At 43.4% G+C, this 144,179-nt stretch overlaps 2 protein-coding genes across 2 annotated transcripts; one reads left to right on the top strand and one right to left on the bottom strand.

The window, feature by feature from the left end:
- The first annotated feature begins 31,326 nt into the window (after positions 1 to 31,326).
- Positions 31,327 to 128,015, top strand: brf1a (BRF1 general transcription factor IIIB subunit a). Its single transcript, XM_079573465.1, has 19 exons — positions 31,327 to 31,564; positions 34,762 to 34,944; positions 36,646 to 36,723; positions 36,883 to 37,056; positions 37,161 to 37,192; positions 51,512 to 51,584; positions 74,159 to 74,308; positions 76,319 to 76,412; positions 76,492 to 76,618; positions 76,812 to 76,854; positions 76,973 to 77,065; positions 77,186 to 77,497; positions 93,829 to 93,890; positions 95,748 to 95,829; positions 95,899 to 95,951; positions 98,069 to 98,334; positions 115,462 to 115,519; positions 123,619 to 123,784; positions 127,583 to 128,015. The coding sequence occupies exons 2-19, from the start codon at positions 34,770 to 34,772 to the stop codon at positions 127,618 to 127,620; spliced, it is 2,076 nt and encodes a 691-aa protein (XP_079429591.1). The 5' UTR covers positions 31,327 to 31,564; positions 34,762 to 34,769; the 3' UTR covers positions 127,621 to 128,015.
- LOC306975765 (BTB/POZ domain-containing protein 6-B-like) lies at positions 55,704 to 68,286 on the bottom strand. Its single transcript, XM_079573503.1, has 5 exons — positions 67,241 to 68,286; positions 63,333 to 63,423; positions 62,293 to 62,411; positions 58,142 to 58,538; positions 55,704 to 56,487 (listed from the first exon to the last, which is right to left on the bottom strand). Exons 1-5 carry the CDS (start codon positions 67,717 to 67,719, stop codon positions 55,852 to 55,854), a joined length of 1,722 nt encoding a protein of 573 aa, XP_079429629.1. The 5' UTR covers positions 67,720 to 68,286; the 3' UTR covers positions 55,704 to 55,851.
- Positions 128,016 to 144,179: the final 16,164 nt, after the last annotated feature.

The following is a 144,179-nucleotide window of genomic DNA, read 5'->3' as shown; positions in this document are numbered from 1 at the left end:
GATTGGGGATATGCTGTTGAGAAAACTTATTTCAATGAATAAATAATAATGAGCCGGACAGGACTGTAGCCTCATAGAAACAAACCCACTTTTGCCTCTTTTTGCCTTGTCTCGGCACTTCCGTTGTCTTGACACTTCCGGTTGAGCGCAAAAATCTGATGGTGATAAGTTTGCATCATGTGAAACTCGGCTTTGGTGCAAACACTCATATTCAAGCAAATTTATGTAATTTAACTCATTTTAGATATTTGTCTTAAGAATAACCAGTTTCCTAAAGAGTTGAGTGTCCCATGTGACCCTGAAGTCAGATGTGTTTGTGTTTCAGCCGTGAGCTTCAGTCTCTGCTCTGAGAGCCCCCTGTGGGGGTATCACTTTGTGGATAAGAACCTGACCTGGAGCGAGGCTCAGCAGTTCTGCAGACAGCACTACCATGACCTGGCCTGTGTGAGCAGCTCTGAGGACAATCTCAGACTGCCCCGCCCTCCAGGCTACAGCGCCCCCGTGTGGATCGGCCTGTACGATGACCCCACAGACCTGAGCCAGTGGAAGTGGTGGGCGACTAACACCACCGCGTCCTTTCAGGGCTGGATGTCTTCTGAAGATGAACCACAATACATTCACGTGGATCGGCAGTGTGCTGCTCTGAACTCAAAGGGCTGGTTTGTCAACTCCTGCCACACCGCACGCCACTTGTTCTGTTACTCCGGTGAGGAACTCTTTTACTCGAGTGTGGCACTGACAGAGACGAGCGTCTCCACCGTCAAACCAGTCATATTTTTAGGCAAATAGATCTGCAATGATCAATCATAATATGATCTATCGACTCTTTATTGACCAGTGCGAGTGCGTCTTGAGCCCCTGGACACAGAGAAGGATGACAGTGTGGAGAAAATAGGCTGTGGCTCTGGTTCATTAGGTCTTCAATAACCAGTGACTGGAGTGAATGAACAGGAGACAGTAAAGTGCTGTTTGACAGATGCTGCAAAAGCGAAAAGTCAACGGAAAACCTCACTCAACTTTTGTTGAGTTAAAATTAAAAAACAAACAACTGAAGACAATTTTCATTGGCCTGCACCAATACGTCTCCTATTTCCACAGCTGTCCACTGCTGGGAGGCGCTGTTGAGTCATTTATGACCCAGATCCCTCTGCCTTGTTCAGCACATCAAAAACATAAAAATAATCCGTGTGTGTCATTATTATGTTCATCCTCTGCACTAACCTAAACTAATGTCAATGTTTTGTCAGAGTTCTTTTATTGATTTAAACCATGTTTGTTTTTGTAGGTTCCAGTCCAAAAGTCTTTCATTTTATTGCCAGGCTTAAGAAGTTCGACGATGCTTTGACCTACTGCAGAACTCACTACACAGACCTGGCTATAATCGAGAGCGTCGCGGAGAACAATAAAGCCAAGTCTATTGAATCGCTCTGGGTGAAATTGATCGGCCTGTACAGAACTACAGGGAAGTGGTCTGACAACAGGATGGTCACCTTCACAACCTGGTATGAGCTGAGTGGAAGGAGAATCTACCACGAGCCTTTCTGCGCCGCAGAGAACGTGCATAACTCCTGGGAAGTCTCTCCCTGTCAGGAGAGACGTCCATTCTACTGTCAAGGTAACACACTGTACACTGGTAACACAGGTTTGCTGATTTTGGCAAAGGCATAGTGTTAGAGTGCTCTCTAGTTACAGCAAACAGATGATTTTCTTTGTAATTCTCATTGTAAAGCTGTAACAAACACACAAAAAATACAGCAATTAGAAATGTGTCCTTACAACATCTTCTTGTGCCTGAGCTAACAAAAGTTACTGCACAACAACGTCTGTTAGCATGCTAACGTTTTTTTTTACAGTACCAATGAAAACTAATTTTTAAACCTATTTACTTAAAATAAACAAATCAGTGGAGCACCAGCTCACTCACAGATCCACAACATGTACATCCACATAGAACAATGAAAACTTACCGCCTTATGTGGCCAAACGACGGTAAGACATGAATGTCCAGCTCAACGTCCTCAACAGCAGAACCGCAGAAATAGCACGCGCCACAAGAGGGCGCTACAAGCCAATGTGAAAAACAAACTTATTCAAACGTTAAACATAAACTAACTATCAGACATAGTTTTAGTCAAGAGTGCACTTCACTTAATAGATACAGAGGGCAATGCGTCATACAAGGGGGTGTGGCCGAGCTGAGGGGAACAAAGCTTCCCAAAGTTTCACTTTTCTGCCGGACTATAACGTTTTTTATCACATACACATAAAGTCATGTCAAAATGTATGTTTTTTCACAGCAGATTGTTCAGTAGAAGCGAAAAGCCGACACTTGTAGCTAGCGTTTGCATATGTAGCATGAAGCTAACAATAGGATCATTGTTAGCATTCACTCATTTATGGGTTGTGGAACCACTTTGCTCCTCTCCAAGCCTCTGTATCTTTATTTGGTAGGAAAATGCATTGAAGGTCAAAGCCTTGTTAGAAATCATTCAGGAATGGACAGGCCTTTAGAGATTTTACTTTAGATACAAATTAGAGTCTGAAAGTGTCCTTGGAAGTTACTTTTAATGAATTATATTCATTGTATACTTTATACATACTTAATAAAAACGTAATGTTTCATGTTTTGTGCAGAGAAGCCAAAAGCACAGACAGTTGTGAAGATGAAGTTCTCTGGACACGGCCTGGACGATCCAATGATAAACCAGCAGATTTTAGACCAGGTTGGTTTAAATCTCTGTAACAGTTCGACACATTCCCAGAGCTGCTGTGACACAGAAGTGGCATCGTTTCAATGCTATTTGTTTGACTTTTTAGATCCAGAGAAGGTTTGAAGCAGCAGGTCGCACTGATGTCAACATGAAGTGGACGATTGCACCAGAACAAGAGGAGGATGACCAACCTAAAATGAACTGTCCACCGACGAACGTGTGACAAGAACGTGTGACATTAACCTGAAATTCACTGAATTTTAGGGGTGTGCATCGCCTTTTCATAACGAAGGTGTCACAAAGTGCTTTACAGATTTCAACATTTAAAACATTACACCTGACTCAACCTCCCAAATAGATTACCGTAAATTCTCTAATACTGGCCTGTATTCCATTAGAGGCCGGGTCTCTAACAGAGGCCGGGTTCGCGGCTGGCGGAGGCAAATTAAAGCCGGTCTCTAAAACAGGCCGGGGCTATGATTAGAAACTATAGCGGTAGAAATATTCCCCATGTTAGGAATTTGTCTCATACTGGTGTAAATGATAACTCACGTGCAGGAAGTAAACAAACGTGAACCCGGGCCGATGGGAACGCTGCGGTGTGAAGCTGAGCGTAACTTTGACCCAGATTTAGCCACTTTTTAAACCTCCTGTGACTATATTTGGAAACAGGGCAAACAACAAATGTTGTGTGATCCTCCAGGGTTTTACTAAAGTCACCATCGCGTCTTCAAAGCACGTCCAGCTGCTCCGTGTGCAGGTCACTCCCACGCCTCAAAATAACTCCTCCGATCGGCGCGAGCGTCTCGTCTTCTCTCGGGTCAGTCTCATGATCGATCACAAACACAAACGCTCCGTCTAAACTCGCCTTTTACACAAGATAACAACAAATAATCTGGTCCGCGGTAAAAACTAAACAGAAACCTGCAGTGACACTGATGTCAATGATCCGCTAACAACAACGAAACACTTCCTGTTGTCCCGACAAAATAAAAGGCGTCAATGTTCCAGCCGCTGGGAGAGTGTTTGCAATGTTAATTAATAAATAAACTAATAATTTAGGTGCAAATGGACACAAATCTCTTCATTTTCCTGGTCGTCTGTTTTGCTCAAACTAAGCTAAGTTAAAAAGTTGGGTCTTGAGCCTGCTCTTAAAAAAATGAGTTTTCTGCAGCCCTGAGCTCCTCCTCAGGTCGTTCCAGAGGCGAGGGCCGTAATATTGGAAAGACGCCTCGCCGTGAGTCTTTTTGTTGACTTTAGGAATAACTAGGAGACCCCTGCTGGAGGAGCGAAGGGGCCGTGAAGGCTACTACTTTGGAAACAACTGTTCAGTAAATAGTCTTTGCTACAAAAGCTAAAGTGGGGCCAAATGAAGATCGTCTCAGAGCTCTTTCTTTTCCATGAGGAAACTCTTCCTGTGTTTCTCTAACTCTCACTAGGCTCCAGTGTTACTCAAGCGGTGCGCTGCCATCTAGCGGGCGGGAGTAAAAGTGCAGGACCAAAGCGAGACGCTGTTATGAATATTTCCCTCAAAAATAGATGTTTAAATATCAATACGGGCGCTTTTTGGATCGATGTACGAGAATCGCGTGACGTAATATCGCGATATATCGGCGGATCTATTATTTTAAACAGCCTTACTGAATTTACAGAATATTTTTAGCTTCAACAGAAAATGTTAAATAAAATAAAGACACAGCTCTGCTCGGTCTCTGAGCGCAGCCTCTGGGCTCTGACTAAAGCAGCTACGACACCAACGGCTCATAGTTCCAACATGATGCACGCTCTCATTGAAACTAAAGCACATTCATTTGGATGAATCCACACAGGACAGAGAGAGGAGAGAGAGAACGAGGCGTGGTGCACCACAAAGGTAAGCCGTGGACACAGTGAGTGTAGCACAGGCTTAAAGACACACATGTTGTGCTGATTATTGCCCCGTTCGCCCACTGTTACATTACGTTAAAACTGACAAAATGCAAATAATAAGCTCCACTTTGCATTTCCAATAGTGAAGATCAGATTTTGTATTAACATAAATAGTAGGTATTATTAGTAGGCTATTCGATGAAGAGTGAACACATTTAAAGTCAAAAACAGTTACAGGCAGTAGTGCAGGGCAGAAGTGGAACATAATGACCTCGACTCTGGACCACTTGCCACTGTCAGACTGGGGTGTAAGAATACACTAGTCTATTCACCCACACTTTCCCTCAAGTGCATTTAATTTGGGCGTTCTGCTCTCCCAAAATTTCATCCGATGGGCGGGGGAGCGTCTGAATTTTGCGGTTCATTATGGGTAGCAAATAGTCTTTCCAAGTTCCGGTTCTGCCGGAGCGTTTTCGCTCGCTCTGCTTGCTTCATCTCCTGCTAAGAGGGGAATACAATTCTGTAGCTGATATTTTATGATGCAGACTTTGACTAGCACGGAATATGACGCACCACTAACTCCCGCCTCCCGTGCTATGATTGGCTCGTTTTGGCTCAAATTCAAATCAGATTCAAATCAATTTCTGAACATGGAGGATCAATCTGGCTCGTACCGGGCTAGTAAAGCTCACCTTCACCTTAAACCTACGTCACCAAAAGCGCCCAAAGCTCTGTATGTAAAACAGCCTCAGCACAAACTCAGCTCTCCATCTCACATGCAGATAAAAACATACCATTTCTGAGGGAACATGCTGGACTTAATGATTTCAATGGTGCCTCCACATCATCTGGACCAAAGTTCATGTCAATTCAGTCAATATGAGTCTGACATATTTACTAATGGTATAAATAATATTATTGATGTTTCGTGGCCTCAGGGAACTTTGAGCAAACGTCCAAAAGACCTGCTCCTGGAATGCAGAGTTAACTTTCAAATAATAATTTCAGTACATGTATGTATGTCTGTAAAAGTCTTGTTAAAATTGAACTGATCTACTTTGTTACAGTGGCTATATCACTTTTCCGTGCAAAAATCGGCCTCAAACTCCACAAGAACATATCCAAATCAGGCTTACATGAATCTGATGAAAACCCTCAGGAGGTGTGTTCGTTTACGAGCTTCTGAAATTTGAAAGTTAAATTAGGCACTGATGCTGTTCTTCAGGATCACTGTGGACACGGGAGTGTAGGTCCTGCTCCGAGTCTCTGCAGAAATGTGGGTCCGAACGCTGCTCGCTCTGCTGCTCTGTGGTAAGTGCCTTTGTTCAAACAGTTTGAAACTCAACATTGATCCTAAAGCTTAATCTCAGTGCAGTGGTGTTTCTGTCTTCTTTAAATTTCTATCATTTCAAGCAAAATGGTCGACTGTAAATGCTGACAGTGACTGATTTATTTGCTTATTTGAGGAGTTCAGTTATTACCGATTGATGCTGAGTTGGAATCCACTCAGAAACATTGTGTTACAAGTTAAAGAAACTATACAGTAGGTCTGTGACGTCCACGTCAAGAGCAGCTCTTTAGTGTCAGTGTTGGGGGAAAAGTTTATCCATGAGCCAGAACAGAATCAGTGGAGGATCTGAGGCTCCTGCATTCTGCTGCATTTTAGCCAAACTTGACATATCTGATATTTATTGGTTTATTTGGTCGGGACAGTGCATGTTAATGAACATACATGGGTCTCATGCATGTAAACAAACCACACCGGACTGTAGCCTTAGGCTAATTTCCATCCGTTGTCTCCCATCAAACTCTCAAACACTCTCATTCATCCTGGTCTATTGTACATGTTTTTAGTGGTAGGAGAACCCGGAGTACCCGGAGGAAACCTATGCAGACACGGGAGAACATGCAAACTCCACACTGAAAGGCCCTGCACTCGCACTAACCACTGCACCACAGTGCCCAACAGAATAAACAGCATAGAAAAAAAGGAAATATAAATAACAAGAAATTAGGAATTACTTTAATTAACTGCACTTTTCTGGACCGAGATGTCTGATGTATTTCCTGGGATCTGCTGGAGCCACTCCTCCAGTTTGGGGGTCACTGCCCCAGTCCAGTTTCCAGCCTTGGTGGGTCTGCTCTGTTATTGTTACCCTGCCACTGAGCGTACACTTTCGCTGGTTGAGTTGCGAACAGACAGTTTACTCGTCTGGCTTCGTTGTCTCTCGTGTACCTCTTTATATATATATATATATATATATACACATAACTGCAGGGTGTAAGATGCTGGCAGGGAAAGCTTACATGGAGCGCCATAACCAAGTGGCTGGTATAGTGTACAGGAACATCTGTGCAGAATACGGGCTGGAAACCCCAAGGTCAAAGTGGGAAACACCTCCAAAGGTGGTCGAGAATGACCGAGCCAAGATCCTGTGGGACTTCCAGATACAGACGGACAAAATGGTAATGGCGAACCAACCGGACATTGTGGTGGTGGACAAAGAGCAGAGGAAAGCCGTTGTGGTCGACATAGCAATACCAAGCGACTTCAACATCAGGAAAAAGGAACACGAGAAACTAGAGAAATACCAGGGGCTCAGAGAAGAGCTGGAGAAAACCTGGAGGGTGAAGGCATCAGTGGTGCCCGTGGTCGTTGGGGCACTCGGGGCAGTGACCCCCAAACTGGAGGAGTGGCTCCAGCAGATCCCAGGAAATACATCAGACATCTCGGTCCAGAAAAATGCAGTGCTAGGAACAGCAAAGATACTGCGCAGAACCCTCAAGCTCCCAGGCCTCTGGTAGAGGACCCGAGCAGGAGGAGAAAGAGACCGCCCGCGGAGGGTGAGGAAGAGTTTTTTTTTTTTTTTTTATATATATATATATATATACAGTGCCTCTCATAAGTATTCATACACCTTGAACTTTTGCACATTTTGTCATGTTTACAACCCTAAACATAAAGATTTTATTTTTATTTTTTTACTGAACGTTCACACACAAGCAACAGACAACTGTGAAGTGAAAGCAAAATGATACATGATTCTGTTAATTTGCTCTAAGAGCACATGCAGATAAAAACATACCATTTCTGAGGGAACATGCTGGACTTCATGATTTCAATGGTGCCTCCACATCATCTGGACCAAAGTTCATGTCAATTCAGTCAATATGAGTCTGACATATTTACTAATGGTATAAATAATATTATTGATGTTTCGTGGCCTCAGGGAACTTTGAGCAAACGTCCAAAAGACCTGCTCCTGGAATGCAGAGTTAACTTTCAAATAATAATTTCAGTACATGTATGTATGTCTGTAAAAGTCTTGTTAAAATTGAACTGATCTACTTTGTTACAGTGGCTATATCACTTTTCCGTGCAAAAATTGGCCTCAAACTCCACAAGAACATATCCAAATCAGGCTTACATGAATCTGATGAAAACCCTCAGGAGGTGTGTTCGTTTACGAGCTTCTGAAATTTGAAAGTTAAATTAGACACTGAGGCTGTTCTTCAGGATCACTGTGGACACGGGAGTGTAGGTCCTGCTTCGAGTATTTAAATACAGTTAATTTTCAAAAAATAGAAAAGTGAAAAGTGGGGCGTGCATAAGTATTCATACAGCATTTTCTGAGTGCATTAAATTGCCTTTAAAACATTTCTATTGACTCCAGAATGTTCACACCTGGGCCTAACGGTTAAATAGAGGCCACCTGTGTGTAATCTACTCTCAGTATAATTACAGCTGTTCTTTCAGGCCCTCAGAGCTGTGGTCGGAGTGTGTTGGTCACTGAACAGCATAATGAAGGTCAAGGAGCTCACCAGAGAGGTCGGGGATAAAGCTGTGGAGAAGTTTAAAGCAGCCTTAAGTTATACAAAGATTTCCCAAGATTTTAACATCTCCCAGAGCACTGTTCAATCCATTGTTCGGAAATGGAAAGAGTATAGCACCACTGCCAACTTACCAAGGCAAAATATCAGAGCGAACAAGGAGAACACTGGTCAGAAAGGCAACCAAGTGCCCCATGATAACTCTGGAGGAGCTGTGAAGTGCTGCTGCTGAGCTGGGGTAATCTGTATATGGGACAACTATAAGTCGTATTCTTCACAAATCTGGCCTTCATGGACGAGTGGAAGAAGAAAGCCATTATTGAAAGGAGGCCATAAGAAATCCCGTTTGAAGATTGCTAGAAGTCATATGGAGGACACAGCTCCATGTGGAAGAAGGTGCTTTGGTCAGATGAGACAAAAATTGAACTTTTTGGCCCAAATGCAAAACGTTACGTATGGAGCAAACCTAACACTGCTCATCGTCCTGAGTGCACCATCCCCAGTGTCAAATATGGTGGGGGGAGCATCATACTGTGGGGCTGCTTTTCCTCAACGGGGACTGGGGAGATTGTGAGAATAGTTGGGAACATGGATGGAGCAAAATATTGAGACATTTTGGAGGAAAACCTGCTGGAGTCACAAGAGAACTGAGGATGGAGCGGAGATTCACCTTCCAACAGGACAATGACCCTAAACACAAAGCTAAATCTACAATGGAATGGTTTAAAGACAAACATATTAATGTGTTAGAATGGCCCAGTCAAAGTCCTGACCTAAATCCTATTGAAAATCTGTGGAAAGAATTGAAAACTGCTGTTCACAAACGCTCTCCTTCAAATCTGACAGAGCTATATATATATATATATATATATATATATATATATATTAGTGGTGGGCCGTTAACGGCGCTAACGTGCTGCGTTAACGCGAGACTCTTATCGCGCGCTAAAAAAAATATTGCCGTTAATCTATTCTCAAAGCTGGGCTGGGAGCTGGGTCTATACTCTGCAAGCTATGATGACTTTCACCGTGATATTTTATGCAGGGCTTAAAGTATTCCGACCTGAGGCCTCTGGCGCAAGCAAAGTGTATCAGACTGCAAATTATTTGTCCGTTTTTTCCGCGCATTTGTGACAAAGTCGCCTTTCCCGCACTTCTTACGGTCCATGAATGCGTCTCACGCGCAGCCTCGCTGTTACGTGATTCGTCTGAAACCAAAACAACTGCCACGCGGATGCTGGAGCTACTTTTGTTATGGATTAAGTTTTGCCAAATGGACGCTATGACCAGACGAGTGAGAATTGGATAAAGAGGCGAAGAGCAGCAGGTTCTACGACTGATCCACAGTGAGTTTATTTACTTCTTCTGTGAGAACAGTCGGGCTAACGGGGTCGCATCACCCGCGCTAAAATAAGCACTAAAAGCCCCGCACGAGAGCGCGGTGTCGGACCTGCCCCGCTCCTGCCTCCTTCTGCAGCCGTGCGCGCGGTGAGACAGGTGTGCACGGTGAGACAGGTGTGCGCGGTGAGACAGGTGTGCACGGTGAGACAGGTGTGCACGGTGAGACAGGTGTGCGCAGTGAGACAGGTGTGCACGGTGAGACAGGTGTGTGCGGTGAGACAGGTGTGTGCGGTGAGACAGGTGTGCACGGTGAGACAGGTGCGCGGTGAGACAGGTGTGCACGGTGAGACAGGTGTGCACGGTGAGACAGGTGTGCGCAGTGAGACAGGTGTGCACGGTGAGACAGGTGTGCACGGTGAGACAGGTGTGCACGGTGAGACAGGTGCGCGGTGAGACAGGTGTGCACGGTGAGACAGGTGTGCACGGTGAGACAGGTGCGCGGTGAGACAGGTGTGCACGGTGAGACAGGTGTGCACGGTGAGACAGGTGCGCGGTGAGACAGGTGTGCACGGTGAGACAGGTGTGCACGGTGAGACAGGTGTGCGCAGTGAGACAGGTGTGCACGGTGAGACAGGTGTGCACGGTGAGACAGGTGTGCACGGTGAGACAGGTGTACACGGTGAGACAGGTGTGCACGGTGAGACAGGTGTGCGCGGTGAGACAGGTGTGCACGGTGAGACAGGTGTGCACGGTGAGACAGGTGTGCACGGTGAGACAGGTGCGCGGTGAGACAGGTGTGCACGGTGAGACAGGTGTGCACGGTGAGACAGGTGTGCACGGTGAGACAGGTGCGCGGTGAGACAGGTGTGCACGTTCACGCCACTGTGTGCGCGGTGAGACAGGTGTGCACGGTGAGACAGGTGTGCACGGTGAGACAGGTGCGCGGTGAGACAGGTGTGCACGTTCACGCCACTGTGTGCGCGGTGAGACAGGTGTGCGCGGTGAGACAGGTGTGCACGGTGAGACAGGTGTGCACGGTGAGACAGGTGCGCGGTGAGACAGGTGCGCGGTGAGACAGGTGTGCGCGGTGAGACAGGTGTGCACGGTGAGACAGGTGTGCACGGTGAGACAGGTGTGCGCGGTGAGACAGGTGTGCGCGGTGAGACAGGTGTGCGCGGTGAGACAGGTGTGCACGGTGAGACAGGTGTGCACGGTGAGACAGGTGTGCACGGTGAGACAGGTGTGCACGGTGAGACAGGTGTGCACGGTGAGACAGGTGTGCGCGGTGAGACAGGTGTGCGCGGTGAGACAGGTGTGCACGGCTGCGTAACCCCCCCGAGCTGCTGCCGCTGACCCGCTGTTAAAAGGGAAACGTAACGCCTTCATACTGAACAGAGCCTCGCACTGTCACAAATACCCTCTATGTCTAGAGGGTTTTTGTTCCGCAAGTCTATGTTCCGCAAACGTGCACACAGTGGCGTGAACGCGCACACGTGTCAGCTCCAGCCAAATCTAACCAACAGCCTGATTAACAAACTATGACACTTAATCCTTTACTTACTAGATTATTTTCAAAAATATTACACTTTATATTTTGGTCTATACTTGTATTTTACCTCCCATATATTAAGTGTTTGCACAAATTGGGAATACATTAGGTCCAAGTGCAGAGTAAATGTGTAATAAAAAAGTTTAATAAAAAATATTGGCCTAGGCTACATTGCCTCTATACAGTAGCCTCTAACGTTTTTCTTTTTTCTTTTAAAGTACCGATAAGAGCACCATTAAAGTCCCAGATCTTTTTTCTGTAGCAGGTCATAGTTGCAGAAGAGGAGATTTAGTTTGTCACCAGAAAATTGATTGGCACAAAGCTACTGACTGTAAACAGTTCATCAGGACCTCTAATGTCGGCCTACAGTTCAAAATGAATGTTTACCTGAATAAACAGTTAGTAAACACGAGTGCATCTTCTTGAACATGAATTATTTTCATCACCAATTATCATAGTAGAAAGTTCTCAAGCAGTTTGTGATGCATTTTGGAAACAGGAGATGAGCCCCTGGTCCAACGCACCACCTGACCTGAGAAACTCGTTCTCAAAGACTTACTTTTAGTCATTATTTGGGTAGCAACATAATTTCAGAATTAATCTAGATTATATATATATATATATATATATATATATATATATATATATATATATATATATATATATATAAAGAGAAGAGCTGGAGAAAACCTGGAGGGTGAAGGCATCAGTGGTGCCCGTGGTCGTTGGGGCACTCGGGGCAGTGACCCCCAAACTGGAGGAGTGGCTCCAGCAGATCCCTAGCCTGGCTAACACCAGACTAAAATCACAAGTGATATTTAGTCTGGGGACCACCAATTCATTTTCTCGTAGGAGAGGTGTGGTTTACGAGCGTCCATAGTCGTTTATTGGGCGATACGAAAAAAAAAAAAAAAAAGTCTCATGCGTCTGCACGTAGCCATGGCCAATCATATCATCGTATGAGATGACGTATGACGTACCCGCTGTAAACTTTTGAGCTAAATTATTTAGAACAAGGTCTAAAGCTTGATCAAAAAATACCATCGTGTCTGCTGCTGTCATGTTGGATCCGTAAATAAACTTTTCTTTTAATTATCCGTAAATAATCTACAAGCTTCCATATATCGAATAGCGCGTCATCGTCTTGCCGTCCCTCCTCGCTCTGTGATTGGTTCCCAAATCCACCGGAGATTTGGCCATGGTCCCCAGGCTGTTGTGCAGTTCGAAATAATTCGAGCGCACACAGCAGCCTGGTGTTAGCCAGGTTAGCAGATCCCAGGAAATACATCAGAAATCTCGGTCCAGAAAAGTGCAGTTCTAGGAACAGCAAAGATACTGCGCAGAACCCTCAAGCTCCCAGGCCTCTGGTAGAGGACCCGAGCAGGAGGAAAAAGAGAGAGACCACCCGCGGAGGGTGAGGAAGAGTTTTTTTTTTTATATATATATATATATATATATATATATATATATATATATATATATATATATATATATACATACACACACATGACTGATCTTGTGGGACTTTCAGATACAGACGGACAGAATGGTAATGAACCAGCCGCACATTGTGGTGGTGGACAAAGAGCAGAGGACAGCTGTTGTGGTCGAAATAGCAATATCAAGCGATTTCAATATGAGGAAAAAGGAACACGAGAAACTAGAGAAATATCAAGGTCGGCGAGTGCTGATCCAGTCTGTGTGTCCCATGTGACCCTGAAGTCAGATGTGTTTGTGTTTCAGCCGTGAGCTTCAGTCTCTGCTCTGAGAGCCCCCTGTGGGGGTACCACTTTGTGGATAAGAACCTGACATGGATCGAGGCTCAGCAGTTCTGCAGACAGCACTACCATGACCTGGCCTGTGTGAGCAGCTCTGAGGACAATCTCAGACTTCCCCGCCCTCCAGGCTACAGCGCCCCCGTGTGGATCGGCCTGTACGATGACCCCACAGACCTGAGCCAGTGGAAGTGGACGGCCACCAACTCCAGCGGATCCTACAAGAACTGGGATTCTGGTGAACCACATTACATTCACGAGCCTCAGCAGTGCAGTATGATTGGCCCACTTGGTTTTGGGTCCCTTACCTGCTCCGACAGACGAGGGTCACTCTGTTACTCTGGTGAGGAACACTTTAGTTCTTTAGTTTACAGAGACGACCCCCTTCACCATCACACTACAGTCACGCACACGATCTGACTGCACAGACCTGCCACTGTCATCGGTTCACCTGAGAACACGAGGCCATCAGCCCATCAGAGCACACTACTGTTCACAAGACATTTCAATCGTGTTTGTGGTTTTAATGGTAATGGTGTACAGAAGCAGTTTGGCAGCCAGGTCTCTGTTAGTCTCTCTGTTAGTGTTGTTTCCCAGAAGCAACACACTGAAAAAGATGGAAGAGTCAACTTAAAAACTCTTTGACTGATTATTTAGTTTGAAATAAGAAAAAATAATAATGAAGCAGAAAACAAAATCGTGTTATGACTAAAGATCGTGTTCATCCTCTGAAGTGACCGAAACTTAAGGCGATGTTGCAGCACTATGAATTCATTTGTTATTCTTTTTGTAGGTTCCAGTCTGAAAGTATATTATGTCTCAAATGTTTATCGAAGTTGGGCCGATGCTTTGACCTTCTGTAGAACTTACTACACAGACCTGGCCTTGATCGAGAGCGCAGAGGAGAACACTGCTGCTTGGGCTGCAGCGAGCACCTGGTGGACATGGATCGGTCTGTTCAGATCTACAGGGAAGTGGTCGGACAACAGGGCAGTCGCCTTCACCGCCTGGTCTGAGCCGGGTTTATCTAAAGTCTACCACGAGCCTTTCTGCGCTGCACAGAACATGAATAACACCTGGGAAGTGTTTCCCTGTCAGGAGAGACGCCCATTCTACTGTCAAGGTAACACACTTTACTCTGGTTCCTCCTCAGCCCTGCTTTAACACTGGGTGGCACTGTGGCACAGCAGTTAGATCTCTCTCCTCACAGCCAATAGTAATAAAACCTTTTGCTTCCTGCTGTTTTGTTCAGAGGAGCCAAAAAGCTACAGATTTGTGAAGATGGAGTTCTCTGGACTCGGCCTGGACGATTCAGTGATGAACCAGCAGATTTTAGACGAGGTTGGTTTAAATCTCATTCCCAGAGCTGGACTCGCTCAGCAGAGGAGCTTTAACACTTTTTTGTTTTACAGATCCAGAAAAGGTTTGAAGCAGCAGGTCGCACTGACGTCAAGGTAAAGTGGAAGACTGCCCCGGAAAAACAAGAGAAGAAAAACAAAAAGCCTGACCTCTGAACGTGTGACCTGTGTGTTCTTCACATTCACCTACCATTCTACTGGAGGAGGACTTAGTTAGAAAGAGATAAATAACACATTATTACATTTATATTTTCCTTGTTAAAACCAAAATATCTGTATCTGTAATGTCTATTATCATATAGCTTTTATGTCGACCTAATGCAGTGATAAAAAAAAAAAAAATTCTTCCTTTTGCAGTGACTTGTGTGAAAATCTCGTGGAAATAAAGTTTGGGAAACAATATCCTTGTCAGATACATATTACTTATAGAACTATAACCAAAGCTTCAACTGTATGTTCTTGTACGAGGCAAAAATATGCAGTTTTTCCACTTTTAAACGTGTGAATTTGAATAGAACATGTGTCATGTTTCTATGCTAGATATGCTCAGTCTTGTTCTCAGCCGTATTTGTATTTAATCTAAGTCAGAAATCACCCAGATCACAGCACTGATCAATCAGAATGAAATAAAACGTTACACTGAGAAATGACATTTTAGTGTAAGTAGTAATTTGATTTGATAGTTTAGTTTATCTGTCACACACACATACACACATACAGTATAACATGCAGTGAATTTGTACCGTCCAGCCGCCACAACAACAACAACAACAACATAGAAAAGCAGCTGCTGAGTCATTAATTGTTCAGCAAATTTCATTTCATCATGACCATTTAACCCTCTCTACGTCACCATTACGATTTCAAAGGGTGTCCAGTGTTCTTTACATATTTGTTATGTGTTTGTTGAACTCATAGTCAATGATGAAAATATGATGGGAATACTCATTCATAGAAAATGAACAAACGTGAGAAATTTTCGATTATTTCTAAGTTTTGTGTTTTAAAAGCAGCCCTGTACGTAACGACAACTTTCGCATGCCAATAAAGGCAAAGGTCTTTTGTCCAAAGAAACATCCTGCACATAATGAAAACACATAGGGCCAGATCTTGTGACTGGCGCATGACGTCAAATTAAAAACAAAAGAGAAATTGCCTTGAAAAGTCTGTTTGAGTGTAGGTTATGCACGGGCTTTCTTTGATACAGTAGATCAACGCGCACACCCCTAACACCAAAACAACAACAGTTTACCATAAATAAACCACACAAGCCTCAAGTGCCACAACACCAGGTCTAATCTGTGTTTTAAGGAGACATTTCCATTGTGTGTCCGTGTTTACCTCCTGATGCTCCTTGTGTGGCCACAGCTCAGTCCAAAAGATTGAAGCGTATTTTACAGGGCGCATAGCAACCTTTTTTTTTTTTCTTTTTTTTTCAATTCAGCCGCTCCAAGAATCCTGCAGCAGTAACGCAAATGTTCCAATACGCTACAGTTTTCTTGCAACTGCTTCATAACTCTGTAACTCCTCCGCAGCCGATATGACAGTTTCTGATCAATTAAATCCTGTACATTTCGTAACTTTGCGCATTCGAACAGTGTCCAACGCGAGGCTGCTTCTCTGTCCCGCCCGCTCATCTTGGATCTGCAGAGAGTGGCTGTAGCAGCAGAGGGACACTTTTATTTCTTTTATCTTTATTAAACATTGCACGTTGCATCACGCATGTTACGCGTGTACAGGAGAACCCCCCCTCGCAACCCACCGCCTTCCACAGGTCTGGGGAAAGCATGGGGAGGGGGCGGCACCACAACATCACAATGTGAGTCTGTCCCCCCTCCTGTCCTGCCCACTTTTTTTCACACTGAAGATTGCAAGGAGCGCCAACCGTCTGCATACTCGTCTTCGCTACAGCCTGCGCTAAGAACCACAAGATCTGGCCCATTAAGTCCTATTTGTATGGGATCAGACTGACCTACTGCAGGTAAAAAGTCTGTCCCGTCCCGACGTACCAGGCTACCATCCCTGATTGGGATTAGCATTCATAAGATTCTCATTTCATTGTGGTCAGAGTTTGTGATCTGTTTAAGGTTAATACAGTTGGAAAAGGGATGAACTGTGAAGGGAACTTCCTGCTCTGGAGAACTGAACTAATGCTGAGACCAAGTAAAAGCTAATTAATGATAAATTCATGAACTAATACCGGAATTCTTCCTCCTGGGAGGAGGTTTGAAGCGGCTGGTGCCGTCATCGCTCCCTTGCTGTCAACACTTTCCCTTCAAGGCCAAGCCACCGAACTAAACCAGACAAGGACTGATGTCTCTGGCTCATATTTTGCATAACACTGACTTCAAGGATTGTAAATAACTGATCACACGGAGAAAAAAAAAAATCAACATGTGACCTTGAGTACTGTCTTTATGTTTTTATACATTAACTTTAAATTATACTTTATATTATGAGGCTTGCTCGTGCGTCGAGACGTCTGTGCGTCGCAGTTTGGATCAGGATATCCCAACTGCTCATAATGACCACTGACCACGTAACACTGTGAACGGGTCATTCCAAATGTTTCAGAAACCCGAATATTGAGGGTAAGGAAACGTCATGACCGTGTTCAGTACTCTTCAGTTACAGTTGGGAAGCTGCTCCTTTAGCGTCTGACACTCGGTTTCCTCCAAAATAAACTCCACAGAAAGAGGCTCCAGCTCTGTCACCTGTTTGCCATGTTTAATATCTGTGGTGAAACTGGTAGAGACTTGTTCTCACTAAGTCATGGCGGGTGATGAGCCAGGTCTTCTGTTTCAGGTGTTACACTGGTGGATGTTGCCGTTCCCCATGAGACATACGATGGACCATAATGAGCTCTTCCTTTGGTGCACACTTTGGTTATGGACAAACCGTGATGAGCACAGAAGTCCAATAACAGAACACTGCTCGGGTTCAGATCGGGGGGCCGTTCTTCCCAAATCACCCCCGTCCAGGTCTCACTGGGCGTTGAAGTCCCCCAGTAGAACAATGGAGTCCCCAGTCGGAGCACCATGTCGTACCCCTCCTCCCGGAGACTCCAGGAAGGCCGGGTACTCCAACACGCTGAGCTGGGTGGGCACCAATCGTAATGGTACAATTTCAAGGGTTGTCCGGTATTCTTAGATAAGTTTAATTTGTTTGTTGAACTCCGAAATAGAAATATTAATGGTAATATACCGACTTCTTAGAGTCTTAGAAAGTGAAAAATGAGACAAATTTGCTTTTATTTCAACTCCCACCATTTCTGTGTGGAGTTGGCCTGTTCTCCCCGTGTCTCACCTCATCCTCTGGGTCCTTTCCTTCCTCACGGGGAGGGATCAGAGGGTCAGAGTGAACGGCCACCTCAGTGCTGTCAGGACAATATCCACTGGTTCTCCTCAAGGTTCAGTCATCTCTCCACTTCTCTTCACTCTGCACACAAGCGACTGCAGGAGCACCACCCCAGGTATAACCTACACCAAGTACTCAGACGACACAGTTATCATGGACACTACAAACACACACGGATTACTGCAAATTGAACTGGACTCATTCTCACGGTGGTGTAGGGAGAACTGTCTGTTTATTATTGCTGTATGTTGTTGTATGTCTGTGGATGTACTATCCTCCTCCAAATGAAGTTCCTAAGGGATAAATAAAGTGACTTTGATTTGATTTGATTTAGGTTTCCTCTGGTTTCCACTGAAAACATGTGCAATAAGTGAGTCCTCCAGCCAGGTGTTTCCGACCACCACCCCGCTGCCCACTGCTCCCCACGGGTCGTCCAGTGGTGTCGGGGGATGAAACTTCGTTGTACAGTTGTTGTATAAGGACTTCTTCTTCTGTCTAAAAAACAGCCTCACATGAAAGAAAATCTGCAAATGCAAATAAAGGCAAAGATCATTTGTCTATAGATTAATCTCTATAAACAACAATAAAACCTGTTCATGGACCCCTTTGAAATGGTCATGGTGACGTATAGAGGGTTAAAGGGACGGTTCCTGATTAAATGTTTCGTTGCTGAACAATAAAAAATTAAAGATGCAGCTGATTTACAATGTCATATTTCAGTGTAGCATTTTATTCTAGGAAAGACACAGCCACATGACGATGAACAGTTTACCACAAAGACATTATACAAGGCATTATTTTGAGTTTATTGTGGTTCATTGTCAGATTTTTGAGAAACAACAGTGTGAGTAAAGCAGGAAGAAACAAACTCTGCCACAAACATCAGCCGCCCTGCATGTAAAACAGCCTCGCAAAAACACGGCTCATTTCCGCATGCAAATAAAGGCAAGTTTCCACAGAAACATCCTGCACATAATGAGGACATCTGAAGACATATTTACACAGGATCAGACTGACTAAAGGGACCTCCTGAAGAAATATAAATGACATTTTCAGTAATCTTTGTAAAAGTCTTGTTTTGTAGATCTACTTTGGTGAAGTGGCTGTATCAGTGGTTCCCAACCTTTTATCCTTGAAGTCCCCCCTGCACATGCTGTTGTCCCCCAAATTTTCAAATAATAATTTCAGTAAATCTTTAAACATATTGTATAGATCTACTACGGTACAGTGGTTATGTCTTCTTTCCGTGCACAAATCGGCCTCAAACTCCACAAAGAACGTATCCAAATCAGGTTTTCCTTAATCCGATGAAATCCCTCAGGAGGCGCGTTCGTTTAAGAGCTTTCTTCTGAGATTTGTCAGTTAAATTAGAGACTGAGGCTTCAGGATCACTGTGGACACGGGAGCGCAGGTCCTGCTCCCAGTCTCTGCAGAAATGTCGGTCCGAACGCTGCTCGCTCTGCTGCTCTGTGGTAAGTGCCTTTGTTCAAACTGTTCAAACTCAACATTGATCCCAAAGGTTAAGCTCAGTGAATGAATCTGTATCATGTGATTTAATGTGATTTAACTAATTTCAGATGGTGTTTTTTATAATGACTTTTCCCTAAAGAGTAGAGTGGGCGAGTGCTGATCCAGTCTGTGTGTCCCATGTGACCCTGAAGTCAGATGTGTTTGTGTTTCAGCCGTGAGCTTCAGTCTCTGCTCTGAGAGCCCCCTGTGGGGGTATCACTTTGTGGATAAGAACCTGACCTGGATCGAGGCTCAGCAGTTCTGCAGACAGCACTACCATGACCTGGCCTGTGTGAGCAGCTCTGAGGACAATCTCAGACTGCCCCGCCCTCCAGGCTACAGCGCCCCCGTGTGGATCGGCCTGTACGATGACCCCACAGACCTGAGTGAGTGGAAGTGGTGGGCGACTAACACCAGCGTATCCTTTCAGGACTGGATGAATGATGAACCAAGATACATTCACGAGGATCGACAGTGTGCTGCTGTGGCCTCATTTGGCTGGCACTCCACCTCCTGCAACACCAAACGCCAGGTGCTCTGTTATTCCGGTGAGGAACACTTTTACTCGAGTGTGGCACTGACAGAGACGAGCGTCTCCACCGTCAAACCAGTCATATTTTTAGGCAAATAGATCTGCAATGATCAATCATAATATGATCTATCGACTCTTTATTGACCAGTGCGAGCGGGTCTTGAGCCACTGGACACAGAGAAGGATGACAGTGTGGAGAAAATAGGCTGTGGCTCTGGTTCATTAGGTCTTCAATAACCAGTGACTGGACTGAATGAACAGGAGACAGTAAAGTGCTGTTTGACAGATGCTGCAAAAGCCAAAAGTCAACGGAAAACCTCACTCAACTTTTGTTGAGTTGAAATTAAAATACAAACAACTGAAACCAATACAAAAAGAATATAGAGAAGTTTAAATTAAAGGTGGTTAGAATACAGTAAAAGTGGTTTCTGGATTCAATCCCAAATTGCCGATTTCCTGTGCGTCAGAGCGTGGTGCACCCATTCACTTTTCCGTTTGTCCCGATGTCAGCTATCACAGTGCCTAATTTCATTGGCCTGCACCAATACATGTGGCCACACCGTCTTTGCTCTGGCCGATCCCGTCAGACCTCAAGCTAAGCAGGGAAGGGCTGGGCAGGACTTGGATGAGAGACCGTTTGGGAACAACAGGAAGCCTGGTGAATGTAGTGAGTGAGTGAGTGGTGGTGCCTGATGTGCCTCACTTACCATCACCGAGATGGAGGGAATGAATAATGCACCAAATTGTGAAGCGACTTTGAGCGTCTGGAAAAGCGCTATATAAGACTAATGCATTATTATTATTATTATTATTGTTATTGTTATTGTTATTGTTATTGTTATTATTATTATTATTATGGATACGTCTCCAAATTTCCACAGCTGTCCACTGCTGGGGGGCGCTGTTGAGTCATTTATGACCCAGATCCCTCTGCCTTGTTCAGCACATCAAAAACAAAAAATTAATAAATAAGACGAAATTGACTAAAACAATCGTCTGTAGCTGAAGACAGCATCGCCCAAAATAATCTGTGTGTGTCATTACTATGTTCATCCTCTGCACTAACCTAAACTAATGTCAATGTTTTGTCAGAGTTCTTTTATTGATATTCACCTTATTCCGCCCCGCCCACTTTTGCCACTTTTTGCGTTGTCTCGGCGCCTCTTTTTCCTGACACTTCCGGTCGAGCGCAAAGCCCGTTCATTTTAACGGAGAATGAGGGAAAATATTCTCCGCACAAATCTGATGTTTAGTCGATTGATTTGTGTAAAATGTCCGATGTTCATTTGCACCAACATGTCAACACTGCACCGTTTCTCTGTGCGGCCTGAAAACGGCTTTGTTTTCGTGTAGTGACTGATTTTATGCGGACTTCTCCAGCCCCATGTTAACACATAGGAGAAAAGGGGCGGGCACAATTCATGGCGGCGCCCACGCGAACGTCCGGAATAAGGTGAATAAACCATGTTTGTTTTTGTAGGTTCCAGTCCAAAAGTCTTTCATTTTATTAACGAGCATATGAATTTCGACGATGCTTTGACCTACTGCAGAACTCACTACACAGACCTGGCTATAATCGAGAGCGCCGAGGAGAACACTGCAGCCAAGTCTGTTTCATACCCCTGGGTGCCATGGATGGGCCTGTACAGAACTACAGGGAAGTGGTCTGACAACAGGATGGTCACCTTCACAGCCTGGTATGAGCTGAGTGGAAGGAGAATCTACCACAAGCCTTTCTGCGCCGCAGAGAACGTGCATAACTCCTGGGTTGTCTTTCCCTGTCAGGAGAGACGTCCATTCTACTGTCAAGGTAACACACTGTACACTGGTTCCTCCTCAGACCTGTATTAGTCACTGTCGGTGTCTTTCCACATGCAGGCACGTATCAGCCGAATGGCTGTTTCACCCACTTTGTCGATCTTTTCCATAACAAAGGCCAGGGCCAATCCGGTCTGACCAGGTGTAGGTTTTGGGACCGATCTCTGGCTGTGGCCAAAGCGCTGACCCGTGTCTGATGTGACGTGAACAGATTCTGGCCTCTGATATTATATTATAATAATTTAATATTAATATAAAATAATATTTCACAACATAATAGCGCTGTTTTAAAAGGGGATTTTGCTGATAGTAGCATTTAGCCGCCCACAACAATGCGTGTGTTGTGGAAGCAGAAGTGTGTGCGAGGCAGAGTCGATATGTTCACGTAGATCGTGGCGTGTGTGGTCGGGTCGCGCTATGTTGAACAACGGCTTTTGGTGCAAACACTGGGCTACACTGTGGCACAGCAGTTAGAGCTCTCACCTCATAGAAGCACTGACAGCAAAAACAAAAAGACTTGAGGTTATGAGACCATTAAACAACTTATAGTGACGTTTGTCTGTTTAAAGTGCTGTACAAAAACACTTTGCCTAAAACCGTTTGCTTCCTAATGTTTTGTTCAGAGGAGACCAAAACCTACAGATTTGTGGAGATGGAGTTCTCTGGACTCGGCCTGGACGATCCAGCGATGAACCAGCAGATTTTAGACGAGGTTGGTTTAAATCTCATTCCCAGAGCTGGACTCGCTCAGCAGAGGAGCTTTAACGCTTTTTATTTTCCAGATCCAGAAACGGTTTGAAGCAGCAGGACGCAGTGACGTCAGGATAAAGTGGAAGACTGCCCCACAGAAGCAAGAGAAGTAAAACAAAAACAAAAAACTGTCCTCTTAACGTGTGAGCTGTGTGTTCTTCAAATTCACTTTCAAAACTATTGGATGGTTAGAAATAAATAGATAGATTGATAGAAATGTTTGCAGGAAACAAGGCCAAACCTTAAATGACAAAGTACAGATGACGGTTTAATAACCTTTGTCAACAACTCCTTTATGTTGTAATCATAATCTCCATCAAAGAATAAATGCATTAGTTCATGTCTATAATGTGTGTGATATATTTATAATTTTATTAGACCCAGTGTTTTATTAAATGTATTCAGAGGTGGGAAGAGCAGAAATATATTTACTCAATTAAACGTAAAAAAGTTTTCAATTTTCCTTGAGTACTGAGTAACTGAGGGTAAAAGTTTGATTCGTGTTTCAGCAGTGACATAACTTATTGGAAACAAAGTTATGAAAATCTTTAAGAACATATAAAAACGAATCACTTTGAAGAATAAAGTAACAAAGCACTAAATACAGCTCTTTTACACGTCAAAATTAAAGTTTGTCACATAAATATTTACTCAGTGGCACAAGTTACTATTTTTAGTAAGAAACAGATAATACTACTCAAGTATAAGTAAAAAAAAACTTGCAAAAGTACAGTTACTCAAGTGCATGTACTTGCATAAATGTAATTGAGTACCACCCACCTCTCACTGTGTTTTATTGTAAAGAGCTCTATATTTGAGAAACTAAGCAGCGACTGCATAAGAGGCTGTACCAACGTCACAGAGGAGGCTGTGATGACCCACAGTCAGCGCTCACCTCCATCTTAAAGGAGGGAAAGATTCGGTTTCTGTGGTTTCAATAGAAATTGCAACATGCTCCTTTATATATCATTTTTTATATAAATAATGACATCGCTCATTTTGTATTTGTCTCTAGAAAAAGAACATTTACTTTGTCCCACATCTACTTTGATTTGTTTGCCTCATTCCTTGCCTCAAAATGATGAATATGTAGATTTGTTGTGGGCGTGTCTGACTTTTTTTTAAATATTTACCATTGTTTTTCTGATATTTATTGAGTTGTGTGTGTGCTGTGTTTCCTTCTGTTTCTTTTCTAATGCAGTGATTGAAGAAGTACCTCCTGTTGCAATGACTTGTGTGAAAATCTTGTCGAAATAAAGTTTTGAAATAGGTTGATTCTTCTCATTTTGCCTGAATCGAGTAACTTGATTCATTCATCCCTAAATACTATATATGTTAGTATTGATGTATTTAGTGTTGTACAGTGAGATGCTGCAGTCACTAAAGTATCAGTGTCAGATACATAGTACTTATAAAAGTATAACCAAAGCTTAACCACATTTCTTGTCCTGACTTCTTCTTCTGTATAAAAAACAGCCTCACATGAAAGAAAATCTGCAAATGCAAATAAAGGCAAAGATCATTTGTCCAAAGAAACATCCTGCAGGCGCAACATCGAATTTGTTCTCTTTAAAGTCAAATGTTAAAACTATAGATTAAACTCTATAAACAACAATATAGCCTGTTCATGGACCCCCTTGACCCCTGAATGAAATTTGCTGAACAATAAAAAATGAAAGAAGCAGCTGATTTATAATGTCATATTTCAGTGTAGCATTTTATTCTAGGAAAGACACAGCGACATGACGAGCTATGAACAGTTTACCACAAAGACATTATAAAAGGCATTATTTTGAGTTTATTTGGCTCATTGTCAGATCTTTGAGAAACAACAGTGTGAGTAAAGCAGGAAGAAACAAACTCTGTGACAAACATCAGCAGCCCTGTATGTAAAACAGCCTCGCAACAACTCATTTCCACATGCAAATAAAGGTAACAGTCACTTTTCCACAGAAACATCCTGCACGTAATGAGGACGTTACGCCTCCGAAGCATCACCTCGACACAAAGGCGTTTTTAATGTATGTAGAAAGAGTAAAAACAAATGAGCGATCGATCTCTTCTCCATCCGTCCCTCACTCATGAACAAAACCCTGAGATACTTGAGCTCCTCCACTTGAGACGAGGACTCTGCACCGACCAGGAGAGGGTGCCACCTTTTTCCAGTGGAGAACCATGGCCTCGGATTTTGGTTCCACATCATCTGGACCAAAGTTCATGTCAATTTAGTCAATATGAGTCTGACATATTGGCCGTTTCTCAATCTGTGTACTTGTGTGGACTTCTGTGCTCGTGGACTCGTGAAACGTCATCACGGCCCTGGTCCTGTTCCAATTCAAAGTTCGCTTCTCAGCAAGTTCGCTGTAAATCCCCGGATGAGAACCTGCTCCGCCCGTTTTACCGAGGATGCATCAGAGGAGACTTGTGCGTTCTCTGCCAGCTATATTTCCCACAATCCGTTTGGTTTTGAGCACGTGGCTCAGCGCGAGCCCCCGCCTGCAGCGGCCCCTCCTCCTCAGCACTGAGCCGAACTACAGCTGAACTACAGCTGATCGCGCGCATGTAAATAAACGCGGAGATGTGACCGGTTTAAGAGTTTATCCTCAGAGACGTGTCTCCTGTTTAAGATGGTTTTCTGAGCAGATGTGTGGAAACCACTTTGAACAGCTTTCATTTCCTCACAACGATCAGCAACAGTTTCATTTAAAGTCTTAACGTCATGAACAGGTCATTGAGGACAAATGCATTTTACTTTTACATTGTTTTATTAAGGGGGCACTGCAGACACATCTTTATATGGGAACTTCAAAAACAGTTACACATTTTAAAGTCTAAATTGTTTGTTCGTTTTTTCAGAATAATTTGCAACCCCCCAAACAAGTTCATATTTGACCTATTTGTTTTTTATTATTATTGTTTCAGTTTGCACATCAGATTTTTTAATGACTTTCCACATAACGGCTTATTTATAGGCTATAATTGTACAAAATAATGTGAAATTGTATAAAATGTAAACATTTATTTCTGTTTATTGCAAAAGTGTATAATTTATGTCTTTAAAAACACATTTCCACTTCGACTGCAGTGTCACCCTTTTAATTTCATATGAAGTGATTTAATGTTATAAAAGCTCACAGCCCCATGTTCAGGAGCTACTTCCTGTGATGTCATCGAGTTCACTCGTTCCAAACGCCGAAAAAGCCGAGTCCACACTCGTGAACTCCTCAAGTCCGTTCTCCGAGTCTGCACCCGCAAGTCCGTACCCGGAGTTCATAAGTACGGAGTCTGCAGTCTGAGAATTGAGAAACGGCCATTGACTAATGGTATAAATATTATTGATATTTCGTGGCCTCTGGGAACTTTGAGGAAACAACTAAAAGACCTGCTGGGATGTAGAGTTTATTTTCAAATACAAATTTCAGTAAATGTTTAAACATTCTTAAAATTGAAGTCTATTTTGGTGCCGTGGTTACATCATCTTTCCGTGTGCAAATAGGGCTCACGCTCCACAAAGAACATATCCAAATCAGGTTTACATTAATCCAATGAAATCGTTCAGGAGGTGTGTTTGTTTATTCACTTCCTTCTGAGATTTGACAGATAAAGTAGACACTGAGGCTGTTCTTCAGGATCACTGTGGACTCGGGAGCGTAGGTCCTGCTCCGAGGCTCTGCAGAAATGTGGGTCCGAACGCTGCTCGCTCTGCTGCTCTGTGGTAAGTGCCTTTGTTCAAACTGTTTGAAACTCAACATTGATCCTAAAGCTTAAGCTCAGTGCAGTGGTGTTTCTGAACACGGCTGTCATTTCTGCTGTAGAATAATAAGAACATTCCTTTCAATAGAGTCATAGAGTAATAGCACTTTAGTGTCAGCGTTGGGGGATAAGTTTATCCATGAGCCACAACAGAGTCAGAGGAGGATCTGAGGGTCCTGCATTCTGCTGCATTTTAGCCACATGAGAAAAACTTCAACTAAACAGATCAGGAGAATAAACAGAAAAAAAGAGGAAATAAGAAGAGATTATCTAACAAAAGAAAATATATATACGCATACTATATACAGTATATGACTTTCCATTAACTTCTATTGTGACACTCTATACTCTGGACGTGCCCAGGTCTCAGGACAAACAGTGGGTGATGGTTCCTTTGAGGTCGCCGCACCTAAACTGTGGAACAGCTGCTCCTTAGTCGACGTGATCTCACAGACCTGTCCCTTTTTAAGATTCTACAAATTGGATTTTAATATCTAGAACTCATTGAATTCTGTCTAGAAAGCCATAATGTTTTGTTTCAAATAGTTTTATCTTTCTGCGAAGCACTTTGTTCTTCCTGGTGTTGTTGTAAAGTGCTATAGAAATAAACTTTGATTGATCTCAGAGTGGAACTTCATCATTTTAATTTCACATCACAATAATCTGGTGATAAATTTGTATCATGTGAAACACGTCTCAGCTTTGGTACAAGCACAACATTCAAGCAATTTTATATAATGTAATTTCAGATGATTGTTTTTGGAATGACTATATTCCTAAGTTGAAAGTGGCGAGTGCTGATCCAGTCTGTGTGTCCCATGTGACCCTGAAGTCAGATGTGTTTGTGTTTCAGCCGTGAGCTTCAGTCTCTGCTCTGAGAGCCCCCTGTATCACTTTGTGGATAAGAACCTGACCTGGAGCGAGGCTCAGCAGTTCTGCAGACAGCACTACCATGACCTGGCCTGTGTGAGCAGCTCTGAGGACAATCTCAGACTGCCCCGCCCTCCAGGCTACAGCGCCCCCGTGTGGATCGGCCTGTACGATGACCCCAAAGACCTGAGCCAGTGGAAGTGGACGGCCACAAACTCCAGTGGATCCTTTCAGAACTGGAAATCTGCAAGTGGTGAACCACAGTATGTTCCCACTGATAAGCAGTGCAGTGTTATCTCTAAATCCACCTGGCGCAGCAGAAGAGACTGCACCACACTGCAAAAAGCCCTCTGTTATTCTGGTGAGGATTTGTGGCAATGTTAGTTTTCAGTCATACATGGGTTACTTGACAAATGTTTTTTTACCTGTCATTTATACTATACAGTTTAAGTATTGGACTTTTTCACCTCTCGTTCAAGGAACAAAGAACTGTTCATTCTCTGAAGAACCTGATCTCATGTTGATATTGTTTTGTGGTGGTTAGATGTCTTTCTTTCACTGAGATGAAAACATGTTTGTTTTTGTAGGTTCCAGCCCAAAAGTCTTTCATTTATCACCTGGTCGTCTGAGTTGGGACAATGCCGTGACCTACTGTAGAACTCACCACACAGACCTGGCTATGATCGAGAGCGCAGAGGAAAACACTGCTGCAGACAGGGTAGCAGGGACCGAAGACCGCAGATGGATCGGTCTGTTCAGATCTAAAGGGAAGTGGTCGGACAACAGGACAGTCGCCTTCACAGCCTGGAATGAGCCAGGATTGAAGACAATTTACCACGACCCTTTCTGCGCTTCACAGAACTTGAACAAGACCTGGGAAGTCTTTTCCTGTCAGGAGAGACGTCCATTCTACTGTCAAGGTAACACACTTTACTCTGGTTCCTCCTCAGCCCTGCATTAGTCACTTTGGTGCAAACACTGATCTCTCTTCTCACAGATGCACCGGTCGCAAAAACAAAAATCAACTTGGTTTAACTGTGTGTTTTTTTTTACTATTGTGAAGCACAGAATGATGTTTGTCTGTGTCTGTACAAAAACAGATTTCCTGAAACCTTTTGCTTCCTGCTGTTTTCTTCAGAGGAGCCAAAAAGCTTCAGATTTGTGAAGATGAAGTTCTCTGGACACGGCCTGGACGATCCAGTGATGAACCAGCAGATTTTAGACGAGGTTGGTTTAAATCTCTGTAACAGTTTGACTCATTCAGAGCTGGACTCGCTCAGCAGAGGAGCTTTAACACTTTTTATTTTCCAGATCCAGAAACGGTTTGAAGCTGCAGGTCACACTGACGTCAAGATAAAGTGGAAGACTGCTCCAGAAAAACAAGAGAAGAAAAACAAAAAGCCTAACTGTCCTCTTAACGTGTGACCTGTGTGTTTTTCAAAATCACTTACAAAACTATTGGATAGTTAGAAATAGATAATGAACACATTCTTACATTTATATTTCTTGCATCTACAACAAGAAAATATAATATCTATTATATAACTTAGCTTTTATGTAGACATATGTCATTGCACAGAGCGTTATATTGGAGAAGTAAACAGCAGCTGCGTAAGAGGTTGTACCAACACCACAGAGGAGCTCAGTCAGCAGCTCATCTCCATCTCAAAACCACTTTTCTTTCCTGATGAGGTTCAAATTTGAGCTGAAGTAACACGATTGTGGTTTGAGAGAGGAGTGTGTCCCTCCTTTGTGTCTCTGACGAGGCTTTTGGAGGAAACGAGGCCAAACCTTAAATGAAAAAGTACAGACGACGGTTTAACAACCTTTGTCAACGACTCTTTTTTGTTGTAATCATAATATCTATAAAAGAATGTGTGCATTAGCTAATGTCTATAATGTGTGTTATATAATTATACTTTTATTAGGCCTAATGTTTAATTAACTGTATTAGTTGTATTCTGTAAAAAGGAATAATGTGAAGATTTGTCGTGGGCGTGGCCTACGGACTACTCCCCCCTCCCCCTCAGGCAGGAGGCTGCGGTTCATTCAGACCCACACCTCCCGCCACATGAACAGTTTTTTCCCCTCAGCCATCGGACTCAGGAACAAAACCAAGACCCAATAACTCGTGAGTGTAGTCTGCTCTTCTGCTCATGTCTCTCCACACTCGTATCTGCTGCTGAAACTCAAGGCACCTGCACACCCGTAAATACGCTCACACTGATGTTCTATGTCAAATTGTTGTCGTCTTCACATGCCCTTATAGCAGGGTGAGGCAAGTTTAATCGCGAAAGGCCGATTTTCATCATCGCCAAAACACCAAGGGCCAGGGGTTCTCAGGTGACTTCAGGAGCCAACTTTACCTCAATGACGAGACCCAAATAAAACTCATACATTGTATAAAATATTGCATTCTTCACACATGTTTTTGTTGAACAAGCAGTAGATTTGCCTTTAAGACTGAAATTATGATCAAAACAACCCAATAACATTAGTGTCTGTTAGTGTTTCTGTGCCGTTTCAGATGGAAAATATTGATTAAAGTTCCCTTTAAGATAAAATAAGATAAGATAATCCTTTATTGATCTCACAATGGAGAAATTCACTTGTTACAGTCGGCATTCAAGAAGATCACTCAGAGTTGTGCAAAAACACACAGGAAAATGTGCAAACAGTTAAATAGAATAAAAACGAGGTATCCCATGTACAACAAGCAAAGCAGAATACAACAATAGGTGAACAACAACAATAAAAATAGGAAGAAAAAAAAATAGAAATATAAGTAAAATATCGGGGTGTAAAGTTACAGTCCTAGTGCAGGATGTCAATAAGTGATGCTTCACAGTCTTATTGTACAGTCTGACAGCAGTGGGGATGAAGGCTTTGCGGTAGCGCTCCGTCCTGCACTGAGGGTGTCTCAGTCTGCCACTGAGAGAGCTGCTCAGCTCTTCTACAGTCCCGTGCAGTGGGTGAGAGGTGTTGTCCATGATGGAGGTGAGCTTGGCTAACACCCTCCTGTCCCTCACCTCCTCCACAGAGTCCAGGGGGCAGCCCAGGACGGAGCTGGCCCTCCTGACCAGCTTGTTCAGTCTGTTCTTGTCCCGCTCTGTGCGGCCCGGGGCCCAGCACACGGCAGCGTAGTGGACAGCAGAGGCACCCACATGGCCGAACCATGTTTTTAAGCAAGAAACCTATAGACTCCCGACCCACTATTATGTATGACCAGGTGGGATGTTCTGCCAGGACATTTTTAAAATACACTATTTCTCTCTCTTTTTTTAGAGTGCTTGTATTTGACCTCTTATTTGCATAATAATATTTCTCAAAATCAAGTTGGGGGCCAGAGGTTCTGTGCAGGAGGGCCGGATTTGGCCCGCAGGCCTGACGTTGCCTACCCCCGCCTTATAATCTTATAGTTGAAAGTTTTTATAGTCTATTATTTAACTAAGTTATTTGTTACATGCCTTTGTTTTACGCTTCTTGTTGCACGATCAAAAATCCAAGTGGTGAACCTGTTCATAACCATGGCAACAAACACAATTCTGATCCTGACATTATGCAGGCAGCAGATCTATATACAAATATACACTATTTAGAAAAGTATTTATCATTGTTTTTCCGATGATTATTGAGTTGGAGTGTGTGCTGTGTTTTCTTCTGTTTCTTTTCTCATGCAATGATAAAAAAAAAACGACTTCCTGTTGCAGTGACTTGTGTGAAAATCTTGTTTAAATAAAGTTTTGAAAAGGGTTGATCCATTTCAGCTTTTCCAGTTTTGTGTAAACCCCTCAGGACTTTTGCATGAACGTGGGAATTGGCAAACACGTGTAAAATGCACTTATCATCATATTTCTATTCTAGACATGTTAAGGCTTGTTCTCAGCCGTACTTTTATTGCTTTCCAAGCCATAAATCACCAAAAGACTCCACTGAAACATGACCTTTTGTTGCAAGCCGCAATTTGATGAAATAATCAGCTGCTGAGTCATTTTTACTGTTCAGCAAATTTCATTCAGCAGCGAAACGTTTCATCAGGAACCGTCCATTTAACCCTCTATACGCCACCGTTACGATTTCAAGGGGTGTCCTGGTATTCTCTAGATAATTTGTATTTGTTTGTCAAACTCTTAGTCCATGATTTAACTATTAATTGTGCTAAATATTCTCAAAAAAGCGGTCACACGTGAGAAATGTGCGTTTATTTCAAATTCCTTGCTTAAAAACATGGTTCGGTCCGCTGTGGTCACCCCTCCCTGTCCTCAGTTGGTCTCGCCCGCCGGCTTCTCCGCTGCTGCTGAACCCCGCACGTGTTGGCTCTGTTTTGCTAAAGTTTTCGGCGTTTTCGCCCCTATCAGAGGCCCGTGTCGGCGTTTGCGGGGGATAAACCCGTCGCTGTGTCCGTCGAAGGTGTTGTCACGATGAAATAACGCTCAAAAGAAGATACGTTCACGGTAGAAGCGAGGGGAGCGCGTGGAGGAGCCGAGAGAGAGGCGTGCGTGCTGCAGTTTGGACATAAGGCTTGGCAAGAGAGAGCGAGGGTAAGGATTGAACTTTTTTAAAGCTTTATGTACGTGAATAAATCGTGAATACACATGCAAATGGGAAAACGATGAAGGCTCTGGGCTTCGGGAGGGGCACGAGGTGAGATCGTTTGTGTTTTTAAGCTGTCACGGAGAAAATAGCTGGAGTTAGCAAGAGCGGAGCTGTGCCACGTAGCAACGCTATCACACAGTGGACGCAGCTGGAGTTACACATTTTACTACATTTATTTATTTACATGGATTACCAGATTTGTGCCGCAGGATGAGGTGTGTCCTCAGAGAGTAATTGATGTTTTGTCATCACACACGCCGTTGTAGAATGACTCATAAGGGCAGTGCCATTGGTTGAAAAATGATGACAACATGAAGAAAGCATATAAGCAGTTTAACCTCTGACCCCACCATGAACTGAGCGCATTTTCTCCTGTTCGGCTTTAGCCAAATTTCTTCCGGACTGGAGAGTAGGGCTGCAACTAACGATTATTTGATAATCGATTAATCGACCGATTATTTTTTAAGATTTATCGAATCGCTTGGCTGTTAAAGGTGCATGGAAATTGTATTTTTTTCAAAAAAAATTTATCACATAAAGCTGAAGTGGCGCCGCTTGAGGACACGTGGATGGAGTAAACTTAAAGTAAACGTTTGTCAGAGGCTCTTTGTGCTAATTCTGCTTTGATTGGGCGAGACAAAGACAGATATTTATGAAATTTACGATGTACAAAACCCTGCAGACCCTAACTTTAAACAACAAAGTAGGTTTTCATCCAAAATACATAATTGTCATGTCTTTTTTGCTCAATTTTAGTCTGTGTTACTAGAAAACGATTAATCGATTACTGGAATAGTAGTTGACAACTATTTTAGTATTTGATTAGTTGTTTCAGCCCTACTGGAGAGCAACAGTGTAACGCCTCATTTCAAAGCTAAGACCTACAAAAGTCATCATAACGGTTTTGTCTGTTTTTTTGTTGGTCTTTTGTCATGTTTTAGTCCGTTTTTGGTTGATTTTCCAGCACGTTTTTTGTCGCACGTTCTTTTTCGTCTAATTTTTGCCACTATTTTGTTGATTTTATTTGCATCTTCATTTCTTTTTTGTCAGGGTAACACCTCATTTGAAAGCTAAGACCTACAAAAGTGATCATAACTGTTTTGTCAGTTTTTTGTTGGCTTTCTGTCATGTTTCCGCATCTTCATTTCTTTTTTGTCATATTTTTGTTACTTTTTATTGTGTTTTCATCATTACTTTCATTTTGTAACTGTTTTGTCTGTTTTTTGTTGGCCTTCTGTCATGTTTTAGTCCGTTTTTGGTTGCTTTTCCAGCACGTTTTTTGTCACGTTCTTTTTCGTCTAATTTTTGCCACTGTTTTGTTGATTTTTTCCGCACCTACGTTGATTTTTTGTCATATTTTGGTTACTCTTTGTTGTGTTTTCATCATTGCTTTCATTTTGTTCCAGTTTTTTCAAGAAGCTTTTAGATTTGGGTAAAGTGTAACAGTGTAATGTCTCATTTGAAAGCTAAGATCTACCAAACAAGTGTTTCATAGTTGTTGTTTTTTCCGTCACTTTTGTGTTTTTCTCACATTTCGCATTTTTGTCACTTTTTTGTGCCTTTTTTTTCGTTGAGTTTTTGTCACGTTTTCATTGCTCTATTGACACTTTCTTTCAAGAAGCCGTTAGATTTGGGTAAAGCCAAACTGGAGACAATGTGCTCGGTTCAGGTGGGGGTTCGGAGGTTCATGGTTCTTTGTTTGGGATAGAACCCAGCCCTACGTACCCAGCCCCCGGTACGCAGGGCTGGGAAAAGAATCGATTTGATTTAAAAATCGAGTTGGTTTATTATTATTATTTTTTTTTTAGATTTTTTTTATTTTATTTTTTTGAGCTCTTCACTCTCTGCATAGAGGAAGAAGGTCCTGCTTAGTTTCCTCAGGATTTTTTGTTGTTTTATTATCTCACTCCAAATACAGTATAAGTAATTTGGATGTTTTTAACAATCTTGCCCTTGCAATTTTGTTTATGTTAATTAGGGCTGTGCAATTAATCGAAATTCAATTACAATTTCGATTATTACACTAAACGATTACAAAATTAGAGAAAAAAAAGTGTTTTTTTTTTTTTCAATTTTCTTTTCATTTTTTCAATTTATTATTATTTTTTTTTGCAAAGCAGACTTGCATTATTTCACGGCGCTGGGATTATTTTCCCATTTCACCTGCCATGGCTCGTGCTTTTGCCCAATATAAAAACAAACAGCGCTGTGTGATGATGTCATCAGGCCGCGCCACTCAGTTTACTTGTGCAGTTGTGAGGGCTGGCCAGCAGGGGGCAGGTGTGAAACAGAGACCTCTCCTTAATCGGGGCAAACTTGAAATCATTTGTACTTTTATGACCGTTCAGAAAACAGAAAATATTCAGGATATTTTTTATTTTTTTAATAAATATATAAATAAAATAAAGACTTGTGATTATTATTTTTTCAACAATCGAGCAGCCCTAACTTTAATTAAATACAATAAAAATATGTTTAAAATATCTTTACATTACGCAGTTATTTTCTTTTAAATGGGGGGGAAAAAATCAAATCATAAATCGAGATTTTTTTGGAGGGAAAAAATTGCCCAGCCTTACCGGTCTGTGGACCATGGTTTTTGTTGGTAAACTGCATGATTCATTCATTATCTACTCCCGAACCATTCAACAGAAAGACACTGGTATGCATTCCGTAAAAACATTGTTTTTATATTTCTTTTCTGATCAGACATCCAGGTAAATGTCTTCAGTGGTGTCTCGGGATCCTCCTGCCTCAAAACTTTCTAAAACTGACGGTGCAAACATGTCTAAATGCCTCCCTTTTGCCCCGCTGTAGATCTGCAATGAGGAGAGCCACAATAGGTCTGTGGTTCCCAACCTTTTTTCCTTGCAAATAAGCAAAGTATCCGATCCACCACTAAATTTGCAAGTTCTTTCACTTAGAAAGAAGCAAGTGGGAGCTAGGGTTACAAAGAGGCAGAAAAGTCTTGATAAGTGCCTACATTGCGATAATCTTTATATCTTTATATCTTTAATCTTTATATATATATATAGCGCCTCTACAGTTGGTCTTGGGGAAGTGCAGCGGCTGACCTACAGACAACAGAACTCTAACCAGCATCATGTTAATCCCGTCTGGATTAACGTCTCCCCCCCCCCAGGTGAGACCATGGTGTGCCGGCAGTGCGGCTCGTCGCAGGTGGACGTGGACCACGCCCGGGGAGTGTCCGTGTGCATGGGCTGCGGCTCGGTGCTGGAGGACAACCTCATCGTGTCTGAGGTGGAGTTTGTGGAGAGCGGAGGAGGAGGCTCTCTCGCCGTGGGCCAGTTCGTCTCGGCACAAGGTATTTATTTGTTTATTTGTTTATGTGACAGGGACAGTGCGATTAGGCCTGTCGTGATAACAAAGTTTGAAATCTTGAGGCTGGAAAATATTGCGATGCACAATATGATTGACTAATGATATCTAATGACTGTGAACTCTCAAGCATTAAAATGACAAAACCTTTGTCCTAAAAGTGCATAATCATATCCTAACCTTCACACAAGCTGCCATAAACATGAAATATAATGTAACCCAATTTGATTCAGTTAAAAATCAATGTTTTACTCGGACAAAATATGAAAAACAATAAGGTTTATCTGTTAGGTATTGAATGTTAATAAGTCAAAATAGTCGTTATCGTGACAGCCCTAATTGCAATTCAACAAAGTACAGAACAAGAAATGAATGCCCTGAAGAAGGTCACTACATGAGCAAAAAGCATCGGCTGCGTCCCATCAGAATAAAGGACTTTTATTAATCAGATCCTCTCCTTTTCTTTATAGCACAAAACAAGCTTGTAGCTAATGTAGTGAGTGGGTGTTTTGGTGGTGGTCAGAGGGGCCGATGGCACAGACTGGTTGCCTCGCTTCCGTCTCTCTACTCCAGGGCAGCTGTGGCTACAATCAAAGCTTACCACCACTGAGGATGGAGTGAATGAATAATGCAATATAAAGTGTCTGAGTGTCCAAAAAAGTGCAACATAAAACCAATGCATTTTTACCCAGCATGCATCAGCACACCCACCTCACGTCACGAGGGTCCTGGCTTTAAACATCTGGAAAAAAGTACTACATGTTATGGGAGAAATTGCAACTAAAAACCTATTTAAGGTTGGTTAAAGTCTTTTGACAAAAATGTTAAACTATTTTCAGTATTTTTAGCGTTTTTTAGCAATTTCATTTTTTCATTTACAATTTCCTTCAGTCGTTCTGAATATTTTTTCATTTTTATAAAACAATAATGCTGATAGGAACAATCCTCAGACAATAGAAAAGGAGCACAAAGAAGACCTACCCGTGCCCCTTTCTCCCAAAAAAAAAACAAAAAACATTTCCAAGACGGTCTGATGTAACAACACAACATGCCACAACAGGGTTTGAACATCAAAACAAATAATATTCTTCTTCTTTAATTTAATTTCCAGTTCATCCGATTTAATTATTGTTTCCTTAAATAGTCGTATAAACTGAAAAACTTTTGTGGAATTTTTTTAAGTGTTTTTCACGGATCCACTTCTTGACTCCAGCCACTGAGATCTTCTGGGTGGTACTAGCAAAAGGAAGAGTAAAGTTAAGGTTGTGTCGGGTTTAAATCTTTGTTGTGCACAATCTTATTTCTCTCAATGTCACGGTTCCCAAAGTGGGGTCTAGGGACCCCTGGGGGTCTCTGCCCTATTGCAGGGGGACTTCCAGAGCTTGCTCATATATATCATAAAAAGATAAATATACATTTTAAAATGAACTTCATGAGTATTTAAGTTTAGCCTTATTTCTATATTTACTATTGTTTGTAAAATGTTATGCAAATATATTAGAAATATCAGGAGGAAAGAGTCCAGTTTAAGGAAAATAACACGTACAATTGTATTTTTCAGTTTGTGATTTATATTTTAGTCTGTCTTTTTTCAGTGCTTTGTCTCACTCCTAGTTTTGTCCAGTTAATCCCAGTTGAGACCAGGTTTGAGGTCGACTCTTCTAATGACCCATTTGTTTGTTTTTAGGAGGATCCAAACTCCCGACCTTTGGAGACTCTCACATTTCTTTGGGCCGAGAGTCCAGAGCTCAGACCCTGCAGAAAGGTGAGCGTCCAGCAGGGGGCAGCGTCGGCCAAGTGAAGCCTAGCTCCTCACTGCACACAACCAGCATGTAAACAACACACATGTTAGTCCAGAGAGACTCAGCTCTGAGCTTTGATAGAAACTCTGATTACTGTTGACTTTCCTCCATTCCCTCTGCAGCGAAGGGTCACATCGGGGTCATGGGGCACCAGCTGCAGATGACCCAGCACTGTTTGGACACGGCCTTTAACTTCTACAGAATGGCTCTGACGAAAGGCCTGACCCGCGGCCGGAAGAGCGTCCACGTCATCGCCGCGTGTCTCTACATGGTCTGCAGGACGGAGGGCACGCCGCGTATCCTTCACACCAACTCACCTGAGCAGATTTAGACCTTAGGAAACGGCATTAAGACTTCCTGCCACGTAACCCCTGGTCACGCCTTAACTCAGATGTTTCAGACATGCTTTTGGACCTCAGTGACTTGGTGCAGGTAAGAAAAGACTCAAACTGTCTTTTATTATACTAACTCTGGATTGTCGAGGCTGGGGCTGGGTACTGTAAAAAAAAAATTGGTACTGGTACTAGGGCTAAACGATATGGACAAAATTTTATATCTTGATATTCATGCCAGATATCTCGATACGATGCGACAGGTGGAGGCAAGTTTGCATCGTGGGGGGCGTGTGTATCGCTGCAGAAACATCCAAGGGCCAAACCTCAACATTGCAGCCTAAAGTAAAGAACTATTTTCTGCAAATGCCAATGTTTTATATCATTGATTTCCAAGTCAGGGCTTTGGGACCCAACATTACCCCCGGATGACAATCCGAGGACCCAAATAAAACTGTAATTTGTCAAATATCGTATAAAATATCATATTTTCAACACAGGTTTTTGTTGAACAAGCAGTAGATTTCCCTTTAAGACTGAAATTATGATCAAAACAACCCAAAAACATTCATTTTAACAGACACAGTTAGTGTTTCCATGCAGTTTCAGATGGAAAATATTGTATAAAAGTTCCCTTTAGACTCGCGACCCACTGAAAATGGTTCTGTGACCCACTTTTGGGTCCCGACCCACCAGTAGAGAATCACTGTTTAACATTACAGATGACCAAGCAGGATGTTCTGACTGGGGTTCAGGTGGGGGTTAAGGCGGGGGTTCAGAGGGTAACGGTACCACAGCCCTAGTTGTGACCCAGTAATACCTCGATCAGGGTTGGGCAACGTCAGGCCCGCGGGCCTAAACCGGCCCTTGTGCACATGCCCTCTGCCCTAAGGTGATATTGAAAAATATAATGGGACACTAAAGCTCTAAGCACCAGTTAAAGTAAATTCCTCTAAAAATGTGCTTAAGATAAGCACAGACTACATGATCTTAAAAGATTTAGTGAAGAATGGGGGGTTCACACATGGATGCAGTGCGATTATAGAACGACTGGAGGTTCACTCATAACGACTGAGGATCTTGAGAGTGCGTTACAGCTGATACTGATGTTTATACTAAAGTCTCTCCTGCTTCATTTCTCTCTTTAGAGGAGAAAAAGTGTCGTTCAGTGTGTGGTCAGCTTTAGAGAGACCACCAGACCCCCCACTTTAGGTCTATACCAGTGGTTTTCAACCTGTGGCTCGTGACCAAAAGTGGGAACCATTTTCAGTGGATCACGTTCTTTAAGTTATGATTATGTCATAGATGCTACACAATAATCGTCAGGATAATGCAGAATTTTCCATTATTTATGTAACAAATTAAATTCTTCTTGGGGCCGTGGCTTGTCGTTATAAATTGATGGTTGGTCCTGACGCCATAATAGTTGAGAATCGCTGGTCCACGTGATGTATGAAACAAGCTCTAGATACTCCATGAAACACAATTGCGACAACTGTTGGGATCTAAACTATTTTCGAAGTTGAAAAAACAGCTTTGTACTGGAGCAAACGACTTATCAAAGTTATTCCCTGCATCTCAAACATCCCATCTGCCTGCTACATACTGCCCCGTCACACCCAGCCCCCACCGCAGGGCAGCGAGGGGCGTGTTTAACAGCTGGACGCTCACAACACTCCGCCGGGACAGGCCTGGCCGTGGAACTCTGCTCACAGCCAAACCTGACAAGACCGAATTAGTATTATACTTTCTTGATAACATACTGTATGTGTGTAATGCTTTTGTTTGTGCTGGACTTGGAGGGTCAGAGGCGGCGTCAGATCTTCTTCACTGTCACTGTTGAACGACTTATTTCTCTCAGAAGAAGATCTCGAAGAGGATTTTCTGCAGGAAGAAATATCTTGAAAGTGTCGGCACGGTGGCACAGTGGTTAGTGCTCGTGCTTCACAGCTAGAAGGTCCTGGGTTCGATTCCCACCTGGAGGAAGCCTATCTGTGTGGAGTTTGTATGTTCTCCCCGTGTCTGCGTAGGTTTCTTCCCGGTACTCCGGTTTCCCCTACCACTAAAAACATGTACAATAGGCGTATGTGTGTGAATGCATGATGGTGGTCAGAGGGACTTTGGTGCAGACGTGTGCAGTCGTGACAGCGTTTCTGTCAGTCTCCCCCAGGGGAAACTGAAGCTTCAAACCGAGGTTGGAGAGAATGTGAAATTGTCTCATGTAAAGCGCTTTGTGGCCATGTCTGTGGAAGGTGTTACACAAATGAAGCTCTTCTTCTTCTCCTTTAGTATATTGGAAACTCAAACATGGGAAAAATACATCTATCTAGTTATGAAGCCTTTGTTTACATTTCATAAAGTTTTTGAGGTAGACGTGTGTCAGTCGGTCTCAGTCTGCACGTCTTTGTGAAGAAGAGGAAAAGCGAGTATTCTGGCTGAAGTGGAGCTGCATTTTTAGACTACTTTTTCAGGTATTTTATCATGTATTTATGCAATAGTATTTCTCCAAATATTCTGGGGGGCCAAAGGTTTTCTACCGAAGTTTCCGATTTGGCCCAGAGTTGACGTTGCCAACCTCTACTAGGGCCCTATCGAACAATAACCTGGCCAATATCTGGGTATTTTACAATAACTTCTATCGGCCGATGTCTCCGGCACCGATAAGTGATGGACCCGTCCCATTTATTGCCCTGGAAAGCTCAGTCAGAGCTTTAAAATGAGCCTCCACAACTTTCAAGTTCTACTTTATATGTTTTATGATGTACTTTTGCGTATCATTTCAGAATCACAAGAGATAGAGACTTACTGCTGATTTTTGTCTTCCAAACAAGCTCCCTCTGAAGTACCTACAAAACACGAATGTCTTGAATAAATCAGCCCTGTGCCCCTCATACAGCGCCCCCTGCTGTCACAGTGCAACACATTTAGAAGCTTCATACACAGGATTATAGATGAGACATTAAAGAAGATAATATTAGCGGTGCATATCGGCCAATCAAAATCCCCCATGTTTGGAATCTGCCTTAGAATGACCCATATCAGGCGACCTCTAGATTGATTTCTATTGATTTCTATGATTATTGACTATGTGCTGTTACTATTACTTCAAATATCGGCCAACCCTCTTCATATCTGTATCGGACCCAAAACTCCATATCAGTCAGGCCCAACTTCTGCTTTATTTTATCAAAGTCCTGACAGAACCAGGTCAGAAAACCTTTTGAAAACCTAAGTAAGATGTGTCAAAGCAGCTTTAACACATGTGTTTTTAAAGAAGAGTCTACAGGATTTCACCCCCTCTTTCTGGCTGAACCCACTGGTGCCTTGGTGTAAAAATACCCCGCGCTCCCCCCCCCCCCTGTGCTGCGTGTCGGGGGCAGAGGGACCAGGCTCTGGGTGTGGTCTTCCTTTGAGCCACAGCTGGTCGTTTCAGGCGGGTTTCTGCTATTTTAAAACCTACAGTTGTTAAAATAGTCCGACACACCCATCGCTGCGAGTGGGACGGGGCAGCAGGCAGTTTTCCACAACAGCTTTAGAGTGAAATGTTTTCCATGACCCTGGTCAGGCAGCGTTTCCGCGGGACGTTCAAAAAGTCACCAAATGAATTAGGCCAAAATGAAGACCGTAAATGTTGAGATTCTTGACCTCTTTTCTCCCTTAACCTCTTAACCCCCACCTTAATCGAGTGCATTTTGTCCAGTTCAGGTTTATCCAAATCTAAAAGCTTCTCGACTGGAGCTTGCAGCCTGTAGGTCAGTGTAACGCCTCATTTGAAAGCGAACAAAACTCATCTGGAAGGGTCTTCTCCCTCGCGTTTTTGCTTTGTTGCGTCACTTTTTTTTATGTTTTTGTAGCTTTCGTCACATATTCTTTTTTTATTTTTTCATTTTTTTGTAATTTTTTCAGAAGCTTTTTCATCATATTTTTATCATTTTTTTCATCACATTGTCAGTTCTTCTTCACTTTTTTTTCCGTCACTTATTTTGTAATTTTTTCCTGAATTTTTACTCATTTTTTTCCATCATATTTTGTCATTTTTTCCATCACATTTTTGTCACTTTTCACCACTTTTTTGTCATTTTTTCGTCACTTTTTAGTCACTTTTTTTTATCACATTTTTGTAACTTTTTCACCACTTTTTGTAATTTTTTCGTCACAGATTTGTAATTTTTCATCACTTATGTCATTTTTTCAGATATTTTGTCTTTTTTTATCATATTTTTGTCATTTCTTCACTTTTTTTTCCTCACTTATTTTGTCATTTTTTTCAGAATTTTTAGTCATTATTTTCATCATATTTTGTCATTTTTTTCCATCACATTTTTGTCACTTTTCATCACTTTTTGTAATTTTTTCATTACAAATTTGTCATTTTTTCATCACTTATTTTGTCTTTTTTTCAGATTTTTTGTCATTTTTTCATCACTTTTTTTGGTCAAAAATCCTCTTGCCATTATTTGCATTTTGTCGCTGAAAATATCGTCACTTTTGGCCATTTTTATGCATAAAATGAATTAGCGTATAAAACCAGAAATTAACAGAAAACTTACAATACAAATTTCCCTCATTTATGCGAGTAATCTACAGCAAAAGTTTCCAATTGATGTGGCTAAATTGTTTTTTTTCCAATTCACTTGCAGCGTCTCGCCTTGAACAAATCCAAATTGTACTTCATTGATCTCCCTTATGTGATGTTTAACCAATATTTAACTTGATGAATTGATTTGTTGTAAAGTGGGATAAACGAGTCTTATATTTGACTTCCTGCCTTCATGAACCCAGAGTCCATTTACTTCCTTCTCCCGGAGCAGCTGGAGCCGGTCCGTAAACCCCATTGTTGTCCCATAAATAAAGGCCTTGTTCGGGTTCGGCTGAAGTTGTTCTTCGTGAACCGGTGTGTATTGATCCGCGCAGGTTGACGTCCATCTGCTTCAGGCCTTTTCCGTGACCTCTGACCCTCGGCGCTTTTAAACAGGAGCCGTAAAGGAAACATCTGCTGTAACAGTCCTGATTTATTCAAAAGGGGAATTGGAAATCGAGCCGCAAGACTGATCGCAGTTGAATCACGTGTGAACGGTTCTCCAGGACACCGTGATAAGGATCTGAAAGGCAGGAAGGAGCTGAGGGACTACGTTTACATGTGAAGTTTAGTCCGATTAAGCTAAAGATTCTACTCCTATCCCGTTTTTCCCTCTCCACTTGGTGTCCACTGATCCGGATGTCTTTAGGCAGCATCAGAGGAGCAGTGCGACTCCGGACCAGCGTGGGGTTGATGGCCATACGCACCATTTCCGGTTTACCATTGGCTGCTATTCTGTTTTTAGCAAAGAGCTAGCCAAGAGTTAGCCAAGTTTAGCCCAGTGCTTTCAGACCAAACTTAACTTAACTGTGATATCCACAGTTTACACCAGGGTTATGTCCCCTGTGATTAAACTGAAATCCACCTAATACACTAATAAAGAGGACGATTAGCATTTGAGGGCTAACGGCTAAAAGTTATGACATCATACAACGATGGGTTCTTTGTGCTTCAGATTCAGAATACTTTATTGGTCCCAAAGGGCAATTTATTTGTAGCAACCTCAGAACTTTATTTGTCATTATTCATGAACTGCACAGCGAAATATGTTCTCTGCATTTAACCCATCGCTTGACGCCACTGGACGACCCGTAGGGAGCAGTGGGCAGTGCTGAACCAGGGGACCCATCTCCATGATGTGGAGCCAGGCTGGTGGTCAGAAACACCTGGACATGTGTTGTACATGTTTTTAGTGATCGGGGAAACCGGAGTACCCGGAGGGAACCAACAAAGACATGGGAAGAACATGCAAACTCCACACAGAAAGGCCGCGTCCAGGTGGGAATCGAACCCGGGACTTTCTAGCTGTGAAGCACGAGCGCGAACCACATCAGGCCGACCCAAGATGCCCTGATCTTTTAGCGACTGCTTCTCCCACAGCTTCTCCATGTGGCTTTGTTGAATAATGGCAGTCGTCCATTAGAAGCAGCTAACATGATGTTTTCTGGTGATATGTTGACGTTTTTTTGATGGCCTGACAGTTGGACTAAATAATGAATAATTATAGCTTTAGTCAGCGAGATTTACATGACATTTTCATCAACTAAAACGAGATTAATCCCGGAAAAGTGCTTTTAAACCCCTGACGACGGCGCATGACACTTACTCCAGTCGTCAGCTGCGGTGTTTGCTGCTCGGATCAAAGAGACGTCAGCTTTGACCTTTGACCCGGCCACGTTCACTCAGCCTCTCGGGAGAAACGCTTCAGCTTTGAGTTCCCGATTTAAAAATCCCCCGGGACGCTCTGCTGTCACAACGCGGATCAGCTCGGGCCAACGCTGGAGCTATGGTTTCAAAGTTAATGGTTTAAGATTCGGCTTTAGCCTGTCCCTGCCTCTCACGGAGCAGGGTGTGGGTTAGACTCCCAATTTCATGTAGAAAAATCTCATACGAGCCTCCGGCAAGACCTCATGACTGACCCAAGATGGCCGCCTCGTTTCCCAGGGCAGAGCGAGTCTTTGTGGAGACATGTCGACTGTCTCCTCCACATGAAATGCTTTCCCTTTATCTCTAAACCAGACACTAAACAGGGTCTGTGCGTTCGAAATAACAGCAGCAGCAGTAGTAGAAGTAGTAGAAGGAGTAGTAGTACTATCAGCGATAGTTTTCAAACAGTCTACGCGGCGTCTTTCCCGCGGACTTCAGCGCTTTGTTGTAGAACACAGACGAGCCCACACCTGTCGCTGCCTTTTCCCAAAGCCGCTCTCACAAGCGGCTCCCGGGACGGAGAATTGCACATAGATGGCTCCACATCGAGGACTCTCAGAGAGAGACGCTGAGCTGACTCCTCCAGCGCCAAGAGGATCGTTTATAAGCCTCTATCATTATCAGCTATTCTCAGGGTTTTGTGCCCAGACAACACGGGAGCCGTGCGCTCTGTCCAACCTCTTTCCTTCATTATTAGTGGTAGTGGTAGTGGTCGTGGTGGTAGTAGTAGTAGCAGTGGCAGTAGTAGTAGCAGTGGCAGTAGTAGTAGCAGTGGCAGTAGTAGTAGTAGCAGCAGTAGTAGTAGTAGTAGTAGCAGTAGTGGCAATAGTAGTGGCAGTAGTAGTAGTAGCAGTGGCAGTAGTAGTAGCAGTGGCAGTAGTAGTAGCAGTGGTAGTAGCAGTAGTAGTAGTAGCAGTGGCAGTAGTAGTAGTAGCAGTAGCAGTAGTAGTGGTAGCAGTAGTAGTAGCAGTAGTGGCAATAGTAGCAGTAGTAGTAGTAGCAGTGGCAGTAGTAGTAGTAGCAGTAGTAGTAGCAGTGGCAGTAGCCGTGGCAGTAGCAGTAGCAGTAGTAGTAGTAGTAGTAGTAGTGGCAGTAGTGGTAGTAGCAGTATTGGCAATAGTAGTGGCAGTAGTAGTACCAGTAGTAGTAGTAGTAGTAGCAGTGGCAGTAGTAGTAGCAGTGGCAGTAGTAGTAGTAGCAGTAGTAGTAGCAGCAGTGGCAGTAGTAGTAGCAGTGGCAGTAGTAGTAGTAGCAGTGGCAGTAGTAGTAGTGGCAGTAGTAGTAGTAGTGGCAGTAGTAGTAGTAGTGGCAGTAGTAGTAGTAGTAGTGGCAGTAGTAGCAGTGGCAGTAGTAGCAGTAGCAGTGGCAGTAGTAGCAGTAGCAGTGGCAGTAGTAGTAGTAGTAGCAGTAGCAGTAGTAGTGGCAGTAGCAGTGACAGATAAATCTGACCATTCTATGGGGACCACCATCTACTCAGGTGAGGTGGGATCCTCTGGTAAACAATATCTTGCTGGAGTCAACCACAAAGCTTTTTCTCTGGGTTAGGATCAGTAACAGTAGGAATAGTCGCAGTACTCATGGTGGAAGGAGTTAGTTGTGATTGACGTCTGTTTTTTGTTTGTGCTGCTTTGGGAAGATCATACCTGTTACTTTGACCATAAGAAAGGATTCCGGGATAATGTACCTTCAGTTTTAGGTTAAAAAATATTTTGTTTTGTATATTTTTTAAAAAAAAATGTGTGAATCAATACAGCTCTGGCATGTCATTAGACACCGACCATCCCCTTCCACAAAGTCACCTCCTGGATGTAACTGAGCAAAAACTCTCCAGAAAAGTTCAAATTTGACTCTTCCGAATCCTTTCCCTTTTTAATGCTGGTCTCCAGACTTCGGCAGCAGCTGTCTGTGTGGACCGGCAGTAAAAGTGTGTCTGTAAAAACCACCTGCAGAGCTTTGCAGGAGGGGCACCTCGCTGACCTCTGCGCCCCCTCACCCCCCTACGCCCCGGGGTTAAAGCCAGTGCCTTCCCTCCGTCTCCAGCTTGCATCTATTGTCCTACACGTTGGCTCTTTTGTCGGATTTGAGGTTTGTCGGGCCACAGTCTTTAAAGGACATGGGGGGCGGGAGTCCGTCTGTCGCGGCGCAGACACAATGGGGACATCTGTGAGCGGACGGGACAGGCACACTTTAGGCACACTCTCCTCTGAAGGCATTCACTGAAGAGAGGGGAGCAGGTCACCCCCGGACTGCTCAACCAGGGCCGCCTTTAGACACAGCACTGTTCAACCCAGAGCGTTCCTCAGGACCCGAGGAGAGATTTGAGGATCTGTTCTTTACTTCTACTCGCTACATATCATGCTCTCTACTCCACTACATTTCTAAAATCTCAAAAGGCTCAATAGTAATAAGTAACTTTAACCATGTGTTTTGTTGATTTTAAAGCACACAAACATAATTCATAAAGAAATAAGTATGTGTTACATTTGTATTTCTTTTGGTGGTTCTGTTTTTTGTAGTTTTTTTTTTAGATTTTGTAGTTTTTGTTCCCTGCGGCGCTGCTCTTCACTCACCTGTACTGTGTGGCACACTGATTGGGGCGTGGCTCCTTGAACATTTATGGACCACTCCCTAACCTGTTCATTTTATATTAAAGGAGCTATACCTGATTGTACAAAGAAACAGGGTGAATCAAATTTCAAATTGCTATTTTCTGGTCCAAACTCATCTCAAACTTTCCTAATGCATTTACAACATCAAAGTTTAAACCAGGTTTCACAACTTTCAGGAGGAAAACCAGTGTTTTTTTTTTTTGGATAAATGTCTGATTTTATCATATACTAAAGGACAAAACAAATTTTATTCCAATAACAGACAATAAAACAAATCAAGGATAGCTCCTTTAAGCCCTGTTGACCTGGTGGTCGAAGCATGTTGACTTGGCTATCTAAATAATGAAAGGAGTGTTTGGAGTGCCTGGGTTTGCTGTTTCTTACTTTTTGAAATACACTGGGACACTGAGAGCAATGAGTCATATCGTTGTTCTACAAGATACGATTATATTCTTTAAAAACACCAGAGTTCTTTCACAGTCCAGTGTTTTTGGACACAGTTGCATTGTTATTGTTAAAACTCTCCCGCCTTTGCTGTTCCCCTAAGCTCAGCAGGGAAGGGCCTGGTCGGTACTTGGATGGGAGACTGTTTGGGAACCCCAGGAAGCCTGGCGAATGGAGTGAGTGACTGAGTGAGTGAGTGGTGCCTCGCTTCCTTCAGTCGACCCCAGGGCAACTGTGGCTACAATAGTACATTAGCACCACCAAGTATGGAGTGAATGAATAATGCGATGTAAAGCGTCTTTGAGTGTCCAGAAAAGCGCTTTATAAAACCAATGCATTATTAAAGCGACACAATATTTATGGTCATACTGAATGTTGTATTCGGGAATGGCTGCAGTAGATTACTGATATAAATATGAGAAAAAATATATTACAGGTTTTCTGTCATTTAATGTTTTCATATTAAAATAAGGAATTTTGTGGCCAAAATGGCAGATATTTCAGAGACAAAATCAACATTTAGATTTCTTCACTGGTTATTTTGGAAACTGTATTTTTCTAAGTTGGTTCAGTGGTTAGTGCTCGTGCTTCAAAGCAAGAAGGTCTCGGGTTCGATTGCCTGTGGATTTTGCATGTGTCTACAAAGGATTCCTCTGGTTTCCCCTACCACTAAAACATGTACAATAGGCCAGGATGAGTGAGGAAATGAGCCCAAATCCGGCATAAGTGCCATGTGTGTTCATTAACATGCACTGTCCCAACCAAATAAACAAACAATAATAATGTTAAAGTGACTACGGTTTAAAGCTCAATAAATCAGGCAGGAATTAGATATCAAATAATAAAAATAAATTAAAAAACAACTCCAAGCCTGGAAAGTTCAACGTTTTGTAGGATCTACTAAAGTGGAGATGATATTTCTTGCACTTTCTCATATTTATATTATAAATATAACTAAATAAAACATGTTCCACATTCACCTGCAGTGTCTCACTTTAGATACATGAGGTCCTCTTCCAGATGCTTTATTTTGAAAACTGTGGAACGGTTTCACCCACATGTTCACAAAGGTTTTGAGTTTAAAGGGGCTAGATGCAAGTTAATCATTTTATGCTCACTACTGCCACCTGAGGTCTTATGTGTAACTGCAGCTTCTATATTAAGCTCGTGCATGATGGCACTTCGGACCCGAATGAACAACCTTTTGAGTGACAGTGCAGGATTTTAGAGGCAGTTGTGGTGAACAGGTCTGAGCTCATTCTACACATCAGGACATGGCTGGAACATTTAGGGGGATAAAAATACTTAGTTTTAATCTTTTTAAACTCTGTATAGTCCCTTTAGCTACGGTTATGCTTTTGAAACATGGCAACCTGGAATGCTCCGCTATGTAGCTTTAAAGGGATATTCAGGATTTTTGACATAGGACCTCCTTTCTTAGTTATCCAGAGTGTTGCTGGTACCTGGAGATATTTTTTTTGTAATTTGTGCAGTTCTTATGCTTGAAGAGTTTCGTGGCGCTAGGCTAGTGCAAGGCTAGCGCATTTCTATGGCATCAGCTAGCCTGCATTAAAAACAGTCTGACCCGCTCCACAGAGCACCTGAGGCAAATCACTTATAACACCAGACTAACCATATGAATGTCTGTGTCCATAGAATAATTTTAACCATTTTGCATTTAAAATACCTTAGATTTGAGCAGCATCAGCTTCGTGTGACGGAGTGATCTGCTAGAAAATAGTCCCTCAATTATGCGATCATTCATGTGATGCAGGTCAGTTATATTCCAAAAAATATTCTATGGACACATATGGTTAGTCTGGTGTTATAAGTGATTTGCCTCAAATGCTCTGTGGAGCGGGTCAGACTGTTTTTAATGCAGGCTAGCTGATACCATAGAAATGCGCTAGCCTTGCACTAGCCTAGCACCACGGAATCTTCAAATATAAGAACTGCAAGAATTACAAAAAAAAATATCTCCAGAAATCAGCAACACTCTGGATAACTAGGAAATGAGGCTGTCAAACATCCTGAAATATCCCTTTAAATACAAATCTAGCTACAGTTTTAGGTCACTTTTATGGAAGAAATATTGGAGAAGGAGAACATATTTGCTGAGTGATCTTCAGTCGGAGTTAGAATGTCTTGTCCATGTGCAGAACTGTCCTTTAGTTTCCTCTGGTCGGTGCAGACGGCCTCTTCTTTCTGTGTGATTTCTAATTTCAGTATTGAAGTCAAACTGAGCGACGGCAGATAATGAGGAGCCGTCGGTGCGTCGGTTTTTAATCAAACGTATTGCTCTGAGAAAGGGACAGTTATGTAACGGACACTGGGGCGTTTTATCCCGGCCAAAGCTGCCATTATGTGGATAATGTAACGTCCTCTGCAGAGAACTGAGCCGCATTCATGAAACCTGCTGACCCTGAAGGTTCACAAACATGTTCTGGGATCGATGTACAGTAATTATTCGATTAGTCACACATGAGGATTCCCAACTCAAACTGCTCAAGTCCACAAGCTTTACCTTCTTCTCAAACCGCGGATGTAATCATTGTACTATATAGAAAACAATCAATAACTTGGCAAAGGTAATTTTATTTATTAAAGGGGTGGTATTTTGCAAACTTTATAGAGCTTTTTACTCTGTTACAATGTTGATCTCTCATCTAAAACAGACCTGGAGTTGTGTTACGGGCCACTTTCGCATCTTTGAGTGATCTTTGACTCTTCTTTCTCATCCAGGAAAGGTTTTGCTCACCTCTCCATCTCTGGCTAAGCTTAATCCTTTCATCACAAAGTAAAAACACTCGCCATAGCTTCACTACAGCCACACGGGGACAGTTTCAGATCAATATTGCATTTTTTTTAACCAGCAAAGTGTAAGATGGTGATAAAGATGTGTTACACATTATTACCAAACTCCTCTGGTTGATTGAATGTTTGTGTATCTCAATGAAATATGCACTGATTTCTCTTTATTTGTAGCATTGATAATATAGTATTTGGCCAGTAAAATGGCATTTAAAAGAAATAAAATTGACTTTTTATATAGTACACCCTGTTATTCCACTGCTGCTGTTGAAATGTTAAGTCTCCCGGACATGTTTGAAACTCTGTCATTCTAATTGCAAGGAGAAACATCTATATCTTTGTGCTTTGATCAGTTCATTTCCTATGACCTTGTTCTCATTCTCCGGTTGGGAGTGGTCCAGAAGGTCTCGTGTGTTTGGTGAGAATAACGCCGTCTGTGGAGCTCGGTGAAGCCAGTTTTGGGCGTTTGTCACTCTGAGCTGTGATTGGCTGAGTGTTACCTGCTGATTGTGGAAGAGGAGCTTTTTTCTGTTGTTTTAGAGTTGTTGTACTCACTAAATTGGGCTCCCTCGCTACAAATTGCTCCATTATTCTCGGTTTGGGCAATTCGTTGAAATTTCATAGGATTTTACAATCGTCGGGTTTAAAACCAATTCTTTGGAAGAAACGGCACCTATAGTTTTGGAGTTTGGATGGAAGATTTTTTTCATGTCAAAGGGGCTAGATGCAAGTTTGTCTTTTTTTGCTCACTACTGCCACCTCAGGTCTTACACGTAAACTGCAGCTTGTATATTAAGCTCGTGCATGACTGCGATTCGGACCCGAATTAACACCTTTTGGAGTGACAGTGCAGGATTTTAGAAGCAGTTGCAGTAAATAGGTCTGGTCTCATTCTACACATTAGGACACTGCTGGAGCAAGTAGGGGGAGGAAAATACTTATTACAGTTTTGTTCTTTTAGTACGATAGAAGTTTAGTTAGTTTAGTTTACCTGCTTTACTAGTTTCCATCCCTTCCTGTGATCTTCCTCAGCAGCGTCACCTGGAGGTGGAGGTTACTAAAAGAACAAAACTGTAATAGGCTTAACCTCTTAACTCCCACCTGAACCAAGCACATTTTCTCCGGTTTGGCATTACACAAATCTAAAAGCAACAAGAAGAAAATGACGCTAAAAACATAACAGGGGCCACAAAAAGCAACAAAAAATAAAATAACAGCAACAAAAAAGCAACAAAAAAGCAGCAAAAATGTTTCAAAAATGACGAAAAGGCAATAAAAACGGCTAAAAAAAGTGACAAGCTTGACAAAAAAGATGAAAAAGAATGTCAAAAAAAGTGACAACGCAAGGAAAAGGATGCCTTAAGATTAGTGTTGTGGGTCTTAGCTTTCAAATGAGGCATTGCGCTGGCCGATAAGTTGGAAGCTCCAAGTCCAGAAGCTTTTATATTAGGGTAAAGCCAAACTGGGGAAAATGCACTTGGTTAAGGCGGGTGGTAAGAGGTTTACCTAAGACGACAGTATGAACCTTTTACAAAGAGGAAAATACTTAATTTCAACATTTTTAAACTCTGTATAGTCCCTTTAAATGGTACTGGAGTCATTTGTTTTTGTTTGTAAGTTCTAAATTGGCCTACTTTATGCGCACTGTTTTATCAAAAAGTCAGATAAATGTACAAACATCTTTGTGACACACAAAAAAAGACTATAAGACACGCTCCACCACAAGGCGTTTGAGCAGAACCGAGTCATTTTGTTGACAGCTCACTGCTAGAAGCGCATTTCAAACACACAGAGAGCCGCCATCATGCGCTTTGTGTGGTTGTCGGGTTTGTCCGGGTCGCTTCGGTGCAGATGATGGGACGAGAGGAAACCTGAGCAGACAAATAGCCTCCCTGTCTCCTCGTGCCCCCAAACAGCGTCAGGGCGTTTGGTTTGAATCCACCTTTAGGCTTCTTTAGACCTGTATATTTGCACACTGCTGTATTGGCTGCACATGTGACGGTATTGGCTTGTAAATCACAGCGACAGTCTCACAGGGCGCTTGTTGTCGGGACGGTTTCTGCCTGTTTGGCTGTTCTGCGGCGGGACTCTGGCGTCTGTCCGTAATGGAGTTAATGTCTCCTGGAGCCGAGCTGACTTACACGGCGCACAAACACAGTAATCGGGTTAGAGAGTTTGGTCGAGTATGATCTGTGGTATTGGGCATTCGAGACTGAAAACAAGGGTTAAACTAAATGTGGATGTTCTCTTGTTTGTTCTCCTTTTTCAGGTGAATGTTTACATCTTGGGGAAAACCTTCTTGGTGCTGGCCAGAGAACTCTGCATCAACGCTCCAGCAATAGGTAACGGATGTACTTCTCTCCTGCTGTAGAAAATGGTGAAGCACAGCATGATTTTCCCACTTCAAAGCTGAAAACAAAGCAGGACTAGCTTGTAAACCGAGGTAATACTCGTTCTGCCCCGTCGTTTGCCAAGAGTTTCATAAACTGTCGTGGTTCGGGTTGGACATTGTCACTAAAAGCTGTTTCTGCCGCTGGAATATCTTCACGTTTACTTTGTAAGAGCTACAGAAAGAGTTTAGTTGCCTTAGAGCTGTGATGTCTCCGCTGCAGGTGGATTTGTTTTGCCAGCGCTGATGGCACATGGGACATCGCGGCTGGAGAATCATGACTAATAAGTACCTCGCTGAATAAGAACTACAGCCGCGGGGAGGACAGAGCCACTGCAGTCAGTAGCAGGCGTCTGTGCACTGCTCGACTCTTGTAGGACACGACTGCTGTAGCACTTCTGTTTTAGTTGGAGTTATATTGGACCAGCTTCATCTATACCAGTGGTTCCCAAAGCGGGGTCCGGGGCCCCCAAAGCATGTCTACAAAACAAGTACATTGAAGAAAAAACTGTTTGAAAGGAAAAATCTTTTTATTTGGACAAATGTATCCGTTTAAACCAGTGTTTAACCTACAGTCTTAGCTAGATGTTGCTTCTTGTGTAATTTTAGCTGTACAATAGTAGTAACTTCCTTTGAATTTGTTTTATTTTGTTTATTGGTTTATTTGGTCGGGACAGTGCAAGTTAATGAACAAGCCACACCGGATTGTAACCTTGGGCTAATTTCCATCCGTCGTCCCCCATGTGCACTCTCAAACACACTCTCATACATCCTGGCCTATTGTACATGTTTTTAGTGGTAGGGGAAACCGGAGTACCCGGAGGAAACTACGCAGACACTGGGAGAACATGCAAACTCCACACAGAAAGGCCCCATCCAGGTGGGAATCGAACCCGGACGTTCTAGCTGTGAAGCACGAGCGATAACCGCTGTGCCACCGTGCTGTGAATGGAGTACATTATTATGATTTGAGGGGCCCCCGAGAGATTCTTGGATCGAAAAGGGGGCCGTGGTGTCCCGGACTTGGTGAATGGCTGATCTGTACCTTTTCTTTAAATAATGAAGCAAAGTACTTTGATCCATACTGCAAATACTGTATGTGTAAGTCTAAAATTTAAGAAAATCAACCCAGTAAATCTGTACTGTATACTGTATTGTCCCCGTAGGGAAATTTGGCTATCATTTTATGGAAAAATGGTGGCCTGTTCCTTTTAAGAGCTAGGATTCTTTAGGAATAGCTTTTTTCTTAAAGGAGCTATCCTTGATTTTTTACATTTTCTGTTATTGGAATAAAATTTGTTTTGTCCTTTAGTATATGGTAAAAGCAGACATTTATCCAAAAAACACTGGTTTTAAAGCCTTTTAAACAGTTATAAAATGTCAGGCTAGTAGGCATATTTTACAGTGAAGTGACAGTTTTCCTCCTGAAAGTTGTAAAACCTGGTTCAAACTCAGTCCCTGTGAAGAATGTTGATGCTGTAAATGCATTAGGGAAGTTTGAGATGACCAGAAAATAGCAATTTGAAATTTGAGTGACCCTGTTTCTTTGTACAATCAGGTACAGCTCCTTTAGGATCGACTCTTCACTTTTAGGGGAAATTTAAAGCATCACAATCCTAAGAATTTTCTTAGAATTTGGCCACTAAGAGCAACTCTTTGCATTAAGAATCTTTAGGAATTCGGCCCCAGGTTGTCTCATGATCGGAAGGTCGGGGGTTCGAATCCCAGGCCCTGCAGGTACACACTTTCGTTGAATGAATGAGAGAGTGAATGGGTGACTGGTTCCTTACTGTGAAGCACTTTGGACCTGATAACGGTAGAAAAGCGCTGTATAAGTTGAGTCCATTTACCCAAAAAGCCTCTTGCCTCCGCTCATCGTGTGTTTCATTGTACAAAGCCTGGTCTAATTATGCCATTTCGACAGCAGGTGTCTGATGTTCATGTGGGCCAGATTTTCAGAAAACAAGCAGCATTTTGGAGCTTGTAATCCAGAGAGCACTTTTATGTGGCTGAGCTGATTGCGGACACACAAAGACAAGAGGGTCAAACTCGTGCAGCTCCTCTAAACACTGGAACTTCTCATTTTCCCCCAAACCCACAAACGCTCACACACAGTTTCCGTACTTTCTCATGACATTATAACTTTATGATGAATAAGGATCTGGTACATTTCCAAAACAGCATCAAGCCGTTTCACACAGAAATATGTTACAAAAAAGACACATCGTTTGAGGCCGTCCTCGAAGTGCAAACAACAAGAAAAAATACTAGTTTAAATGTTATCACTACAGTAAAGTCCAGCTGCTGAGAACGATCGCAACGAGAATAATTTACCCACTTAAAAGTCAAAATAAGAAGCTTTTTTCCTTTAGTGTCCACAGCTCGACAGGCATCCAGAATAAGGTTAGGCTTAAATAGAAAATAAAATTAACTTAAATACATAATAATAATAAGGTTAATGCTTCCGTTGCGTCGGAAAAAAAGTCTTTGTTCCAGGCGATTTCAGCGGGACTCGAGTGTCTGCGGCTGCGTCCACACAAAAGCAGCTTCATTCGTAAACTTTTCTCACCAACTTTACATTCAGAAATAAGGGACATTGGTTCAGGATAAAATTCATCATTCGAAATTGACAAAATAAACCGCTAAAGCTATTTCTAAACAAATTTAAAAGGAAAATATATATATAACATGGGATTTTACATTTAGGTTAGTAGTCCACATTGGCTGCCGTCAGCTCTTTATCATATTTTATTATATTAAATAAAAAAAATAAGGTCCATAATTTAAAATAACATTGTACAGCTTTAAATACATTGAGGCACAATCATAAATATTGGAGTAAATGTTTATATATATATTTATTAGTTATCGATTTTGCAAAACAAACATTCATTTCCTGCTTATTTCTGACTATGGGTTTTAGGCGGAGTATATAGTCTGGTTTAGTCTGGGATTTTCATGGAGAGTATGAAAACTATATCTTTGGAAACCTTATGGTATAAGCCAGAGGTGTCGAAGTCGTTTGGGTCACGGGCCGAAATTCAGCCCCCATGGCGGGTCGCGGTCCACACTCGATGGCAGTAAGTTATTATTGTAGCCAGAGCCGCCTTGGGGCAGATTGACCATTTACCACATGGCTATACTGTGCTGTTTATATCCTGATCTCTTATGTCAGTGCCCTCTGCTGGACACTTGTGGAATTCTTTCTTTTTTAAATTTAAGCTGCCCCCTAGTGGCTGGAGTGAGCAAACTGGTTAAAAATCCAAATTTCTAACTGGAATGGACCTACATTTTTTTTTTTTTGACATGCTTAGGAATTCATGCTCCTCAAAGGGCCACATTAAATCATCTCGCGGCCCTGTATGTGGCCCGCGGGCCTTGACCTTGACACATGTGGTGTAAGCAATGAGAAAAACAATGCAAGCACCACAAATATTTGCCCTTGTCATTGTTCCATTAGAGTAAATGGGGGGTTCTGGTCGTTGCTACAGTAAAGCCATGAAACATGTGACCAGGGTTTCATTGACTTTTTTTGCTTGGAACGACCAAATGGAATTTCCCACCAAACTATGTTTTTTTACCCCCCTTACAAATGTTTTTATTGCTATTATCGCACCTTTTTGTATCAAAGCATGTTTTTCTGATTTGCTTATTTAATAAAGTTTTCAAAAATGTATAATTTTATACTCTCCACAAATATCCGGCAAAATTACATAATGAACCTGACTAATAGTACTAGTTAGGGATGCAAAAGTATGTGAATTTTCTGTGTTGGAAATTTTCCATGGTAATTAATGGGAATTTTATGTGAGTTAATGAGATTATAGATACAGCTGGAAATGAGTCATACATGGGGGCATGGCCTTGCCGAGGGGAAAGGATGTATGTTTTGGGAATCACAATTTTTCAGCCCTTTTGCGACGGACCAAGTTCATTTTGAGTTTTTGATTTTCCAAGCTCAGCTTCCCATTGAAATTTCCTGGAAATTTTACGGAAATGTATCTGGAATTTACCACCACTTTGCAACCTTAGTAGCTGTTGCTTTTATTACAAATTTGAGTATAGGGAGTATAGTTTCTGAGTTATGAAATGAGATTTTTGCTTCCAGCTCCAGGGAAATGGAGGAAATAGGAAATGGAGGTGCCTTTGTGTGGACGCGGCCCTCGCTTTTGCTACATTTCACAGAAGGCCGTTTCAGTTCGACGTCGTTCTCTCAAAGCTCATGCGTAAAAGACGAGCTCGGGGATCTGGCCGCCCTGCACGCCCGTCCCGTTGGTGCTGTCCGACGAGCACTGGAACTGGAACGTCACTTTGCCGCACTGCACCTCCGTCATTCCCTCCTGCCCGAAGTAGCTGAGCTCGTTCCCGTCCAGCACCGCGCTCACCGTGTAGAAAGTGTCCTGCTCCACCTGCACGGGATTCTCGAACCACACGGGGAACGTGCTGCTCGAGCCGTCCGACACGAACTTGGTGAGGTTCTGCGCCAGCGTCACGCCCTGGCGCTTGAGTTCGATCTTCACGCTGTACTCCGCCTTGCCGCCGCTCGAGCCGTACAGCCCGAGCCCGGCGATGAAGATGCGCTTGTCCACGGCGAACTGGATGCTGTCGCAGCGGCCCCGGTAGCGCCACTGGTTGCTGCGGTAGGCGGACGACTGGAAGCGGTGGCACTTCTGCGGCGCCAGGCCCTGCCGCGGCGTCAGGGGGAAGTCCAGCTGCGGCTTCTTGGCGGCCGTGAACCACAGGAACACGTTGTGCGTCTCCTCCAGGGTCAGGATGTCGGACTGCGCCGCCCCGTTGGCGAACTCCTCCAGCGTCATGGTGGGGATCCGCACCAGAAACAGCGTCTTGCCGAGCACCTGCAAACAGCGACACGTTATCGATCACAATCACCTCCAACATCTACAATCTATTTACTTTCATTAATTTCATTTATTAACCTCTTAAAGGGATAGTTCAGGATTTTTGACCTTGGGCCTCATTTCCTAGTTATCCAGAGTGTTATTGATTTCTAGAGATACACATTTTTAATTCATGCAGTCCTTATATTTTAAGAGTTTAGTGATGCTAGGCTAGTGCTAGGCTAGTGCATGTCTATGGTAACTAGTAGCCTGCATTAAAAACAGTCTGACCCAAGCACAGTGCACCTGAGGCAAATCACTTATAACACCAGACTAACCATATAAATGTCTGTGTCGACTGAATAATGTTTTAAATATAACCATTTTGCATTTAAAATAATAATAATATTTGAGCAGCATCAGCTTCCTGGTTGTAGCTACGCAGCGGCGGAGTGATCTGCTCGGTTTAACGGATCTACAGCAGTTTGTTTACCTGGCAGGCTACTAGTTACCATAGACATGCACTAGCCTAGCACTAGCCTAGCACCACTAAACTCTTCAAATATAAGGACTGCATGAATTAAAAAAAAAAATATATATCTCCAGAAATCAACAACACTCTGGATAACTAGGAAATGAGGCCCTATGTCAAAAATCCTGAAATATCCCTTTAACCCCCATCTAAACTGAGCAGATTTTCTCCAGTTCGGCATTACCCAAATCTGAAAGCATCACAGAGTCAAAATAGTAATGAAAAGAAGGACAAAAACATGTAGGAAAAGCAACAATAACATAATAGAAAAGCGATAAAAACACTACAAATTAATAACAATAGAGTGACAAAAACGTGACAAACATAAAAAGTAACAAAAATACGACAAAAAACCCTACGAAAACACAACAAAGAAGGGTCAAATAGCTACAGAAAAAGGCAACGAAAAGGAGACAAAAAAACTTCAAAGACACAGGCATTTCCTAGTTATCCAGAGTGTTGCTGATTTCTGGAGATATTTTTTGGGGTAATTTATGCAGTTATGTTGAAGAGTTTCGTGGCGCTAGGCTAGTGCTAGGCTAGCACATTTCTATGACATCAGCTAGCCTGCATTAAAAACAGTCTGACCCGCTCCACAGTGCACCTGAGGCAAATCACTTATAACACCAGACTAATAATATAAATGTCTGTGTTGATAGAATAATTTTAACCATTTTGCATTTATAATACCTTATATTTGAGCAGCATCAGCTTCCTGGTTGTATAAGCTACGCAGCGGTGGAGTGATCTGCTAGAAAATAGTCCCTCAAAATGCGATCATTCATGTGATGCAAGGTCAGTTATATTCCAAAAATTATTCTATCAACACAGACATTTATATCGTAGTCTACGTCAAAAATATTTAAATATCCCTTTAAGCCGAATTGGAGAAAATGTGCTGGGTTAAGGCGGGGGTTAAGAGGTTGAAAACGTACTATGCAACTTTCAGTGACCTATCTCTGAGATTTAGTGGAGCGCCAATTTTCTTCATGTAAAAAGAAGAAGCATATCATGGTAGCTTCACACTCTCATAGCCGATGACAAAAAGTGGATTTATTCAAGTGTTCAAGTGCTGTGGTTCCAAAAAGAAAAGAAATGATCTGAATTCCCCATTGCGAGGTCTGTAGTGTCTTCTCTCACCTCGCGCCGGTTGCGGATCGTCGGCCCGAGCCCCTGCCTCTTGCACTCGGCGCTGGCCCAGTTCATGACGGCGTCGAAGATCACCACCTCCTTGGCGTTGAGCGTCTCCCGCCGGAGGATGATTTCCAGGGTCTGCAGGTCGATCTCGCAGAACCCCTCGGAGCAGAGCGAGAGCTCGGCCTGAGCGTCGATGACCTCCCAGCACCTCTGCGTCAGCTCGGGCTCCTCGAACAGGCGGCTCTGCGACAGGAGCACGCAGGCGTTCTTGGCCTCCAGGCTGGTCTCCAGGAAGGTGACGCATGCCTTCGCCAGCGCCGGAACAATGTACTTTTTGGCGGCGTACAGAGTGGCCAGCACCGTGTCCGCCTCCAGGTCGATCTCGTCGCTGTATAAGTATCTACGGGAAAACAAAAGGGAAATGGGTTAGAAGTTTAGTTTTTAAGAGGTTGTCACAGGGTCAATTTACTACAGTACTAGACTTCAAGCTACTCCATTTTGCCAGCCCAGAATCGTGGCATTCCCGTATTGCATTGCTAGCTGTGCCACCTTCAAACATTCAAACATAGACTGTATATATAAATGGACAGCTTCTCCTCACTCCTCCCCGTTTACCATAATGACCACTCTCATGGGGGAAATCATGGCGGATTTACAGACTCTCCCTCCCCAGCTCTGACGAAGCATGTTCCTAAAAAGGGCATAAGGGCGGGATCTTCAGTGTAGACTCCGCCCTTGTGTGACGTGTAGCTCGCGCTGCTCCAATGCTAACAGTCCGACCCTCATTAAGTACGAGATTTCAAAAATTCTTCTTACGAAAACCAGCCTGGTCCCCTTAATTGTAACTAACCCAGCGTTATCACAGGAGGAATATCTAGCTCTAGATAGTTCCAAATAAATTGAGACCAGCTTTAAAGTTGTTTTTAACATGTCTAAAGTCAAATGCTTTTCAATGGGGGACTAGCGGCGATATGGAGGTACTACAGCAATAACGGAGCAATGGTGGCCCCCAGTGTCGTTGTCAAAAAGCAGAGCAGCCGGCGGCCATTGCCTTCAAAACAGCGAGCTACCGTAACTTTGTCCCGCAGAAGCAAAGACAAGCTCTACACCTCCCCCGCCTCACAGTGCCCCCCAAACGCACCCCTGCCCTCGCACCATGTCAACCCAAACGTGCAGGGATCGCAAATGTTTGAAGCAGCAGACGCAACAGTTAGCGGCTAACACAGTCAGAGTTTAGCATTATCACCGAAGTTTACTAAAGATCATGAACTGATAAACATCTGATCGACCTCCTCATCAAATGTCCGTTTGTTTAACAATCCAATATCTACAGGGAGCCGTCAGATCATTTCCCTCCTTGGTTACCGAGTGCCATAGTGTGAGGCGTTGAGGGGTTGCAGGAAATAAAACCTCTGCACTGTAAACTTGGTCATAAATGGAAGTTTGTATGTAAATATAAGAATCTAAATTACATTTTGATCAATTGTCCAGCCCTAAAATCTAGTTTGCAAGCTCATGAAATTGATACAAATGCTTTGTAATTGGATGCACAGTACTTAGTTTTTCTTAATTTACAATGTACTGAATTAGGACGAACAAATTTTGTTCCACTACAAAAACAAAAATCAGGCCCTTATGTCTCATGAAGAAGCAGTTTTTGTTGGAATCCTACAAAAAAGTTGCCTTTTGTTAGCTTGGCTATCGTGAGATTAAATATCACAAGTTCTCTTTAATCTGGGGACCAGAGACCAGTGAAGATTTCGGCCATGGTCCCCAGGCTGCTGTGAAGTCTGAAATGATTCGAGCGCACACAGCAGCGTGGAGATTCCCAGACTCGCCATTTGTTGGATTCCAACCAAAACTGCTGGTAAAACCCCATGCACTCTTTTTGGGGAAAAATTACAACTGGAGTTTCGAGCGTGTAAAGAAGTTTCCCACTGGGCGCCTCACAGCACGCCGTCGTCCATACACTGATGCCGCCTGCTCCTTTAAATTCAAATCAATCTACAATGAAATACACATGAGCAAAAACAAACCACCTTTAAACACTCGATAGTTGTTAGAAATGTTTCCCCGAGGCGCACGGCGTTGGTTTTACAACATTGTAAATCGTCAGAGCAGCTTTAAACGCTTCGCTTGACTTTATCTTGTCGATCTTAACGGCCCATTTGTTTTGCTAAAGGCCTAATGCTAAACTCGCTTTTACTACGTCGAAGAACCCCCCTTTTGAAGCATTTAAAGTTCAAAGACTAAACCAACTTTGTTCATCTTTACAAGGTTGGAATTCAGAGACGCGCAATTTCATAAACCACAACAAGGCGATGAATAAGACTGTGGAGGGGGGTGTTTTTAGACGTTCATCCACAGAGCGGCTTTGGCTTTGGGGGGAGAAGACGCTCGAACAAAGAACAGAGCAGAGCCAGTAATTACAGGCAGCGCGGTGCATTCGGGTCGTGCGAGTCGGTAAAAATAAAGTACTTTGAAGCAGAGGAGAGACGGGGAGTTGGTAAATATTAGGAAAGCTAAAATGGTTTTGTTTTAGCTCTACCTTAAGGTTCAATTAGAGTGATTTCTTTTTTAGTTGGCAGTGACACCAGTAATAGTTTGGTTTATGAGCAGTTATACTTATTTTCTTTTACTTAATTGATATTCTACAGCTATGGAAGTTCAAAAGGAGCAAGAAAGCTTATGTCCACCTCCCCCGTAATCTTATCTTAACTAATATAGATTTACATTTCACAGCAGACTGTAGACAGACATGAGTTCAGAACAAAATATTCTATTCTTCCTAGAAAAGTAAAGTGTCAAAATGGCATCCACATCAAAGAAAATGACCGGACTGAAACTCATGAATATTGTTTTTAGGGAATATAACTAATTGCCGTAATAACATCACATGTTTTGGCATTAGATTGATATTACATCTATTACACTAGATTATTCCAGTTACTAAACACTGTGGAAAAACTCTATTGTATATATCGATTTTTCAGTCGATATATTGGGTGGATATATGGGTCATTTGCACAATTGGCCATCAGCCGATATTTGCCCGATTTCTCTGGAACTGAAAGTGATACAAACTTTCTGTTTTTTTGCATTGGAAAGAGCTTATTTATTATTTAAGTTTATATGCCTCTTAGAGGGATATTTCAGGTTTTTTGAAATTGAGCCTCATTTCCTAGTTATCCAGAGTGTTGTTGATTTCTTGAGATATTTAGCTTTTTAGTTCATGCAGTTCTTTTATTTGAAGAGTTAAGTAGTGCTCGGCTAGTGCTCGGCTAGTGCATGTCTATGGTAACTAGTAGCCTGCATTAAAAACAGTCTGACCCAAGCACAGTGCACCTGAGACAAATCACTTATAACACCAGACTAACCATATAAACGTGTGTGTCGACAGAGTAATTGTTTTAATATGACCATTTTGCGTGAGCAGCATCAGCGTCCTGGTTGTAGCTACACAGCGGCGGAGTGATCTGCTCGGTTTAACGGATCTACAGTAGTTTGTTTACCTGCGGCCACATTACTAGACGTGGAATTCACAAAGGAGCTTTCTACAAATCAGATATGGCAACGTTTGGAGGACGACCCCATGATTTTGAAGAGGTTTTAATACTGCAGGCTACTAGTTTCCATAGACATGCACTAGCCTAGCACTAGCCTAGCACCACTCTCCCAACACCAACTCTTCAAATACAAGGACTGCATGAATCAAAAATGTATATCTCCAGAAATCAACAACACTCTGGATAACTAGGAAATGAGGCCCTATGTCAAAAATCCTGAAATATCCCTTTAAGGCTCAGATTGTATTTATATATTATCTTGCAGACTTTTGCTTGTAAGTTGTAAGATCTCCAGATGTGGAACAAGGCTAGAAAAAGGTGTCAGAAACACCTGGCAGGAGGATTCACCTATTGCACATGCTATTAGGTTTTTATAGCCAGACCTTTATGTTAATTACATACAACTGTGTCCTTCCTCAGAGGTTGTCACAGACACACCACCAGAACACAAAAGCATCATTACTAGAAGACCTGAGTTTTACTAGTCCTTGTTCATGTCTTTCGTACTGTCTTCTCGTACGTGGTCGGCCGTTTGTTTTGGAGGAGTGTAGTCTGACAGTAGCTCTGATGGCGAGGAAAGCGACTTACTTGAGCAGAATGAGGAAAGCAGCGGGCTCCACATCTGGGATATGGATCTCCGACTCCTCCTCGGCCAAGTCTCCGTAAAACATGGCACAGAACACTGAGCTTCCCACGGCCAGCACGTACTGCAGCACAGAGAGGAGCGGGTTAGACACAGACAGGACCATCCTCTGGTCCACTGACCCAGGAGAAACACTACTAATACATTAACTGACAACTTAGCAGTTATTGAAATGCTTTTTAGCACTCGATGAATGGGTTTCTGGTTTACACAGACTCAGAAAGAGCAGAAATTACATGAAAATATAGTATTTTGGACTAAAAAAACACTACTGTGGCGTATTTAGTACATTTGCAAATTTCATAAACATGATCTGTCTGTGTCTCCCAGGGTTTATATCAGGCAGAAGCAAGTCTTAATGCTACAGTTCAGCTGTAGAGACTCCTACAGTCACTTTAAGACACGTCAACAAGAGACGCCTCTTTAGCTTTAATTGGGAACATGCACCTTTCACGAGCCATAAAATATATGCAAAATAATCTGCAGATTAATTGATCAGTGCAGTAATCGTAAAAAACGGCAAACCTGATGCACCACAGTTGGAAAACCACTGATCTAATGTGATTAAACAGTAAAGACACAGGTTTAAATCAGTGTAAACATAAACAAATAGCAGCGTTTGCATCTTGTATTCTGTGGTTGTCTCTCTTCAAGTAGCAGTAGTGCTTTTTAACAGCCAACTACTAATACTGTATTTTACAAAAAACAAACAGAGAAATGGAAAATGTTGATATTTACAGGAAACATTTGATACAATTTCAATAAAACTGAAGCTGAATGTGTTTTAAACCCTATTTTTTGTATTTATAATTAACTTGTGGAGTAAAAACAACTGATCAATGTCAAAATTTAGATTTAATACCACTTTGAAACCAATTGTATGACGTTTATGGCTTTAAACCTTGCTCCAACCGGTTTCCATTACTTCTCAATACTATTTGATAACTGCAGACTCGGCCCACCCCCTTCTCCAGTCGGGCGTTACCTTGTGGGCCGGGACCTTCTGGGACTCCCCCGGTGGACCGACGATGAAGTGCACATCCGCCATCAGCTCATTGTTAAACATCAGGGCATTTCTGCAGAGAGAGAGAGATGGAGGAGAGCGAATTAGTGTTGCATAACCGAGAACTCCCGCTCCCTCCTTCTGCCCAGAGACATGCGCTATTTTCAAACATTTGAGAGAAACGGAGGAGATTGTGGTTCTCAAAAGGCTGCTGTAGTTTCAGTAACAAAACAAGCGAGATGTGAATATATGTGTTTATCAGTGAAGGCTGTTCCCAAAGATGTGCAACGTAATGAGGCACAGCAGGTGTTTCAAGAGTCACCGGAAAATTCAACTTATTGGTGCTTTTTCAGTCGGAGGAGATTCTCCCACAGCTGCTTTGTTTTTATTTTGACGTTTTAGTGCAACACAATCACTTTTCACTGTATATTCCTTCAATTGAGGCCTGGGTGCTGTTTTATTTTTCCCAATACCGATTCCTTGTTACCTGTACTAAAATATTTTTCATCTAGAACCAGACAACAGAGCAATCATGTTCATTTATTCCATAACAGACTATTTCTCTTAAATTTGTTTCATTTATTTGAGCTGAAACAACTGAGTCACTTCCTTTAATGCTGTCCCTGAACCAACAGCATCAAAACTTTATCTCTAAAGATGTAATACTTTTTTCGGTGCCTCCTTTTCCTGAAAAAATAGTCAATAATTTCCTCATATTGATCCATCTTCGCTTCCAGGGCCATTTAACACATAACAATTAAAGTGTCTTCAGCGTTGGTGCAGTCACTGCCAAAGACCTGGTTGTAGACTTGACTAATTAAACCGCCAAATGCCGCCATGTTGGATATTTTTTCTAATAAATAATGAAGTACATCTGAATCTGGATCTGTCCTGCCTTTCTCACTTTGTCACTGTCACAAAGCGGCAACAGGAATTACTACAAAAATAAAGGGGAACGAATACTTGGCAACTTTGCTTACAAGCCTAACGTAATGCAATATAAAAACATGAAAGATGTCGTGTAAATGTTTGAAACTTTCAGTGTATACGGAAGAGCTGCTGGACAAAAAGAGAATTTGGTTTAATTATGTCAATGAAACTTTTTGGAGATTGATGCGGATCAGTTTCAATAAAATGTATTATCGGAAAACCCCTTGAGATGCCACATGTGGTTTGTAAGGGGGACAAAGCTTCTGCTGACTAAGTAGTATCATTATGGGGCTGACTGTCCTGCGTTACCATGGAGATCTAACTATAGTTGTTGATGAATTGATTATGACTCACAGAAAATCTCAAAATGTGAACCATCAATTATCACACAGCACTTCTCGAGTTGTATGAACTACCTTGACTTTAACAGGTTGTGTTTACATCATGACGTCGCAACATCCTGAGAATTCGATTGTGGTAACTATAGTAGCAGTCAAAACGCTGAATTTTCATCTCGGTTTATGGTTAATACCTCTGTAACGGCCGGGCCTATCCACATGGCACATAAACTGTCCCAAAGTCCAGTGACTTCTCTCTCTGAACTAAGGTCACATGACTATGTTTACATGCAGCCAACCGGAATATTGGCAATAACCCGGCTGTGCCATGTAAACCGGCAAAAACCTGAAAATAGTAATATAAGACCTGTGTTACTCCTTTTCTAACCTGGATGTTTGGTCATGTAAACGTGTATCAGAATGTATACTATCTGTTCTGTGCATGTTCTATTCGCAAGGAATCTTTTGAGTACAGGAAGTGCTTGTATGTGGCACACAGCCGACCGGAAATACTCAAGAGCTAAACATGGCGAAACCCAGACCCAGTACAGCAGTGTTTCCCAACCAGGGGTACGGGGACCCCTCCAGGACCTAGCAGGGGGTACTTGGAACTATTTCAGATTTCAAAAAGTGGGAAATTGAGCATAATTTTCATAGGAAAAGCTATATTTTGCTGTAAAATGTGCTGCTTTGGGAGAATTTTAGGTTTATTTTTACCACAGCATTGTCCTTTTGCTTACAAATACCACTTTTAAGTAATTACTTTCTAAATAAACTGCAACAGCCTTGAGGTAGGGGGTACACGGGCGACCACTGAAAAGCCCAAGGGGTACGAAAGACAATAAAGGTTGGGAACCACTGAAGTACAGCACCAACACTTTTGGAGCGAGGAGGAAACCGATTATTTAAGTATGGTGAAAGACATGAATATAATGTCAATAATATCATATGTGTCATGGTTTGGATCGAGATATTCCAATTAATTACAATACAGGAGTAACTGTCTGCAAACTGGTTATTCCAAATGTTTCAGAAACCCGAATATTGACCTTAACCCGAATATTGACGGCACGTAAAAGTGGAGACGATATTGAAAATGATGAAAGGACTGATGAAGGTTTGATCAGGGAAATCATTTGGACATATCTTTGCAAAACTGCGCCCCTTTCTTTACGTTTTTAACATTTCTCTGACTATTTCCACACTTCATGATTCGCCAGTGAACTGTTTACATCCTGGTGAGCTCCTTTTTTTTCCCCATTTTCAAGTCACGAGACGCGTTTGCATGAATTTCCTCAAAGCTACGTGTCCCCAATACGCTCCTATTCTCATGCAAAGCAGGAACGGGAAATGCAAACATCCACTCTGTCCTCTGGGCTGGGTACAGATTGTTAGAGTGGGACGCTCCCACAGAACAACCTGTTTACAAGGTGACTTTGGGAGAGAGCGCGAGAAAGTAACTGTATTACCCTGAAAATACAGTGTGGCTTCTAATTAGTGGGACTGAAATGTTGTAGGAGGGCATAAGTCCATAGCAGCAGTGGTAAATGCCTAAAAGGAGACAAATCCAGGAGCAGAAACCACAAAAGTCAAGTCCAACCCTTTGTAATGCAACATACAATGCAAGACGTGTGCGCTATAGCTCCATTTGTGTTTAGTTTTGGCGTTTTCTCTCCTCTTGTGTGCGGGAGGATGCACGCGCTGCTCGTAGTGAACGTCCTGTCCTTTTGGAGTGCGCCAGAGCCACTGCACAACACGGTCCCCGCGCGTGGCTAAGTTTAGATCCATTATCCGGTCATTTTCGGAGCATTTTACGCATTTTCTTTTGACGCACAACTTCGAGTAAGGCTCACTGCGACTCTCGACCAGTTGTAACGCGAATGTTCCCTCTTTCAAAGCGCGACATCTGCAAGTTTACCCGCCGTTCCGTCACGCGACAAACCCGGCCACGTTGTAAGGGCATTTCGGAGCAGCGCGAGGCGGTTCCAGGACGTAATTCTCACGTTTACGCAATGTTTACCTTTTAGAGTTGAGTGTGCTGCAAGCTCGCCTAAGCACTACGCGATGTCAATGCGACGTGGCGTTCATTTTGAGAGTTTTAAGACCCTGTTGCTGCGAGAAACCAGAGTGTGGGTTACAGGCGAAGGCGAAACGCCGCAGTTTCACGTTACAAATCACCGACCCGCCGCGCAGTAAGGTCATTTCGAGAACTATCCGGTTACGTTTCGAAGTTAAAAAGCGCATTTACTGGCTGGCGTTTTGCTGCGCGCGGTGACAAGTGCGTAACGGACGCGGTGTCCCTTTTGCAGGGCGCTGGGGTGAATACATTACAGTGTTACAGCCTCACGCGCGATAAAGACGCACAGCCCTGGCACAAGAAAGTCGATACGAGGAGGAAAGTGAGCGTAACGCGGGGCAGAACGTAATCAAACAGAGGTAAAGTGGGACCAAACCCGCGTATGTTCTGAAGTAAGTCTAAACTAGGTCTAGATCGAACCCAAGATGCTGCGTCGCGAACGTCCTGTCCCTTTCCCGGCGCGCTATAGCGAACGCATTACGGTGTCACGTCCTCGTTTACAAACCTCCCTGCCATTTTCTCGCCGTTTCTGTGCGTAAAGTTACCTCTCTCTGAGCGTGGGGTGGCTGCACTGCCAGCTGGCCGGCTCCACGGTGTTGTTGTTGGTGATGTTTTGCTGGGCGGAGGCGGCGGAGGAGGTCGGGGTGGTCGCGGCGCTGGTGCTGCAGCTGCTCGCCTGGCACACCTGCACCTCCTTGGGCTTCTCCGCCGCCGCCGCGTCCACGGTGGTGCCGTGGTTCGCCAGGCCCGCGGCGTTGGCGGTGCTGTTGACGTTCGCTGGGTACAACTCTGCAGCCATCTTCTTTTGCTGCTGCTGCTGCTGATTCTGTTGATTGTGTCGCTTCTTCTTCTGGTGGTTCTTGAGGCTGAGGGAGAGCGTCAGGAGCTCGGAGCAGAGCGGGAGCCTGCCAGGGAGCTTGCCGATCTGCAGAGACTTTTTCAGGGCTTCTGGGAGGAACAGGAGGCAGGTTAGACACCTCATGACCCGGCCATGATGGAGCGACCTGCAATCTGCCGTTGGCATGGGGCACAAACCCGCCGCTCCTCTACGGAAAACCACGAACCTCCGCGCACTCGAGCGTTTTTTTTTTTTTCCCCCTTTCCGGTGACACCAGACTCGTAGTAGGGGCTCAACTCGAAAGCGGCCTCGTAATTCTTTGGGTAAAGCTCCCGCAAATGCGTAAAATAAAACAAAAAAAGCGGCGAGAATCAAAACAACAACAACAACATTTGAAATAGATCCGGGAGCTGCTGCGTCAAAACGTCCTTCCTGCCCTCGTACGTATCCAGTTCCTTTCGTGGCGGTCACCTCATCCTCTCCGGTTTTCCCTTTTCAGAATCAGCGTAATCCAAAGCGTTCACAGGCAGCTGGTTCTCCCCCCGATAATCCCGGCCTGTTCCTGCCGCTCTCTGACGCACGACATCCGGGGGAATGAAAAACAAAACACACACGAATCCAGCTCCAGCGCGTCTCCCCGGTTCCCCTCTCTCTCTCCTCTTCCTCCGCGGTAAACACTGGTTTGTGGAGAGCTTTTTCGCTGTGCAGTGTTTTTTTTTTTCCTCCTAGTGTTTTTTCCCCTCCTCCTCCCGTCGTGATCCTCGCTTTGGACGCCCACAAGCGCGTGAAGCTGCAGAGAGGAGCGACTGCAGATTCAGGGCCCGCAGATGTACGGCCTCGTGTTTCTGAATCATCTGCCTTTTGCAAGATGTTGTAGCCACTGAAGCCAATGTTTCACAAAGAGAGAGAGTTCGAGCAAAACTAAACGAAAGTAATTTGTTTTTTTTTAATCATATAAATGTTCACCTGTAAACAACAACAACCACAAAAGAAACGCATCTTCATATCAACCTGTTTAATCATTGCCATTGAGGGATTTGCTAAGAGGAGCCGTTTGATGATTTAATTCGCTACTAAGGCAGTTCCTCAGTCTGGAATTGCCGCATAGATCTCATGGTTAAAGCCTAAATATACATTAAAAATGATTGTGCCGTGAGCAGTAGTTTAAGTTGTGTTAGTCTGAAAGGAGGGTTAGGGCCTTATAACTACTTCCTACTCCCTTTGAGCAGCACTAATACCTCTTATGTTCTGAAAAAGTTATATGTATACTAGACCTGTATGCATCTGTTGCTCAAATAAACTAAACTATTTTTTTTTCATCTGCTTTGTGGGAAGACGAAAGGCCATTTCCTCTCATTGTAACGACACATCTCCACTTTAGTCGCACCCAAGAACATCACATTTTCCTGTCTTGGACTTAGCAATATTTTGAAGTCACCTCCTGCCTTAACCAAGTGACCAAACAGCAGAGACCGGTTGTGTGCTCAACTTCAAAGATCCAAGTCTGGCTAAATTCATACATTTCTTTACATAACTTCAAAACTAACCATGAAAAAGTAAGGCACCATTTTGATCATATAGCAAGGCAAGGCAACTTTATTTATACCGCGCATTTTGTACACAAGGCAACACAATGCCATTAAACCTAAAGTTAATTAGTTTTGGTCCGTGCCCGTTGTACCTATTATTAAGTTAAGTTATACTTTATTAATCTCTAGAGAAATCTCTGTAGAGAAATTTGTTCTCTGCATTAGTTTAGTTTAGTTAGTTTATTCGAGCAACAGATGCATACAGGTATAGTATACTATACAGGTATAGTATGGGATGGCGCTCGGGGACCCATCTCCATGATGTGAAGCCAGGCTGGTGGTCAGAAACAACTGGCTGGAGGATTCACCTATTGCTGGGTTGCAGGTGACATCACAGCATTCTAAAGGCTTATTCACCTTATTCCGGCGGCTCGCGTGGGCGCCGCCATGAATTGTGCCCGCCCCTTTTCTCCTATGTGTCAACATGGGACTGGAGAAGTCCACATAAAATCAGTCACTACACGAAAACAAAGCCATTTTCAGGCCGCACAGAGAAACGGTGCAGTGTCGACATATTGGTGCATATGAACATTGGCCATTTTAAACAAATCAATCGACGAAACATCAGAGCGGAGAATATTTTCCCTCGTTCTCCGTTAAAATGAACGGGCTTCGAAGTGTCTGGACAACGAGGTGCCGAGACAACGCAAAAAGTGGCAAAAGTGGGCGGGGCGGAATAAGGTGAATAATATTGTATAGAGGAAAAAATGTTTTGTTTTTTGAGGAAATTTTTGGTCTTGTACAGAAAAATCATGGACCCAGTGACTGATATTAATGATCATTTTTGTAATTAATACATTTTCTTTTTAGCTACGACTTGTGAAAGCGTAATGTTGTTAATAGGAAAAACTGGCTCCTGCCCCCCGCCGGGTCCGGTGACATCATCATATTCTAGAACCTGCAACCCAGCAATTGCACATGTTTTTACCACTAACCTACGCAGACACTGGGAGAACATGCAAACTGCACAACTCAGGACATTTGAGCAGTGAGGCGTGAGCACTACCCGCTGTGCCATCATACTTGTAGTATTTTCTTGACAAAAAAAACAATAAACCCCTAGGACTGTGTTTTTATGTTGCCAAAGGTTATTTTAAATACTCCCTTGCTCTTACCTCTGTGATTTGTGAATGAATGAATAACCATTGTCATTGTATACTAAAAAGTTAAAAAGTAAAAACTCCTGAATCTGCAGCTGCTCCGGCCTGCAGGTGACCGCGAGGACGTCCAGCGCAGCGCTCCTCTTTGAGCCAATGAGGCCCCAGGCCCGCGGTGACGTCAGTGGGCCTGTGCCCCTCCCACAGCCGCTCTGCAGAGTGCGTCACCCGGAGAGCAGGTCCTCCCACGTCCCACTGATCGGTCAGACTCCCCGCTGCGGCTTGACTGGAAAAGAAAATAAATAAATACAATCTAGAAGGGAAGATAAAATGTATCCAACGCCCAGGAACGGGACAGCTGCGGCGGGACGACGAGTGACAACAACAAACCAGAGGACACAGTGCAACAGTTACCCCAGTGGAAACACGCTCCTCTCTAAAACAAAACACATGAGAAGTTGAAAAGGCCGTGTTATAAACTTATAAAGTATAGTCATAGAATTTTACAATGGAATTACACTTGATGACTGTGATGACGTTCATTCTCAATTTACTCCACACAGTGACACATCTTTTTGGGTGACGGTGGCTCAGTTGGTAGAGCGGGTCGTCCTATAACCGAGAGTTTTCTGCTTTGAATCCCGGCTCCTGTAGGTGCAAACGTGAGCGTCTCGTGACTCCGAGTGGATCCTCAGGAGGCGCTGCTCTTCTTCACCTTATTTCCCTACGAGTTAGTCGCTGGGTCTTGTCCAAAAAAAAAAAAAAATAGCTCAGATTACTTGCAGGCGGTGCTACTGATGGACAGTCATGGTGTTGAAAACGTCGCGTCAGCAGCAAAGAATGGTTTTGGTCTAGGAGCCGGTGGCGCAGATTTGCAGCCTCACTATTGACAAAGAAATTGCATGGATCTGATGTTGGGTTAGTCCTGAGCCGCTGCGACTGTGCGCGCCGCCTCTGTGGGCCAACCTGACCAGCACGTTTTGGAGGTCGGGGATAAACCAGAGCACCCAGAGGAAACCTCGGCAGACACGAACATGCAAACTCCACACAGAAAGGCCCCGTTCGGCTGTGGCTCGAACCTGGGACCTTCGAGCTGTAAGGCAAGAGCGCGCACCATTCAGCCACCTCTCAGTCTGTCCCAGGGCAGCTGTGGTAACAATAGCATACCGCCACAGAGTGTGGAGTAAATGGATAATGACTACACTGTGGCGCTTTGAGAAAATTGTGCCACAGGTTTGTGAAGGCCAGTGCTCACCAGAACACAGCACGTCATCTGGTACTCGTGTGGTGCGTCAACACACACTTCAAAGGCTTTTCTCAGACCATGCAGCGCTTTAAACACGTGATTTATCCATTCATCATGAAGAAAATAAGAGAGGAAGCAAATGTGACTCTTTTTTCCATTGTAATACATAGTTGGCGACCGACAGGAGTTTTGGATTACTGTAATGTCCTCTTTAAGTGCATTATAAATGAAACATTATTATGATTATTATTTATACCTGCTTAGGGCGTTGCAAGAGTTCTGACGATGTTTTCTCTTTTTCCGTTGCTTCTAATGTTTACAGTGGTCTCCTGGTCTGTCACGGGCCCGAAACCAAGTGTAAAAGTCTGTTTTCCTCCATGACCCTCTGTTTGCGTTCTCTTATAGGATATAATAGATTGCAGGTTCCTTTGTTTTGCGTCAAAACAATGCGTGTCTTGGTCTTAAAGAGACTATACGGAGTTTAAAAATGTTAAAATTATGTATTTTCCTCCCCCTACATGTTCCTCCATGTCCTAATGTGTAGAATGAGCTCAGACCTGTTCACCACAATTGCCTCTAAAATCCTGCACTGTCACTCAAAAAGGTGTTAATTCGGGTCCGAAGTGCCGTCATGCACGAGCTTAATATAGAAGTTGCAGTTACACGTATGACCTGAGGTGGCAGTAGTGAGTATAAATATGACTTTAAGTGTAAGCCATTATTATTCAAAGTCTATTCAAACAGACAGCCTGCTCAGCAATACAGATAGGGAAATGTGTTTCAACTGACTGTCATGTCGAGTTTGCATTAAACACCACAGCGTTCAACACACGATTTGAGCCAGTGACACCCTGATAAGATGTGCTTCAGATCAGTGTGATGTTTTCTTTGGCACCAGCTAATGATCTGTGAGTGAGGAGTGAGGAGAGTCAAGGGATGGACTTTCAAAGCAAGTATTGTTTTCTCCTTTTCTGCTTCATTCAGCGCACTCCAGGCCACTGCTGTGTGTGGCAGACCTATTATTACAGAGCGGGGGAGAGACGGGGAAAGGACAGTGGATCTTGTTACGCGCTGGCTCCATAGACTTTCCACTCAATGCAGCTAAAGATACTTGAACCTTTTGTCAAATAATATATGCAAGCAAGAAATCTCATATTCCCCGTCCCTCCTCTGCACATTTCCAAATCTTCTCAATTAAAGCTCATAAACTCGAGAAAATTAGCAGCTCGTGGCGGGAGGCCAGTTTTACGGCCGTTATCAGGAAACTGTGCTTCGTTTTGCGGCCTACAGCCGGATGTGAGCCGGATCCGGGCTTGGTTAAGTGGTCTGGGATGGAAACCTTGACTTGCGCTGTGGTTTTCTCCTCGACTTCAGGCAGACTCGCTCTCATTAATTAATTTGTCAGGCAGTGCAAAAGCGCAGCAGCTGTAGGATGTGAAGGGAAATGTAATCTTTAATACGGTTAAAGTCCTGTTGAAAGTACAGGACGGCCAAAAGTGGTGCGAGGGTTGGACTTGATTGAACCTGGAAGTAGAGTAGTGACACCTGTACAAACTTTGCATAGCTGGATTTAGTCTTTTAGACACTTGCAGGACTGTTTCTGCTTTGTAAGTCCATTGAATAAGCAAAACATATGGTCTGCAACACATTCAGCTGCGGTTTTCGGTGAAATTCTGGACCATTTTTTGCTCAAACAGGACTTCACTGACTGTCAACAATCTAGTTTTTAGATTCAATGTTGTAATACAATCCCTGATCAAAAAAAGTCTATTTAAAAAGTGGCACCTGGATACAAGTTAAGGGCCTTTCTCACAGGCCTGGAGACTAGTTGGCAAACTGACTCGCCACTAGTCACTGAGATGTGTCTGCGACATCCCCTGGAGATAAGGTGAGTCGTCAGGGAGTCAGTGAAAGCCAACAGGTTCGATTTTAGTGACTTTTTCAAGACTCTGCACGATTGCGGTGACATCGCACTATTTGTTGTCCACAACCTGTGAGACGTTTCTGTGACGTCCCTCCAATGTTTCCGATAGCTGTCGGACAGCAAGGAGATCTCAAAGAGATGTAACGGTGATGTTGTAGAGAATTCTCAGAGACATCTCAGAGACGTTACCACTACTTATTATATGGACGATTTAGGTGTCACGTTGGAGATGTTGCAGAGACATCTCCAAGACATCACCGTCACCGCTGCGATTTGATTTTGTGAGTGTCCTCCGGTGAAGTAGGCCCTTAACTGTTTTAATGCATCTGGGGCTGCTGCTGTTGGTCAGGTCCAGGTTCAGCCACACTCTTCGCCCAAAGAATGAGATCAGCTGAATATCCTGAATGCCCGGGTTATTCATATATCATATCAGTGGATTTCGAGCATAGTCAAAGATGACTTTGTCAGGATTCATGATGGTTCATGGTTCAGGAAGCATGAGATGGATCGGCCGACTCAGAGTCCTGATCTTAACCCCAATGAGAACTTTGCACAGTGGTCACAATCTCCCATCATCAACAAGATCTTGCTTAAAAATATTGCAACTCTGGATCTGTTGACTGACAGAAGCTGAAACAAGGCCACAGCAAAGGTGCTGTAATCAAAGCTTCAGACATCCAACCAAACATTAGAGTGTGTGAATATATTTTCGACTTTATCTTTTTGGTCTGGTCGTGTATGAATAGTATTTTATGTAATGTCTCCTCAGACCCGTGCCTTTACATCCCGCGGTTCGCTCAGCTGCTGGAGTTCGGGGAGAAGAACCACGAGGTGTCGATGACGGCGCTCAGGCTGGTGCAGAGGATGAAGAGGGACTGGATGCACACGGGACGGCGGCCTTCGGGACTCTGTGGAGCAGGTAAAATGCGACACAGGGGAACGTCGTACTATAAAGTCTACAGGTGATCTTTCCTAGTGGTCACTTTTGAGATTTGCGTCTAGTTTTCTCCCTTAAACTCATAATCCAATTTGACTTCACCCAAACGTTAATGATTTTATTGAGCTTTTTACCCAAAAAAACAAGGCGAGATTTGAATATTTACAGATTCCTTTTGTCCAATAATTATAGTCTATTCACAGATTTCATATTTATATCAGTAATCTACAGCAGAAGTTTCAGATTGAGATCTCTAAATGACTCGTATTATGTTTTGATGCGTTTTGGCTCTCGTCCTGATCCAGAACGTGCCGCCCTTCTCCTCCTTCCTCAGCGTTTCTCGGGTAGCTCCCCCTGCTGCAGTGACTGAATAATTAATCATCGTCATAAAACATTCACGGCGAAGCGTCCGGAGCTAGAAGTTTGTCCCCAAATGTGATGCACGAGCCTCTGTTTACACCGAGCGCTGGATAAACAAGAAAACGTAACACAAATACTAGTTATTACAGTGCAGATTAGGTTCTCATGTTTCTTTTAGCATTTAATACTGAGTTTTTCAGGGATAATGGTAAGTAATTTTCATACTTTTACGCTCATGCTCGAATATGCGCACTGGAGAAACAAAACAAAATTCAGAGAACGAACAATTAAAATCCACCATATCTGAGAGAAAAGCACATTAGGGACTGATGGCTCTAACGTGCTTTGGAAGGCCATTCCAAAGTTTAGGGGCAGCCACAGAAAAGGCCCCGTTGACTCTAGTCTTGAGCCAAGAGCAGGAGCTGGTCAGTGGACCTCAAGGCTCTGCTGGGGGTGTGGGTGGGGCCAACCCATGAAAAGGTAAGGGTGCTTTATTTGGTATCGTACAGTTGATGTATGATAACAAATAAAGCACAACAAAATGTGTCCTCTGTATTTGACCCATCCCTCGACACCACTGGACAACCCACAGGGAGCAGTGGGCAGCTGCAGACATGTTTACATTTTAAATTGAGTAAAATCATTTTAAACTGCATTCTTAAAGTCACTGGGAGCCAGTGGAGAGCTGCCAGGACAGGAGTTATGTGCTCCCACCTTTTGGTACCACTTATATCGGCTAAAGGCGCTGGAAACAGTGAGTGTAGTGTACTGCCCTGTCATGGCTAAAAATCATATGGGATTTTGATTTTGTGAGGTTCCACTTTTTTTTGCAAAAGTAGAACACTGATAATCGGATCATTCCCTACCCACATCAGCGGCTAGTTCAAACTGAAAATGTGGGTGGAGTTTGAGCTTTTGTTGCCCTTGAAAGGAGCTAGATGCAAGTTAGCCATTTTATACTCACTACTGCCACCTCAGGTCATACATGTAACTGCACCTTCTTTATTAAAGCATTACTAAGTAACGTGTTTAATAAATCCTTTTCGTAGTCCCTGTGGGCATATTACAAGTGTTTATGGGATGATTGGGGGGTCTTTCATCTCCCCCTGGTGTCTCTGGCCAGAAAACCATGTTTGCAACTTGGCTGCCACCAGTCCGGAGCAACCAATACACACTAATAGAATCACGAAGAAGAGGCTAGCAGACTAACGGGCAAAGCTAACTGCGGGACTATTTACAGCCAAGTTTGAGTGAAAAAGAATATTTCCATTGTATAATTGGATGTACAATGTCCCTCTGTCCCTTTGTCTTTCCTGTCAGCGTAGTATTTACTCTCCAAGACAATTAATAAGTTAAAAAATCGCAACTTGCTTCGACACCTGCAGTTGCACTCATGGCCTCTAGGGGCAAGAGTTACTTAGTACTGCTTTAAGCGCGTGCATGACGGCATTTCGGACCCGAAGTGACACCTTTCTGAGTGACAGTGCAGGATTTTAGAGGCAGTTGTGGTGAACAGGTCTGGGCTAATTCTACACATGAGGGCTTTGTTGGAACATTTAGGGGGAGGAAATTAGATAATTTTACCGTTTTTAAACTCTGTATAGTCCCTTTAATATCTTCCTCGCTCTGTAGCGCTCCTGGTGGCCGCTCGGATGCACGACTTCAGACGCACCATCAAAGAGATCGTGGACGTGGTCAAAGTCTGCGAAACTACGCTCAGGAAACGGTCAGTCGAGAGAATCTTTACATTAGAGCGAATGAATAATGAAAGTGTGGCGATCGATGCGACTCATTTTGCTTTCCAGGCTGAATGAATTCGAGGACACGCCCACCAGTCAGCTGACCATTGAGGAGTTCATGAGGACGGACTTGGAGCAGGAGTGCGACCCGCCCTGTTACACCGCCGGGCTCCGCAAGAAGAAATCTCAGGGGGTAACGAAAAGAAATACACAGATTTAAAGTTTTATCTGGAACAATACATTATCACGCTTTACTATGGTGTCTCTAAGTGGAAGAGATGCCACAGGGAGGGGAAAGATGAGCATTTTGAGGGACATCTCATGTGTTTGACGGAACTATATGAAGTGTATCCAAATGAAACTTCGTCTATTTTTCTCTCTTGCAGCTGGAGATCGAGTTGAAAAAGCAGATCGGTGATGACTTTGAAGGTGAGAACGTTTGTGAAGAAAATACTTATTTAGGAAATCCAGTGTAGTAATCTTTGCTGTTTGCTGACACAATCCCAAGCTCTTTTATGAAACTTACAAGCTTTGGCTCTTTGTTTAGATGAGATTCATGAATTCGAAGATGAAATTGACGCGGAGCTGGAGAACTGTCGACCCAAACTCCGAGGGATCTACGCTGCCTATGCCAGAGAAGGTGACTTTCGACAAACTCTGTGAAAAAAAATGGCCACAAAATCTGTGCATTAGCTCAAGTTTAAGTCATTTTGTCCATAAATTCCTAAATAAAAGTCCAGTTGTGGCTTCTCTCTTGCAGTGCCAGTGCAGAACATGGAGGAGGCCATATTTGTTGCGACCAAAGACGACATGAACTCCGAGGAAGAAGACGAGCTTCAGGCCGTGGCGAAACACTTCGGGAAAGACCTGGACGAGCTGACCATCGAGGCCCTCAAGAAGCTGGAGCAGCCGCTGGACGGAGCTCCGGACGGGGCAGAGGACGAGGAAGAGGAAGGCGGTATCCCGAAGAGAAACGCTCCGTCGGTGGAGTCCATCCTGGGGCCGATCCGCTCTGCCGCCACGCTGGGCCTGAGCGAGACCATCGCCGTCTGCGTCACGGAGCAGAAGGGCGGTGAGTGCAGAGAGGGTGGGGCAGCCAAAGAGAGGGGTTCGTCTGTTCGGCAACCCCTTTGAGAAACCATTGTATCTTTATCATCCAGGTCTACTTGTGGTCAGCTACTTCCTCAATCTGATCTGACTCTGTCTCAGTCTTTGTTTGGGGTCTGCCCTGGGGCGAGCTGGAGGTGTATGTTTTGGTTCTTCCTTGATGTCATTCAGAGTTGCGCTCTTCCGGATTCAGATTCCAGAGGCCCGCGTGTGGAGTGTTTTTCTCGGTGTCTGCAAACAAACCTTGAGATGCTACTCCCATTGTCAGAAGCATTTCAAGGTCTGTTTGTATGGAGCTGGGAGTGGCACAGGTGTACACTACAGCTATTCTTTTATATTATCATCAGAGTATGAGGAGAGCGGCCGCTGTAGGGAAAAAGCCCGTTTCACAATTTTATCCTTCCAACTGTGTCACTGAAGTTCACATTTTTTTGTCCCTTCTTTTAGTTCTTGTAGTTTTTATGAGTCGACCAAAATAGCGTACATTCTTGTCTTATGTCAATGTCAGTTTTATTTGTATACCGCATTTCTAACAACACTGGGTGCCCAAAGTGCTTTACATACAAGGCAAAAAGACACCATGTAAACAATATAAAAATTGACAGTAAAAAAAACACACACAATAGAGTCAAAATGCAGCTCAAGTTGAATTGAACGCCAACAAGAATGAATGTGTTTTAAGGTCTCCTTTGGAACACAATAAGTTACTAACACACAAAGTCACGACAAACCATCACAAACCGGCTGCTATTCAAAGCCACATGCATGACCCATCACCCAATGAATAGAATAAATACAAGCATTTTTTTTAATTCTATATATATTGTATTATTTACAAATTGCTTAAAACTGTCCGATGCGTAGATGGATATATTGATAGATGGATGGATTCATGTAAATATTGATGGGCTGATTAATGGATGGATGGATGAATGGATGGATTGTTGATGAATGGATTGTTGATGAATGGACTGTTGATGAATGGATTGTTGATGTATGGATAGTTAGATGATTGGATGGGTGGATGCCTCCTTGTAAACGGGGTTGGGCTGTCCACGTCGCACTGACATCCTGCAGCCAGAGATCTCCTGCCCCATGGAGTTCAGGACCGAGAGGCTCCCCTGCAATGACTACACAGAAAAAAGTCTGTTTTAAATTAGTTCACAGAAAACAACTAAATGGAATTCATTTATCTTTTGTTTATTTTGTGAATGACAAGCTAAACCAGAGTAAAGTAAAGTAACGTGAATAAGTAACACTTTTTATTATTTTGGCAGATCCAGGGACCTTCTTCAAAGTTACCGACTTTGGGGGAGACTTAACCCTGTGTTCTCTGACTTTTGGATACCACTTTATAATTAACCTTATCTAGCCTCTAAAAATGATGAGTTAACACTTAATTCATCATGAACATTCATTCATCATTCATTAGTGAAGTATGACTAACAATAACTAAATCATTACAGTAAATGCACTAATGCCTAACTAATAATGAATAGTTCTTCACATACTTTACAAATACATTGTTAAGTATTTGTGAAGTGCTGTCATACTTGATGATGAATGAATGTTCACGATAAATTAAGTGTTAACTCATCATTTTTAGAGGCTAGATAAGGTTAATTATAAAGTGGTATCCAAAAGTCAGAGAACACAGGGTTAAGTCTCCCCCAAAGTTGGTAACTTTGAAGAAGGTCCCTGGATCTGCCAAAAGAAACTTAACCAAAGAAACTGGAACTAAATTAATAAAAACTACACTACACTAAACTTAACTTAGAGCAGACATGTCTGAAATCGGTGAACTAGTAATAAACTTTTGGGTCTGCTGTGATTATCTAAACCAAACAACACGTAAAGCTAAAGAAAAGTAAACATAATGAATAAGATAAAGCTCTGAGCCAATGTCTAATAACACGGCTTGTCCCATTTGGAGAAGAATCGCTTCAGTCCAGTCTTTGGCCGGTTCTTGAAGGCGTTGAGGCGGATGTTGAGGTGTTTCACAGCATCCTCCTGGAACTCCAAGGTCTTTGTTCCCACGGCAGCGAGCAGAACCTCCAGGGAACCTCCGTACACGTGCATCAGGTCCCGGGCAGCGGCTTTGCCCAGCTTCTGCACGTTCTTCGGTTTGAGGTGGACTCCTTCAGGGACTTTGAAGTTGCCCAGGGCGGCCTTCACCAGCAGGTCCACCAGCTTGTCATGGTAGGTCCTCTGGTGGGCCGGTTGATTCTTTAAGAGTTTCTTTACCATGGCCCAGATCACGAAGCTCTCCAAACTACGGTTGGGGACAGTAGGAGGAGCTTTCGTGGACTCTAGGACTGTGTTAAGTTTTGACTGTTCTTCACACAGATCTTGTTCTCTGGGACCATCTAGGATTTTGGTCTCTACATGATTTGCTGATGCTGGATCTTGGCTCTCATCCAGCCTTTGATACTCCACAGAGCAGATGTCTTCGGGGCATGAAGGCTCCTCGGGACATTCGTAAGAATCTTCATAGATGTCCAAAATGTTGTCCACTGAATCATCGGTATGAGACACTTCTTCGAGGTCTGAATCCTCACGTCGCTCCTCTTTTGTGAGGTCTTCATCCACATTTTCTAGAGTTTCAGCCCACAGTGGACTGTTAAATGCTAGGTTAAAGATCTCTTCCAAAATCTGGTGGCCGTCAGCGATGGTGTCTTTGGGACATGAGAGATCTTCCTGACTTGTCTCCCCTAGACTTCTGATTTTGAGTCTAGTTCCTGAGTCTACTAAAGTATCAGGGTCTGTCTCCACTGATCTGTCTGGGAGAATCTCTCCAGTTTCAGTGGTCTCTGTGACTTTGCAAAGTTTATTTATTAAGACTTCCTCCTGATCTTGCTCTGTAAGGGCTTCTGGAAGTTGGGTTTTCTCGAGGATCTTGCCGTGCTTTGTGGTTTGGGTCTCCACAACATTATCTGTGCATTCAGAATTTGTGTTTTCATCTAGATTCTCTTGTTTTTCTGCACCTTCAATCTCTGATTGACTTTGGTGGCCCTCAGAGCTGCTGTCTGACGTCTCTGGTATTTTCTCCACAGTCTCTTTTTCTGGGACCTCCACTGGGCTTTGGAAGATGTTAGACGGGCCGTCTAACCACAGATGTCCTGAAGATGTCAAGATCTGTAGTTCAGATATTTGGCTCCCCTCTGGACTTTGGAAGAGCTTTGAAAACCCCTCTAACCAGAGATTGTCAGCATAGCTGGAATTGTCTTGGTCCATCTCTTGGTAGGAGAGATCTGTTGAACACAGTTCCTCTGAGGTGGGGCTGGTCTCAGAGTCTGACCAGAGCAATGGACTTTGGTCAGGATATTCAGCTTCCTGCAAACTGTCTACCAAAGATGTGACTTCTCCTGGACTGGTCTCCTCTGTACCCTGGTCGGGGATTCCAATCTGAAAGTCTTCTTCCACATAGTCTCTGGGCCCCTCTGTAGTTTCAACCTCTGTGGTCTCTGGACTTTGGATCTCAGAATCGTCGTCTGAACAATGATCACCAGTGGTCTTTAAAAATAAGGACTCAAGTCCACTTGGATCTTCTCCTGTTGCGTCACGCAGGTTCTGCTCGTGTTCAGAAGATCCATGATCGTGTCCGGAGCTGCAGAAGGTATCTGCAATGTCCTCTGGTGCTGTAATGTTGTTCTGGCTCGTCTCGGGGGAACATTTTTCTCTCTCTTCAGGAGTTTGCTGCTCACCTTGAGACCTAGAATCGTGTAGCGGACTCTGCTCTTCATTTGATTGGCTCTCGATGTGTTCATCTGAAGCCTGGAGGTCCTGGGATGTGTTCTCTGGAGCAGTGTGGAGGTTTTCTGCTCGCTGTGAAGGAGCTGTTTCTCCTGGAAGCTGCTCCTGTCTGGAGTGGCATTCAGATGTGACCTGATGTGTTTGGAGAACCTTCTCCATAAGCAGTTCCTCCTCTGGGACTGTGAATCCCATCGCGAGGAGCAGAGCCATGGACGCTCTTTTTTTCGCCTCTTTCTTTGTGCGGCCGTTACCCGTCGCTCTGGACTGGTTTATTGACGCCTCGATGGTGAACATATAGTTGTTGTTTTTTAGCACTTTCTCCTCCAGCGTGCGGTACACCGCGTACTTCTCCCCCCGGAGCATCTGGAGCTCTGAAAGTCGAGAACACGGATCTTTTCCCAAACCAAAGTCCGGCCCGATGTGGACAGGTGTCTTGTTCCTCTTGGATGTTGGTGGGGCGGTTGTTGCCTCTCCTCTGGGTGTCTGGAGAAGAAGGGAGCTGGTTTGTGAGGCTGTCAAGTCCAGAAGGTCTGTTTCTGGGACCTGGTATCCCATCTTTTGGAGCAGAGCTGTGGACGCTCGTCTTTTTGCTAACTTTTTGGTTTTGCCAGTGCCGACAGCGCTGACCGTGTCTAAGGTGGCCTCGATGGAGAAGAGCAATTCTGCTCCTTTGATTTCTCCATGGAGCTGGCGGTACGTAGCGTACGGTTGTTTGCGAGCCATCTGTAGCTCAGACAGACGCATCGAAGGGTCCTTACCCAAACCAAAATCTGGACTTGGCTTTGTGTTCACCGCGCAGTTCTGCATTTCTGTGGGGCTTTTGCCGACAGATGCAGACCTGTCCATGTCTCTGGGGCTTTTGTCGACCGATGCAATGTTTTTGTTGGAGCTGGGAGCTAAACTCTCCAATTTCTCCAACATCAGGATGGAGGCCTTCTCCCGGGCAGCTGTTAGGCTCGACCCTCGTGCCTCTGCGCAGAAGTCCCCAGCTTCAATGCAAGAGGAGAGGTTCTCGGGGTCCTGCGGCGTCTCATAGGACTCTTTTAAGTGCAGGGTAAGGTTGCACTCTTTTGCCCTTTCGATGAGGGCAATGAAGTATCTGCCTGCGTCCATGTTTAAGAGTTTAAACAAGGCAGAATGAGTAAAAAACTGTCTTTGGTTGAGAAAGTGTCGGAAAACGTTCCTGTGAAAGCAGTGTCCGTATCGAGAGTCTGTTTCGAACTGGCTGTGATGAGACAAATGTGTACTGTGATGTCACAGACGAATACTGTTAGAATGGTGACATCATCGTTGCTCCTGGCAACACTGTCAGAAAGCAGGAAGTAGACTGTGCACGGAATGTTGCAGCTAAGTTTGTGCTACTATTGGTTGTTTTCAGATTCTAGAATGTGATGATGTCACAATCCCATGTGGGGGCAGGATCCAACTGTTCCTATTATCAGCATTACACTTTCACATCTATAATATAATATAATATAATAATTGCCCCTCCACCTGTATGTGATGTGACCTGAAACCCAGCAATAGATACAGATGGCATCTTTGGAGCCACCCATATTATGATGATGTTCGAAGCCGCCGGAGGGAAAATAATAAGCTTTCTATTATTATTACTTAAACAAATGCTGAATTATTAATACATGTTTCTACTAGATAAAGATACAAAGACATGGAAGGAGCAAAGTGGTTCCACAGCCCATAAATACTTATAAAACAGACAATGCTAACTAGAAAGCTAACGTTAGCTTCCTGCAACATATGCTAATGGGACCGATGTTCGCTTGACTTTATTGGTGTGTGATAAATATGTTTATAGTCTGTCAGAAAACGGCTAAAAGTGTGACTAATTGTGATTCCCATAATGGGTTTTCTCCCCCCTCGTGTGACGCGTTGCCGTCTGCATCTATCGGTTTCATATTTCCATTTCTACATGAATTGAAAATTAAATAACATAAATAACTACATCACATTTCAGAAGATGTTAAATTGATTTATTTAAATTGTTTTATTTAAATTGTTTTATTAATATGCTTCAAACTGTGTCTTTCTTACGCTCGCTTGTCTTTAGCTTCAAAACACAAGACTATTTACATCGTATGTAAAGTTTTTAACACTTTGTAAATTGTATCTGTCAGCTGCGATTTTCTGCCCCTCCTTGAATTTAGAGAGAGTCAAATGTGTTTTAGTTGGTGAAAAATCCCTCTGAAAACTTGAATCGTGCTGTTTGCAGCTCGTCTCTCCTATAGGGAGAATACATTGAGCAGGCTAGCGGACTAGCCTACTTGCTAACTGTCCTTATACATTAGGATCGAACAGCGCTCCTCCTTTTAATTCCTATGAGAATGGCAAGTTTAGCAAACAAAGCTCTTCACAGATCTTGAATAAAACTCTAGTTGGGACGTTGCAGCCGTTACCGTGACAAATATGTGGCCATTTTGTGATCATCCTGTCAGACAAACTCTACTTGAAAGTGATTTCCATTAAAAAAGAAAAAGACTTTGGGTGGTTCACAACACAAGCGGGGATCTGTTTTTGTTCAACTAAAATTTTGAGAAAAATATAATAACTGCACCTCATCACGGCGCAAAATACTTGAGTTTTCAAAGTAGAAAGTACGTCAACACGACCTGCTGTCCTGGAGTGTGCATTATTAGGCTTTTCAAATTAAATTTTCACTTTGGATCTTTTACAGAAATGTATTAGAAAGTGTTATTTTATGAGCAAAATTACTTTCAGGAACACATCCATACAAGTCAAATGATCAAAGTCAGTGAGAAGAAATCACATAATTAAGTAGAGTGTCATTAGTTTCAGTAATTAGTGTAAAAGACCAAAGCAAAGATGAACCTCCTGCAGGTGTTCAGGCAGAATCTGGACACGTCTCTGTCAAAGTCTCCAAATACTCGAGTTTTCCAGCCTCCCTTTTGTAGTTTTTCCCCTGTTCTTTAATCTCCTCGCTGTGACTCCCTCCTCCTCAAGACGCCCAGATAAGAGGCCGTTAATTAGAAGGTACAGTTTCCTTAGATCTGCACGTAAACCAGAGGGGCCGAGTTTAAGACTAATGTAATGGTTAAATATTGGATTAAATGGCTTAACTATACAACACAGAATTAAATCAAAAAGTCATTAAAACGAATTCAGTTATATTCAAACTGATATTAAATCTATACTTCTTTGAAAATAATGGCACTAAAGGACAAGAAAATGAATTCATCTAAAGGCTTCACGACTGGAACTTACAGCCAATAGACCTGTGGAACGCCTCATTTGAAAGCTAAGACCTACAAAATTGATCTGAACTGATTTTTTCTTTGCCGTGTTGTCACTGACCATCACTGTCGCTCACTCCAGCACTTAAGTAATGAAAGTAATGTCTCAGGATCCCTCACCACATATTTGTACAGAGAGTACAGGTGCTTTGTAAACCTTTTGTCATCATTATAGAGTCCAGACCTTCTCCGAGTTGTGAGACAGTGACACGGCGATGACTAAACACTAAACGCATTAAAGTGAAGATAATTTCCTTAAAAGCATCTGTTGCTCAGACTCTGAATCACCGCTCTCCATAACGACTGTGTTGTGTCATCCCCAGGGCAGATATTTTATGACTCTTCCGACCTCAGCGTTCCACTTTTCTGTTCCCTCAACCTTTTAGTTACATTATCGACTCGTAAATCCAACACGAGAGGCGTGAGGTCACACCGGGATGAGGTAAAAACAAAACTGTCAGGTTTAATAGCGCCGTGTTGGAAGAGTTTACTGCTTGGAATTGGGGAAAAAGAGAGACTTTATGATAAACTGCGGTTTCAATAAGGGGAATGCTGCTGCTGAAAACATTGATTATTCATGCAGTGGGCACGAAGCCCCCGACAACAGAGCTCCAGGTTCATTTGGGTGCTCAAACCCCTCCACTGTGTTAAGGTGGCAGTTCCAGGAGGGGATTTCTTTTGATAAGACTTCAGGGCTTGTTTTCTCAAAATAAGGTTTTCATTCCACTCTTCTTCCTAAAGCCTGATTTATTGGGCTTTAAACTCCAAAAACATAAGATGTAGATGTTTCAGTAGTAACTTTAAACAAGATTTGCCCAAAGGAAGGCCCAGGAAGCTGTTCCCATTGAAAAACCTAATTGATGTATATTGATGTCATTGGCAGTCAACGTCCGGATTTCAATTGACATCTATTGACGTCATTGGCAGTCAAGGAGTTAATTGATGGCACATTTCCTGTCCTTTTTTTTTTGAGAGCTGATGAAACAAGTGAATTTCTCCATTGTGAGATCAGCATTTAGGCTACATCTTTTTTCAGCTCACAGGAGAGCAGAGTCTGTTTCTCCCACTGTGAGTTAAACACTGTCTGTGTCCCGAGAGAAAGATCCCTCCGGCCCCCTCCCTTTCACCATCTACATGCTTCCCCTCGGCCAGATCATCCGCCACCATGGACTCCACTTCCACACGACGATACTCAACTCTTCATCTCCACTAAATCCATCTCCACCCTCACTGACTGCATCTCCGATATTAAAACCTGGATGGACAATGCTTTCTCAAACAGCAATAAAATAAAACACCTTATCACCAGCCCCAAATCTCTCCTCCCCTTTGTCCAGAACTTTTACCCTCTTCATCGACGGTCACATTGTCACCCCCTCCCTCTCTGTACGTAACCTCGGCATCATAATGGGCTCCACCCTCTCATACAAAACACACACAACAACATCACTAAAACATCCTTCTTCCACCTCCGCAACATGGCCCAGACGTTCGATGCATGTACAGTGTTCATCTCTGAGTGGCCTCTGACCTAAATGTGCAGGACTAAGTGGCAGTAAATCCAGCACCTGTTTGATAAATATTTGATTTTCATTGTACACGCCGGACTCGTGAAATGTGCGTTTGGCTTTTTAAATATTAACAGCGAGTGGGATCCATATTGACGACGCTAATAATCCACGGACAAACCGCTGTGTTTGAGTGCTGCGCCACAGGACCAGCTGCTCCAGCGGCTCGGAGACAGTCGAGAGGAGGAGGGGGAGAGAGAGGGGGGAGAGGGGGGGATAGTCAGGGGGGACGGGGGTGGGGCTTGTAGCAGACTGAACCGGGACTGAAGGATTTTTGTGTATCCAGAGACAACAGTAGCTCTCCGGCCCTTTCTTTGTTGTTGTTAATGACTAGTTGCATTTTCTGTTTGTTCTGAAAATGCAGAACACAATCTAAGAACATGTGGGTCAATATTGGAACGTATGACTAAATTCAAGTGATTTTCTTTGAAATACATACAATATATCATTATTTATTTATTTATTGGTTTATTTGGTTGGGAACATGTTGGCTGTTACTTCTCCGTGAAGCCCCTGCTCCACATAAACCTCTGCAGAGAAACAAGCTTAAAGGTCCAGTACCTGATATTTCTCCAGGCAGTGGAATGAAATGAGTTTTGTCTTTATTCAGGAAATCGTTAAAGTGGACATCTGTGCACCAAATTATGAAGTATATTTTGTCAGCCAAGAACTAGCAGCAAGTTGTTGTTGGCATTACTCCGACAGGCTGTGATATTCTGGACCTTGGGAACAGTTCTATAGGATGCGATAGCTTCACTGAGCATGTCTTTAAAAATAGTTTTTTCCACAGCTGTGTTGTCTTCGAGCCACAGACGAACTAATGTCTTAAAGGAACAGGCCACCGTTATTACATACTGAGATATGTTCTTACCTGAGCTTAGACGAGTTGATGCGTTGTTTAATGGTGACCCCCACCCCTCCAAAAAACTATACCAATAATATTTGTCGAATTAAATACAATGTGCCTGGTGTCGCCTCGGGGTCCCCCCAGACCAGCTGGAGGAGGTGTGTGTGGATTGGGAAGTCTGGGCATCTCTGCTGAGACTGCTTCCCCGCGACCCGGCCCCGGATAAAGCGAAAGAAAATGGATGGATGGATGGATGGATGGATGGATGGATGGATGGATGGAATTAAATTAAATTGAGTTGACTTTAATGAATTGAGTCTAGATGTAGCACTGTAATAGTTGGGGCCCCCTCTCCCCAGAACCTCAGTTTCTCTGCTCCGTCCCTGCAAACATGTATCTCTGCGTCGTGAGCTCAGGCTCCAGAGAACTACATGACACCAATGTTTTGTCGGAATCTGTTCTTATTTTTGCAGCGAATTTACTACGTTTGTTTGAGCGAGCCATGTGTAAAGTCTCCTTGCGCTGCACCGAGATTCCTACGTGCATTGTATCATCGTTCTTCACATTGACGTGCATAGCTCTTCTTGTACCTCTTAAATAATGTGCTGTACTCAATGTGCTGCTCACAGGGAACTGATGTAACCACGAAAAAGCCGTAATGCTGGTGTACTTCTGAAAGTATTTGATCTGTGTCAGAAACAGGATATGACTGATTGTTCTGAGGCACAAATCCACCATTTGATCTCCGCTGTGTGCCATCATTAATCAAAACCACGTTCTGCCGTGAGATCGTATATGCTGAGGCCTGACATTTCTATAAGTCCGTCGGATTAGGCGAAAGTGTGAATGAGAACTTGACAGACGTCTCTCCAGGATCGGCCTGTTGCTGGAGTGTACGGCACATGAGCGGTGTGGGTGTGGGTGGGTGCGGGGACGGGTATGGGGAGAGGAGGGAGCGCCTGCCTCGGGGCGACTGCAGTGGGCGGGGCCTGAGTGTGGAAACATATGGCTGAACGGACCCGAGCAGACAGTGATGACAGCCCTCAGACCGAGCACTGGAGGAGACGCAGGGGGAGCGCTGGGATTTTACTGATCACAGACCTATTTATAACTGATCCTGCCAATACAAGGCTTTAATCAGAGATGCAGCATTTTAGTTCATACTTAGCCTTTTTAAAGTATTGACTAATAATGTTTTAAGCCAGTGCTGAGAGATCTGCATTCCCAAATAGAGATCATTTCATAATTGATTTAATGATTTCGGTTCGGTGTTTGGTTTAGACATGGTTTCTCCCAGATGAGACGATTTTATCCATTTTAGATCCGTTTTAGACCCTTTTTAGCCCTGTTTTTGTCTTGATTTGATCTTGATCCTGGCCTGGTGGTATTTGGAAGTTGAACTATTTTATGAGTTGACACTTTGTATGAAAACTCTGAGATCCACTGGGATTATAGCATAATGAAGTGTGTAAGTTCTGCTTCACTCACACAGATCTTACACATCATTTTAGAAACTAGAAACCCAAAGGTCTAGGCTTTCAAATGAGGCATCACACTGGGATATAGGCTGCAAGCTCTCCTGTCAATAAGCCTTTAAATAATTGAACTTTGTCCAACCTTGTCCAATCATGCCTCATAGCAACCGTTGCTACCAGACATTCCCAGGATCTCCTCTTATTTGAACCACTGGAGTGAGGCCCTTTTTGAAGCCAATTAGCGAACCGGGAACTAACTTTTAGGCCAAGCTAATACTTGTTTACCGTCCGTCTTGCTGTTTGCCAAGAGTTTCATGAGCTGTCTTTGCTGGACATCGTCACAAAAAAACTGCAATATCTGGCACTTTTTAGGAAGCGTTTAGTTGCTCGCTGAATAAGATGCTGGGGAGACAGAGCCACTGCAGACAACAGCAGGGGTTTGGCTCCTGTAGGTTTATCAAGCAGCTAACTTAACAATAGCGCTCATGTTTTTTCAATACTAGACTAGCATATAAAGGGGTAGGTCTATGGCTCTTTATAAGTCGCTGGTGAGTTTGAAAAGGTTGAGGCGTCGAAGGCCGGTTCTGCAGAGTGCTTCTGTAAATGATCTGTGGGATTAATCAGATTTTGTTTTGATCGTGTAAAGCGAAGGCGCCATGACTTCCGCTCAGTGAAAACCACGTTAGAGCCGCAGTGAGGAGTCGGATGGACAAGGTCTGCTTTTCAGAGAACAGGGAGAGACAGAAGAGTTTGAAGGCAGGGAAGTTGTTAATGAGGCTCTGTTAGACGGAGCTGGAGCCAGGTTTCCACAGTGTATTTTCACCAAAAGGAGACTCCACGACTGTCCTGCAAGGTCATTTATATTAGTGACAGGGTCCATTATCCCACTTTATATACTAAGGCAGGTATGATAGAAGAAAAAAATGCATAAGGGTATTATTTTGATTTTAATGAACATGGGATGTCGTTTTCATTTAGTCTTTTTAATCAAATTGTGCCCAAACAAGACTTTATAAAAACAAAAGCACAACCAAACAGTCCTGCAATGAAACTAAATGAAGAAAGTTATGACTACAGCCGGAAGCATACTGCCCGATTTTGTCTGTCATGGGGACAATTTGGGTCATTGCCCAAAATCGTAGGTTGTAGGTCGTACAGCGAGGCCTCATTTGGAAGCTAAGACCTACAAAACTAATCTAAAGTGATCTTTTTCTACAGGTACCTTTTGATACTTTTATTTTTTGAAACGAGTAGTACCTAAACTAGATCTCAGTCGAATGGAAAACTTGATGAGAGTCCTTTTATTTGTCCAGCCCAATATCAGAGAAACGGAACAGTAAAGCCAGGACTAGCACTGGAGCCTTGTTTCTGCCCGTGGAGCCGTAGCAGGTGTGTGTGTGTGTGTGTTTGTGTGGAGTGGGGGGTGAGTGTTTACGGGGGTGGGGCTCGGTGGGTGGGGGCAGGTGCTCGTTTGCCTCCCACTGGCTCCAGGGGTCAAAGGTCCGGGGTCACGGGGGTGTAACGTCAGCTCCTTATCTCGCTCCAGTCGTCTGTCGCTGACCCTCGATCAGAACAATCCTCTCCTGGACACAGCGGAGACCGGTCTGAAGAGAAAACCTTCAGACAGAACCTTTAAAACATTAAGTGCAAGAAGTACAAAGTATGCGGGGGCTTTGAAGTTGCATTTTGCTTTTGTAAATTCTTTGAGAAACCGTGACTCAGTGCAAAAATCAAGCAATATATTGAAAAAATCTGCCAATTATTTGTTTCCAGGTGAAAATTAAAGGTCAGCCATCCTTTTTATAACTTCTCTATATCCACTTTAAGTCTGTTGGTTTATTGTCCCCAAAGTGAAAATTGAGACTAAAATAAGGATAAAACTTCAAAACTTGAGTTGCACAATGATTTTGCGATACATTGTGCAACTGAAAGATCTCATGATTTAACGTAAAGGCGCCGCCGGCAGAAAGGAAAGCGTCTTATCTTTAGGGGACGTCTCTTTTTCCCGGTTGAACCCCCTCCCTGTGTTGTTTTAGCTCCTATCTCCGGCGTTTGTTCTGTTTAATCCCTGATCTTTTTGTCTTCTGACCTGGTTTGTCTCTTGTTTTCTCTCTCTGTGAAGATTCACCTTTTGTGGACACGTCTTTGTAGTTCGAGGGCGTTGAATTTCAGACGAAGGAGCCGCTGGAAATGGGACGTGGACGACGTTGTAGAAAGAGTGTTTCGGGATCGTGTGGAGGCCACTCCTTTACCAGATCATTCTCATTTTATAGAAGTGTTAGCGGCGGCCCCAATTTTCCTCGCTCTTACGAACCCTCCAGTCCAGACAAAATAAACAAATCTCCGCACATGGGGACTGATAATCCACTGCCCGACCAAAAGGAAAAAATGGGCCTCATTCATGAACATCTTAAGAAATGTCTTAAAACCCATTCTTGCGAAGGCAGTGTGTTCTGAGTTTGGTGAATGCCGACTTGGAAGCATGTGAGGACCAATTAGCATATGTCACCGCCTCTGTTTCGCCATATAAGGACAGAAAAGCACAGCGCTCAAAAAGCCAGCCAGAGGAGGGTATGAATGACCAAACACGAATCTAAAACTAATAACTAACAAAAAACCAAAATAATCGGCACAATCAAGGAGCCTCCTAAACCTGTGGGTACGCAAATGAGTTCTCATTACAAAATGTTTAAATAGATATAACGCCCCTCCTGGAACCGTCACCTTAACGTGATGGAGGGGATTGAGCACCTGAATGATCCTGGTGCTCTGTGGTCGGGGGCTTCGTTTCCCTGGTAGGGTCTCCCATGGCAAACGGGTCTTAGGTGACGGGTCAGACAAAGAGCGGTTCAGAAGCCCCTTATGAGAGACCAACATTCCCGGTTTGAATCGTGAGGGCGTCCTTCTGTGGACCCACCACCTGCAGGAGGAGCCGGGGCTGGTGCTATGTTGTTTGGGCAGCTCCAACGGCTGCCCCCACGACCCAGAAACGGAAAAGTGGAAGAAAATGGATGGATGGATAGATATGACCTGGACATCGCGAAAGGGTCTGCCCTGTTGGCTCACCGAGCAGAGAGCCCGACTCAGGAACACTAGGTCGCAGGATCAAGGCCCACGTTCATGTTTTTTGAAGTAACATTTAATGCTGCATTTCTTTGAACAGCGACATTCAAAAGTTTTAGCAGTAATACATTAGTACTTTCCATTAATAAAAGAAGGCTCCAAGTGATATTAACTTCTGTATAAATGCATCTGTCATGTCTCCCATCATCAATGCAATTAATTTAATCAAAAGTTTAGTACTGGTTTAGTAATTTTTAGTCTTGGTTCCTTTGTGCTGAGCAAAGTGACTTCCGGAAACAAACACCAGAAGTTTTCCATCTGATATTGTCTTTGCTCCATCAGCCCATCAAGCCAGAATCGTGTGGAAAACTTGGAAATCCCCTTTTTATAAATGCATAGGCCCATAATCCACTCATCCAAAACGTGAGCTGCAGTAATCTCAGCCCCGCCCGGTTTTATAGATCGACAGACGAGGATTTCAGGACCTGGACTTTCCCTTCATTTTGGTCTGACTTTTCCAATTGAAGCTTTGTCTTTTGCTAAATCCACGTTTTGGAGATTTGAAACCTTGTGATAACGTTCAAAAAGCAGCTTATATTTCAGTCTGTAATGTCATGGATGGATGTTTTCCCAAGAATTGTCTTTTTGAGCTCATTATTCTCGTCTTTCTCACAATTATGATAGATTTTCTTGCAGTGAATTTAAATGTTTTCTCAGGGAGTTGTAAAAGAACGTGCGGCTCAGATCTCCCCAAAGACGCTCTTTTTCTGTGTGGTTAGTTTTTCCCGTTAAAGCCCGAGGCGTTTTTATGGCTAAAGCTGCTTTCTAGTTTTCATAACGTCAATAAAACAATGGAAGACGATCTCCAAATACAGTTGTTCATGAGACTAACTTTGACCTGGAAACGCAGGGATTTTTACACGAGGAAATGCCTTCAGGGACGAACCGCGCGCTGCAGAAATACTCGCTGTTTTGTTAGTGTACAGTACATAGACTTGGTTTAGACGTGCTTTGGTCTTCTTTTTTTAGCCTTCAGACCTTTTTTTATACATTAGGGTAAAACAAACTCTGTATGTTTAAGAGAGATTCAAGGGAGTTCAGCTTCTCGATGGCCCTGTGTACGAAACTGTTCCTCAGTCGACTGGAACTGACCCGTAGATTCCGCAGTCTCCTCTATGACGGCATAACCTTGAAGAGACTGTGTGATGGTGTGAAGGGTCCCTGGTGATTCTGACGGCTTTGCGGGTGAGACGGGTGGAGGACATCTCCTTAATAGAGGGGAGAGGGGCTCCACAGATCTTCTCTGCTGCTCTCTTCGGCAGGAGGCAGTGCTGACGCCGTGCCACACAGTGATGGAGCTGGTCAGGGTGCTCTCTGTAGTCCCTCTGTAGAAGAACCACACAGTGATGGTCATGATGCTCTCTGTAGTCCCTCTGTAGAAGAACCACACAGTGATGGTCAAAATGCTCTCTATAGTCCCTCTGTAGAAGAACCACACAGTGATGGAGCTGGTCAGGATGCTCTCTATAGTCCCTCTGTAGAAGAACCACACAGTGATGGTCAAGATGCTCTCTATAGTCCCTCTGTAGAAGAACCACACAGTGATGGAGCTGGTCAGGGTGCTCTCTGTAGTCCCTCTGTAGAAGAACCACACAGTGATGGAGCTGGTCAGGATACTCTCTATAGTCCCTCTGTAGAAGAACCACACAGTGATGGAGCTGGTCAGGATGCTCTCTATAGTCCCTCTGTAGAAGAACCACACAGTGATGGTCAGGATGCTCTCTATAGTCCCTCTGTAGAAGAACCACACAGTGATGGAGCTGGTCAGGATGCTCTCTATAGTCCCTCTTTAAATATACTAATTAAAGCTTTGTGGAACGCAAACCAAAAGGGTTTCATCTTCAGGCAATCCCCAAATATTTGTCAATAGCATTCAGATCTTTTTGACACTTATTAAACTCTAGCCATCCGCCTCCTCCAGAGTTACCGTCTGCAAATAGAAATACTCAGAAAGGAAGAGATGAGAAATATATTGGTGGGGATTGTCCCTGCCGGGCCAAAGTCCTTAAGGACGTTACTCCCATGATTTTAGTCTCTGCTCCCTGACTTCCTGTTTATCCGCCGTGTCTGAGCAGAGCCTTATCTGTGAAGCCGTTTTGTTTCCGTCGACTCCAGTTTTGATCGTGTCCATCAGAGCGGCCACTTCCTGTTTGCATTTGTTTAGATTTGGGCACTTCCTGTTGTGACTTTCTTTCACAGTAAAAGCCTCGCGCTCCATCGGCTTCACGCTGTTGTTAATGTGTTCGTTTTTGTTTCGACAGACGGAGAGTGTGACGGAGGCGAGCTGGACCTCAGCGGCATCGACGACGAGGAAATAGAGCTGGTAACAATCATCTATATATTTATATTATTGCATTCAAGCACATGTAATGATGTTGTTTCTTCCCCAACATGGACAAAGCACAGACTTGTTCCTTTGGCAGTGAATTTAAATGATATGAGGCTCTTTCAAAGTTGAAGTTCACATGTTCTTAGTCCCTTCTTTTATTTTTCATTAAGAGATTTTACTCACAGTTTTACTCTCATGAACTCCTGTCTCAATTTAGTCACAAAAATATTACTTTGACAATAATAATTCTGAAAAATGTTTTGTTGAATTGAAACTTAATTTTAGCTTAAGGTGAAAGTAAATGCTCTTTTGTCCTGGCAAGCAGCGGTTAGCACTCATGCTTCACAGCTAGAAGGTCCCGGGTTCGATTCCCACCAGGACGGGGCCTTTGTATGTTCTCCATGTGTCTGCGTAGGTTTCCTCTGGGTACTCCGGTTTCCCCTACCGCTAAAACAGTGCAACAGGTTCCCCTCTGGGGCCAGGACTCCACTGAAAAAGAGATTCTTAATCTCAGTGGCACTTCCCTGGTTTCATAACGGTAAAAAAGCACATTTTATTCCACATATTTAACACTTTTGGACACCTAGCTTTGGTGTATCATGTGTTATCAAGTCAGTGTGTCACAATTAAGACCTTAAAACTGCCCGCTGCTATACTTCTGGAATTTCTTTTCGTCAGTAGGTGGAGTATTGAATGACCTCACCCACAACCCTCACTCACCTCCACACGCCGCCTTTGTGATGCGTTCAAAGAGAGAATGACACACATTTAGCACAATAAATACATGTTTGTTGCAAGTTAACATTTTGATGCTTATATTTATTTGCTAAACTGCAACTTTCATGGAAGTCTGTGTTTTTTGGCATTTAGACATTAATGTTCCATATAGATCCAAGTTTACAGTGCAGAGATTTTATTTCCTGCAACCTTTGAACGCCTCATGCACTTCCCGGTGCATGCTTTATTAAATAATTGGATTATCAAACAGACATTTCATGAGGATTTCAGCTGCATCAGAGCAGGTCGCTCAGATGTTTATCATTTCACGTAAACTCCTGTGATAACGCTAAACTGTGACTATGTTAGCGCTAGCTGTGGCTGCGTCTGCTGCTTCAAACATTTGCGATCCCTGTGCGTGTTTGTATTTTTATGGCGAAGGGCAGGTGGGGGTGAGGGGTGTGTTGGGGGTGCGCTGTGAGGTGAGGGAGGTTTCTGTGGGACTCGCCGTTTCCAAGGTGGCGCATCTGGCAATGCAATGTGACAATGCAACCATTCTGGGCTGGCAAAATGGCTGAAGGCAACTGAATTTAGACGGACTGGTGAATGGTGGGTCAGATATGTCGAGAGATTGAAACCAGGAAGTAGTGGGGGAGAAGGGGATCATTGAGAATAAGTCATTTATTTTGTGGAGAATTGACATTTTAACTGTTGCTGTCCTGCCAGTAATGGAGAGTGGTAGGCTCATATAACGGAGAATATTGTCTGATATGGTTTTGAGTAGAGGGGTGTAACTGAGGCTAAATAATAACAATGAAAATGCATTCAAAATGGCATTAATTCTAAATATCTTGGGGAAATAATGCTACTGTTTGACCACTTTACTGATTAGTGTACTGAAAAGTACAAAAGAATATGACCTGTTCAGCTGCAGCTTTGGCTGAAATTTGCTCAAAAGTTTCCCTATTTGCTTTTGAATGTTTGCAAATGTTAAGAAATGAAATGTGAGATATTATTTGTTCGCAGTATTTGGGCATTAAGATGGTATTAAAAAGGATTTAGCTCCTCATACAAACCTTGTGAATGAGCACGTCCTGAATATTATCTAAATGATTATGTTTTTTCTTTTCGCAGTATCTTCTGAGCGACAGAGAAATCCAGGTTAAAACGGCGCTGTGGATGGCGGAGAACTCGGACTACCTCAAGGCGCAGAGAGGTGAGCTTTTCTCAGAGTTTAACCTCAGCCTAGTGCGATAAAGCTTTGATTCATGTTCTGCATTTTCAGAAAAAGAAGCAAAAATCGCCAAAGAGAAGGAGCTGGGCATCTACAAAGAGAAGGTATCCTCCGCCTTTCCCTGCTTGTCCTTGTGGTAAATCATCCGTACAGGCACATTTATCAGGCGGTGATTAAAGCGTGAACAGGAGGAGTTTTTCAGGTGAAGGTGTGAAAGTGGCCCCAATCTCTCGCTCTGGTGGAGTGAAGACGGGAAAATGAGCTGAAACGCCTCTTTATGAGTTAGCAGTTTTACTTTTTAGAGGACAGGTTTGCAGGGCTGTTTCTGTGACTCACGTTCGGCTCTGATCGACATTAAACTGCAGAACTGTGTAGAAAGTCCAGACCTACACTGAACAAAAATACTTGTTTTCTCAAATATTGTTCACAAATCTGTCTAAGTCTGTGTTTGTGAGCACTTAGGCTGTCTACAATAAAAGTCCACTCTGAAAATCAGTCAGTATCTGGTATGGCCACGACGGTCGTTGATTGTGTAAACTCTCCAGTCAATAAACTTTGAGATTTGGCTATGCATGATAATCTCAAAACAGGTATCTGGCTAAATACTTCAAAATTGACACACTTTATTCTTGATCTCCTCACTGAACTATGTCTTTAAATCACGGCTGAAAACACACACTGGCCTTTGATTGATAGATAAATGACTTAAGCTCCTCATTTAGTTTCAGGATGGACTGATTTTTGGTGTTTAATCCCAGAGCGTTGTTTTTGCTCCACATCATGATCTTGTCGATCTTTGTGCACCATCTGGCTGTTGAAAGGTGCTATACATGCAAATGTTGATTGATTTATTGATTTTCTCCATGAGCTTCATAAGGGCCTTGTCCCTGAAATGGTTTAACAAGTCTGTGAAGTTAAAACCATTTCTGTGACGCCGTCGTGAAGCTCATTGAGAAAATGTCAAACGTGTAAAGCAGTAATCAAAGCAAAGAAGAATCTATTTCCAGTTGTGTTGTCTAAAACATACAGTCACTCAGTGAGAAGTGACATGGGCAGCACGGAGGGTTGCAGTTAGCACTCGTGCGTCACAGCTAGAAGGTCCTGGGTTTAATTCCCAATTGGACGGGCCTTTCTGAGTGGAGTTTGTATGTTCTCCTCGTGTCCGCGTAGGTTTCAACCGGGTATGGTACAATTGTTAAAATGAAGCAGTTATCGCTTAGTAACCACATATTTACTTCTACTCACGAGAGAGTACTGAGGCTCATAATCTTAAGTAGAAATAAAGTCGCCAACCGTCTTATAAATCTTCTTAAAAAACTACAATCTCATTGAAAAATTGCTCAAGTTCTCGAAATAAAGTTTATGTACTACCTGCCTATGACCATGGTAAGGAAAGTAGAGATGGATGGATGGATGGATGGATGGATACTTTTGTATGATTTATGATTTATGAACTGTTAGTATGTCTTGTATGTCCTATTATGTTGAATGAAAAAAACAAAAAAGGTTTCCACCGGGTACTTGGGTTTTCCCGTACCACTAAAAACATGTACAATAGGTTAGGATGAGAAATGGGTGTGTTTGAGAGTGCGAGTGTGGGACAATGGGATGGAAATTAGCCCCACGTGTGTTCGATACTTACTTACTTACTTACTTACTTACTTAGTTAGTTAACATGCACTGTCCTGACCAACAAATGAATAGATAAAACACTGGAAATATCCATCCATTTTCTTCCACTTGTCCGTTGCAGGGTCGTGGGGCCGTTGGAGCTGCCCAAATCACACTGCTCCGGCCCCCACAGAAGGGGCTCTCATAAGGGGCTTCAGAACCGCTCTTTGTCTGACGTGTCACCTATGACCTGTTTGCCCTGACAGACCCTACCAGGGGCATGAAGCCCCGACAACAGCTCCCAGGATCAAACCCCTCCACCACGTTAAGGTGGCAGTTTGAGGAAGGGACAATGGAAATAGTCCTGAAATTAAAGAAAAAACAATACATGAAAAAGTGTTAACGAACTTAAAACTGTGCACCAGCCTTACTTTAGAAAACCGGATCATTATTTGTCAGGAATTAGGTCAGCAAATTAATCATTCTAATCATTCAAAGTTACTGAAAAATGTCTCCTGAATACTGTTCTTTTCTGTTCGACCTTCACCTGCATTTTGCCCCACCTCGAAATCAAAGTCTTTACTGTGAATTCACGTGTTTCTTCTTCCAGCGTCGAACTCCGCGGAACAAGACCCGCGGTCCGATCCGTGCGAGCTCGACGGGCGAGGCCATCGGGAGAATGCTGGAGCAGAAGAAGATTTCGTCCAAGATCAACTACGACGTTTTGAAAGACCTGAACGTGAAGCCGGCGCCGAGTCCAGCGCGAGTGAAGGACGAGCCGCAGCAGAAGACGCCCCAGATCACGCCGCGGGCGACCAGGAAACCGGCCGCTCACGCGCTGACCCTGAGCACCCCGCTGAGCTCGCTGGGGAAGAGGTACGGGAACTCGGACACGTCATTTATTCGACATTTCACTGGACAGACTCGCTCAGTGACAGGATGATGGATGAGCTCCTCGCGTTTCCTCTTTAGCGGTTTTTGTAATCCGAAACGTTATTGATCAGGCGTTTACCGCACTCCCACAACAGAGGTCAGGGGTTAAACTGGGCAGAGACGTGTGCTGCTCAAAGGCGCGGCGGCAGGAGGCGGCTTTGATCTCAGCGTGGGTCAGCGACATGTTTGAATAACAGGGAATCTCATTAAAGGACCAGAGGAGGGAGAGGAGTGGATGTAGAGGAAGAGAATGGGCCTGACCTTCCGTCTGGTTCAACAACAGCGTTGCTCGAGACGAAGTTGGTATCTTGCTACAAACAACGGTGCGCCAGTACTTTCACCAGTCGCCTGAGGGCGTCGCTTAGAGATAAAAAGCGGTTGATTGTGGTACAAGCAGCGCTGACTACAACGAGCACTTGCTGCATCCCTTTCTCTCTGCTCCTCTGTATAACCATAATTCATTGGTTTTATATGGCGCTTTTCTGGACACATAATGACGCTTTACATTGCATTATTTATTCTCTTCATACTTGGTAGTGGTAAGCTACATTTGTAGCCACAGCTACCCTGGGGTAGACTGACGGAAGCGATGCTGCCAGTCTGTGCCATTGGCCTCTCCGAGCACCTCCAGGGACGGGATCAGGCAGAGCAAAGGCGGGATGGCCTTTTACATTAAAGGAATAAGCCTTTGGATAAAGCTAAACTGGAGTGCTCGGTTCAGGTGGGGGTAAAGAGGTTAAGCGCAGGACAAACTACAAACTATTTCTCCCACTGTGAGTTAAACACTGTCCATGTCCTGAATAAATCGATGGTCCCGCTGCAGAGCCAGTAATAAATTCCACGCCAGCAGGAACCTGATGTAAACACCAGCAGCAGGAGCGGAAGATGTTCCAGTCCGGTCTTTAGGAGGTAAAGCTATGGGAGGCACCACTGCTGCAACTTTTCCAGAGGAGGAACAAGGAAGACTAACTAACGCTGCCCAACGCTGGCGAAAGAGGATGTCGCTCCACTTCGCTCATGTCTTCTCTCTTTATGAATGAAACCATCTCCTGTTTTTCAGAACGGACCTTTCACCTGAGAAACGAGTCCAGCTTTTTGTGAATGAATCATTGATAAACTCCAGTTCCTCCATTTCCGTGGTCCACTTTTGAATCACGTCATGTTTTATTTAATACAATGAGGTTCTGTTGTTGAGTGCGGAGCCTTCAGACACTTTCACCATGCTTTCATACACTTTTGGACGCCTTCATGAGAGATTAAAACATGACGTTGGTTCATTATTGCTTAAAGAACAGACTGTAAACTTTGCGGCAGTTTTCGTTTCATGAGGAAAAGTCGAGGCAAGTCTTTTTGTCACGTACAATATTTCCTCATTTTGATAGAAAGAGCGATTTTTATCAGTAAAACCAACACTATGATACGAACCTTAACCACAATAACAGGTCTAGTTTGTGCAGAAAGTCCAGTATTTGTGGATATCCCGTGGGAGTTGTTGAAGCGAGGCGCTGATAGAGTGGCCGATTGTCCGGAGTGGGTGCCGTTGGAACAATGGGGCAGTGTTGGACGGAACGAGGCACAAAGCTCCTCTGTTTCTGAAATAACTGCAGCAGCACCTTCTTTCAGCGACCCCGGGCCACGCTCCGCTGAAAGAGCGCGTTCTGACCCTGCGGTGAGGAGCGGGGCCGAGGGGAAACCCGCAACGACAACAGAGTGTAATTATAGCGACAACATCTACTTTATATCTGGTTCTTGAGGCGTCAAACTTCAACTGCAGAGTACAGATGACGACTCAAGAGCTTTCATCGAGGATGAGGGAACGTTATAGCACGGTTTACCTCTTACCTCCCACCTAAACCAACTTTATTTATAATGCACTTTATAAACTTTACACACATCATGAAACAATGGAAGGATTAATGACAGTCTTAATAAATGATGCAAAAATACAGTAAATACATCAAACTACAGCTAATAATAAAAGACAAATCCAGTAGTGCAAACAGCGTACAGTAAGAAACTGAAACACATCTCACTCAGTGATGGAAAAGCCTGAGAGAAAAGGTGCATTTTCGAGAGGGATTTAAACACAGGCAGAGACTGAGCCTGAGTCTAACCAAGTGCTTTTTCTCCAGTTCAGCTTTAAAGCAGCACTAAGTAACTTGTTTACCTTAATAAATCCTTTCCGTAGTCCCTGTGGGGGTAATACAAGTGATAATGGGATGATTGGGGGGTCTTTCATCTCCCTCTGGTGTCTCTGGCCAGAAAACCACAATTGCAACTTCGCTGCCACTAGGCCGGAGGCGCAGTACACACTAATGGAATCACGAAAAAGCTAACTGTGGGCTAGCGCCACTTAAACAGTATTCACAGCCAAGTCGGTCAGTGTAGTATTTACTCTCACGGACAATTAATAAGTAAAAAATTGCAACATGGTACGACACCTGCAGTAGCGCTTATGGCCTCTAGGGGCATGTGTTACTTGGTACTGCTTTAAGCCAAACGCACACCAGAATGCAGCGCGCTGCTAACCCTAACCCGTGCAGGGCTTTGAACATGAGCCTCTGCAGGATGGTCAGGAGGCGGCTATTCTGCCACGGGTTAACCCAAATCTGAAAGGTTGCAGTCTAACACCTCATTTGAAAGCTAAGACCTAAGAAACAGATCTAAATGGATCTTTTCCTTGCGTTGTTAACATGTTGTCATTGGATTTTTCATCACTTTTTACTCACCTTTTTTTGTTGTGTTTTTGTTGCGTTTTCATTTCAATTTTGCAGTTTTTTCAAGAAGCTTTGGTTAATGCCAAATTGGAGAAAATGCCATATATGCACGTGCCATATATTTGGGAGTTTCTCTATAAAAGCTCCTGCACAGTTTGCAATTTGTTTTAAAATCAAAATAGATTTTCACTTTGCTGCTTTTTCTCCCGTGTCAAAGGGTCGTGAGTCTGATTTAACGCCACATCTATAACCAATTCAAAGAAATCTGGAGCTCTGTTCAAGCTGCCTGGATTATAATGGTGCAGATTAGTCCAGTGGCTTATTCCTTATGATTTTGTGTGTAAAAAAAAAAAAGTTCTTGATCTTTCGTCTTCGCAGTTCGCTCCACACTTCGGCGGCGTCGACACTTTTGAGGCCGTTTCATTTCAGTTTCATCCGCGGCTTAAACCCGGGCTCGCTTCCAAACGTCCCACTTTCTAAGAGGGGCTTTGTGTTGGAATTCCGGCGCGACTCGGACCCCAATTTGTCACGGAGTGAGGGGGGGGGAGAGGGGGGACAAAGGGCCGGCCGTTGGAGGCCGTTTGGACAAATCAAAAGAAATGTCCCGTTCAGAGGCGCCACATAACGGCTGCTCGGGCTCAGATTAGATTAAAAATATGGAGATTATTAAAATGGAGATGGAGCTGGATAGGCAAGAAAACTGCAGTGGCTGGAAAAAAGGGAAAGTGTGACTGCGGGTCCTTGGTCTTGGGAGCCGGGCCGCTGTTAAAGGGACCATTTCAGCTCCTGCTCTGGAGGCAGTACTTTCAGACCAGGAATGCTTTAGTAACGTGGTTATATATAGCATGGGGTCTTTTGTAACCAATCAATTACCTTGAAATATTAGGCAAGGCAAGTTTATTTGTAGAGCACAATAGCTCATACTCAAGGCAATTCACAGTTACATAAAATTACAATAAGGCTGATCAAATCAATAAAACATCAACAAAAGAAATAATCAATTACAGTAAAAGGCAAGAGTGCAGAATAACTTTCATATTCACGGGTAAAAAGAACTGTTTTCAGCCTGGATTTGAACATTGTCAGAGTTGAGGCCTGTCTCACATCCTCATGGAGACTGTTCCAGATTTTAGCTTTAGCCTCAGCATGTTTACAGGCCCGCCTTAATGTACCCATAGGCCCCGGGGCTTAAACAGAATTGTAGGCCTCCTCAGCGCATACCCTAACCTATAACCCTAACCCTAAATCTCACAAAAACCCTAACCCTGCTACTCCTACATGTATCCCTCTGGGCCAGGTAGGGCGGGCCTACTCCAGGTACACACATTTGAGCTTAGCACAATCATCTTATACGGTTAGTCAAGCTGCAAAAGTGATTGACATGATAATCAACAAATCACCTTTCCTCCCCCCCTAATTCTGATAGGCCCTTGACTATGGTAGGCTCCTGGGCTCCAGCACCTGCTAGCCCATTGGTTAAGGTGGCCCTGCGTGTTTAGTCCTGACTCTGGAACCACCAGGAACCATGAAAAGACAAGCAGAGCTGTTTTAAATTCTATTCTCTGAGTGACAGGAAGCCAGTGCAGACACCGTAGCACTGGACTAATATGTTCGTATTTCCTGGTTCTGGATGTTCTGCAGCTCTAAGAGTGAGCAGCCGTTACAGTCGTCTAACCTGCTGGAGACAAACACATGGATAAGTCCCTCTAAGTCTTTTTTTGACACTATTCTTCTGATCTTAGTGATGTTTTTCAGATGGTAAAAAGCTGCTGATGTTATTGCTTTGATTAGTTTGAAACGCAGAATCCACCCACAAAGCCAGGGCTGGTAAACCCTTTTCACATCAAGGGCCACCTCAATTTTTATAAAGTTCTCCAAGGGCCTTGCAATTTAGCGACAAACATTCTAACAAACATTGATAGTGGAGGAGCATCATTTCTATGTCAGACTCACATAGTGCTGATGGTTGGAATGGTTTATCTTTGCTGAGGCCCTAAACTCCGACGAAGAGCATTCATTTTCTCCAAATGCATTTGTTTCGAGGTGTCATGGCGCTCGAGATTTGTCTTCATCACCGCGACACCCTCGCCACATACTAGGCACACTGACCTTTTACTTTGACAAAGACTAAGTAATTTCAAAGTCAGTTTTCATTCAAGATCCACCTTCCTTTTCTTAGCGGTCGCCATGCCTGCAGATGTGATAACACCATTTCATCTTCAGTTTGGAGCTCCTCTTTATACTCATGGACAGAAAGGCAAATGTAAATCTTTCTTTCTGGAATAGCCGCTCATTGTGTACTGTATTTCTTCCTCCATTATGAATTTTTGTTGGTGAAAAGTAAGATCAAAGCGCCTTCTTCTTTTGTGAAAACACAGTAGTAGTTCAAATCTGAGCTCAAGAGTTAAGGAACTTAAATAGAAGTTGCTGCACTGACTCATCAGATTGTGTAGAAATGCGGAAGGCCTTCAGGGAGCTGCTGGGAAAAGGTCTGGAGAGGAACTGGGACTTGTGTTACTGCTGAGACGACAGCCATATTTGCTTCTTTACTCGAAGGCTTTTCCTGTCATTGTTTACGCTCATTCCGCCGCGCTTCCTCTTCCTGGCTTCTATTCTTAGACCCGCCACACGAGCACCGGGAAACGCTGACTTCTCCGAAAATCTCTGGCTTCTCCGCCGCTGCCCGAGTGACCCGCTTCCCAAAGAGACACGCTCCGAGAAGTCGACTTCCCTGAGCGCTGAGGAGAAGTTCGAAAAGCCCGAGAGAGTCCGACCGCGGGGTAATTATAAAGGGCTATTTCTGGAGCACTGGGCAGAAACAGGGAGGGTCTGTCCAGCTGCTGCAGAGACTGAGGAAACGTGTGTCAGATCTTAGCTCTGCTGGGACTGGGTGGGTTTAGTTATTTTGATAATAATCCAGGGTAGGCAGCAGTTTGTGCTAATAGAGCTCAGTGTTGTGTCGTCAAAACCGCAGAGATTTCAGCGATTCCTGACGAGACACGGCAGTTTTGTTCATCTCAAAAGGCAATGATGTGTCCTCACCGCAACACCAAAAGACACATGTAAAGCACACGTTTAATGTCAACATTTACATATTTTATGAATGAAAGTAGCCGAAATCTAAATAATGAATGGACCCTGACAGATTAGTTGCAAAGGTTTTCTTTGCTGCTTTTGCGGGTTCATCCATCCATCCATTTTCTGTCACTTGTTCGTTGCCAGGTTGTGGAATCACATTGCACCAGCCCCTTATGGCTCCTCCTGCAGGTGGTGGGTCCACAGAAGGACGGCCTCACGATTCTAACTGGGCCTGTTGGTCTCTCAGAAGGGGCTTCTGAACCGATCTTTATCTGACCCGTCATCTAGGACCTGTTTGCCATGGGGACCCTACCAGGAGCACGAAGCCCCAGACAACAGAGCTCCCAGGATCATTCGGGTGCTCAGACCCCTCCACCACGAGTTTTGTCCTGACTCTGGGACCAGTAGGAGATACATCACGATACTGTTCGATATAGCGCATATTCCAATACAATATAGTCTAATGCTCTAAGTATTATAAGGATCATGAGCCCAGTCTGTGATGCAGTCAGGAACGGGGGAGTCTTTGACCGAGAACTGAATTTCAAACAACAAATAAATGCTGAGAAAGATAGAGATGAGTGAATCAGTGGGTCCAGAGTGATTCAAAATGATCAGGTGCTCTTCGAGAAAGCATGGTCTGAGAGGAATAATGCAATGTCCGAGGCACTTTGATAGATAAATGTCCTTTACTGAACGACTTGGAATGGTCTTCATCAGGGCAAGCAATTCAAAAAACAGTGTGTTAAAAAGCAAGTGGGCATCACATGATCCCCCGCCAGTGAAGGGTAACCCCAAAATAAACAGAGAATATTCACACATTTAAAAAGGAAAAAAAGAACAAGTACTGTAGTTTCTTTTGTCAAAGCCAGCGTTTTTCGGCTGCTCCTGAGGATAAATGCTTTTATCGTTGTGCTTTTAGCAAAAGCTAATTTGCAGCACCCGAGATATGCTCTTAAAACACCATTTCCGTCCGCTGGCGCGATGCTTTTCAGGATCCGAGGTACTCCTATGAATTAGAAGGCATTATTGTTGTTGACTGTGTTTGCTGGAAATGCATTAATCTCAGAAAGACGACATCAGGCCATATGCTGTGACGTGGAGATCCCTAATGTTGACAATCTGGCAATTTATTGTTCAGCCATAACAGGATTTGTTACTGTGAGATTTGTCACTGCGTGTGCTAGACATAATAAGACCCCACAAGACACTTTCGGTTTATCACCAGCCTTTACGATTCGCTGGTCGGTTGTGATTATCTTGCGTTTATTTTCACACATTGTCGCTTTGAACTTTTCCCCTAATTTTCCCCAAAAGCTCTCAAACTAAAACCTTAATCTTAAATTCTGTGCCCACTCATAACATCTTTAATTTCCACATTACATTTGGGGGATAAAGCGGGGAATCCCACCTCCCCCCGTTTGGTTTTATTTCCGTTTTATCGACACCCTCCCCCCGTCGGCCCGCCGGCAAAACGGCCACCCCTTTTTTTTTTCCGCCTTTTGAGCGGTGGATTAGTTTCATTGGCAGTAAGCTGATTAAGAACCAGCCGCTAAGCCCAGAGTCGACTGATACATCCAGAGGGAAGAGAAGACTGAGAGAGAAAGGGAAGAAGAGGATGGAAATGACTGTTGGTGGAGGCTAATTTGTCAGTTTGGAGGAGCACTTTTCCCTTTTCTATTGATTGTCATGGGTAGAGAGGAACTGGCAAATGTTGTTGAAGGGATATTTTAGGATTTCTGACATAGGGCCTCATTTCCTAGTTATCCAGAGTGCACAGTGCACCTGAGGCAAATCACTTATAACACCAGACCAACCATATAAATGTTTGTGTCCATAGAATCATTTTTGGAAAATAACTGACCTTGCATCACATGAATGATCGCATTTTGAGGGAATATTTTCTAGCAGATCACTCCGCCGCTGCATAGTTTATACAACCACGAAGCTGATGCTGCTCAAATTTAAGTTATTTTAAATGCAAAATGGTTCAAATGACTCTATGGACACAGACATCTATATGGTTAGTCTGGTGTTATAAGTGATTTGCCTCAGGTGCTCTGTGGAGCGGGTCAGACTGTTTTTAATGCAGGCTAGCTGATACCATAGAAATGTGCTAGCCTTGCACTAGCCTAGCACCACGAAACTCTTCAAATATAAGAACTGCATGAGTTACAAAAAAAGATATCTCCAGAAATCAGCAACACTCTGGATAACAAGGAAATGAGGCCCTATGTCAAAAATCCTGAAAATCCCTTTAAATCCTGCTAAAGTTCAGGTGTGAGTCCATTATAACCCATAGATTTCTCTCCTGATGGACTCACTGCACTCGCGCTCCTCTCCCTGATGTCATATTCGTCACTGTGTCCCTGTTGTGTCCCTGTGACTTACCCGCGGGGCCCCGCCGCGTCCCGGAGCCACTCCCCGCTGCTGCTAAACGTTTCCCCGGTGACCTGCTGTAAATCGTCGCCGCGGAGACCGAGCTGCCGTAAAGTCTGCCGCCGCGGGGCTCGCCGCCAGCCGCCGTTTGACCCGACGACCCCCGTAATGGAGGCCCATCACTCACTGACAACGCGCAGCACAGGACGCCCGCGCTAACGGCTTCACGCGAGGAGAGGCGAGGAAATGAACTGGACTGATGAGGATTTAAATGACAGAGATTTACGAGAACTCAGGGCCGCACAAAATATCACACAATCATCATTATGTCGCAATATTCATATCACAGGAAGAAAACAGTGTATCACAAAAGCACTGAGGTTTTCATCTGACGGAGATTTATACAGCCTAAAACAAAACTTTAAAATGTGCAAAAGTTCAGGTTTACTCATAATTTACTTCCATTTTAGCCTGGATTTGGTCCTCATTTAGTGCTTTTTATGTTTTTGTTTTGACACAGATTGATGACAATGAAGAAATTGTTTATTTGTTATTACGAATCCTGTTTGTGGCAGCAAGCTTGATAAACCTCACAAAAATCCTACAATATAAAATATAAAATTGACAGATATTTGATACTACATAGGTCACTTCACAATACTGTATATCACACAAGCAATATAATGAAAACAGATCTTACAGAACAAAAGTTTGACCAGTTCGCAATAAGAATTACAGTTGAAAATTGATCACCCATACTATATACATACTGAGTATTAATCATGTACTTGTATATTTACTTTTTAGTGAATTAGTGCTTCCCCCATTACTACAAAGATGATCTTTTAAGTTTATTTTAAATCCAGTTTTTCTACCAGTTTGAGAAATTCGCTTTGGAAGTCGATTCCATTCACACATCGCCCTATTTATTGTTGTACGTTTGTAAAATGACCTACTCTACCATGCCAGGTGTAAGTATTATTATGGATATAGAATATATTATGAATATAGAAGCTGATCTTTCACAAATAACCATTTCAGATCTTCCTGCATTCCGCTTGTGTTTTCCCGATAATCTCTTTTAAATACTAAATGTGCAGCTCTGTTCTGGATCTTTTGCAGTTTTTCCATCATATCAGCTTTTACATTCGACCAAAACAAATTAATTAAGTCTGTAGTCCATCATACCGGTCTTTCAAATTTCAAATTGTGCCCTAACCAAGCCTTGGCGTCACATAGGAGTGTCAGAGGGTCGTGGCTGCTTCCAGGAATTGGCATGTAAATTTGGCAATAAAAATGGTAGGACATGCCTATAAAATATCTCTCCAATCGGGAAGAGCTACAGGGCAAAGAGGACTGGTCCCAGGACAGATCCCTGAGGGACTATAATACAGTCTTGTATATTCTACAATTATGTCCGTCATTTGAGAACGTAAACATTGTTGGCTTTTGTTCTGAAAACGTAAAAGCCTTGTGATGAAGCTGTTGCTCTTGGCATGTTAAATTGGAAAGTGATAGAAAAGACGAGTGAGGGCAGAAAGAGAGAGGGAGGCTGGGGGAGCGTGGGAGAAGCACATTCAACTGGACGTCCCGTGGAGAGGAGGCTCAATAGGCTTATGCCTTTCCTCTGTAAAGTTCCAGAATCTGCTGGAGATTTGTTTTGGAAACAATTTGTGCTGCTGCAAAAAATAAACTGGCTCCTGGCTTCTTTCCAAAAATGCCCTTCCTGACGATATCGAGGCATAGTGGCGTTAAAGCCGTAAGTTCTCATCAAAAACACGACTGAGGGAAAGTGATTAAGTTTACTTTGTTAGTGAGCAGTTGCTCCAAAATGAAAACATAAAGACTTAAATAGGGAAGCTTTGCTTGGACTTATTGAACGGTATGAGAACTACATGACATGAAATACAACGCTTTGAGCATTCAAACAAAATATCCACCTGCCACTTCAGAGGTTCTTGGGCGAATACACTTAGTCTTGTGCCTTATCAATTGAGGAAACCAATTTCCCATAAGGGACAATAAAGAATCTAATCTAATGAAGTTTACATATTTGCAGAATAAAACAGAATAAAACAAAACAATATTAATAAAATGCCTTGTGCAGCTGGCTAAATGAAACCTTGCAATAATAGCGAAGTATCAGAAATAAACACATCAATCTATAATAATTTTCAACCAAAAAATACAGTATATATTTATCTTTTTTTTGTGACACACCTTTATTTTCTCCCAAAGACCAGTCCTAAAATGGCCATTACATTTATGGACCTGCGTGACATCAGTTAAAGTGTGATCCATCACTTTGACAGACGGCAGCAGGACTGTATTGATTATAAATTAGAGCCGGCCTCAATGGTCTTTTCACAGACTGCACTGGAGCCTATAGATTATTATAATGCGTTGACTTCGAGGGTTAGACTCCTGATCTCCAAGTGTCACTCAGTACATTTACATGCAAAGTCTAATCCGGCTGAATATTCTACTTGGATTGGTTTTTCCCCCAAAACCTGTCAAACCGATCCGGATGTCCTTCGGCAGCAGGTGAAGAGCAGCGTTACTCCTGGCCAGTAGGGGGCAGGGGAGCAATGGCTTTTTGCATTATTTCCGGTTTGTTTGCAAACATTTAGCCCTGATTAGCACAAGATGCTTTCAGACTGAACTGCTGTTCTGGGGTTAACTGCGATTTTTAACTACACACCCATGATCTACACCAGTGTTTAAGCTTAAATCCAGCTAAAACTCCAAACAGATGCTGATCGACACAGATGGCATCTTTGCCCATATATGGTCAGGGAAAAAAACCTTTCTTCCATTTCTCCACCATTACTTTAACCTCTTACCCCCACCTTCACAGAGCGCATTTTCTCCAGTTTTACCCAAATCTAAAAGCTTGTTGACTGTAGCTCACAGCCTATAGGACAATAACGCCTCATTTGAAAGCTACAAAATTGATTTAAAGTGATCTTTTTCCTCGCATTGCTGCAGTGTTGCCATCACTCTTTCGTCACTTTATTGGGAATTTTTTCATCACGTGTTTGACATGTTTTTGTTGGTATTATGTGGATTTTTTGTGGCTCTTTCGTTGCGTTTTCGTCACATTTTTGTTGCTGTTTTGGACACTTTTTTAAAGAAGCTTTTAGATTTGGGTAATGCCGAAGTGAAGAAAATGTGCTTGGTTAAGACGTTAACAAATGCTGAAATATGAATTTTCATAGTGCTTCAAAAGCCCATAAAAACTTACAATGCCAACCTGGAAGCTAACTTTAGTTCAATGCTACATATGCTAACTTTAGCTGTTTATTTTTTTTTGCTTCTACTGAACTATTTTCTGTAAAAAAAAAAAGAAAAAAAGAATGACTTTATTGATGTGTGATGAATATGTTTATAGTCCACAAGAGAACAGCTAAATAGAGTGAACATTTTTATTTCCACGAGAGGTTTTCTTCCCTTATAGGCTAGGCCAGGGGTAGGCAAGTTTTCTTGGCGGAGGGCCGATTTTCTTTATTGTTGATGGACCAAGGGCCGAAGCCGCTGATTATTAGCCCAAAGTAAACACAACACTGGAAAAAATGTCCATCATGAGATAAATGACTTAAAATTGCTTGTATTAAAGTTCTTCTATGTCGAATTTAAGTCGGTTTGAACTGATCCAAGATACAAATGCTATAGCGCCAATGGAACAAGAATACAACTTGAAATCAGACAAATAGCTGAATTAATCATCAAAATTATCTGAATTAAGAGAATAACAATTACTAGAGGTTTTATCTCATCTAATACCAGACCAAATCTACTCAAACTTTAGATTTAATCTGTTACTTCAAGTAGATTTATGTCATTTCTTCCTTAAAACACACCAGTGCACCCTTTTTTCTCCCATTTAACTCTAATAATGTTAAAAGTACTCTCTGATTTGTATAGTAATGTTTCTCAAAATCATCTTGAGGGCCACAGGTTCTGTGCTGGAGGGCCGGACGTTGCCTTCCCCTGGGCTAGGCCCTTGTATGACGCTTTGCCAGTTAGCGGCTAAAGGCAAATGTAATATGCCACTATGCTACGATGTGCTAAGGCTCTCTGTTGATGAGAATTGTGTAATATACTATACATTCAATAAGTGGAGCACAGCTTTAAAAGTCGCCTTAAATGTAGCTGTTTTAGTGACTTTATTGGTGCTTCGATCAGCGCTAACGTTAGCTGTAGCTCAGACACAATTGCAGTCGTCCATTAGAAGTAGCTAACAATGTATCAGTGTGGTGGCAGCCTGACAGTCGAATCGCGCCCCCCGATCGAATCTCCCGGGTTTATGTGGGTTTTGGGCTGTTGTAGTCAGAATAAGAGAGAGATTCGACTTTCCCATCGTCCATGTAACCGCACTGATTGTGTCAGAGTGGTTAGCCTCCAGCCTCTCTGTGCAGAGGTAATGGTTCACCGGGTACACTTCATTAAACGCTCTGACCCCAAAATGCCAGTCTTGTGCTGGAAACCCCCTCGATTGGGAGTTTAATTTGCAGAACTCTTTTAATAATCCGCTCAGTGGAGGGTGACGCTGGTGCTCTCCTGAAGCCCACGCCGGGTTAAATCGAATTAAAATTGTAATTTAAATCACAAAGGCTACAATTTTTGGTGCGTAATATGCACATCTTCTGCAGAGAGAAAGGGTCTGAGACTTCACGGGGTCTGGAGTTTAGACTTCTCCAAACATGCCCTGAAATGCATGATTGTAGTAGGAACCCTGCTTTGGTGTTGGCCGTGCTTTTGATGAAGTTGTGGGCGTGTCTGGAGCTGTTTGTCAAAGGAAAAGGAGGATCAGAGACCGACACACTGCGCTGATCACAGTCATGACGCTAATGGACCCAGACATGAACAACATAAGAGCTCCACTGATTTTAGTCATGATTTAGAAGCCAGCTCCAAAACAGGGGCTAAAGTTGGATTAAAAAGCGTATCAACATTTCCGATCTTCATTGTTTGTGTCTCTCGCTCGCCTCTGGTTGAATAAAGCGGTCGTTATCTCGCGTCAGACGGAGCCTCGCGGGGCACAGACTCTGGGAAATCCTGCTCGCTCTGCCCCCCGTGGACCTGCACAGATTATCTCCCCGAGAGATATGTCACTCACTCCAGCTGTTTCTGGAGACAGACAACAACAGGATTGTCAGGTGAAAAAGGCTTTTCCTGGTGCAGTAATGTGGGGGAAGACCTCATATCCAGCTTTTATGGGAGGTTTCTGGAGCAGATGCACATTTTCTGGCCACAAATCTTGGCAGAATTGATGCCCAGGTCCTTGTTTCAAAAAAGCCTGTCAGTCGAGCACCATTTATCAAGAGGTGACAGTTATTAAATAGAATTTAAAGGTCTTGTGATCGTACCTTTTCATACTTTAGACATTTCATAGGCAAAAATATGTACTATAATTATTAAAATGTGTATGTTTTGGCTGCTAATGGACTTTTCTGAAGTCTAATCTGCCCTTTTCCTTTTGTTTTGCAAAAGCAATTATATGCCCTTCATGATTTAAAATCCAGATTCAATTTACAGTGCACCTTTAAAACACATCCAGGAGCAAAGACCTTAGAGAAAAGACTGAAATCTGAAGTGCTAAACTAATACGAGTCCAGGAGACTTGTCAGAGTCCATTAGTATAATCCTGCTGAATGTATTTTTTCCTACAGCCGTTAGTATTAGCATTATGAACGATCTAGATGTTTTCAGCCGTCGACCCATCGACCACATTTTGGTCAGGAAGGAAGCATGTTTTGGAAAACACACATTTTCACTCTTTTTAGACGTTTTCTGGCACAAACTTTTTTAATCACATGAAAATAAAGTCCAGTTTTTCCAGCAGATTGTTCAGTGGAAGCTAAAAAATGGCAGTCATAGCTAGCATTAGCATGTAGCATGATGCTAAAATTAAGCATCATGTTAGCATTCTCTGTTATTTATGTATTTATGGGATGTTGAACTAGTTTGCTCCTCTCCATGTATTTATATCTTTATTGGGTAGAAAACTATCTTCATAATTCAGCCTTTGTTAAAGTCGTTTTGGAGTAAGAAAGTTAAGATTTTTCTCCTTCAAACATGACCATATACACGAAACATCTTCTTAAAATGTTAATGATTCACAGCAAGAAGGTCCCGGGTTCGATTCCCACCTGGACGGGGCCTTTCTGTGTGGAGTTTGTATGTTCTCCCTGTGTCTGCGTAGGTTTCCTCCGGGTGTGCGTGAATGAATGTTGGTGGTCAGAGGGACCGTTGGTGCAGACGTGTGCAGTCGCGACAGCTCTTCTGTCAGTCTCCCCCAGGGGAAACTGAAGCTGCAAACTTAGCTTAACCACCACCGAGTATGGAGTGAATGTACAATTCTCCCACTTTGTGACCATGTCTGTGAAAGGCGCTATGAAAATAAAGATCTCTCTCTCTCGTTTTGACGTATTTGTAGGAACAGACTCAGACTCGGGCATTTCTTTGATTTCTTTGTTGTGAACTACAGGGTTAGCAGGTATAAGCCGTAAGGGGTTGCGTTCACATGACGTCACAACATTGTAAACCTTCTATAATTTAAAATGGAGTTGGTGCAGCTAAGAATCCTATTGTAGTAACTATGGTAACCATCAAAATGCTGCACGTATCCGCATGAAGCAAAAACTATCACAAAGTCCAGCATCTTCTCTCAGCACATATGAACTAAGGTCACATGACTGTCTCAAGAAGGTGTCCAAAAGTGAATATTCAAAAAAGCACTTTCAGCCATAAGATGAATGTGGCAGGTTTGTGAATCCAATCGCTTCAGACATTTCTTTCCAAAACTGTGTCTCTCCAACTGCTCCAGCTCGTGAACGTTCTTCTTTTCAGGGACATTATAATATCTAAATAATTGCAGCCTCGCGCTCGTTGGAACCAATTAATTTGTCCATCCCCACAACATAAAGGTATTCCTGAAGAGCCGTTCATTTCCCTCCTCTCCTCGGAGTCGGCCGCGGTGATTTCCAGGTGGAGTCTCCTTGGTTTCGCCGCTATCTGCCGATCGCTGCCCCGGGACGTCATTAGGATTAGAGAGCGGAGCGAAAGTGGAGCTCCGGGCCCAATTCAAACACAGAAATGTAAATGAGCTGTAAGTGGTGCAGAGGAAGCCGCGGGAAACCGACCAGACCCGGATCCTCCTCAGACTCAAACAACCTCTGGGGATCGTTTCACATATTTCACCACGTTAATGAGGAGATTTACATTTCACTTCAGACTTTTGTTTTCTGGAGACGATGCAGGTGGAGTCGAGGTGGGCCACTGTGCACCATTATGGCTTTGTTTGGTTTTGGCATATCTAATTTCCAGGCTGATAAAAAGCATTAAACAGGAAAGGAACTGGCATTGAAGCTAAATGTTTTGGATAAAATAATGGTCTCAAGCACATTAACTGCAGCTTTGGCTGAGATTTTACGATATTTTCTGCTCAAAAGTCGCCTGTTGCGTCAAATTTCCTTTTGAAGATTGAATTCTCCCACTTTCCTTGGTTGGACTGAATGTTAAGAAATGAAATATGCACAGATTCTTTGCGTCCGGGGCATTAAAATCATTAGAATCAAAATGACATTAAAGTTGACTGGCTGTTTCCTGTATAAAGCCCTGCAAACAGTGAAATAAAACATCTTAATCAAGCTCATCCTAGATAACAATTGACTCTGTGCATGTGCATAACTTTAAATCATAACAAGTGACTTCCTGTTTCGATCCAGCACACCAAAATAAAAGCACCAGCTTGTTCATTAGTTCAACTTTCTTTCTGCCTAACTATTAACAGAGAAAACACTTAAAATGTGTGTATTTAATTATATTCTTGTAATGTTGCAAGTACCTGCTGAACTAATCAATGAGACGAGCTTTTATTTTGGTGAGCTGGACCGAAACAGGAAGTATAGGGCGGTGTTGTGATGATTTTAAGTTATGCACAGAGTCGTCTCTTTGAGTTTTTGACCTTGTTCTAATGTTGCTCCTCTCTCGATTAAGAGTTTAAAAGCACAACGCCGGCTAATCAGCTCTGTGCTAACACATATAACTATAAAATACACAAGGTTTAATTGAATATTTGTCCAAAAATGTATAAAAACATTTCACCGTATCTTAAAGTATTGAGTGTTTTATCTCTTGTAAAATATCTGCGCTATGGTCGGTAATATAATGGATATTTCACATCGGATCCAGACGTGTGACCGGAAGTGGGTGGGACTGTTGAGCTTTATTCTTACACCACAAAGAAAATAGCAGATTGACATTGCTCCTTTCACCTTTTAGTTTGTCTGAGCACAGGCTGAAAGAAGAAAAGACACAGAATATGACCAATATTTAGTTAACTTGAGACAAAGAATGCAGAACTAGAATGAATGGTGCAAAAATAGTGCCAAGAAGAAAACAGCAGCCCTTTTAAAGATGAACAAAATGTCTGACCTGAGATACCGAGACTTACCAGCGAAAAACAATCAAAAACAAGTACTGCACCTCAAATTATGACCTTTTATCAACGAAAACCGGCGTCCCAAGATGGCCGCCATGTCAACGAGCACCACGTCCGATCTAGAGTTTTCTTAAAGAGCTTTGTTTCGTCTCTTTCATATGTTTTTTTTTCCATCTCAAAACACTCTGTCCACCTGCTGATGTCTGCATTTTCAAAGTCCAAACACCTTGGTCGTGCTCCTGAGCATTTCAACACTCGAATAGCCTTCAGTGCTTGACTTGGTAATGGACAGTTCAGGAGTGTGAAATGAGACAAAATATGCGGCAAACTTTACTCTTTAATCACCGTCTTGGTGGAAATGTGGTGGAGTGGAGAGTATTATATTGATCTTTCGAATGTAGTGGATTAAAAGTAAAGTACAGGTCTCTCTCTCTCTCTTTTTTCTTCCAGGCTGCAGCCGTTCATCACTGGACTCAAACCTGCGGCGAAGAAGAAGGCCATGGATCAGGTCAGACTCCGTCACCGTCTCCTTTCTCTGTTTGCATTGGGAATCTGGAACCACTTGTAGATAAATGTCCTTAAAAACAGGATATGTGGGTAACCGACAGCACAGTTTCAAAACCGATATCTCTATTTTGATTGTTTTTTTTTTATTCTTCTGCAGCTTCTTGCCTTAATGTTTGTGCGACTGTGGGATTGTCATGTTTAATTGAAGGGAATCTTTGTATTTCCAAATGTTCTGAAGCTTTATCTAGGTCGGTCTTGTTTTTTTTTTAGTCACTTCTCTTCAGCCTAATGAGAGTCTCTCCGGTTTTCATCTTCAGCGACAATGATTTGAGTTTTCAGTGCGAGGCCGGACTTTTGAAGCCGGAGCCTCAGGACTTTCTGTGACCGGCGAGCTCCTCACCGAGAGGCGGGATAGCCACTCTGCCAGGACAGGCCGTCGCACTCTCTCTCTCTCTCTCTCTCTCTCACTCCGTCACGTGTCGTTATGAATGAACCGCCGAAATCCCGCCCCCTTTTGAAAAGCCAGCGATGCGATTGGTCGTCTCCGTCCCCATCGCGGTTATGCAACGGAGGCGACAGAGGAGAGTGTGCGTCTACGCTTCAGTGGACGGAGAACATTTTAATCAAGAAGTAATTGGTGGAAGGGAGAGAGGGGGAGTGAGAGTGGAGAGAGAAATTGGGAGAAATGGAGAGGGGATAGAGAGGAGAAGAGTGAAGGGAGAGTAAGAAAGAGGAGAGAAGGGATAGAGGGGGAACAGATGGAATTGGAGAGAAGGGGGAGTTAGAGAGAGGGAGGAGAGAGACGGAGAGAGGAGAGAAGGGAGTGTTAGAGAGAGGGGGAGGAAGGAGATATGGAGAGAGGGGAAAGATATGAAGGGTTAGAGAGAGGGAGTGAGGGAGCGAGAGCGATAGGGGGGAGTTGAAGTGAGGGAGGAGAGAGATACAGAGAGGAAAGATGAGAGAAGGGAGTGTAAGAGAGAGGGGGAGAAAGGAGAGATGGAGAGAGAGGGGGAAAAGATATGAAGGGTTAGAGAGAGGGAGTGAGGGAGCGAGAGAGAGCAAGAGAGGGGGGAGTTAAGGGGAGAGAGACAGAGAGAGGAAAGAAGAGAGATGGGAGTGTAAGAGAGAGGGGAGAAAGGAGAAATGCAGAGAGGGGGAAAAGATATGAAGGGTTAGAGAGAGGGAGTGAGGTAGCGAGAGCGATGGGGGAGTTGAAGAGAGGGAGGAGAGAGATGCAGAGAGGAAAGATGAGAGAAGGGAGTGTAAGAGAGAGGGGAGAAAGGGGAGATGGAGAGGGGGGAAAGATATGAAGGGTTAGAGAGAGGGAGTGAGGGAGCGAGAGCGATAGGGGGGGAGTTAGAGAGAGGGGGAGAGAGACAGAGAGAGGAAAGAAGAGAGAAGGGATCGTAAGAGAGAGGGGAGAAAGGAGAGATGGAGAGGGGGAAAAGATATGAAGGGTTAGAGAGAGAGAGGGAGGGAGCGAGAGCGATAGGGGGGGAGTTAGAGAGAGGGGGAGAGAGACAGAGAGAGGAAAGAAGAGAGAAGGGATTGTAAGAGAGAGGGGAGAAAGGAGAGATGGAGAGGGGGAAAAGATATGAAGGGTTAGAGAGAGAGAGGGAGCGAGGAAGCGAGAGGTAGTAGTCTGAGAAAGAGCAATAGAGGGAGGAGAGAAGGAGAGGGGAGATTAAGAGGAGAGGGAGTTAGAGAGGGGGAAGAAAGGGGGAGAAGAAAGAAGGGAGAGTTAGAGACAGGAGAGGGATGGAGAGAAGGGGTTTAGAGAGCGTTAATGGAAAAAGAGGCAGGGGGAGAGAGAAAGGTCAGCGGGGGCAGATGGAGAGAGAGAAAGCGAGGGGGGAGCACAAGGAGCGAGAGAGGGGGAGGGAGAGAGGGAAGGAAAGCATTGGAGCAGATCCAGTCCATATTTTGTCCAAGCTCCTCATCGATCGTACATGTTGCCTCGGACTTTGCGATTCAGAAAAAGCCCATTATCTGCCTAAAATATTCAATATGGACGCCATTTTTAAAGAGATTTTCCAAAGACCCTTGTTCTTGTTCACCACTGTCAAACCCCTGATTGTGGTCATATTGTTTTCTTTTTAAAATAGGACAGAATCTTTTATTTCCAACTTCATTAAAAAATCTGACACAGAAAGACTTAGTGACAGGATTGTGGCATTTGGTAGAAAATTGCAGCTGAATTATTTGACGGACAAAGGGCGTTTCTTAAAGAGTAGGACCTCGAGAGCGTTTCACACACATTTGGCGATTGTATTGTTCTTATTTGTGCCTAATCTGCTCCTGTAAAGAATGAAGGAAAGGCACAGATTACAGAGGGATAGAGCGGGAGAGGAGGAGACAGTTGGTCGCCGTGAAACCCAGAAGTCGCTCTCAAATATTTAACATTAGTCTGGGAACGAGGAGCTTGAGCCAATATTTGAGAAGACGATGCAGTTTCCCACCAAAGATCTGCTCCTGCGCTTTTCTCCGATCGCATTTTTGAGCTACAGTAACAGGAGTCTACGAGGGCTTTGAGGATCGTGGGCAATTTCGAACTGTACGGCCTTTCAATGTTATTAAAGCATTACATTAGATTCAAACTGGATGAAGATTTATTGGAGAAAAAATGTCATTGCTCGCATCTCTTCTTCTTAAGTTTGTCAAAAATAGAACACATCTAAAACACATTCAGCTGCAGGTTTGGCTGAAATTGTACACATTTCTTTGATGAAATCCAGGTTGCTCATCCTGAAAGTTTTTCCATGAATGGATTTCTTCTTTGCTGATGGCACAGGCATATTGCACAGTGATCACACTCTCCCATCATCAATAAAATATATTTTCGAAGAAGCAATGCAGCACTGAATCTGACATTGCAAAAGCTTCAAATGAAACAATCAGTACGTTTACATGTGAAGTCTAATCCGACTAGGATAAAGATCTGACTCCGATAAGTTTTTCCAGTAAAACATGTCTAACCAGTCTTGTCCCAGTCACATGACATGTAATCCCGGCCAGCAGGGGGCTGATAGCTATGTGCACCATTTCTGTTGACCGTTGGCTGCTATGTTGTTGTTGTTGTTAGCAAACAGTTAGCACAAGGTTCTTCCAGACCGATATTTAACTGTGATGTCCTAGGACTCTCTTGTTAAACACCCACGGTCCACACCAGGGTCTCCTCCAGTGTTTGAACTTAAATCCACCTAAAACTCTTAAAACAGAGGCTTATTAGCACCCGTGTTTAGCAGTTGGTGGCTAGCTAAAGGCTAACGTACTATGATACTATGATGCGATGTGCTACGGCGTCTGGGAGTCTTCTGTGTCATGGCCCAAAACACATTCTCCGCGCTGAATCAGCCACTAAAGGGAACTCTCTGTCATCTTCGTTGGATTATTAGTACACAGCTTTACTAGTCCATAGAAGTAGCTAACACAACACCTGCAGCTGTACAGGGAAAGATAAAGCACTTACTTATTTGACAATGTGTTGTTGTTTTTGCTTTCGACAGAAAAGAGATGACGTTACCATCACTTTTGTTGATCTTAGTTTTGAAATGAGACTTGGTTTAGGTGGGGGTTATGATGCTAAAGATCTTTCATCTCTTTCAGAATTATTTTTCATCGCAAAACACTCTGTTCCACCTGCTGATGTCATGAGGTGGTGCATGTCGAGTGTGAAATGGGACAAAATATGCGGCCAACTTTACTTTTTACTTCATTGTCTGACTATTACCTTCTGGGGCAGGGACAGCATGCCGATACTTTGTGCTAATCCAAAGAACTTTGATTCGACTCTGCGGTTACATGCTGCTCCAATCTGACCACAATCAGCCCAGGCAGGTCGCCGATCGGCTCAGGGAAAGTCGGATTTCACCCCCCCAATCGAGCCTCCCAGGTTTACATGGGTTTGGGCAATTCTACTCTATCAGACCAGGCGAGAGATTCGACTCTCTTCGTCCATGTAACCACATGATCGCCACAACAAATGTGCTATAATCAAAGCTAAAGGCCTTGGACATTTAGCTGGAATTTTACACCTTATTTTCTTGCTGAAAAGTTGCTCGTTGTGACCCAGTATGCTTCGGAATATCAACATTTTCTTTCCTTCCTCTGTTTGCTGGAATGTGTGCAAGTCTTAAAGGGATCTTTCAGGATTTTTGACATAGGGCCTCATTTCCTAGTTATCCAGAGTGTTGCTGATTTCTGGAGATATTTTATTTGTAACTCATGCAGTTCTTATATTTGAAGAGTTTCGTGGCGCTAGGCTAGTACAAGGCTAGCACATTTCTATGGTATCAGCTAGCCTGCATTAAAAACAGTCTGACCCGCTCCACAGAGCACCTGAGGCAAATCACTTATTCATCAACCTTTATTGCAGACTCGAGGTCCAGTTAAAAACGAAAAAACAAACACACAACAACATTTAGAGCAGACAACTGTACCAATGCTGCCACAGTTCAGACTGGTAGCGCGTGGCACTGACTTTGATGTTTGTCAAGCTCATAATAATCATATTGGCACAGTTGTTGAGCCGACATATAAATCTGTACATTAAATTTCTCAAAACAGCATGAAAAGTTCGGATGCCAGCAGAAACAAATAAGTGGCTGGCACTCTCCCATCGAGGTCTTTTCAGCAAAATTCTTAGACAGTCGTTATATGCCACGTTAAGTTTCCGTATGCTCGAACGTTTATAGTTTGACCACAGGTGTGCTGTATAAAGTGGGGTACAATAGGCATTAAACAGTGTCCTTTTCACTACATTTGTACACGCACCAAACCTGCGCACAAGAATATTAGCCTGCACATACATCATGCGGCACTGTCGGAGCACGTCATCATCGTCTGCCAAATCATCAGAGATAAAATGTCCCCACTTATAACACCAGACTAACCATATAAATGCCTGTGTCTATAGAATAATTTTAACCATTTTGCATTTAAAATACCTTATATTTGAGCAGCATCAGCTTCGTGGTTGTATAAGCTACGCAGCGGCGGAGGGATCTGCTAGAAAATAGTCCCTCTAAATACGATCATTCATGTGATGCAAGGTCAATAATATTACAAAAATTATTCTATCGACACAAACATTTATATGGTTAGTCTGGTGTTATAAGTGATTTGCCTCAGGTGCTCTGTGGAGCGGGTCAGACTGTTTTTAATGCAGGCTAGCTGATACCATAGAAATGCACAAGCCTTGCACTAGCCTAGCGCCACGAAACTCTTCAAACATAAGAACTGCATGAATTACAAAAAAAATTATCTCCAGGTATCTGCAACACTCTGGATAACTACGACATGAGGCCCTATGTCAAAAATCCTGAAATATCCCTTTAAGAAATGAAATATACACTTTATATAATATACACTTGTTTGCGTTAATGCCATTAGCAACGTAGCATTTGTGCATTTTCCAAAGCGTTGGGTTTAACCTGGATACACCGGGATGTTGGAAGCGGCCCGTGCGTTGGTCCATATGGCCGTGTTCTGACGAAGCAGATGTTCCTCTTCGCGGCTCCTCTCTCCTCTAACCTTCACACGTCGCAATCTGCTCCATTTCGCCCTCGGCAAACGGGAGCAGATCTCACGTTTTTAGCAGATTTTAGCGCCTCTCCCTCGTCTCCTCTGACCCACTTTCACACTCACCTCTCGTTAGCCCTCAGCTCCTCGTTAGCGCTCGGTGTTTTTACCATGTTATCCACCCTTTTTTAGATTATTTTTTTGCTTCTTAATGAGCCGTCCTGCTTTGAGTTTTAAATCCTCGGAGACTAAACACTGAAGGGAATAACAAGGACGCGGGGAAATAGGTGGAGGATGGTGGGACGAGGGTTTAAGCATAAACAAAACGGAGTTGGGCGTCGACAACTGATTTTACTTTCTTAAGACTGTCTCCGATAAATAAACTGACTAAAAAGAAAGGTCACACGCTCCATGAGTTGGTTGGACACCTTTAGCTTTGATTCCAGTGCAGTAGGTGTGTTTAAGATGAGCCTCGCTGGCCCAGGCTGTGCAGACGATCAGTGCAGCGTCAGATCCGCGTCCAAGATGCCACCGCCTTGATCTGACGCAACCTGTGCAACGTTGGTCCAGGTCTCCCATGAGAGCGCGGCGGCTGCAGCGTCTGGGCCAGGCGTGTGCACGTGCACGTGCGCTGACAGCCGACTGACAGATGAATGGATCTGGAATGAATCCTGTCTTGATCAGACACATGCCGCCTCCTCCTCGATGTCATCACCGCGGTCTACGTTTGATCTGCAGGAATGCTTCATATCTGACAGAAAGTGCCAAAGATGTGTCCAACATACACATTTAAACAGGTCTATCCCTGGGCAGTGTTGGGGCGAATACTGGGGTCTGTGAGGGAGAAGAAACACGAAGCACACAATGTCATTAAAGGGATATTTCAGGATTTTTGACATGGGGCCTCATTTCCTAGTTAGAGATACAAACGGCATCTCTGGAATCAGCCATATATGTTCATGTTTGATAACAGTTAAGGGGGAAAACAATTTGGAGAAAAATCTAAACTTTCTTTAATTATTCAATAACTACTTTAACAAACACTGAAATATGAATATAGTTTTCTACCAAATAAAGATACAAAGGAGACATGGAGAGGAGCAAAGTGGTTCAACAGCCAATAAATACATAAATACCAGAGAATGCTAACTTGATGCTTCATGTTAGCATCGGGCTAATGCTAACGGTTAGCTAGCGCTAGCTGCAACTGCCGTTTTTCACTACTGAACAATCGACTGTGAGAAAATATCCATATGGGCCTGATTTACACTTGACTCTATTTGTGATTTGAAATTCATATTTCACCAGAAAATGGCTAAAAAGAGGGAAAATTGTGTTTCTCTAAAGCAGGGGTCACCAACCTTATTTCAGCTGAGGGCTACTTTAAGAGCATTAAGATGTTCGAGGGCTACCAGTTAAAAACAAATCCTAAAGACTTAAACGTACACTGTTCACTTATAGGATATTGACCCCATATTATAATAAAATAGCTTTACTTTAAACTCATACTGAGTCACAAGAACCAAAATAACTGTAATTTTAAGAATTAGATTCAAGAAAATGAAGTGTTTTACACTTTAGAAAAAGTCCCAAGGGCTACTGGACCTGTCCCAAAGGGCCTCTGGGTGCCCGCGGGCACCACGTTGGTGACCCCTGCTCTAAAGATTCTATTTTCCCCCTTGGTGAAGCCACGCCCCCTTCTCTGACGAGATGCCATCTGGATAGATACAGTGTTGCTGATTTCTGAAGATATATTTTTTTGGAACTGCATGAATTACAAAAAAAAATATCTCCAGAAATCAGCAACACTTTGGATAACTATAGGAAATAAGGCCCTATGTCAAAAATCCTGAAATATCCCTTTAAATACTGCAAATGCACACTGTTGTTGTATCCTTGGGCAAGACACTTCACCCTCCATGCCTCCAGTGTCTGCTGGTGTATGAATGAGAGAGTGAGTGGGTGACGAGACTGTAAAGCGCTTTGGGCCTGATAAAGGTAGAAAAGCTCTATATAAGTAAGTACTAAGACAAAGTCAACTAAACCCGAACCTGAATTACCCCTTGTCCCGGAGCCGACCCGCTCAAGTGTAAATCCTTCTCTTTATCTGAATCCCTCGCTGGGTTCGCTGGTTGGATGATCTAAAGGAGACTCGCTGCTCCGGGCTAAACTTCCCTTTGTTCAAAACGCTGCATTTTACAGTTTCTGGGCTAATTATCCAAAGCCTCCGTCGCGCTTTGATGATGTGCCCGTGCGTGACCAAATGAAGGCTCCGTGGTTTTTGTCTCCATGTGTGATAACCCGAGTGTTGGGTTTGGTGTTTTTAAATGAACGGGAGTGGGACAATGGAAGAAGCTCGGAGTGGGAACAATGCAGTGTGCAAAGTTACATCCTCCAAAAACACATGGAACCTGTGCGGCTTAGGTAAAGCAGAAGGTGAGCCCAGGGGCACATTTATTACAGAGCAGCTTTAAAAAGTTGGAAAGCATTGGCAACATTTAGGCTGTTTTATTCAAGAGGCTTCAAATGGCCTTCGATTGGGGTTGATTTCAATCTGCCCCCTCTCCTGTTTCTGCCAAGGGGCCTCCCGAGGTGCTGAACCCTCTCCCGGTCGCGGTGCCCACCTCCGCCCCAGACGCCCTGGTGGAGAGCGGCCCGGTGGCGTACGATGACGACCCTGAGGAAGAAGAGGAGGAGGAAGAGGAGGGCGGCTGCGTCAGTGCCATGGAGCTGCTCGGGGGAAACGGTGAGTAAAAAAAAGGACAAAAACACTCTCCACGAATGTCGATGCTCTCTGTGAAGAACCCGAATAAGATGCATAAATGTTACGAATGAGGGGAAAATGACAGCCGTAACACATCAGGTCTGGGTAACGGGACATTTCTTTCGATTCCGGTACTTCCGATACCTGAGCGATGCTTTTTTTCTATACCTGTACTAAAATATTTGTCGTCCAGAACCTGAAAACAGACCATTTCTTTAAATTTGTATAATTTGTTTGAGCGAAGTCAAGTACCTTCCTATAATGCTGTCCTTGGACCATCAGCATAAAAACATGGGCTCTAAAGTAGAGGTGGGCACTATATCATCTACAAGATAATATCGAAATTGATTTTGGGAAGATATGCAAATTAGCAAAGTGTTTCTCTGTTCAGGACCATTTCCTTTTTTAGCTACAAAGCAATCTTAACGTACAGTTGGAGGAGAAAGTCTGTGAACCCTTTTGGTTTTTTTAAATTTCTGCATAAATTGGGCATAAAATGTGGTCTGATCTTTATTTAAATCTGCTTAAAGGGGCTAGATGCAAGTTAGCCATTTTATGCTCACTACTGCCACCTCTGGTCATACGTGTAACTGCACCGTCTATATTAAGATCGTGCATGACAGCACTACATACGCAAAGTAACAACTTTTTGAGTGCAGGATTATAGAGGCAGTTGTGGTGAATCTAAACTCCGTTTAGTCCCTTTAAACTAACACCACCCAAACTACTTCACATGTTATCATATTTTTATTGGCCGTAAACATTCACTGGACAGGGAGGAACAAGTAAATGAACCCTTGGATTCAATAGCTGCTTGACCCTCCTTTGGCAGCGATAACTTCGTCCAGGTGCTTTCTGTAGTTGCAGATTAGACGTGCACAACGATCAGGATGAATCTTGGACCATTCTTCTTGACAAAACTGTGGCAGTTTACCAAGACGTCTGGAGTGAATGGTTTTCTTGAGCTCATGCCACCGCATCTCAATCCGGTTTAGTTCAGGACTGGGCCATTCCGTGTTTTTCTTGTGGAAAGCAATAGTGGAGCCTTAGCTTTTAGAGATGGTTCTGTAACCTTTTCCACCTTAATATTACATTGCAATAATTATTTCAGTGGCAAAGGCAGCTTTAAGCTCAGTGACTGGACTTCAGGTTGGCTCACACCTGACTCTAAATGTCTTATCCAGGCGGTGAACTTACTTATTCCACCCTGTCCTGTGAATGTTTACATGTTATGGCCAATAAAAATATGATAAAACGTAAATGTTTGGGTGGTATTAGTTAAAGCAGTTAGTATCTCTCAGCCCTACTGTAACCATGAGGTCTGCTGTAGATTGGTCAGCTTCTGTGTTCAAACCCTGGTACGCCATGTCAGAGATCAATCATTTACAGAGTGAGCTAAACAAACAAAAGCTGCTCAGCTGGAGGGTCATGCCGGGCCTGTGGTGTCCCATAATGCCTTTGCCAGAGCTTTATTCCTTCCGTATTTAGTCTTTTTGGCGTCTCCATTTGCGAATCGAGCCAAAATAAAACCTGCTAACTCGTCAACACTTTAAACGACCCCATCAGTTCCCCGTCTCTCCCGGCGCCTGCTCCGGAATAATCACTTTCTTGCACACGCTCCGCAGTTTTAATGAGCCGGCAGGGTGAGATCGGGTTTCTGAAGTTCACAATCGCTGCCTGTTAGAGTGAAGGGCTCACTTTCTCTGCTGCAGTAAAACGAGCGGGTCAGAGATCGGAGTTTATCGTTTACGAATGAGTCAGATTTACCGTTTGGCCTGGTTTTGCCTGGTTTTGCCTGGCGTGAAGTCGCAGCAAACAATGGACCGCTATGGGATTGAGGGGATTATGTGTTTAAAGAACAGTGTTGTAATTTAAACATTAAAACGGGGAAAAATAAGAGTTGACTTTATTCATGAAACTGATTTAACCCTAGAACACAATCGCTCAAATCCATAACACCATCACTAACGGCGGGTGATTTCTACCCGATGAAAAGTACTTCATCAAAATCAAATCAAAACAGGACAATACATGACACATTTGAGTCGTGTTATTTTATATTAAACTGTGTCATGTCTAATAAAATGAAAGAAAAGCATCATGAGAGGACCAGATAAGAAATTACTGGAAAATTAGCCATTTGGGAACAAAAAATTCCTAAAAAATGAAATGATGAAGATGGAAACTTGGTTTTTGGGTCCACCCATTCCTGGGATATGTGAGACTTCTCTGGTGAAGTCATATTTTGAATGGGTATAAATGACCTGCTGACTAAAATAACTATGTGTTTCTCACTCACTGTGAGGCTGAGACACTGAACTCTGTGACCGGAGCAAAGCTGTTGTTGAAGTCGCAAAATAAATGTGGCAGCCCTGAATGTCAACCTTGAAAGGGGCAAAAGCCTGATTAAATGCACTAACCCTCACCTGTCTTCTATCACTATTGCTGATAGAAGGTACATTTCTGTTTTGGATTTTGGTTTAGGAAAACACCCAGGCCATCAAAGATGTCAAAGACAATGCTGAAGCTACACAGAGACCCAGGACACTCAGATAAACGCAGCATAATGAAAATCACATAAATGTATTTGTTGTTAACCCGGGTTAAATGGATTTTCAACTGGCTTAGAGACACAGTTTAGGAAAAGATGTCCAAATGTTTTCCATGATCGTTATTGGGAAGTGACTGGATTCACAAACCTGCCTCGTTCGTCCTTTAATCGTTTTGAATATGTGACCCATCACGAGAACAGGGGACACACCTCGGTTTTGGGGCATTTTTAGCGGGACAGAGCTTGTGGAAGTGCAGTAACACATGGAAATCTGATCATATTTGGAGAAGATGTGGTTGAATTTAGGAACTGGAAATATGTCAAAGAGAGGAATCGGCCTCTAAACCTTTGGGCTGTTCTCACCTCTCTGGGACTGACAATAGGGCTCATTTACGTCTCATTTACATAAAGCCATCCAGCTGTAAAGCTCCCCCTGTCAAGTCATGTGTGTGGGGTTTCAGAGTTCACTCACTCAAACAAACTGATCCACAATAGGTGTAAGCAGCGGTGCCTGCTCCCCAAACAACAAAAGGAAACAGGAGACGAGCGTTGTCTAATGTGGCGACAAAGCGAGACGTCAGAGCTCAACGAAAAACGCAAAATACACCGGAATAAAAAGATACTAAACTTACTGAAGCTTTTTTTAACGCTGAAGTTGTGGCCAAAGTGTGGGCCTGTCCCGCTGTCGCTGCTTTGCTCTCAAGGCTCTTCATGAGGAAGCGGCGCCACATAATCCGTGATCAATAAATCCACTTGCAAACATGTTCGTTGTAACGTCCACAAAGTCACGCCCCGACTGCACGCTCCCAAATCTCCCTAAACAAGCCGGTTTGAACCTAAATGTTTACGCTTTTAATTATACACTGCAAAAAGTAAATATCAATGAAATGACTTGACTTGAGGATCTTGTTTTGAGGGGTTTTCACTCATTTAGACCCTTTTCCTGATCTGACCAAGATTATTTTGCTAGTTTGAGGACATTTCAGATGGTTCTAAGGTCTCTTGAAATAAGAAAGTAAAACTGCCAATGGGAGTAGGACCATTTTTCTTACCCCATTGGCAGAGAAACTTACTTGAAATAAAGGCGAAATGTATTGAAGCAAGTCAGAAACTTGAAATAATCTTGGTCAAATGCCCAACTAAATCTTAACTAGTCAAAACAACAAAAATGTGGATTATTATGCTCAAACATCTAAACTAATCTAGTGTTTGTTCTCCTTTCGACGCAGGTTACGGGTCGGATGCCAACTACGACGATGACTACTAGCTCCGCCCCCTTCCCTTCTGCCCCGCCCCCTTCCCCTCTGCCCCGCCCTGCTGCTAAAGACTGATCGACTTGAAGCTCAACGCACAAAAGTGTAGCAAACCTCATCTCACCCACAGCCTGAACTTAACCGAGGAAACCCGACAGAACTGCTCATCTCGGCGGCCATGTTGGATCCGCCAGCGACAGTATTCACCGCGTAATGCTGAGACTGAGATGCGCTTTCTTTTTTATTATTAGTTTTCAATGTTTACATCAAATGTATCCAAATGCTGGGACCTCAGAACTTTATAATTTATTGTATCGAGTTGTGCACTTTTTTTGACGCCGCGGCACTAAACTAAACGTGGCCAAAACGAGCTTGGAACAAACGCAAGAAATCCTTTCAAGGCGAGACACGGCAGGTGAAAACATAGATTATTCAGATAGTTTTCTTTCCCACGCTTATTCATTCACAAATCCTGACATGTTTGGTATCCACGTGAAGCAGGAAAGGCTGTGATCGAGATGACGCTGTAATCCAAATATGGTCATTTCCTTTGTGGGAGACGGCAGCGGCTAAAGACGGGAGAAATGTACACAGGGCGCATGTGCAGACGCTAAAAAAACACAAGGAGCCGTTTTCTCAAAATGTGGTTTTCATTCCACTTTAGCAACAATTCCTCCGCTTTAGTCGCTCTTACAGACTCCACACTTCACACGCTCCGGCTCAATAACATTATAAAGGTTTTTTAAGAAGGATTTTGTAATATCCTAATTAATTGAGCTTTGAACTCCAAAAAAACAAGGCTAAATTTTAGTTTTTATGGATTGTTTCACTTATAAATAGCTCTTTCAAGAACATGAGCTTAAAGGGATGTTTCAGGATTTTTGACATAGGGCCTCGTTTCCTAGTTATCCAGAGTGTTGCTGAGATATTTTTTTTGCAATTCATGCAGTTCTTATATTTGAAGAGTTTCGTGGTGCTAGGCTAGTGCTAGGCTAGTGCATGTCTATGGTATCAGCTAGCCTGCATTAAAAACCGTGTGACCCGCTCCACAGAGCACCTGAGGCAAATCACTGATAACACCAGACTAACCATATAAATGTTCATTTTTGGAATATAACTGACCTTGCATCACATGAATTTTGAGGGACTATTTTCAAGCAGATCACTCCGCCGCCGCGTAGCTTATACAACCACGAAGCTGATGCTGCTCAAATATAAGTTATTTTAAATACAAAATGGTTAAAATTATTCTATCAACACAGACATTTATATCGTTAGTCTGGCGTTATAAGTGATTTGCCGCAGGTGCACTGTGTTTTTAATGCAGGCTAGCTGATACCATAGAAATGCGCTAGCCTAGCACTAGCCTAGCGCCACGTAACTCTTCAAACACAAGAACTGCATGAACTACAAAAAAAAATATCTCCAGAAATCAGCAACACTCTGGATAACTAGGAAATGAGGCCCTATGTCAAAAATTCTGAAACATCCCTTTAAACTTAAATAAGATCCCCAATCTTTGTTACTAATATGCCACAAAATAAAACCATATATTTAAACCATCCAATATTCAGATCCAATATTTAGTTTTCAAAATATCAGCCATTTTATGCATAAAACATAAAATGGCAGAAAACTTGCAATACATTTTATCCTCATATTTATATCGTTAATGTTCTGCAAAAGTTTCAAATGGAAATCTCTACATTAAATTTTTTCTCCCATTCACCTGCAGCGTCTCGCCGAACACCCACTCTGTAAAGTGGCATTAGATTTGACTTTCTGCTTCCTGTAAAAGCCCAGTGTAAAGTTTATGTTGTTAAAGGAACAGGCCACCGTTTTTCCATCCTGAGATATGTTCTTACCTGAGTTTAGACGAGTTGATGTGTACCTGTCTGGTCTTCCCGTAGAAGAGCGTGGTCGCTTCTAACTTCACCCCATTTGGAGCCATAGGAATACATTGGGAGAGGCCAGAGAGATCGTTTTTGCATGACACACACAAAGACCAGACAGACACATCAACTCGTCTAAGCTCAGGTAAGAACATATCTCAGTATGGGAAACCGGTGGCCTGTTCCTTTAAAGGGGAGTTTCGACACTAATCATGTTCACAGGGTTCACATGAATGAAATGTATGAAATTGGGGCAAGTTTTCTCAAAAGTAAAACTCGATTTAGTTTTTGCTCGATTTCAAAAAGACATTTTGTTGAACTTCTTTTGGAAACGAGTGAAGTGTTTCAGTGTTATTTTGTGCCATACGGGTTTAACTAAACTAATATTTTGAGGAAATGCTTTTAGGATTTCTGTTTGAGAGCCTGTGGAGGGAAAAGACTGTGTTTTCCCGATCAATTTGAAATGTTTGCATCATGTCACTTCTGCAGTAAAACCATCCACTGTGGAAACGAAGCACCATGCCTCAGTTCTTCTTCTCTCATTTCATCAAACAGCATTATTGTAAAGAAGAATCATTGATCTGTAGTCGATACATGCGCCGATGCGTTTCAGAGCGTGGTGTCCTGCACTGGTCAGCTCCACCTCCTCCTTCCTCTTCCTCCTGCGCAGCTCCCTCCACTCCACAATAGTCTTTCACCATCCTCTGAGAATCTGTTTTACTCTCCAGTGAACGTCCATTAGCCAGAACAATAGAAGTGTGTGGCTTAGCTGTAAGTCTTGCCCGGATACCTCCTCGCTTGTCCCTTTTTTTTTTTTTATTCCTGCAGCCCCTCTTGTGATGCTTCCACTGTGCTGCAGGTTTGGGGGCTCTTGGTGCCTCTTCAATGTCTCAGAAGAAGAAGATATGTGTAGCTCTCAAATGTTTTTGGCTCATAAACTAACTGTTTGTTTACTTTAACCTCCTAACTCCCACCCCAGTTTCTTGACTGGAGAGCTATAGGTCAGAGTAACACCTCATTTGAAAGCTAAGACCAACAAAACTGATCTTTTTCCTTGCTTTGTTGCCATGTTGTGATGTTTTTTTAGCGCATTTTTACAACTTTTTTGGCATTTTTCGACATCCACCACATTTTTTGTCATTTTTTCTATTGCTTTTTTATCTTTTTTTTGTGCATTTTTTGTCATATTTTTGCCCCCCTTTCCATTGCTTTTTTTGTATTTTTTGTCACTTTTTTGCCACTCTTTCCATTGCTGTTTTTATTTTATATTTATTTTTTTAGTTGCATTTTTGTCATATTTTTGCCCCCTTTTCCATTGCTTTTTTGGTATTTCTTGTCACTTTTTTGCCACTTTTTCCATCGCTTTTTTGGTCATTTTTTTCTCACTTTTTTGTCATTTTTTTCTCGTATTTTTGTCCATTTTTTGTAGCTGTTTGTAGCTATTGTTGCGCTTTCCTTCATTCCTCCGTTCAGGTGGGGGTTAAGAGGTTAAAAACACTTATGAAAACACTTATAACCATTATGGACTCTGCAATACAAAATTGAACCTCACAAAAATACGGCAAAGACGTACAAAAGTATCCAGGTAAACAACGTGGAACACAGAAACCACTAATGCAGCTCACAGAAAAAGGCACAAAACGCTGCTGTACCAAGAGAGAGGGAGGTTGCTGTGTAATTTATTTTAGGGGGCGGTCCCTCCTGCTTCACTTTGGCACCGCTCAAAGCTGTGCATGGGCATGAAACCCCCCGTGTAATTAATTTACTTGAACAATGTGGATGTGCGGGAGGGATTGTGAGAGCGAGAAACGAGTTTGGGCCAAAACAAATATTTTAACATTTGTTAGCATCAAATTCAACAGGAAGTACCGGTGACTTGTTTATGCAGTGCCTTTCGCAGACCTGGTCACGAAGCACTTTTACATGGGACTATTTTATTCACTCCACACACAAGCCACTATGACTCCCACATCATCCATCCTGCCCTATTGTACATGTTTTCGTGGAACAGAAAATCCACACATTTCGAGCCTGGTCCTCATTTGTAAAGAGCAGATGAAGCAGAGGCTCCGGCGAGGAGGATCCACTGTAATTAGATACATCTTCATTGTTCTTGCTTCCCGGTGAAGCTAATTGCTAAAGCAGACAAAACTAGGCCAGAATTAAGCCTGAGTAAAGATCTCGTTAGTGAAAGTGAGTTAACGAAGAAGAAGGAGGAGATGAAAGGACGAGGCCTGAGGAGGCAACAAAACTAGGACAAAGGAACAGGTTCAGAACCGAAAATAAACACTTAAATCTGAAGCTGTAAAAGACTGGTTGTGGGGTTAGAGCGGTAAGAGGTCCAAGGTTCAACTCCTGGACCTTCCTTGATGTCATCGTCCTTCTTCAGAGGTGGAAAGTAAGAAGAAAAGTAAAATACAAGCAGCAGCAAGTTAAATTTAAAGCAGATCTAAGTAACTTATGCCCCTAGAGGCCATAAGCGCAACTGCAGGTGTCGTAGCATGTTAGTTTTTTACTCAGTAATCGTCCGTGAGAGTAAATACTACGCTGACAGAAAAGACAAAGGGACAGAGGGATATTGTTCATCCAATTACACCATGGAGATCATTTTTTTCACTCAAACCTGCCTGTAAATACTGTTTAAGTGGCGCTAGCCTACAGTTAGCTTTGCCCGTTAGCCTGTTAGCTTCTTCTCTGCGATTCCATTCGTGTGTATTGCACCTCCAACTCGTAGTTGCAAGTGTGATTTTCTGGCCAGAGACACCAGGGGGAGATGAAAGACCCCACAATCATTCCATTAACACTTGTATTACCCCCAGAGGGACTACGGAAAGGATTTGTTAAGGTAAACAAGTTACTTAGTACTGCTTTAATGCCCAAATACTTTATTTTCTATACCGCAAAAGCAAAAAATCTGCAGATATGGTAGGAAAACATTCGATAAAACAAAGGAATGTTGCCACAATGTGAGAACAATTTGAGAAAATGGCTCTTGAAATTACAATTTCCCAAACAAATCTATGGAGAAACTTTGAATCAGAGTAATAATTAAACAGGTTGTTGTGAAGATTAGGTTCTCCTTCAATAAAATCTTGTAATGAGTTTTACTTTCCATCTTTGTCTCTTCTACTCCACTACATCTACATTTCTTTAAACAGCAAATATAATTGTTTGTTTTGTTTTGTCCCTAGCTCTCACAATCCCTCCTGCACGTCCGTATTGTTCAAGCATATTAATTATATACACGTTTCACATTTCTGAAACAGTAGATTTGAATGAATGGATTGTTATTTACACCAGACTCTTGTTCTCTTCCCTGTAGACGATATTTGTAGAGTTACCACTGACTCGTTGACCTCCAGAGCTTCTCCACATTCCTCTCCCCTCAGGCACAAAATCACATCTATATTTTGCACCCTTTTTTTTCCTCTCTGGATGTTGGTATTTTCTTTGGCTCGAGGACAGGAGCTCCCCGATACTTTTTTTTTCTCCAAAACACGGACCAGACAGAGGCCCAGACGAAAGCGAGACGAGCAGGTCCGCGTGGGAGGGACTTGGGGGGCGCTGTAGGGTTAGATCTACAACACTGAAGCTAATAAACGCCCCGTGGCTAATCGCTGACACCGCTACAGTCTCGCGCACCGGAGGATTGTGGGTCGGGAGGGCAGAGGAGGAAGAGGAGCATCCAGTTTGGAGATGTGGAAGTGTGGGGAGATGCCCTGGAGGAAAGAACGCATCCACATCTGCATCCGAGGCCTCAGTTTCAAGGACAAAGAAGACAGTCGAAAAATGACAACTTTTTCAGAAACTGGTATGAGAATTTGAAAACTGTCTCGCCTTGTGCTATAAGGGTATTGTTTCATTCATATTGCTGGGTTGCAGGTGACATCACAGCGTTCTAAAGGCCTATACTATTATATAGAGGAAACATTTTTTGGTAAATGTTTGGTCTTGTACAGAGAGATCATGGACCCAGTGACTGATATTAATGATCATTTTTTTAATTCATATATTTTCCTTTTAAGTTTAAAGATGAATCTACAGCATTGGTTTTTTCATCAAATTGTGTAAAACCTGTAGTATTGACCTTCAGCTTTAACCATGTAAGTCAATCAGGGTATGGGTTCGTTGGTTGAAAACATAGGCAAAAGTTGCTATAATAAATTTGTAGAAAACATAGCTTAAAGGGGCTAGATGCAAGTTTGCCATTTTATACTCACTACTGCCACCTCATGTGTCATGTGTGTAACTGCAGCTTCTATATTAAGGGGGGGGGGTTTTGCAAAATCGACTTTTTCAAGCTTTACATCATGTTATTATGTCACTCCCTCATTAAAAACATGCCTGAAGTGTTGCCTTGGCACATTCACGTATTTCTGAGTAATCTGTAAAAATTCTGATGGCGGCCATTTTAGGGATAGGTTTGCCTGAGTCCTCCTAGGAACGCCCCCACCTCCTGGAGACGCCTCCGAGCTTTCGTCACCAGCCGAGTAACCGACCACTGCCCCTCAGCAGAACCCCCTCCCCACTGATGCCACAGACAGCGTGTGGAGGGGGCGTGTCAGAAAGGCTCAGAGGTTCTTAAAGAGACAGAGGCCTATTTCAAGACATTCACTACAGCCATTTTGAGAGAGCAATTTTATACAAGGCAGTTATTCTAATTTACTGCATTTACAGACCAGCAGAAGGTTTCGTCATCATTGTAGTGTGCTATAGACTGGTGCTATGTGATTGAAAAAAGCACAATACCCCCTCTTTAAGCTCGTGCATGACGGCACTTCAGACCTGAAGTAACACCTTTTTGAGTGACAGTGTGTGTGGTGAACAGGTCTGAGCTCATTCTACACATTAGGACATGGCTGGAACATGTAGGGGGAGGAAAATACTTTATTTTAACATGTTTAAACTCCGTATAGTCCCTTTAAGTCTTAATAGAATCACAAAGTATTTCCCATTTAAAATCAGTTTGTTTTTTAATGTATTTTTTTTTACAGTAAGTTGTTGAGTAGAAGCGAAAAAACAGCTAACGTTATCATAGCATATGCTCATGTAGCCTGGCTAGCGTTCATAGGCTGTTGAACCGCTGTGCTCCTCTACATGTAAGTGAGTGTTTTATTTGTCTTTGTACAACCGTACAACGGAATACGCAAGAAAAAAAGATTTAAAAAAAGAACCATCAATATTTCTGAAACTCAACGGAGAGTTACTGAACCTACTTGTTTCTCAGACTCATTAGCCAAAAATCCCACACCTTCTGCTTAAACAGTAGTATTTACTAAAGTCGGTACTTCCGGGGTTAGCGTAGCTGCTGCGCCGCCTTGGACGTTAGCAGCGTTCGGACCCACATTTGTGCAGGACCTTTACTGTCCCGTGTCCTCAGTGTGAGGCTGTATTTAAACTGACAAATCCCAGGAGGAGGCGAATAAACAAACACATTTCCCAAAGGGTTTATTTGAATTATTATAATCCTGATTTGGATATGTTCTTTGTGGTATAAGATGCCTGTCTGCACAGGAAAAAAGCTGGGTCAAAAGTAACTCAATGCTGAAAGTTGGACTGATCCCACCTTGGGTTTTTTCTAACCTTTCACCCAATATAGCCCAAGTTCACATGCAAAGTTTAAATTATAAAACCGGTTTATACCAGAAATAACTGATTGATAATCTTCTTCTAGTAAACGTGTGTGCGCTCGTGTGTGCGATGTCATAATATAGCAACAGCATTAAAAAGAAAAGTAGTTTAAATAAACTCAACATCCCGGGACAGGTCCAGTGTCCATTTGACTAAATTTACATGAACTTTGGTCAAGCAGAACAAAAGGTTCCTGATTAAGTGCAGGATGTACTTACAAGCCTCTTTTACATGTGGAATCGAGAGCTGACTTTGTGCTTTGAGGCTGTTTTACAAACTGAGACAAGATAAGATTCATAATTGTAATAAAAGATAGTCAAGTTTTACTTTTAAATGTTAAAACGGCCTTCCAGGTTTTCATAACATTTTTAAAACTGCAAAAAATGTCATTGCCAGACATGACATGAAGTCACAATGATCAAGTATCAAGTATCAAGGAAGTCAGTGTTGTTTCCATTTGTTTACGTTGCACTGGGTGAGAAGAGCGAGGCACAAGATGGCCGCCAGAAAAAACATTTGTTCCAACGTATTATTATGGCCACACACGTACTATAGAGCAGAGGTCACTAAACGGCCCCTCAGAGTGTGTGCCCCCCCTCTGACTGCATGAAACCTGGACTAAACCTGGACTAAGCCAGGACTAAACCTGGACTAAACCAGGATTAAACCTGGACTAAGCCAGGATTAAACCTGGACTAAGCAGGGCTCAGTGTGTTGACCTGAGCAGAGGAGAAACTGTCATATATTAGGTGCACACTGTGTATAATAGAGACTATGGATTTTGCTATTTAGAAGCCAGAACCTATTTTTAGAGCAAAAAAACAATAACGGGATTAAATTAATTGCATTATTTGCTTAAAAAGCCCCATATAACCATACTAACCCATATGTTGTGGACCTTTGCTTGACCATTTTTTTCCCAATTCGGACCTTTGTTATTCTCTCGAGCACTGTTCTTTCCACAGTCCACCACAAAATAATACTCTCCCAATGACCAAGTAAACACACGAAACCTTGTCAAAACCAATCCTGATTCAAAGGAAACTTTATAACTATAGGATTTTCACACTTTAATGCAACAGTTTGTCATATATAGAACAAACACAGCAGACGATCAAACTCAAAAACAATAAGAGAAACTTCAACAAAAAACAAGTGTATATATGTTCAAACCTCATTTAAGACTTTTTTGTACTATGTCAATATTTTTTGTACTATGTCAATAATCAAAGACACTTTACACGACGGCCACAGACTTAGTCTTGTCTGTTGGGTTTGATTAGTTAAAATGGACTAATATGATGTTGAATAAATATAAAAGAATAAACGCTTTGACGTGACTCGAGATGTTTCAGCTGGATTTGCTGAGCAGAAAAGTACAATTTCTTACACCTTCTACAATCACAGAGTATTTTTATTCCATTCATGATTTAGTTGTTACAAAGAAAACAATACATGTTATAAATGTTTATGTATTTATATTTCTAATCAAGTCTGTCTCTCACTAAACTAAACAAGTGGATTTGAACTCACAGGTCACACGTTCAGAGGACAGTCCTCAGGTACGTCTTCTTTCTCCTCTTGTTCTTCCTGGACAGTCTTCCACTGGATCTTGACGTCAGTGCGACCTGCAGCTTCAAACCTTTTCAGGATCTAAACAAACATAAAGTTAGTGTTAAAGCTCCTCTGCTGAGCGAGTCCAGCGATATACGGTGATTTAAGCCAACCTCGTCTAAAATCTGCTGGTTCATCGCTGGATCGTCCAGGCCGAGTCCAGAGAACTTCATCTTCACAACTCTCTGTGCTTTTGGCTCCTCTGAACAAAACATGAAGCAAAGGTTTTTACCACAATGACACTTTTAACAGCAACATGAAGCAGATTTGATCATTGTTTCCATTATCTTGTTTTATGACCCTGAACTCTCCCTCACAGAAGATCTTTGCACCCTCTCAGCTGCTTCTGGGGCAAGTGAAAGGGCTAACTACTGTGTCACCTGGCGTTAGCACCAAAGTGACTAATGCAGGACTGAGGAGGTACCAGTGTGTTACCTTGACAGTAGAATGGGCGTCTCTCCTGACAGTTAAAGACTTCCCAGGTGTTCTGCTCGTTCTGTGCGGCGCAGAAAGGCTCGTGGTAGATTCTCTTCTCTTTATTGTAGGACCAAAGTGTGAAGGTGACAGTCCTGTTGTCCGACCACTTCCCTGTAGATCTGAACAGACCGATCCATGCACCAAAGTCGCCTGCTACATCATTAGCAGCAGTGTTCTCCTCTGCGCTCTCGATCAGAGCCAGGTCTGTGTGGCGAGTTCTGCAGTAGGTCGAAGCAAAGCCCCAAGTCATATCATAAGGTGATAAATGAAAGACCTTTGGGCTGGAACCTACAAAAATAAACATATTTTCATCTCAAAGAAAGAACAAAAGGTGAAAACATCCAATACCTAAACTGCATCATAGAACCCACAAAATCCACAAATCCTCACCTGAATAACAGAGGGCTCTAGACACATAGGAACAGGGCCAGGTGAACCAGGTAGACTTGATAGACCCGCACTGCTGAGGCCTATGAACGTACTGTGGTTCATCAGACTTCCAGTTGTTGTAGGATCCGTTGGAGTTGGTGGCCGTCCACTTCCACTGGCTCAGGTCTGTGGGGTCATCGTACAGGCCGATCCACACGGGGGCGCTGTAGCCTGGAGGGCGGGGCAGCCTGAGATTGTCCTCAGAGCTGCTCACACAGGCCAGGTCGTGGTAGTGCTGTCTGCAGAACTGCTGAGCCTCGATCCAGGTCAGGTTCTTATCCACAAAGTGATACCCCCACAGGGGAATCTGAGAGCAGAGACTGAAGCTCACGGCTGAAACACAAACATTATTCTGCAAAGTATTGTCTAAAAGGAGATACAGGATGACTTAAAATTGCTTGAATTAAGACATGTTGAATTTGAGTCGTTTGTTCAAAAACCCGGAGGCATCAGGTGTTTACAAGAAACAAAAACGTCATAGTTATTTACTTGTAGCTTCGTTGTGATATGAAATTAAAATGATGAAGTACAACTGAAGCTACTGCGGAATGACTTTGTTACTGTGATCGCCCAAAACTGCCCTTGACCTTCATGGACCACCGTCTACAATGTGTCATTCAAACACACACATTTTCAGTCTGTTTAAGTGAAGTCGTTCCCTTGAAAACGTCTCCCCCAACAGTGACACCAAAGTGAGGCTTTCGAGGTGGACATCCCTGAGTTTCAAACAGTTTGAACAAAGGCACTTACCACAGAGCAGCAGAGCGAGCAGCGTTCGGACCCACATTTCTGCAGAGACTCGGAGCAGGACCTACGCTCCCGTGTCCACAGTGATCCTGAAGAACAGTGTGAGTCTCTACTTAAACTGACAAATCCCAAGAGGAGGAGAATAAACAAACAAACACATTTCTTTAAGGGGTTTAATCGGATCAATTCAAACCTGATTTGGATATGTTCTTGGTGGTATTAGTGTCTGGATCTTGGCTCTCCCCCTCCCTTCTGTGTGTGTGTTTGTCCTGCCGGGGCGTGGCCTTCCTGGCTCGACTGCTGGCACAACTGATACTCATCCAGATCTCGTTCACCTGCAGTATAAGAAGTCTGGTTCTTCATCCACTCCTCGCCAGTTCGTTGTTTCAACTAACCCAGTTAGTAACACTTGGCTCTGTCATTGTTAAATGAATATTTTTGTAACCTGTTTTTTCTGTGCTCAGGTGCCAGCAGCCATCTTGTCTAGTCACCTGCCTGCCTGCCTGGTTCCTCCTGCTCCACCTGTAAAAGACTCCTATAATAAATGTGTTAAAACTTTCCTGCTGCGTTGTCCTTCTGGGTTATAGTGACCCGTGACAACTAGATGCCAATCTGCACAAGAAAAGTGAACACAGGTCCCTTTGACTAAATTTACATGAACTTTGGTCAAGCAGAACAAAATGTTCCTAATTAAGTACAGGCCGTTCCTCCGAAAGGGAAATGCCTTTTTTACATGTGGAATTGAGAGTTTGTGCTTTGAGGCTGTTTTACATGCTGAGATTTTAACTTGTATTTGTTGCTTCTGAATTAACAGTGCACTGTTCTTTGGCAAACACATTAACTCTGTCATCAAGTCCTTTTTCAGCTGAGGACTCTGGCCAGAATAAAGCCCCATCTTCCTCACGTCTTCTTCTTCTTCGGGTACTTTCCGGCAGACTTGGTGCCCCCGGGCACATTGCTGCCTCTCTAGGTGAAATCCGGTACCACATTCAGATCACATCCACAGCAGCCCGATGGCTACAAGGAAATCCAGGAGTGCCCTTATGGCGAAATCATGGCCCTGGGAAGGACTTCGCAGAGTCTGCAGACTAACACAATTATTCTGAGACAAGTAGCGACAGTTCGAAACAGCTCTGCTCGTTGGACTCTATACTCTGGGCAGTCAATAAGAACGTGTTTGACAGTTTGATCTGGTTTGCAGTGTTGACACAACTCATCTGGGTGCTTCCCAATTTCAACAAGGTCCCACCCAAGACCACAATGCCCCAATCTGAGCCTGGTCAGGACTACCGCAGCTCTCCTGTCTTTCCCAGTGTACACCGATACTGGCTTTACAGATAGATTTAAAGAATAGTAATGGGAACCCTTGGTGTATACCCTTTAATAGTTGACCTCCACTCTAGCACTCCCGGTGCTACCATGACCTCAATTTCTCTTTTTAAAGCCCGTTTTGCAGCCATGTCAGCTGTTTCATTTCCATACACCCCCACGTGCGATGGAAGCCACAAGAAACCCACACTCCCCCCAGCTCTCTCAACCCTGTACAAGATAGACACCAGCTCTGCGATGAGATCTGGCCTGGCATTAGCTCCACCACTCTCCAAAGTTTCCAAGACAGAAGCCGAATCAGAACACACCACTGTTTTCCCTTGCTTAGTGTGCTCCACCCACTGCAAAGCTGAAAATATCACCATCAATTCAGCGGTGTATTCTGATACATCTGATAGTCTTTTATAACGCAACACATCATACTTCGGGACATAATAAGCAAATCCAGTCTTTCTTGACTTGGGATCCTTAGACCCATCAGTATAAATTTGCAAAAAAACCCTCCCAGCTTCTACCTAACACCTGATTCACCATCCCCGAATAGCTGGAGCCAGCCTTAGCCAGACTCATCACAGACATGTCTGTCTCTGGCGTGGGCAACATCCAGGGAGGCACATCAGTCCACACCAACTGCGATCTTCCTCCTGTCTGGATTGTTGTAATAGGTGTGTTTAAGATGCCGTTGCGGCTCACCTGGATGATCGGCAAGAGTAGCCGGCGCAACGGGGGCGGAGAAAAAAGTCTGAAGTCCATCCGACCGCTCCACATGCAGAGAACAACGAGAGCGGCCTCAGATCACGCAGCGTCTCGTTCAGATATCGCGTTCATTTAAAGTTTATCCTAAATAAAAGTCATTCACCTCCTGCTCTGTTTCCTTTACTCCAGAGACATCATTCTTCATCAGAGAAAACTTTCCCATTCGTTTGTTTGTTCAAGTTTGTGAGATAAAATACATCCTTTTAAATCATGAGGTGTTCTGAAAAGCATCAAACATGAGCTCTATTTTAGGGGGCGATGAATAACTTTGATAGTTTAAGTCATAGTTTATTTGTTCAGATGTAAAGAGGAGAGAGGAGGGGGCGAGGAGCACGTTTCTGATCACACAGACTGGTATCCAATCACCTGAGCGTGAGGACAGGTGGGCGTTTTCCCATCATGCACGGGGCCGAGGAGCCGCTGCAGTTGCCTCTGGAGAGATGCAGCGGCTGATCCAGTCGGCTGCTCTCGTTGGGGTCTCACCATCTTTCCGTGCCCCACGTGCCCGTGACGTCAGAGCCCGTCTGGAGCAAGTCGGACAGAAATCTAACCGGCACCGAGAGTCTGCAGTCGGCTGTCAAAACTGCGTCCGTCTGGCTCATCTCAAACACAACTAATGCCTTGTATGGACTGGACCAGCTCTACCTGCAGTGCCTCCAGACTCCGCCTCCACACCCCGCCTCCAGACTCCGCCTCCAGATCCTGCCTCCAGATCCCGCCTCCAGACCCCACCTCCAGACCCCACCTCCAGACACCGCCTCCAGATCCCGCCTCCAGACCCCACCTCCAGCCCCCGCCTCTAGATCCTGCCTCCAGACCCCACCTCCAGGCCCCACCTCCAGACCCCGCCTCCAGACCCCGCCTCCAGGCCCCGCCTCCAGGCCCCGCCTCCAGACCCCGCCTCTAGACCCCGCCTCCAGACCTCGTGTCCAGACTAAAACAAAGAGGCGTGAGCACATAAGCCCTGTTTTGTTTGCCTTGCACTGGCTCCCTGTCGGCTTTTGTGGTTTTTTATTTAAGATTTGGTTGATTGTTTTGACATGTCTGCTCTCCGTAGGCCTGTTGCGAGCTGTTGTGACCTTAAGGGCCTGTCTCTTGGACACTCGAGTAGCCGCTGGTCAGTGACATGTCTCTGAGACGTCCCCTGGAGATAAGGCGAGTGTCCAGGTAGCTGCAAACTCAGACACGGTGGAAAAGGTTGTTGACATCATGGTTATTTTATTAAATGCAAATACACACACACAAAATCCAACATAGAGTAACATGAGTGCCAACTGGTTACTCGCCCTCCGGTGAAGCTTGTTTCTTTTGATGCAAGAGACGTTTTGCAACTATTATTACGAGGGAAAATGATGTAACGGAAATCTCAAACTGTCAAACTATGTGCTGATTTCATTTATGATATATGACGTTTAGTCGTGATGACTCACAATGAGCAAAGAGTCATTCACAAACTAAATATAGATAAAAACAGTATCAAGAAAAGTGGTGTTTCCATTTGTTTCCATTGCACTGGGTTAGAAGGGCCGGGCACAAGATGGCCGCCAGAATTACCATTTGTTCCAACGTATTACTATGGCCACACACGTACTATAGAGTCTTATTAAAGATCTTTGTTCTTCTCATGAGGACTGTTCTTTCCACAGTCCACTGTAAATATATGTATATTTATATATATACATATTTCTAATCAAGTCTACCTCTCTCTCGCTAAAGATAAATAAAATAAACAAATAAGCACACGTGGATGTGAACACACAGGTCACACGTTCAGAGGACAGCCCTTAGGTTTGTTTTCTTCTTTCTCCTCTTGTTTTTCTGGGACAGTCTTCCACTGGATCTTGACGTCAGTGCGACCTGCAGCTTCAAACCTTTTCTGGATCTAAACAAACACAAAGTTAGTGTTAAAGCTCCTCTGCTGAGCGAGTCCAGCGATATACGGTGATTTAAACCAACCTCGTCTAAAATCTGCTGGTTCATCGCTGGATCGTCCAGGCCGAGTCCAGAGAACTTCATCTTCACAACTCTCAGTGCTTTTGATTCCTCTGAATAAAACGTGAAAGATTTGATCATTATTTGCATGATGTTGTTCTTTCGCCCTAAAATCGCCCTCATAGAAGATCTGAACCCCCTCTTAAACAGCCTCCAGGGCAAATGTTTTTCTGCCAGCGTTGCAGTGAGAGTGCGGTTGTTCCTCATCAGCAGTGTGTTACCTTGACAGTAGAATGGGCGTCTCTCCTGACAGGGAAAGACTTCCCAGGTGTTTTGCTCGTTCTGTGCAGCGCAGAAAGGCTCGTGGTAGATTTTGGATGCACCCGGCTCATACCAGGCTGTGAAGGTGACGGCCCTGTTGTCCGACCACTTCCCTGTCGATCTGGACAGACCGATCCATGCATAACTACCAGCTACATCAGAAGCAGCAGTGTTCTCCTCTGCGTTCTCGATCAAGGCCAGGTCTGTGTGGTTAGTTCTGCAGTAGGTCAAGGCACCGGCCCAAGTCAGAGCAACAGGTGTTAAATGAAAGACTTTTGGGCTGGAACCTACAAAAACAAACACAGAATCATCTCAATAATAGAAACACATCTAACGACAGAAAAGAACTTTACTTCAGAGAATTAACAGTTTATTGTTCCTTGGACGAGAAGTGAAAACATCCAATAAACTCCACAGTACAAATGACAGCTAGAGAACCAGTGCCAGAAATCCTCACCTGAATAACAGACGGCTCTTTGCAGGAAGGAGCAGGAGAAGGTGAGCCAGTTTTTCCACAAGATAGAAGTGCACTGCTGAGGCTCGTGAACGTACTGCGGATGATGTTGAGCGGTCCACCAGTGGTTGTAGGATCCACTGGAGTTGGTGGCCGTCCACTTCCACTCACTCAGGTCTTTGGGGTCATCGTACAGGCCGATCCACACGGGGGCGCTGTAGCCTGGAGGGCGGGGCAGTCTGAGATTGTCCTCAGAGCTGCTCACACAGGCCAGGTCATGGTAGTGCTGTCTGCAGAACTGCTGAGCCTCGATCCAGGTCAGACTCTTGTCCACAAAGTGATACCCCCACAGGGGGCTCTCAGAGCAGAGACTGAAGCTCACGGCTGAAACACAAACACATCTGACTTCAGGGTCACATGGGACACACAGACTGGATCAGCACTCGCCCACTCGACTCTTTAGGAATTGGTTAATCTAAAAAAGGATCGTCCTAAAGGAGAAACATCACGAAAAATTGCTTGAATAAAGACGTATGTTGAATCTGAGTAGTAAAAACACAGAGGCATCAGGTGTTTACATGATGCAAAAAAAAAAAACGTCTCCAGACAGACTGTCAAATGTGATCGCCCAAAACTGCCCCTGAGCTTCACGGACGGTCTACAATGTGTCATTCTCACCAAACACACACATTCAGTCTGTTTCATTGAAGTTGTTCACTTGTTCTAGAGGCTAAATTGCAGAATGTGTTTGGTGACATCCTCCTCTGATTCTGGCACATGGATGAAAGAGCCTGGAAACTTATCCCCCAACACTGACACTAAAGTGAGGCTTTGGAGGAGGACATCCCTGACCTCTGGATTATCAAACACGTTACACGGCATGTCTGAGTGGATTCAGTGGTGTAGCAAGGGTACCGAGGGGCCCCAAGCAAGAATGTCTGTATGGGGCCCTCTGGTGGCCGCCCTGTGTACTGCGCAGTGGGTGGAGGAC

The sequence above is a fragment of the Gobius niger genome, assembly GCF_951799975.1.
Source record: "Gobius niger genome assembly, chromosome: 16".
Classification (NCBI taxonomy): Eukaryota; Metazoa; Chordata; class Actinopteri; order Gobiiformes; family Gobiidae; genus Gobius; species Gobius niger.
This window is presented reverse-complemented; position numbering and strand designations above follow the sequence as displayed.

Excerpts from the sequence above, each read along its gene's own strand:
- brf1a (XM_079573465.1), top strand. The coding sequence starts at position 34,770 with ATGGTGTGCCGGCAGTGCGGCTCGTCGCAGGTGGACGTGGACCACGCC. Across the intron at positions 34,945-36,645 it reads CCAGTTCGTCTCGGCACAAG|GAGGATCCAAACTCCCGACC; the intron begins GTATTTATTTGT and ends GTTTGTTTTTAG. Across the intron at positions 93,891-95,747 it reads ACGACGAGGAAATAGAGCTG|TATCTTCTGAGCGACAGAGA; the intron begins GTAACAATCATC and ends TTCTTTTCGCAG.
- LOC306975765 (XM_079573503.1), bottom strand. The coding sequence starts at position 67,719 with ATGCCAACGGCAGATTGCAGGTCGCTCCATCATGGCCGGGTCATGAGG. Across the intron at positions 63,424-67,240 it reads CACCCCACGCTCAGAGAGAG|AAATGCCCTGATGTTTAACA; the intron begins GTAACTTTACGC and ends CTCTCTCTGCAG. Across the intron at positions 62,412-63,332 it reads AGAAGGTCCCGGCCCACAAG|TACGTGCTGGCCGTGGGAAG; the intron begins GTAACGCCCGAC and ends TCTGTGCTGCAG.